General features: G+C 35.1%; 1 pseudogene; it reads right to left on the bottom strand.

The window, feature by feature from the left end:
- Positions 1 to 89,753: 89,753 nt before the first annotated feature.
- On the bottom strand, positions 89,754 to 133,146 carry LOC129515778 (protein FRG1-like; annotated as a pseudogene).
- Positions 133,147 to 144,179: the final 11,033 nt, after the last annotated feature.

Raw genomic sequence — 144,179 nt, 5'->3', positions numbered from 1 at the left:
GGACTTTTGCCCTCCTTCTAGGTCTTTTTAAAATGGATTCCATTTAGTTGTTTTTCTTTTTTTAATTTTTTTTAATTTATTTATGATAGCTACAGAGAGAGAGAGAGAGGCAGAGACACAGGCAGAGGGAGAAGCAGGCTCCATGCACCGGGAGCCCGACGTGGGATTCGATCCCGGGTCTCCAGGATCGTGCCCTGGACCAAAGGCAGGCGCCAAACCACTGCGCCACCCAGGGATCCCTATTTAGTTGTTTCTCTTGTTTTTTTCCACCATCCCTTCTTTTTTTTTTTTTTTTCTTTAAGATTTACTTATTTTGAGAGAGAAAATGAGTGCCCTAGTGGGGGGTGGGGAAAAGGAGACAGAAGAATCTCCAGTGGACTCCTGGCATAGCAGAGCCCAATGTGGGCTCAATGTTAACTCAAAGGGAGCCCAGCCTCACCACCCTAGGATTATCACCTGAGCCAAAACAAGAGTCAGATGGTCAACCTACTGCACCAGCCAGGTTTTCCTTCCCACTCCCTTCTTTCGTTGGAAGTACAATTTGGATTTAATCCATGAATGTAATTTTTAAAAATTCTAACAGATTTTGATGTTATTAAGGTTTTTCTTTTAAATCGTTGAATAGGATAAGATCTCGCGACCAGGATGTTTGTTGTTACCTGTGCCCCCTCACATTGTGTATACTATCTGAGTTGATATTTGGTTCCTAATTTTTCAACATGAAAGTCTAAGTATTGGGATGCCTGGGTGGCTCAGTGGTTGAGCACCTGCCTTCAGCCCAGGGTGCGGTCCTGGAGTCCCAGGATCAAGTCAGTCCCATGTCGGGCTCCCTGCATGGAGCCTGCTTCTTCCTCTGCCTGTGTCTCTGCCTCTCTCTCTCTCTGTGTCTTTCATGAATAAATAAATAAAATCTTTAAAATAAAAGAAAGTTTAAGTATTATTTTGAACGATCTGTAGTTAATTAAATTCAACAATGTATTTTGCCAATTCCTTTGGGTTTAGTTTTCTTCTTTCTGAGGTATATCTCTTACTAATAGTTCACAGGAGGCTTTTGAATGGTAAATATTTTTAGCACTTTTAAATAAAAATGTAACTTCATTCTCATTTTTGACAAATAATGTTTTTGGCTTATATCAGTCCAGTTTGACACTTATTTTCTTACAGCATTTTGAAGATACCAGTTTTTCAGATACCTGGGTGGCTCAGTGGGTTGGTTAAGTATCTGCCTTCAGCTCAGAAAATGATCCCAGGGTCCTGGGAACCCTGGGATGTTGGGCTCCCCGCTGGAGGTGGGGAGGGGGGTCTGCTTCTCCCTTGGCTCCTCCCCCTACTTGTACACTTCTCTCTCTCTGTCAAATAAATGAATAAAGTCTTAAAAAAGAAAATGAAGATACTAGTCCATCTTCTTCTTCCACCTATTATTGTTACTGAGAAGTGGGTTGCCAACTTCATTATTATTCCCTTGTAAGATTATTTGTCCTTTCATGTAGCTACTAAGGTATTTACTTACTTCTTGAAGTTCCACCATTTCATTAAGATCTGTCTCGATGTGCAACTATTATGTTCTACCTGCCCTTTTCAGCAATTTTGGTGTAAACAATTTAAGATCTTATTACTACTCATAAATAAGAAAAATCTTAGCTTTTTAAAAAAAATGTCTTAGTAAGCTAAGCTATTCCTTACTACCTTTTTGCAGAACCTCTTATCTACATTGAGAACTCATCAGTTGAAATTTTTAGTCTTCCTCCATGCCTCTTAAATTACATTTAAAACAATGTTTCTGGCTCCTTTCTAGGTTCTGAGTTCATTTCTTTATAACAATAGACTTTCAGACCAAAAATTTTGCCTTTGGTCCTCTCTGCCCTTCCAATTTTATCACTGGAGATTTTGTCAAATAAATTTAATGTTAGGGCAATTTTAGAGCTACAGAAAAAACATGAAGATAGTATCAAGAATTTCCTCTTCCATTACCATCTTAACATTAGTAAGATATATTTGTTACAATTAACAAACCAAGACTGAAACATCATTGGGGCGCTTGAGTGACTCAGTGATGGAGCATCTGCCTTTGGCTCAGGATATGATCGTAGGGTCCTGGGATCCAGTCCTGCAACAGGTTTCTGCAGGGAGCTGGCTTCTCGCTCTGCCTCTGTCTCTGCCTCTCTGTGTCTCTCATGAATAAATATATAATCTTTTTCAAAAAAAGACTGAATCATTATTAATTGATTCCACATTTTTTCTCAGATTGTTTCAGTTGTTACTTAATATCCTTTTTCTTCTCAGGATCCCAGGTAGGATATTGCATTAAGTTTACCTTGTCATGTCTCCATACACTCCTTTTGGCTTTAATAGTTTATCAGATTTCCCTTGTTTTGATCATCTTGACAGTTTTAAGGAGTATCTATTGGTAACTTTGTAGAATGTCCCTCAGTTGGGATGTCTGATGTTTTCTTATGATTAGAACAGGGTTATGTGTGTGAGAAAGGGAGGTCACAGAGGTAAAGTGTTGTTTTCATCACATACTATTAAAGGTGCAAACTATTAATTTGACTCATGACAAATTGGTGTTGATTTTGATCACTGAGCTGGGGCAGTTATTGTCAGGTTTCTCCACTGTAGAGCTATCCTTGCTGTTCCTTTTCCATGCTATCATCTTGGGAAGGAGATCATTGTACGAAACCACATTTAAGGAGTGGGGAATTTTTCTCACTGATTCTTTCCTTGGCCATCTCGAGTCTACTGATGGTTTCAATTTTTAATATTTCCCTTTGATTCTTTAAAAATTTATTTATTTATTTATTTATTTATTTATTTATTTATTTATTTATGAGACACACACACAAAGAGGGAGAGAGGCAGAGAGATAGGCAGAGGGAGAAGCAGGCTCCCTGTGGGTAGCCAGAGGTGGGACTCCATCCCAGGTCCCCAGCATCACGACTTGAGCCAAAGGCAGATTCTCAACCTCTGAGCCACGCAGGCATCCCTCTCTTTGATTCTTTATTAGCGTTCCCACCTCTATCCTTGTGTTACTTATATTTTTTCATATTGTCTGTTTTTTCATGTAGAGCTCTTAAAATGGATCATAGTTATTTTAAATCCTGTCCGATAATTCCAACATCTGTGTTGTATCCGGAGTCTGGTTCTAATGCATATTTTTTCTCGAGATTGCACTTGATCTTGCCTTTGGTGTGGCTCGCTTATGTTGTCAAAACCTGGACATTATGTATTAGGTAATAGAAACTAAGTTAACTTGGGCCTCAGTGTGTGATTTTTCTATGAATCTGTCTAGCAGTTGGGCTGTGTTTAATGCTCACTCTATCTGTGGGCGCCAGAAGCTCCAGATTCCTCTCCTACCCCCTTTGTTTCACTACTCTTGCTCTGGACCTCCCTAAGTACTTCTCAGAGGGTCTGCACCTTTCCATTGTTTCAGGTAGAAATCATTATCGCTATACTGGTGTGGTGGTAGGGTGTGGGAGAGCAGGAACATGCTATAATTTAATTTTTCAATTAAACCTTAGTATTTCACTGGGTTGTGTTTCTGGGATATACCTCTCACAATCTTTTTTTGAGGGATAGAGTTGGGGCTGCTGTCCATCCCTTTAAGACTAGAAGGCCAAATGAGGCTAAAGTGAGAGGAAGAAGATGAAGGGATTTCCTCCAAGTGGATAAGGTTCTGATAAATTATTTTCTTCCAAAGCAAAAATTTTTGTTATGGAGGATGTTCTGGGAATATTCCAAAATTATTATTTTGCCCCTCCCTCTCCTGAAGCCACAAGGAATACTTCTTGGTTGTTCACCATGAGAAATTGGTAGGGGTCCTATAGTTATAACCCAGGAAGGTTTGGGGGCCCCTAAGACTGGCGTTCTAGGGGCTTTTCACTTTTGTGCTGGTCCACACTCAGACTCCAGCAATTCATCAAAATTGCTGTTTACTTGTTCCTACCAGTTTACTGCTCCAGTAGCTTCTGCTCCAGGGAAGCAGATCTTGGTTGGGATTCTTGGATTCATCTCTCTTTCCAAATTTCAGTGCCAGTTTGCCTTGTGGTCTCAGTTCTCTGATTGTCCATATGTTCAGCTTTTCTGTGTAAGAAGGGGGTAGTGTTTTCTTACCTTTTCCCCACATTAGAATTGTAACCAGAAGTTCTCATCACTGAATTTTTAGGACTTAGTTGAATGTGTTTTATGTTTATTTTTATGTTTTGATTTTTTCATTTTACATGGCAAAAACATTAAAACAAGTAAAATACATTTTCTCTTTGTTGTTCCACTTAAGATGTTGCTAATTCCAAAGCAATTTATTCAGAGTTGATCTTCATTTTATTTGAATAGCATTCCATAATATGGATATGCCTGACATTTATAAACAATTTGTTATTGGCATACACTGAGGTTGTTTCCATACTTTTACTATTACAAAAGTTCTTAATTGAATAATCTTGTACATAGAACATTCCATATGCATAATATCTGTGGGACATGTTCCTAGAAGTGAAATACCTGGAACCTAATGTATATTCATTTGCAATTTCAAGAAATATTGACATAAGGGTTGAACAATTTACACTTTTTCCATTAATGTATAAGTTTCTTTTGGAACTACTTTTCTAATGTGCCATCAAATTTTATGTTTTTGCCAGTGTGATTGGTGAAAATTACATCTAAGTGCAGCTTGAATTTGCATTTATCTTATTTAAAAAATCATTTAATATAGTTAAGAGACATTTTTATACACTTACCCAGTTTTAATTAGGCTGTTGCTCTTTTTTTCTCACTGATATTCATGAAAATTGGAATTTTTCACTCTGTGGTATGAATTGTAAATATTATCACTCAGTTTATCAGTTCTCTTCCATCTTGTGTATGTGTGTGTTAACTTTTTTTTCTTTTTTAAAGAGTGTAGGGCATCTGGACTTTGTGGCATGGTGAGATAATCTGTTTAACTATGAAGTGATATAATAATTCTCTCATCTTTCATTATTTACATCTAAGTCATTGAAATATTTGGAGTTTATCCTAGTGTGAAGTCTGAAGATGCAGAGGTATAGATGAATTCTTTTTTGAGATTTCTTCCCCTCTGTCGCCAAATCATTTACTAAGGATTCTTTTTCCCCACTGATTTAAAGATGTAAAATACCACCACTGTCATATATTAAGTATAAAGTCCATTTCTGGATTTTCAATTCATTGATAGTATATACATTGATGAAATAATACTATAATGTTTTAATGACTTAAGATTCATGTTATGTTTTAATATATGACAGGACAAATCCTACCTTAATACTTAGGTTTTAGAATGTTCCTGGATATTCATGTATTATCTTTAAATTAGTTTTTATAATCCTAGGAAAATGTAATTTCATTAAGGTCTTATTAAATATATCAATTAAATTGGGAAAACTAATATTAAATATAAGGTTAAAAGTTGAAGTTAAAAGCATAGTAAGTTGTTTTCTTATTTGTCCAAGAATCAGTGTTGTACTTGTTATGTTTATATAAGCCCTACACACCTCTTCTTTACCATATTCCTAAAAAATATATTTCATCATATTTCCTAATTTATCAATAACATACATACAAATCTTATTTGTTCTCTTCATATTATTGTGTCATCCAATCTAACCAAATTATTTATTCTATAGAGTAATGTTTAGATATTTTGTTGAGTTTTCCAGGCATATGATCATATCCTCCACAAATAAAAAGAATATTTTTTTCTCTTTCAAATTTTTAGAATTTTATTTTTATTAATATCATTATTTTTCCTCTTTGATAATGTTGCCTTGTACTTATAATAATCATTTTAATAGTTTTGCTATGGGAACATACTTTTTTGTTTGTTTTTGTCTTTGTTGGTAAAATTATTGTTTCTCTTTGAAATATAATGCCGGTTTTGCTGTAACATGCTAAGGAAGTTTTTTATCAATTGTATTGTATTGGTTTATCCTGAATTCTTGTCTTGCTAAATGCCTTTTCACCATACATGTAGTCATATGACTTTTAAAAATTTAATTATATTAAGGATTTCCATAAAAAAATAACTATCCTTTGATTTCTAGAATAAACCCTATTTGGTATTAAGCTGTTATTTAAAAATTTTCCTAGATTGGGGGGGAGGGGCAGGATGGCGGAAGAGCAGGGTCCCCGAGTCACCTGTCCCCACCAAGTTACCTAGATAACCTTCAAATCATCCTGAAAATCTACGAATTCGGCCTGAGATGTAAAGAGAGACCAGCTGGAACGCTACAGGGAGAAGAGTCCGCGCTTCTACCAAGGTAGGAAGACGGGGAAAAAGAAATAAAGGAACAAAAGGCCTCCGAGGGGGAGGGGCCCCGCGAGGAGCCGGGCTGAGGCCGGGGCGAGTGTCCCCAGGACAGGAGAGCCCCGTCCCGGAGGAGCAGGAGCTGCACCAACCTTCCCGGGCGGGCGGAAAGGGGCTCGCAGGGAGTTGGAGCAGGACCCAGGAGGGCGGGGATGCCCTCGGGCTCCCGGGGACACTAACAGACACCTGCGAGCGCAGGAGAGTGCTCCGAGCTCCCTAAGGGCTGCAGCGCGCACGGCGGGGCCGGAGCAGCTCGGAGGGGCTCGGGCGGCGGCTCCGCGGAGGGGGCTGCGGGGCGGGAGCGCGAATCCACCAGCGCAGGCCCCGGAGCACAGGGCGCCGGGACACAGCCCAGGATCCGGCCTCCCCCGGGACAGGCAGAGGCCGGGAGGGCCCAGGACAGCGAGGACGCTCCTGCCCCGAGCTGAGCAGATCAGCGGCCCCGCCCCGGAGCCTCCAGGCCCTGCGGACGGAGAACCGAGAGCCCCGAGCCCCGTAGTTCCTGCGGAGGCTGAATCCAGGCTTCCAGAGTTGCCATAGCAACTGCGACTGTTCCTCCTGGGGCCTCACGGGGTAAACAACCCCCGCTGAGCCCTGCAGCAGGCAGGGGCAGAGCAGCTCCCCCAAGTGCTAACACCTGAGAATCAGCACAGCAGGCCCCTCCCCCAGAAGACCAGCTGGACGGACCAGTGATACTCCCCCGTGTTCCAATACAACTTGTTTTTGGCCACTCTGCACTGAGCAAAATGACTAGAAGGAAAACCTCACCTCAAAAGAAAGAATCAGAAACAGCCCTCTCTCCCACAGAGTTACAGAATCTGGATTACACTTCAATGTCAGAAAGCCAATTCAGAAGCACCATTATACAGCTACTGGTGGCTCTAGAAAAAAGCATTAAGGCCTCACGAGACTTCATGACTGCAGAATTTAGATCCAATCAGGCAGAAATTAAAAATCAATTGAATGAGATGCAATCCAAACTAGAAGTCCTAACGACGAGGGTTAACGAGGTGGAAGAACGAGTGAGTGACATAGAAGACAAGTTAATGGCAAAGAGGGAAACTGAGGAAAAAAGAGATAAACAATTAAAGAACCACGAAGACAGATTAAGGCAAATAAATGACACTCTAAGGAAGAAAAACCTACGTTTAATTGGGGTTCCCGAGGGCGCCGAAAGGGACAGAGGGCCAGAATATGTATTTGAACAAATCCTAGCTGAAAACTTTCCCAATCTGGGAAGGGAAACAGGCATTCAGATCCAGGAAATAGAGAGATCCCCCCCTAAAATCAATAAAAACCGTTCAACACCTCGACATCTAATAGTGAAGCTTGCAAATTCCAAAGATAAAGAGAAGATCCTTAAAGCAGCAAGAGACAAGAAGTCCCTGACTTTCATGGGGAGGAATATTAGGGTAACAGCAGACCTCTCCACAGAGACGTGGCAGGCCAGAAAGGGCTGGCAGGATATATTCAGGGTCCTAAATGAGAAGAACATGCAACCAAGAATACTTTATCCAGCAAGGCTCTCATTCAAAATGGAAGGAGAGATAAAGAGCTTCCAAGACAGGCAGGAACTGAAAGAATATGTGACCTCCAAACCAGCTCTGCAAGAAATTTTAAGGGGGACTCTTAAAACTCCCCTTTAAGAAGAAGGTCAGTGGAACAATCCACAAAAACAAGGACTAAATAGATATCATGATGACACTAAACTCATATCTGTCAATAGTAACTCTGAACGTGAATGGGCTTAATGACCCCATCAAAAGGCGCAGAGTACCATGGACTTTCTTCAGAGACTTAGAACAAATTATTTTAAGATTCGTGTGGAATCAGAAAAGACCCCAAACAGCCAGGGGAATTTTAAAAAAAGAAAACCATATCTGGGGGCATCACAATGCCAGATTTCAGGTTGTACTACAAAGCTGTGTTCATCAAGACAGTGTGGTACTGGCACAAAAACAGACATATAGATCAATGGAACAGAACAGAGAACCCAGAAGTGGACCCTGAACTTTATGCTCAACTAATATACGATAAAGGAGGAAAGACGATCCACTAGAAGAAAGACAGTCTCTTCAATAAATGGTGCTGGGAAAATTGGACATCCACATGCAGAAGAATGAAACTGGACCACTCTCATGCACCATACACAAAGATAAACTCAAAATGGATGAAAGATCTAAATGTGAGACAAGATTCCATCAAAATCCCAGAGAAGAACTCAGGCAACACCCTTTTTGAACTTGGCCACAGTAACCGGAGAAGGACAAACAGTGTATGTTCTCATTCATTTGGGGAATAGGAATAATAGCGAAAGGGAATATAAGGGAAGGGAGAAGAAATGTGTGAGAAATATCAGAAAGGGAGACAGAACATAAAGACTTCTAACTCTGGGAAATGAACTAGGGGTGGTGGAGGGGGAGGAGGGCGGGGGTGGGGGTGACTGGGTGACGGGCACTGAGGGGGACACTTGATGGGATGAGCACTGGGTGTTATTCTGTATGTTGGTAAATTGAACACCAATAAAAATTAATTTATAAAAAAAAAAAAAATTTTCCTAGATTATATTTGCTAATACTTTAGTTATTTCGCTTTCATACTCATGTGAGGATTTGTTTGGTTTTATTCGTTTTTTTTAAATTTTTATTTATTTATGATAATCACAGAGGGAGAGAGAGAGAGAGAGGCAGAGACACAGGCAGAGGGAGAAGCAGGCTCCATGCACCGGGAGCCCGATGTGGGATTCGATCCTGGGTCTCCAGGATCGCGCCCTGGGCCAAAGGCAGGCGCCAAACCGCTGCGCCACCCAGGGATCCCTGTTTGGTTTTATTTGTGAGCAATATTTTCATGATTCAGCATTATTGTTATGCTCACTTAAAGTAAAAGTATCAGAAAATAATCTTTCCTAATTTATGATTTTAGGTAGCTAAATAGAATATCTCAACATATTATATGAAAAATTTCAATTTTATGGAAAAGTCGAAAAATGTAAAGTGAATCAATATATAATAACCACATAAATTCTATAATTTACATTATGCTAGATTTTCTTTACACACACATACAGATACACATCTATTATTTCTTGGATGCCTTTTAAAGTGAGTCTTAGATTTCATTCAATTAAGCATTACTATTCATAATTGTTAGCAGCATTATTATTTAAGTATATTTGATATGTAGTTAAATACATGTATTTAAAATATAGAATTTAATAAATTTTGGATAAAGTCATCACCACCATCAAGGTAATGAACATAAACGATTAAAAAAAGGATCCTATCTCTGCACCATCCCTCTCTCCCCTTCTTCCCCAGGCAAACACTGATCTTTTTGTCAGTGTATATTAGTCTGCATTTTATATTATGATTTTATATTATGATTCACATATCTTATATTTTTGTCTCTTTCCATTCACTATAATTTTTGAGGTTAATTTATATTATAGGAAATATCAGTAGTTCATTCCTTTTTTATCCTGAGTATTATTCTATTATATGAATCTGTTACAGTTTATATGACATTGATGGAGATTTGGGTTGATTCCAGTTATTGGCTATTGCAAATAAAGATGTTATGAACAATCTTGTACAAATATTTGTATGGGCAAATGCTTTCTTGGATAAATCCTTAGTAATTAAATGATTGGATCATATCATGGTATATATTTAAAGAAAATCCACCAAATTATTTTCCAAAGTACTTGTACAATTGCAATATAAAAGGATTCCATTTATACACATTCTTCCCAATACTTGATGTGTTCAGTCTCTCTCATTGTAGTCATTCTAATAGATTTGGTGTGACATTCCTTTGATTTAAACTGCATTCTACTAATAACTAATGTTGTTGAGCATGTTTTTTTTTTGGCGGGGGTCTGTAAAGCTTCCATAGCTGTTCAAGATTTTGCTCATGTTTTAATTAAATTGTTTTCTTTTAAGTTCTGAAAATTGTAATGTATATATGTTATATATTCAAGTCTTTTTATCAGATATGTAATTTGCAAATATTGTCTCCCAGTCTGTGACAGAGATATTGTCTGCATCTGCTGCCCACCCCACTGATGTATTTAAATGATCTGTTTTCCACTGTTTAAGAACAAAGAAATGACCCATGATTGTTCAGTTTTTGTCTGGGGAGCCAGAGAATGGAGGCTTGTGAGCAAATGACTTAATAAGATTCAGTTTTAAAGGTTTAGAATTCTATGGAACTTAACATTAATGGCATTAAAAATCAGTATTCCAAAAATGTTAAAAAACAGTGTTATTCTTCAAGTCAAACAGGAAAAAAGCAAAAGAGATTCTGGTATTTCCAGTGTCACATAAGATAGGGCAGGAAAGACTTTCAATATCTTCAGTTAATCAAGTCAAAACTAGTAGGATAATGTAGCACAGGCCATTTTTGAGATACTTAAGATTTGATTGAGATAATTTAATTAATTATCAAAATCAGTTTCACTCATTATAGTATAAAAGTACATTATGACTATATTAAGGGTTGCAGTATTAGTTACATAAAAGTAAGGAAATTGAAAATTGAGTATTTCACCAGCAATGTTATCTTGGCCATGTATTAAGTTTAATGTATATTTACTTTCAAATAAAATTATTCAACTAAATTAATCATAAATTAAAATAAGTAGTATTCTTTCCCATATAGAATTTGATCAAGTTGTTGTTTTATTTTCATTTCTTTCTTTATTTTTCTTAAGATTTTATTTATTTATTTGAGAGAGAGTGCATGTGAGAGAACATGAGCCAGTGGGGAGGACAGAAGGAGAAGAACCAGGCTTCCCACTGAGCAGGGAGCCTGATTCTGGGCTTGATCCTACAACCCCTCACAACATGACCTGAAGCCCAAACCAAGAGCTGGCTCTTTAACCAACTGAGCCACCAGGTGCCCCAAGTTGTTGTTTTAGAAATCCTGTCTAACTGAAATACTCTACCCTAATATTTAATTAAGGGCAAAAACCTTTATAATTTTTGCATCTGCATCACATAAGGTACACAAAATGATTGAAGACAAGTTAAATTAATGGCTAAAACTTTGTCTGACCTTGAGTTTTTATTCCATTCCAAATGCTAGATTTGTGACTGTGGATAATCATAGGGTTTTTGTCTCACTCTGTCTACTCTATCACTTTTTAAACTTCAGTTAACAACACTGTTCAACTCCTTCACTTAATCACTGACTTTCTGAGTTCTGTACTTTGTCTAGAAATAAAGAAACTTTCCAGGGCACCTGGGTGACTCTGTCAGTTAAATGTCCAACTCTTGATTTTAGTTCAGTTCATGATCTCAGAGTTGTAAGCTCAAGACCCCAGTGGGGCTCCACACTCAGTGAGAAGTCTGTTTGAGATTCTCTCTCACTCTTCCTGGGTCCCCCTCCCCACTTGCTCTCTCTCTCTCTCTCGATAAGAAAATAAATAAAAATAAATAAAAGAAAGAAAAAAGGAAACTTTAGTCTCTTATATTGACTGACTTTTTTTTTTTCATTTTACATTTATCATGGTTCTTCATTCAATTGGGTTACTTTTTTTATTAAGAGGAAACTTCATTTCCTGCATAAAAAAATATTTTTAAAGATTTTATTTATTTTAGAAAGAGAGAGAGACAGCATGAGCAGGGGAAAGGGCAGACAGGTAGGGAGAGAGAATGCCAAACAGACTCCTTACTGAGTGCAGAGCCCAACATGGGCCTGATGCTACAACCCCTGAGATCACAGCCAAGAGTTGAACACTTAACACACTGAGCCACCCAAGTGTGCCCTAACCCTGACCCAAATACTTTTTAAATGATAGGTTAATATAAGGGTTTAATTCTGATTTGTTTCCTTGGGTACGAAACATGCTTTTGAGGAAATCAAAGATTTTCATTTCTCATACAGTAATATTTGAGTCTAAAGTAAGAAAGCATTTAATTTCTATAAGGTCTAGTTTTAGTTCTATAACTGCATCGCCAGCTATTATTTTCATATTGGTATTCATATTAATTTATTCACTGCTTTTAAATGTACTGTCATCCTTTTTAACATATCACTGCTTTCAGCTATCATTATTCAATAGTTACAGTCTCACTAATCTTTCATTTCCATTCTTTCCCTTCTAAACTTCACGTTTATTTACATGTTTAGAGTGGCTACTTAAAACTTTCAAAAAGGGCAGCCCAGGTGGCTCAGCAGTTTAGCACCACCTTCAGCCCAGGGTGTGATCCTGGAGATCCAGGATCGAGTCCCATGTTGGGCTCCTGCATGGAGCCTGCTTCTCCCTCTGCCTTGTGTCTCTGCCTCTTTCTCTGTCTCTGTCTCTGTCTCTCATGGATAAATAAATAAAACCTTTAAAAAAAAAACAACTTTCAATAAGATAATAACACTTTTACTTATTGTTCTCTTCTGAATATGTTGAATTCCTATTATCTAAATGAAGAGATAAAAATCCATGTTCCACTCTTGACTCATTCTGACCTTCCATATTTTAACATTATCTAACTAAAATTAAAATGATATTTCAAAATTGAATACATTTACTTTGTATTTGCATCTTAAAACCACATTCTGTGGTGTTCGTGTACAGACTGATTGTAAAGGCTGAACACTACTGTTTGCATTGTTGTCATCATGCAGATATTTTTCACTGAGAAGTCAACTTGTATGTAGGTAATAAAGAACTTCTGTGAACTGTAGTGTCACAATCTCTGTGCAACTCAGGCTTTTATTGGCTTCTTTTTATGTTTTCACATACATGTTGCAGAACAACTCATTTATCTTCTAATTCTTTTCATTTTTAATGTGTTGATATATTTTTAACTGCCAAAATTCCTCAGTTTTTGGAGAGTTTTCGCTCAATTCTATTCATGACTCTTGTTTCATAGAAACATCATCTAGAACCCTTCTGAAGATGATAAATTTTTAAAAATTCTCTCCTGTTGTGACCGAAAATTCCTCTTTTGGTCATATTTTTGTGTGTTTGATTTGGTTTTCTCCTTTCATGCTGCTGATTTTCTTTATATATTGATTAATACTGGTTTTTTTTTTCATTCTAATTGAGGAACAAAGAATTTGAAAGTCAGTTCTACATATCTTGTCTGCTCAACTGTTGGGTATGCAGACTAAAATTTTTCACTAGCATTCTTTCTTGAATAGAATGTCTAATCCATAGGTACTGAGCTGATTGGTAAACTTTTCTTCATACTGAAATGGTGGAAAACTATCTCTAAAATGAGAGGCGCCACAAATTCAGAATCAGAAGCACATTATTCTAGAAAAGTAATGTACAGTCTACACCTTTCTAAGGTGTTCATTTAGGTTTTTTTTTGGAGATGGATCAACAGTTCAGTTCTATGTGTGTCTGTGTGTATGGTAAATGCAAATGGCTTCATCTTATATTTCACCAAATATTTCAGTTTTATTATTATATCTAAATCCAAGTAGAAAGACTTTCTGGGTTTCAGCTGAGCAGTTCAGTCCCCTTATATTTGCATTTCTCATCTACCATAATCTGGAATTTGAACTACATGTTTCTTTAACTAATATGATACTATATGCTTTAGTTTTACAGAAAACATAGTTTCCCCTGTATATTAACCCTGACTCATTTTGTTCTTTTTACACTTATGGGTTTGCCCTCATTTTAATCATTTATAATTCCTGTAGGGTCTTTTGAGAATGGAGATTAGACTAATATATTTGCTTGGTCTGCCATATTTCTCTGCAACTATAAAGTATGTTATTTTCAATTACAAATTGGTACAAAAGGAGAACTTGAAAGTTATAAACCATAAATGCCTTTTTAATTTTTAATTTTATGTTAGTAATTTATCCTAGAGATTAACTTTTTGTTCAGATACATAGTTACAAAGACAATCGATGGAAAGTTATTATAAATGTTAAAATTAGAAAAAAAACTAGCAAGGAGAGATTATTTCAATAAAATATGGCACACATAATTTTAAGCCATACAATTTATTTTATAGGTATATTCAATATTATTAGAATAATTTTCAGTTATTTCTACTTTAGATAATTTTTTACAACTTTATTTGATTATATTTATACTTCTTATTCCTTTAGATTTAAATTTTATTTATTAACATAAAAATTTGAGGGAGAATAACTGACCAAATAAAATGAAAATATGGCTGGCCATAATAAAGGAAAAAACACAAAACTTATACAGGAAGAGAAGATTGATATTAGCAAAAACATGAGATCCACTGATTTTTAAAATCATGATCAGAGTTAGATACAACAGTAAATAGAAAGTAAGACAAGAACAAAGATTGATTATCTTTTGCATGGAACTAAACTCAAGCAGGAATTTATCATGTGATGTATTAAAAATGTATATTGTATATGTGGTCTAATTGACATTATGGTAGAAGTCTGAAGACAATTACTTAAAGAGCAGTACACTTAAAAAAATGCTATTCCCCTAAATTGTGCTTGTATTGACTCTATTTAAGGGGAAAAAAATCATTTCAAGAAGTCCTAATTCATTGAAGGGATGTCTTCACACTACAACAATGCCCTCCATCTACTGTTTTTTGAGAGAGTTCTAGCTCTTTTGAATCTCACACATTCTGATTTTTTTCTTAAAGTAGCACTCTTGTAGGGCTGCCATTTCTGGAAGGGCTTTCAGAGTGGACACAATGCTCTGTCAAGTCATGGTCTTTTCCATGGATTTTTAAATCCTGTGGCTGAATCCCAGGCCACAAACTCAGATTTTTCCATTCTCTGTGGGTTGAGTTTCCATTTCGTATGCTTAGTTTTCTTTTTCTTTCTTTCTTTCTTTTTTTTTTTTTTTCCTGATCAGCCTTAATTAAAAGCGCTCTGGTTTTCCCTAACAGATTTCTTTAACTCAGTATCTCATGGATGAGCTGTTGAAATTTAAGTCCCTTGGATTCTTAAGAATCCAGGTTCTTTGTAAAAGTCAATTCAATACTTAACCAGAGCTCTTTTATTGAAGAACACTGTCAATCAGTCATCTTTTTAGAGTTTTGAGGAGCATTCTATGCAGACTTCCTTTGGCCAAATTATGGAGAAGATGAAGGAAGACAAATTATGCTTTCAGATATTCAGTGAATGTGGAACTATTAGCATCTGATATGTGATCTATATTATATATAACATAATATATTATTTCTAATGGACCTCTTATTGCAATAATCATTCATAAAAACAAAATAAAAATACTAAGAAAGAGGTGTGACCAGATAAAGTAAATCCAAAATAAATCTATTTATAAAGCAAATTACATGGCTCTGTTTGAAAACTATCTAAAAGAATATCTAATTAAATATAGGAATTAATGATTGATATTTTGCAAAGTTACTGTATAAAAGAAAGTTATAAAAATAATCAATTAGGGGTGCCTAGCTGACTCAGTCAGTGGAGTATGCAACTCTTGATCTCAGGGTTGTGAGTTCAAGTTCTACATTGGGCATGGAGCCTACTGGGGGGAAAAAAACACAACAACAACAAAACCATCACAAAAATAAGTTAAAAAATTATGAGAGTTAATAATAACCATAGCATTATTAAATATATATATTAATAACCAATATCCACAGCATATAGTGAATATCTAGAACTGACCCTAAAATTGCTAAATATCTCTTTACATAAAATTATAAAACAAATTTAAAGAACTAAATAAATGGAAAAACATGTCTCAGAGATTAAAAGACAATATTTTAAAGATAGCAATTATTCCTAAACTGATTAATGAATTCAATTCAAACCCAATCAAAATTTCCCCAGTAATGTTACTCTGAGTATTTGAATATTAGTGGAAATTGATAAGCTTATTCTAAATTTTAATTGGAAATATAAATGGCCAATGGTAACCAAGTATCTTAAAGGTGGGTGGCCTCACTCTAATTATAATGAAGTTAACAATAATTAAGATAATAAGGCAGTAGTACAAGGAAAAACAAAATAAATATGATAGAGGGCCTACAACTAGAATCTAGCATATATAAACATGTGATTTAAAATAATTGTAGTCCTGTGGGAAAGGTTTTAAGGAAAAATAGTACTTGTACCACATGTAAAACTATTATACATAATTTCAGGTCAGTGGTACATCTAAATGTGAGAGGCAAAACAATAGATAATCTAGACGATATCATAGGAACTTACCTTCCTTATCTTAGAGTAGGCAAAATTTATTGAGCTTTTTTTTAACCGAATATTTTCAATCTCATTTAACTACAAAGTGTGTGTGTGTGTGTGTGTTTGTGTGTGTGTGTTTGACACATTGGAAAAATAATTTTTCCCTGAAACCCTTTAAAAAAGGCTATTTTGCGTCCTCTGCTTTCTTAGCAAATTAGCAAAGGCCAATCTCTGTAGTTAAAGGATAATGATAGTTTTATGAACTATAAAACTTTTTAAACACAGTTTAAGAGATAGAGCTGGGCCCTGGTCTGGAAAAAAAATAATTGAGACAAGAATCTTACATTTTTTCACAATAAGATCATAGTATAGGATATATTTTTGGCTTTATGTCTAGATCCATTTCTAGTCTGAAAATAAAAGGATTACTAAAGTCATATAAGTGTGTAGGTAACAATTTATGTCACCAAGAAGTGTTAAGAAGAGAACCAAACAAAATTTAAGCTTTTAAGTTCTTTTATTATTTGAAAAAAACAGTGATCAAAAAGATATATTTGTATCATTTATGCATAGGTTGTTGAAAGTGTTCTACACTAAAAGTAGTTCAATTTTACCCTATTTAAAGTAGATCACATTAAAGGTACCAGCCTCTGTCTAGATCCATTACTCATTTTTTCTAAAAGGCCTTTAATGGTTCTAAAACTCACATACCTACTCTATAAACCGAGGATAATGTTACCTGCCCTTAATTAAATGATAGATATATATTTCCACATAGAACCTATGTCCTTTAAATAAGCATAACACAATAACAAGTGTATTCAACAGGAAGAGTAATTACCCAAATTTGCATGCACAATGGGAACTTTGTAAAGTAGTTGGCTATGAAACAATATATCATGAATTCCATTCAGGGGGGAGTAACCAACCTTATATGGCACAAATTGGCTATTTAATGCAGGTTCTGAATCGACTGATGGGAATTCTGAGTCAGGTGGTTGGCATGTAACGCAGACTTCTCTTCTGATGGGAAAGAACATTCAGTTTATCCTGGTACTAATAAGAGGATCAGGCTATATGTCTCTCAGTTACCACCAAGCCAATGGGATTGAGAGGGAGCCTATTTCCCTTCTATTAATACTCCATTCCCTGCAACGGGTCACCCTCACATCCAGGTTACATATAACTTATTTGCTTTTTTCTTCTATTTCTTCTGAGATTTATTTGACCTCATTTAAGTATAATATGCTTGAAATATGGGTGATACACTAATATGGATTTTATTTCCTATTTTGAAATTAATAATTGTGAAGTGTTTTATAAGTATGTGAATGTGCCTAAAGTAGTGCCTCACAAAAAATATAATAAAAGCTAAATTTAGGGGATCTCTGGGTGGCTCAGAGGTCTAGTGCCTGCCTTTGGCTCAGGGCATGATCCTGGAGTTCCGGGAATGAGTCCTACATCAGGCTTCCTCATGGAGCCTGCTTCCCCCTTTGCCTGTGTTTCTGCTTGTGTCTCTGCCTCTCTTTCTCTCTGTGTCTCTGATGAATAAATGAGTAGAATCTTTTTTTTCTTAAAAAAAAGCTAAATTTATTAAGCATTTATCATGTGCTGAATTTTGTGCTAAGTAGTTTTACGTGTATATCTCCACTTAATCCAACTTGGAGCAGCATAAAATTTATCTTCATTCTGACAATTAAAATATGAGATCCACAGAAATTGAATATGCTGTCCAGAGTCACATCACCTTTTTTTATTTTTTAAAAAGATGTTATTTATGTATTCACGAGAGACACAATGAGAGGCAGAGACATAGGCAGAGGGAGGAGAAGCAGGCTCCATGCAGAGAGCCCGATTTGGGACTTGATCTCAGGACTCCAGGATCACACCCTGAACCAAAGGTGGATGCTCAACCACTGAGCCACCCAGGCATCCCAAGAGTCATATCACCTTTAAATAAAACCAGACTTTTATGCTGAAATTTGAGGGATATGTGGGAACCCAAACATATACAAGAAAATTCTAAAACAAATTGGGATAAACAATATATTCATATGATGCTAACAGCTATGTTGCTTGGATACACTTAAAATTTTATATTTGAATTCAAAATTGATTTCAAAATACTAGCTTCCATCAATAAAATAATATAGCTGATAAATTAATACAAAGTTATAGGTCATAATTTAACTTAATGAGCTTAATCAGAATCTATATGTTTAAAATGACACAAGGTTTTTTGAAATTCTGTGTATAGAATTAGAAGTTTGTAGATACAACTGCTACTGACTTTTTTTTAAAAGCTGAAAGCTTTTACCCTTTTATCAATTTCTCTCTATTTTGCCCATTCCCTAGTCCTTGGAAACTACTTTTCTACTTTGTTTCAATGAGTCTGCCTTTTTTTCCACATTCATCATATAAATGATACCATGCAATTTAGTCTTTCTCTGTCTGGCTTATTTCATTTAACACCATGTCCTCAAGTTCCATCCATGTTGCTGCAAATGGCAGGATTGTCTTCTATGTTATGGCTGAAATAATATTCCATTGTGTGTATACCACAATTTCTTTACCCATTCATCTGTCAATCATCTGTGAACACTTAGATTTTTCCCATATTTTGGCTATTGTAAATAGTGCTGCAATAAGCATTGAGGTGCATATATCTTTTTGAGCTAGTGTTTTGTTTTCTTCAGATAAAAATCCAGAAGTAGAATTGCTAGATTACAAAGTAGGTCTGTTTTTAATTTTTTAGGAAACTCCATACTGTCGTCCAGAGTGGCTGCATCAATTTGTATTCCTACCAAGTGGACAAGGGTTTCCTTTTCCCCGTTCCTCCCCAACGCTTGTCATTTCTTATCATTTTAGTTGTATGAATTTTGTATATATATAATATAAATAAATAAATATAGTATAGGTATTAACCCCTTATCAGATATATGGTTGGCAAATATTTCCTCCCATTCAGGTGGTTGCCCTCTTATGTTGATGATGGTTTTCTTTGCTCTACAGAAGATTTTTAGTTTCATATAGCTCCACTAGTTTATTTTTGCTTTTGTTTCTTTTACCTTGGTGTCAAAATAAAAAAAAAAAAAATCACTGCTAAGACAATATCAAGAAGCTTACCACCCATAATTTCTAGAGTTTTATGGTTTCATGTCTTATGCTCAAGTCTTTAATCCATTTTAATTTTGGAATATGGTGTAAGATAATGGTCTAGTTTCGTTCTTATGCATGTGGCTGTCCGGTGTTCCCAACACCATTTATTGAAGAGACTAACTCCTCCTCATTGTATATTCTTGTCTCCTTTGTTGCAAATTATATAAGTATGGGTTATTTCTGAGCTGTCTATTCTGTTGCCTTGATCTACGTTTCTGTTTTTATGCCAATACCATATTGTTTTAATTACCATAGCTTTGTAATAACAGTTTGAATTCAGGGAGCATGACTCCACCAGCTTTGTTCTTTTTTCTCAAGATTTCTTTGGCTATTTGAAATCCTTCGTGGTTCTATACAAATTTTAAGATTGTTTTTTCTACTGTGAAAAAGAGAATTTTGATAGAATTTGGTTGAATATGCAGATGGCTTTGGATAATGTAAACATCTTAACAATAATTCTTTCAATCCATGAGTATCTTTCCATTTATGAAAATCTTTCCATTTATTTATATCTTCTTCAATTTTCTTCCCTTAATGTTTTATAGTTTTCAGCATATAGGTGTTTCATATCCTTGATTAAATTTATTCCTAGGTACTTCATTCTTTTTTAAAAAAAAATATTTATTTATTTGAGAGTGAGAGAGAACACAAGCAGGTGGGGGAGGGGCAGAGAGAGGGCAAAGCAGACTGTCTGACATGGGGCCCAATTTCAGGACCCTGAGATCATGACTGAGTTGAAGTGTGTCTATGTTTATCAAGGATACCGGCCTATAATTTTCTTCCCTGGTGGCATTCTTATCTGGTTTTGATAGCAGGTTAATGCTGGTCTTGCAAAATAACTTTGGAAGTGTTCCCTCCTCTTTAATTTTTTAGAAGAATTTGAGGATTCGTATTAATTTTTCTTTGAATGGTAGACTTTGCCAATAAAGCTGTCTGGTCCTGAACTTTTGTTTATTGAAATGTTTTTGATTACTGATTCAATCTCCTTACTAGTAGTTGATTTATTCCGATTTTCTATTTATTTATGGTTCACTCTTGGTAGTTATATGTTTCTAGGGATTTCTCTATTTATTTTAGGTTGCCCAGTTTGTTGACATATAATTGTAAATAGCAGTCTTTTTTGGTCCTTTGTATTTCTGTGGTTATCAGTTGAAATAGATCTTTCATTTCTGATTTTACTCATTGAAGTCTTCCCTCTTTTTCTCTTGGTGAGTTTAGCTGAAGGTTTCTCAATATTGTTTATCTTTTCATGGAATAAGCTCTTTCATTGTCCTTTTCCCTTGTCTTTTTAGTCTCTATTTCATTTACTTCTGCCCTAATCCTTGTCATTTCCTTCCTTCTACTAACTTTGAACTTCACTTGTCCTTCTTTTTCTAGTTCCTTGAGGTGAAAAGTTAGGTTGAGACTTCTCTTGCTCTTTGAAGTAGGCCTATGTTGTTATGAGCTTCTCTCTTATTTTTTTTAAGATTTTATTTATTTATTCATGAGAGAGAGAGAGAGAGAGACAGAGACAGAGACACAGGCAGAGGGAGAAGCAGATTCCATGCAGGGAACCTGAGGTGGGACTTGATCTCGGGACTACAGGATCATGTCCTGGGCCAGAGGCAGGCGCTAAACTGCTGAGCGACCCAGGGATCCCTGAGATTCTCTCTTAGAATTGCTTTAGCTGAATTTATAAATTTCGGTATATAATATTTCCATTTTTATTTGTCTCAAAGTTTTTTTTTCCCCTTTCTTCTGATTTCTTTTTTGAACCATTAATTGTTGAGTAGCATGTTGTTTAATCTCTACATATTTGTGAATTTTCCAGTTTTCTCCATACAATAGATTTTTCATTTCATACAACTGTGGTCAGAAAAGATGCTTAATTTGATTTCAAATTAATTAAATGATTTCAAATTAATTAAATGCTTAATTTTGATTTCATCTTAAATTTATTAAGACTTATTTTGTGGACTGTAATCTATCCTGGAGCATGTATACTTGAGAAGAATGTGTATTCTGCTTTTAGATAGAATGTTCTGTAAATATCTGTTATATCCATCCAGTCTAACATATCATTTAAGGTCAATATTTCCTTAATAATTTTATCTCTAGATTATTTATCCATTGATGAAAGTTACTTGATATTACTATGTTGTTGTTCTCCTTTTAGGTCTGCTAATAATCACTTTATATATTTAGGTGCTACACTATTTTGGGTATATAAATGCTTAAAATATTATGCTGTCTTGTTGGATTGATCTCGTCATCATTATGCAATTCCTTTCTTTGCCTTTTAATACATACAGTCTTTGTTTTAAAGTCTATTTTGTCTGGTGTAAGGGCAGCTGTCCCAGATTACTTTTGGTTTCCATTTGCATGGAATGTATTTTTCTATCCTTTCTGTTTCAGTCTGTGTGAGTCCTTGCATCTAAAGTTCCTTACATTTTTTTTAAGATTTTATTTATTTATTCATGAGACACACACACACACACACACACACACAGAGGCAGAGACATATGTAGAGGGAGAAGCTGGCTCCCTGTGGGGAGCCTGATGCAGGACTCAATCCCAGGTGCTCAGGATTATGACCTGAGCTAATGGCAGATGCTCAACCACTGAGTCACCCAGGCATCCCAAGGTCGTTACATTTCTCTAGGCAATATTTAGATGGGTCTTGTTTCTGCTGTTGTTTTTTTTTTTTTTTAATTTTCATTTTTTCTAAAGATTTTATTTATTTATTTGATAGAGAGCATACAGAAGCAGATGGAAGTAGCAGAGGAAGAGGGAGAAGAAGACTCCCCACTGAGCAGGGAGCCCAATCCCAGGACCCTGAGATCATGACCTGAGCTGAAGGCAGACACCCAGCCAGTCATAGATGGGTCTTGTAGAGTAGCTAAATGAATTAAAAAAAAAAAAAATCTTTTGATTGAAGAATTTAGTTCATACACATTTAAAATAATTATTGATAGATATTAACTTATTGCCATTTTGTTAATTATTTTCCAGCTGTTTTAGAGTTCTTCGGTTCTTATCTTGCTCTCTTCCTTTGTGGTTTGATGATTTTAGTGGGATGCTTATGTTTCCTTCTTTTTATCTTTTGTGTATGGACTGTAGGTTTTTGCTTTGTGGTTACTATTTGGTTTGCATATACCAAGTTGTTTCTAAAATATAAGTTAGATATTTATATATATCTACATAGTTGTAACACTATAACAGCTATTATTGACAAATGATAGCAAAGACAGAGCCCAAGATTGTATATGTTAAATACAGTGGTATAAAAGTTGTTAAAATATTTAACAAATTATTAACTGTACATGCTACACTTCAGAAAACTCATGAAATTTGTGACTTCCATTAGGATCAGTCCATGTATAGCCCCTGACAGAAGAGTCAGCATTGGCTCACTGAGAACTATTTACTATTATTTCAATTTAATAAAGCCTCACTTATTATGCTTCAAAAATGGTTATCTTTTATCTAGTAGAGATATTGAAAAGTAATAGATAAACACAATATATATATATATATATAATATACTTTTAAAATCTGGCATATTTATATATAAGAAAATTAACACAAATACAAGTTTGTGTCATCATTCTTACTAAGTTTCAATTTTGATATTACAAGTAGATTTTGTTTTAGTCCTTACAAGGTAGATTTCTAGGAATCAAAGCCATATTCATCATTTTCTAAAAAAAAAATTGGAGAAGCATAACAACTATGATATATATTCAAATGACTGTGAATATATATCAATGTGTTATAAAATTAATGGGTATTTTTGGTGACTATCATAGTTTGAATATTTTGAGATATAGTTATTTTCCCCATACTAGTGTTTAGGGCATTATATTCGTGGTTGAAGTCATAAAAATTAGTGGGCCAGTGGCTACTAATACAAAAATATTACCTACCTATAAATTAGGTGCTTTGATATAGGTATTATTACCTGAATATACCTAAAATAAAATTAAAATTACAGGAATAGTAATGCATCACTTGACTCTTAGAAGCTTGAGAGCTTTCTAAAGACCTAAATATTTCTTTTCTCAGTTTTCAAACTTGTTTACAATTGTGTTACATTAGTTTATGGAATCTGTCTAATAGACCTATATCTTAACCCTTCATGATTTTTTATAGTTAAGCAGTTATTTGGAAAACCCAAAGCAAGCAAGGAAACATTTTGTTTCAGTCTTATATATACATATACTCATACCGTAAAGTCATAGAATATTAAAGGTCATGATATAGTTAAAGATTCTAACATATTAGAAATATTTTAGAAAACATTTTGTATACTTAAACATTTCAGGTAAAGGAAAAAGTTTAAAACAGACATTTTTACTAGTAAAATTCATTTGATATGCTTTTTTTTTCTTTTTTAAAATTTAAATTCAATTGCCAACATATAGGACATCACTGTCAGATGTAGTATTCAATAATTCAACAGTTGAGTCTAACACCCAGTGCTCATCACATCATGTGCTCTCCTTAATGCCTATTATCCAATTACCCCACCCATCCCCACCCACCTTCATCAACCCTCAGTTTGATTCCAAAGTCAAGAGTCTCTCATGGTTTGTTTTCCTACTTAGTTTCTCCTCCTTCCCTTATAGTCCCTTGCACTATTTCTTATATTCCACATATGAGTGAAACCATATAATTGTCTTTCTCTGGTTGACTTATTTCACTTAGCATAATACCTTTCAGTTTCATCCACATCAATGTAAATTGTCGGTATTCATCCTTTAGGATGGCTAATACTCAATTGTATCTAATACCACATCTTCTTTATCCGTTCATCTGTCAATGGACATAATAGACTTTTAATTAAAATAAAATCTACCAATGATTTTAAGTGCCTATTTTGTTTTAGGAACATTGAAGATGCAGAAATGGCATATATTCTTGTGTCAAGGAGTTCATGGTCTAGTGAGAGAGACCATAAGATGGAGTGAATGATATGCCAGGAAATACAAAGTGATGATGATATCACAGACTAAAAGGCAGCAACTAACCTATACTAAAGATAAAGTAGCTAGGATGGATTTTGAAATAACCATACGTATCATAAACTTACACAGCTGGAGACTCCAATCAGCCATTATCAAAGATGCAGGGACTTTTCTAGAGGATATAGATAGCCCCTAGTACCTGGCAACTAATGGTGCAATAAATGCTTGTAATTCTTTTCCTGTAAATATAGACAACCAGACCCATTTAATTTCACTTAGAAAGGGAAAAATTGTTGTGTTCACTTTCTTTAGGGATCTATCAACTCTCCATATTTTTCTTGAAATGAGGTATATAGGGATCTCTATAATTTTACCATTTTATGAGACCTCATACTGGTCCATTCTATTAATGATACAATTCTGATACATTGAATGCCCCAGAAACCTTGGTAAGATGTGTGCCTGCATAAGGATGCAAAATAAAACTACATCAAAATTTAAGTTCTGACCCTTTGATTAAGTTCCAGGGTTTTCCTTGATCTGAGCCATGAAAAGATACCAACAATAAGCAAATGGCAAGAGACTTATCTGGAATCTCCTGCCATCAAGAAAATAGTATAATGCCTTTTGTATTTTAAAGGCAACATATAACAAAAATATGTAATAGCATGCTGCTGCAATGCATCTACCAAATAATCCTAAAACTTACTGTTTTGACTGAGATCAGACTGAGAAAGTTCTTGAATTCTGAAAAAAGCACCACCAGTAAGCAATATGAACCCTAGTATTTAAGGACATTTAGAGTGTCTGTGTCAGTTAGGTTATTTTATACAACAAGCACCCCTTATGAAACTATAGCACATATTCTTATAATTTTGAAACAAAGCCACTCCATATTCTGAAGACAATTCTTTGAAATTAACAAAAGTAGCAAAATAACTGGTGGTTTAATATTAGGTCCTACTAAAGAAGGAAAATTTGACCAGGGTCCCTAAGATATCTTCTATCTAAGCCGTCTATCATAACCTGGCTGCTTTCTGACCACAGAAGCCATAGAATTTGGCATTTTCAGTGGCATTCCATCATTAGGTGGAAGAAGTATAGGTTATATTGGGCTTGAGCAGATTCTTTAGGCACAATTAATTTCCATGAGCAAGATGCTTAGACTCTGGTGCATCTACTTTGAAAGCACTGTCTCCTTTCTACGAACCCATGTGTGTGGTTTTATGAGGGTTTTCCTATGACAAATTGTCTGATAAAGAAAAATATAATATTTAGTTTATAGGTGGTTCCACATGATATATTAGGAACACTTAAAAGTGAATGACTATAGCATTCTCTCCACTCAGGTGTGATACAAAAGAACATAGGTGAAGAAAGATTTTCTAGAGAGTGAACTTGAAGGAGATACCTGGTTGCTTGCTTTTTCTAGAAAAAGAGGTAAAGAAATACCAGATTCACACTGATTTTTGAGCAGGAGCTAATGATTTAGCTGAGTGATCGTGAACTTAGAAGAGTTTTGGAAAATTGGTGACAAAGAGGCTTGAGTAGACCTCATGGAATGGGCCCAAAGTGTGAGGATATTTTTGTCTTATGTAAATGTCCACAAACAGCAAACACAGTAGACAAGGCTCCCAATAGTCATGTGGACAAGATGGTCCATCATGTGGCTGTAAGTGAATCTCTTTGCTTAGCCATTCCAGTCATTGTTAAAAGGACTGATGAACCAATTGGCCATGGAAGCAGGCATTGCAGTTATGCATGGACTGAACAACATGGCTTCTACTCACTGCAAATGATGTGGCTGTAACTATTGGTGAGTACCCAAGATGTCAACAACAGAAAGTGACACTGAGTCAACAATATGGTAATGTTTCCCAATGAACAAGCCAACCACCTGGTGACAATTTGATTGTATCCAATTACTTTCATCACAGAAGGGGAGGCAATTTGTTCTTTTTGGAACAGACACATTCTGGAGATAGATTTGCCTTCACTGCCAATAGTTACCCTGCCAAAACCACCTTTCATGATTTTGGAGGTTGCTTTACATCACTGTCAGGAAATTATCCACAGCGTTTCTTATGAACCAGAAACTACTTTTGGGGCAAATAAAGTATACAGATAGACCAATGGCCATGCAATTCATGGTTCCTTCCATATACCATCCCCTGCCTGATAGAATGGTGGGAATGACCTAGTAGCCCAAAAAGAATGGTGGAGTGGGCTTCTGAAGACTTATTTAGAACACTTTTCAAGTATTTCAGGTTATATCTGAGAGTTTATTTCTAATCTCCTATACTAACACGTACTTCTATTTCTTTTATAGCTATAATGTATGGGTTTAGGTTCTAAAAAATAAAAACAGAGGAGTCATTCCTCTTATCATTACACACAATAAAATACAACTTTGGCCTCTGATGGTTCTGAGGTCTTAGTTCCCTAAGAAGATCTTAGTTCCCTAAGAAGATGTGCTCTCACTAGGGACAATTTCAAGGGGGAGCTGGCAAATGGCATTTCAAGATTTCATTTTCATTAATGTTAAAATCTGCTAATTGCATGAGATTTTGAAGACAGGAATAGAATAGAATCCATGATTCTATGGGGATATGTGTTCCCAGATAAGAGTATTTATTCATTGTGACTTCTTAAATTCTTTAGTTAACCCATTTTCACTAAAATCCATTATTCATTATACTGTAACATTTTATTTGACCATATTCTAATATTTTTAAACTTTTTATAGTTTGTTCATTTGTTTTATTGAATAATTAAAATTCAAAATTATGTGATCCACATAGTAGCAATCTGGTTTCATAATTCCAATTACTTTAGTGGCTACTTTTGTTTTCTTCATTTTTTTAGGATTGTCTCTCCACGAAAAACTTAACCATGCCTGTAATATGTCAAAACCCAAAATTATCTATATTGAAAACCATTCATTTGGGCAAGCCAGGTGGCTCAGTTTAGCGCTGCCTTCAGTTCAGGGCGTGATCCTGGAGAACTGAGATTGAGTCCCACGTTGGGCTCCCTGCATGGAGCCTGTTTCTCCTGCTGCCTGTGTCTCTGCCTCTTTCTCTGTGTCTCTCATGAGTAAATAAATAAAATCTTTAAAAAAAAAAAAAGAAAAAGAAAAACATTCATTTTCTCTGTTTTCAGTAGCATCCAGTCTATTAAAATGTAAAATATCCTAAGAGACTCAGCTCAAATGCTACCTCTTCCATGAAAACTTTCCTTACCAGGATTTTTCTCTCAAAGCACACAGCCTATATTATACAACACAGTGCTTACATTTTTCTTGGGACATCTGGAGCATAGACTCTGTCATTGGCAGGCCAGCTGCATCAAAGATTGCATGTAAGACTTGACAAAATTTGGGGTCCAGCATATCCTTTTGAGAACCTCTGAAAATCCATTCTATTTTCCCCATTGATGAAGTTATGAAAAAAGCAACAAAGATTGACTAGCAGGAAAATGATTTCTAGGTGAACCCTCTGTTTGGTCATCTTCTTTGGATAGATTAGGTTAGAAGTGAGTGACGCAGAATCAGGAAAGTCCAAGTACGCCAGACAAACTTAGCTCACTTAAATACACAGTATTGAAAATTCAGAGTCTTGGCACTACTCTGTCAATTTCCCATTCTATTGGGCTCTGAAGCATCTCAGTGAATCAAGGGAGGGATATTCTCTAAATTAGAAGGCATATGCAGTGTATGCACTGGAGACCAGAGGATGCTTCCACGGCTTGCATCTGAACCCTGCCTCAGGCACTGGCAGCAACTACAGAGGCAGTGCATTGACTTTACAAAGGGAAATAAAAGCCCCTGACATCACCTATTTCTTGATTTTGCCTCAGGCTGATCATCAGCATTTATCTATTTGTAAGTAGTAATGACTGAAAGATTTATCTTAAGGATTTCAACAGTGCCTTATAGTTCTTTGTGGAGGTAGAAATCTGAGAGAAAAAATTTAGGTAAGCCGATCCAACCTTGAGAAATGATATTTCATTTCCAGTTATTCCTCATATACAGTTTTTGAAGTGAAAGCAAGTTGAACCCAGGAGCTACCAGACAGCAATGGGAAGGAAGAAACAGTAGTTTGGCCAATTCCTTTTCTGTTTTTAGCAGCACGCATTTGTTCATGTCTTCAAATACCTTTCACGCTTAGCAGCTAAGATTGCACAGCAACAAAAATTACTGTCGTGGTTGCCAAGTATCACTGAAAATGAAAGTATGTTTTGACTGTTAATGGAGCTCAAGGTACCCACAAGACAGGTTTTTGTGGAGAACTGACCTGAAAGGTAGGAAATACGTAGCCCCCTATCCCAACTTGCCTCTTTCATAAAATTTTCCATTTCCTGGGGAATGACCTTTTGTGGCATGACAAATAAAACCCTGTGATGAACCAGAGTCAAGAGAGGTGCCACTGGCAACAAGCTTTGGGTCAGGAATTTAAAGGGGAAAAAAAAAAAAATCAACAGGTAGTTGTAAAGGGTAAGCTAGATTTTGTTACAAATTTAAGCTCCACTGCAGGAAAGACCACACTGAGTCTTCTCATAAAATGCACTTTTTAAAATCCTGCCAACTCTGACATAAAATAAACCAGCACTAATTAGAATTATGCCACCATTTATTCCAAGCAGGACTAGATGTGCATAATGAATTAGCCAGCACATATTTATATTTTAATAGTCGCAAATGTTATCCTAGGTAAAAGATAAAAACCTCGTCTCTAAATGTTACAGAATCCAACAGAGTCTAAAACTTGCAGATTTAAACCAAAGCCTTAAAATGGCTATAATAAAATTGAACCTATATTTAAAAAAATATCTATTAATTTTATGTCCTAGGTTTTTTCCCTCCTTTTCCTCCTTCCTTCCTTCCCCTCTGTTTCTCATTTCTTTATTCCTCCCTCTTTCCTCTTCTTTTTTTAACCTTTAGTAGCTGTAGGGTGTGATGCACCCCCTTTCTTCCTTTCCAATATTGTACTGTTACAGGTATGCTCAGATCAATGAACTTTCCAGGCTCAAAATAATTCATTGGGTTGAAATGAGATAACATAATAGAAAAAAAACAGCAAAGTGTGAAAGGCTGAGAGGCACTTTAAAATTTATCTCTAGGATTATATTACACAGATGTGCTGTGACTTTCTGGTGCTTTAAGTGTTTAAATGTTATATATTGAAAATAACTGCCTTGATGTTGGTTGCCATGTGATTAATTGGGCTAACAGCAGAAATGACTTTAAAGGTACCGCAGGCTAAAGATTGCAGCGTTGGGAACTTGGTTATGTAATCCACAGAGTTCTTTCTCATGTACAGCACCCTTCTATCACAATTCCCCTAAATCGTAGATGTTCATTGAATCCTTAAATCCATTTGATTTGTCCTCTTGTTTTTTAAATTACTCTTTCTGTTTTTTTTTTCCCCAAATTCTCCTGTCCTGTTAATTTCTCTTAGATATGTTTTTAGGTAGCTCTTTACTGTTGCTTCTCATGCCTTTTCATACTCCATGTTAGGTAGTCAATACATTCACTGTTCAAGATGGAAATTCCATGCCTACTCCTTGGAAGGCACTTCTAATCCATGGCTTTGTCTAAAGTCCAAGTCTCTAACAACTTTGCAGTATAAAGTTTATAGCAATATATACTAACTGAACCACTTGGGGTTGGAGGAAGATAGGGAAATGATTTCACACAGATCCCAAACCCAAGGCAGGAAGGAAGATCAGGATATGTTAAAAAGAAAACATTGTCACCTCACTTTTTAGAAGAAATAATTTAGAAGAAGCATATGTTTATTATTTTGCTTAGAATTCATAAAGTGAGAAAAATATTAAGGAACCTCACTTCTCTTTTCAATGTGTCATCCTATCACATTTCCTATTTATCAACTAAAACAAGTTTTAGGGCATCCAATATTACATGGTAATAGTAAAATGAACAAATATTGGGGAATCACTGTGAGGTTGAGTGCAGATATCATTATAACTATTATATATTTCTGGTGAATTAAATCTTTTTACCACCTATAATGGAACTAAAAATAATAAAATACTTAGTAATAAACTTCACTAAACAGGTAAAAGACTTTTACATGAAAACTACAACACATTGATGAAAGAAGTTAAGACACAAACAAATGGGACAACATCCTGTGTTTATAGACTGGAAGATAATATTGGCAAAATATCCACACTATATAAATCAATCTGCAAATTCAATGTGTTGCTTTTAAAATTCTAAAGGCAGGGGTGCCTGGGTGGCATAGTACTTAACGGTCAAGGGTCTACCTTCTGATCAGGTCATAACCCCAGGGTCCTGGTATGGAGCCCCACATCATGCTCCTTGCTCAGTGGGGAACCTGCTTCTCCATCTTCCTCTGCCCTGCTTATGCTCTCTCAATCTCTCTCAACTAAATAAAATTTTTCAAAAAAAATTCTAAGAGCCGTTTCTTATAGAAATAAAAAAAAATTGTATATCCATATGGTACCACAAAAAACCATAAACAACCAAGTCAGTTTTGAGAAAGAACAAAGCTAGAGGCTTCACATTTCCTGATTTAAAATTGAAGTATTAAACTGTTATAAAATTGAAGTAATTAAGCATATGGTAGAGGTTATATGGACCAATGGAACAGAATGGAGAACCTAGAAATAAATCCTTGCAGCAGTGGTCAGTTGATCTTTGAGAAGGGTGCCAAGAATCCAGAGTAGGAGAGGCATAATCTCTTCAACAATAGTATTGGGAAAAGTGGGTATTGTTATGCAAAATAGTAAAATTAGACCTTTATTTTATACCATATGCACAAAAAAACTTATAAAACAAATGAAAGACTTAAATGTAAGACTAAACTGTCAGAGTCCTTGAAGAAAACAGAAAAATCTTCATGACATTGGACTTGATAATCATTTTATGGATATGACACCAAAAAGACAACAAAAACAAAATTGGACAAGAGGGTACACATCAAAATAAAAAGCTTCTGCAAAGAAGAGGAAACAACTGACAGAGTGAAAGGCAACCTTATGGAATGGGAGAAGATATTTGCACACCATATATCTGATAAGATGTTAATTTCCAAAATGTATAAGAAACTCCTACAAATCCATAGCAATAAAAACAAAACAAAAACCTAATAACCCATTTAAAAATGGGCTAAAGCTGTGAATAAACATTTGTCAAAGAACACATAAATAGCCAAAAAGTATTTGCAAAGATACTCAGTGTCACTAGTATTCAGGGCAATGTGAATTGAAATCATGATAAGCTATCACCTCAGGTTTGCCATTACCAAAACAAAACAAGAGGCAAGTGTCGGGATGTAGAAAAATTGGAATACTATATACTGCTGGTGGTAATGTAAAATAGTGTAGCTATGAAATGGTAAAAACAGTGCAAAAATTTCTCAAAAAACAAAAGTTCGGCTACCATATGATTCAGCAATCACACTTCTGGGTGTTTTTCCAAAAATAATTGAAATCAGGATTTTCTGTTATTTTGTTTCGTTTTTTTGTTTTTGTTTTTGTTTTTTTTTGAAATCAGGATTTTTAAAAAAGATTTATTTGAGAGAGAGTGTGTGTGTGTGAGTATATGTATGTGAGAGGGGGAGGAGTGGAGAGAGAGGGAGAGAGGAAGTAGACCTCCCACTGAGCAGGGAGCCCCAGCCCCAAGGTGGCTCAGTCTCAGGACTCTGAGATCATGACTTGAGCTGAAACCAGTCTGATGCTTAACCGACTGAGCCACCACCCAGGCATCCCTGAAATCAGGGTTTTGAAGAGCTGTTAGCACTACCATTTCATTGCAGTACTATTCACAATAGCCAAGGCACTGAAGCAACCTAAAGGTCTATTGAGTGGGGAATGGATAAAGAAAATGTGGTACATGCATGCAATGGAATAGTATTCAGTTTTAAAAGAATCCTGCGGTATATGATGACATGGGTGAACCTGGAGGACATTACACAACACGAATTAATCCAGTCACAGAAAGGCAAATAATGCACGATTAAACTTAGGTGTTGTATTTAAAAAAAAAAAATGAAATTCATAGAATCAGAGAGGGGGCTGGTGATTGCCAGTGACTGGCAGGAAAAGAAATGAGTTGCTAACAAAGGAGCATAAAGCTCCAGTCAAGCAAGATGAGTAAGTTCCAGAGATCTTATGTACAACATTAGGGCTATTAATTATATATTGTACACTTAAAAATTTAAGAGGGTAAACCTCATGTTATATGTTCCTACCATAATAAAATTAAGTTAAGGGGATCCCTGGGTGGCTCAGTGGTTTAGTGCCTGCCTCCAGCCCAGGGCCTGATCCTGGAGTCCCGGAATTGAGTCCCACATCGGGCTCCCTGCGTGAGGCCTGCTTCTCCCTCTGCCTGTGTCTCTGCCTCTCTCTCTGTGTGTTTCTCATGAATAAATAAATACAATCTTTAAAAAAATTAAGTTAAAATACAGAGACAGTTAAAACACAGACAGACAGACAGACAGACAACGCACTCATAAAAATAAATCCCTTAGTTCAGGGCTCCCCTGAGTCTTTTTCCTTTCCTAATACTAGACTGGTAACCCCTCATCATCAGTTTACCTTTGTAATGATATTCAGGTGAATTTATTTTACATTTTGTGCAGCTCTTCTATTTGCCTTCAAAGCAAGGAGGAGGGAGGTTGGTCTGAGGTATTGATAATCTGCTATCACCAAAATGGTACATTTACTTTTAGTTTTTGCAAATTTGGGGTTGTGGTTGTTGGAAAAAGTTTCTTCTCTCATAAATTTGTTTTTAGTATCATACTTTCCCTTATTGCCATATTAATAGCATCATAATGTTAGAATAAGATCTATGGGGCAACCCCGGGTGGCTCAGCAGTTTAGCACCGCCTTCAGCCCTGGGTGTGATCCTGGAGACCTGGGATTGAGTCTCACACCGGGCTCCCTGCATGGAGCCTGCTTCTCCCTCTTTGCCCGTGTCTCTCCCTCTCTTTCTCTCTGTGTCTCTCATGAATAAATATTAAAAAAAAAAAAAAAAGAATAAGATCTATGGTAAACCACAGCCCTCATGGTATAAACAATTCTTTGTACAAAATCATTTCCAAGTGGAAATAATCACTTAATTACCGTCACAGGAGGCAGCCACAAGCTTTTTCATTATGATCAATTGTTTCCTAGTTTCACCTCTGCTGTGAGCTAGCATTTCAAGAACTTTCTATCCAGAGAAATATGGAATGAAGTACCAAAGGTTCATAAGTTAACTAATATCTTTCTTCATACATATTGACATTTAAAAATTCTATTTATTAATTATGGCACATCTCGTAATTAAATGCGAAGGGCAACACCAACCTCTGAAATCATCAGCCTTCAAAAGAAGGTCAAATTATGGTGATAATTAACTTGTTCCCAGATGCATTTCTTCCATGCCACCTAGTCATTCCCCCATTTTTCATTTTCCCCAGAGGACATAGACAACAATGCTGGTTGGAAAATAAAGTTTTATCTCTTTTAAGAACTCCTAGATAAATGCCATTTTCCCTAATTATTAAATTAGCTATTCTTTGATGCCTCTGAAAACTAGGCTGAAATGAACAAAGCAATCATCAAAGACACAATTTTAATATCCTTTCTGATTTTCAGCCTCCACCAGAAGTTTGATTGCCACTTTCCAAAACTCCAGCTGCTTGGATCCAAAGTTAATGTCACATGTTTTTAGTTTTTATTGTGTCATTCCACTTTGGGGGAATCTATATAACCAGTTTTCTAATGCTCTGTAATAACTGCACCAAAACTTAGTGCCTTAATAAACCCCATTTTATTTTTTGCTCATGAGGGTTTGTCCACCTGCTGGTCTTACCTTGTTTCACTAAATGGAGTTGTGGTCCTCTCGCTTATCCATGGGGTTAGGTTGTCCGTGATGACCTCACCCTCATGTGTGGCAGTGGGTGTTGGCTAAGCTACATTGTGGTAATGCTGAGTCATGGTAATGGTGCAAATTTGCAAGCAAATTAAGGTTTAGGCTTAGAAATTGCATAATTTTACCTTACTCAGTCAAAACTAGTCACAAGGCCAGTCAAGATTTAAGTAGTGGGTAAATCAAAGCCCCTCTATTGAAGAGAGGAGCTATAAAGAACTTATGGCAATTTTTAATCTATCTATGTCCCATTTATACTAGGTGATCTTATTCGCAGGACTCCATTTCCTTGTATCCACATGTATATGAATTCATAGAGAATATTCAAATCCTGGTTATGTTTGATATTAACTTTATCACAGGTGTTCTTACTTTGTTTTAGAACAATTTATTTTTATTCTTACTTTTTCAAAATTCCTTTCATTTTAATAATTCCTAAAATTAATATTTTTTAATTTGTCTCCCAGAGCAATATTCTTGAAATCATATTTAACTCCTCTTTATCCCTTATTTTTTTATATTTACTATGGCAAAATCCATTTGAACTATCTCTTGAACCCCTCTACAGTTTCAACCACCTTTCGCCACCATTATCACAGCTGTATGTACATTAGCAAAAGACTGATATTTGGCTTTTCTTTTACTAGTTTCTCTCAGTTTTACCCATATTATTTGATTAAACATCCTAATCCACTGCTTCTTTAATTATCACTCTCTTGATCAGAATACTTGATCTGTTCTCATTCATATTGCTGGATATTCTAAGATTTCCAGCTTTTGAGATTTTTTTTTTTAATGATGTGGTTCTATCTTATCCTGTTTTACTATTAATCAGTATGTACCTTATTTTTTTACTATTTTCAGTAATTTTTTTTTACTATTTTACTGTGTTACTATTTTACTGTTAATCAATATGTATCTCTATGTCCAACTTTTATCACTTTGTATTTTTTATATATATAGCATATTCATTTCTGAACCTTTACATTTGCTATTCTTTTAATACCAACATGAAATGTTTTTTTTCATTTATTTGCTTATGTGAATATAGAGCCAATGCCAAATTTAATGAGTATGCTCCTCTAAACTTTCCCCTACTCCTCAAACTAAAAGTCTCAGCTTATTTATACTAACAAGAATACAGTTTAATACTAAGTTTTCACAATTGTGTGTTTTCTTTTCATTTTGCTAATGTTTACCTACTTATCACTATGTGACAGGCATTGAGATATGGATCTGGGATACAAAGCTGGACATAGACACACCAAAAAAAAAAATGACAGTGCTCTTTTGTATCCCATAATTTAGTAGAGTGGGGATATATTGACAACATAATCACATAAATACATATAGAATTGTTAGTGGACAATTTATTTCAAATAGAGCTTACCATACAATGCTTGACCTCATCTTTGAGTTAGGGAAGGTTCCCTGAGGAAATGTTATTTGATATACAAACGATTAGTTACAGTTCAAAGGTAACTAAGTGAAGAAGAAAGAGAGATACTCAAGAATAAAGAACAGTGAGTAAGTCTCTGTGGTGAGAGGGAAGAATTAAAAACTCAAAATGATCAATGTGACCTCAGTACACAAGGAGTAGCATGGTATTCTGAAGTGAGGCTAGAGTGAGAGGCAAGATTTTGTTCAGTAGGTTTATTTAGACTATATTAAGAATTTCGGTCTTTCTAACAAAAATGGGAAAACACTGGGCGATTTACACAGAGAAATAATAAGGTTATATTTGCATTTTGAAAGGTACTAGAGTCGTGGATTAGGGCACTGATCAGAGGGTGTCATGCTTGTTATAACCAGTGTGTAAGAGATTTTGCTTAGTTGCCTAACTAAGGATGGGTAGGGATGGGGACCACGGTGAAGCTGGAATGCTAAGTATTCAAAGGCCAGAAGAACAATGCTATATTTACTCAGGAAAGATTAGGAACATAGTGGGAATAAAAGGAGGAAATCTTGCTGTAACCCAATAGAGGGAGTTCTTATCTAATGACTTAGCTTTTATTTCTTAAACAGAAGCAATGTCATATGCCTCTGCTGCCCCCAGTTCTCATCAGGTCGTCATGATCTCCAACCCAGCCACAGCTTTGGCAGAGTCACGTGTGGGCTTGAGTTCAATTACACCCCCAGTGTCCCAAGCATACACTCTACTTTCCTTCAGGACTCCCTGATGGCTATGGGCATAGGCTAGAGTCTGTAGAATAAACATATTGACAGTCTTGAAAGCTAGGATAGTTAACAACCCCAACACTAACTCCTTAGTCAATGTATTGAGAACCAAGAAAACAAAACAAATCAAACAAACAAACAAAAAAAAAAACAAATTTCCTATTCAATTATAGAGTGGACAATTTCAAGAAGATCATAGACACAGTCAAGTCTCAGTTGCTCACAGCTTTGAACTTTATAACATATACTCCTATTTGGGTTTTTCCCCAATAGGGGAAATAGTTTTTCCCTCAGTTTTCTGTTCCCTCTCTGTTATCTTTAAATGGACTGTGTACGCACGTGTCTTTGTCTAGAACTTTGAGGAAAACACAGGCTAAAGCAGTAAACAGGTTCTTTTTCTGAAAATGAGAAGGGTATGCTGTAGTCAGAGGTTTGAGATAGTTGATTTGGATAGGGAAAACTGAATTATACAGAAAAACATAATAGAAATAAATGTGATTTTTCCCCTAAAATACATGTTTGTATTTTCTCCTCAGCTTATCTCCCTGAAAGTAGACTCATACTTAATAATTCTCATGTTTTTCCTATAGCATTTTACTGAATACATGACAGATACTAATAGATTTTTCTAATAAAACTGATTGATTATGAATCGCTGTATTTTTGTATGGACCATAAAATCCTATACATGTAAGTATTATATTTTCATTAAGGAAAAAACCTATACCAAAAGATAAATACTATTAACCCAAAAGGATATATATATTTTAATATAGAATGATGAATTTGGGATTCTTGCAATTTTTGGCTATTATGATTACCTTTTGAATCCTGGGAAAATGTTATTGTTATAAATTCAGAAGATTGAACTGTTTTTACATTTATTTTTTCTGTCCTAAAGCAATTGATTTTGTTTAGTGGTTTTGTGAAACAGTATAAGAGAAACAATAAGGCATTAATGAAATGAAGCACCCATAAAAAAAGCACTCAATGCATCCTTTCAGTATGCCCAAATAGTGCTCAATTTTGGCTTACCTAAAAAAATATTGTGAGCATTTTTTTAGTGGTGAAAAATTTAAAATTGGGGACAGTTTCTAGAATAGTGATATGAGAAACTTCATGGATCCTCTTCTCACCAACTATAACTGGTGAAATTTATTTTAAAAATCAATCATTAAAATCTGTGGAAATTGTTCAAGGGCTTATAGCAAATGGCTGAATGTTTATTCAAGAAAATCTACCAAATCTCAGTGAGAGTCTATGGTGTTTAAGCTATGACCTACTCCTTCCCAACCATCCCATCTTAGTATGACAAAAGGCTCTACTCTGAGTATGACCAAGAAGATGGGGCTCCCTCTCCCCAAAGTTCCCATCAAGGGCAATAGTATCACCCTCGGATGTTGAGGTGGCCAACATTTTTCTTTCTTTTCCCCCACTTCCATGTTGTAGAAGCTAAATATCCAGGGAGTGAAACTGAGAGGTCCAAAGAGTTCTTCCTCCACCCAACCAACATTTTGGGGAGGTGGTAGGCCAAGAATTGTGGGGCCCTGGTTGCCCTTGCCTAGTTCACTCATGATATGGATGTTCTAATCTGGGAGAGACAAGCCAAGGAGGCCAGAGGCTGTCACTTTGATAAAAGCAGGCCAATCTTCCCATCCCAGCTCTGGAACAGTGACGCAATATTGACACGTGGTATAACACGGATAAACCTTGAAAATTATCCTAGGTGAAAGAAGACAATTACATGATAGTGCATATCATATGATCATCTATGAAATTTATGGAATAGGCAAATCTACACAGAGAGAAAGTAGATTAATGGTTTCCTTTTGGAGTGATGAAATTGCTCTAAAATTGATTGTGGTGATGTGGTCCAATTCCGTCAATATACTAAAAAAATATTAAGTTGTACACTTTAAATAGGTGAATTGTATACTATGTGAATTAGATCTCATAGTTGTTATATAAAAAGTCATCTCAAAATGCATTATGACATGTTATTGTAAACATTTAATGTAATAGATAAGCATGTAATTATCTGAGTAATTTTTAAATTTTTACAACATATAGATGAAAATAGAAAGGAGATGAGGAACACCTGGATGGCTCAGCGGTTGAGCGGCTGCCTTTGGCTCAGGGCATGATCCTGGGGTCCTGGGATCGAGTTCCACATCGGGCTCCCTGCATGGAGTCTGCTTCTCCCTCTGCCTATGTCTCTGCCTCTCTCTCTGTGTCTCTCATGAATAAATAAATAAATCTTTTTTTTAAAAAAAAAGAAAGGAGATGAAGTTTAGAAAGTTATACATCCTAAAATTTATAGTAGACTAGAATTTTCGTAACAATTCAGCATATTTTTTGCATTCTAGAGTACTTTTTGTTAAAACTCAAGTCAAAATAACTACTCTTTCAATGATAGCATGGAAATCATTAATAGCTTATTATGTAATTTTTTAAAAACTTTGTTAGTTTTTTAAAAAATTCCAGTATAGGGCTATTTTAGTTTTAGGTGTATACAATATAGTGATTCAATAATTCTGTACATTACTTAGTGCTCATTATGTTAGGTGTACTCTTAACCCCCATCACCTATTTCACCTACCACCCCCACCCCCTGACCCAGCCACACCGATAACCATCAGTTTTCCCTCTATCAATTCAGCGTATTTTAAAGACAAGCTATAGAGCCTTTATATGAATATAAATACATGGTAGATTTGGGTGTGACTATTACCCAATGTATGAATCAACTGAGGAGCCCAGCTCCTGGTCAAAAGCCTATGTGTGGTTTCTCATGCCCAATAACAGGTAATTTCAAAAGTTTTACCTGGTGTGCCTCATGGTGGAAAGCTGCCCTTCCACACCACATTTCGTGCATAGCCAGTGCACTGCAGTTTCTGGAAGGAGCTGCAGTCAAGGATTACATTTTTACCCCTTGGGACTTCATCCTCCTCTCTCTTTATCTGAGGCCTTGGCAAAGTCTCTCTTTATGAGAGGAGGAGGGAAAACTGATGACACTTTTCTGTACTCTCAGTTCCCAAAATTTTTCTACTCATAGGGCCCTCTTGCCCTTTGCCTTTGACCCGAAGGTCCAAAAATCTGCCAGATTCTCTTGTCTGGGGCTCCTGTAACAGGGAGATGACCTCTACATCTTTGTTGATCTACTTGACCCTTGATCAGGGCACCAATCCATGGGGGGAATGGAACAGATGGCTCTGGCACCTGCTCTAGTTTTAGACTCTTGCCTATAACCATTGCAATAAGTGAATAAAGGCTTAACTCTTTCACGTTTGGCTATTGCTTTAGCTGACTACTCTGACACCTGACAGCCCAGCTCTCTCTCACAGCTCAGCTGATCTGACGTCTACTAATTGACTGTTATATTTCTTCAACTTATAATCTGTTCATTCTTGACTGTTTCATCTTTGCTGAGTCTCTAACCCATTGTTTCTGAGCCTTTTCTGAGTCTCTGAGACTGATTATCTGTTGAGTATCATTACCCTCTTGCCAGAAAAGACACACTAAAATAAAATTATGCATACATTGCTAAGGATTTTAGGACTTGCAAATATGAAATTGCTTCTATGATTGCATATTCTTTTAGTTGCAAGAAGTGGAAATTTCAAGACACTAATAGAAGGAAATTAATCCAAGTTTAATTGTCCCTTGCTAAACAACATTCACATATTACCTGGAGTTCTTCCAGTCTGCCATTAAAAGTAAGTTTCCTGTGATCCAAAATTTCAGGATCCTAGGCTTCCATGGAATTAGACAAAGACACAGCCAAGACCTTGAGACAAGATCCTGAGCCAGAACCAAAGTGGAGAAATGTTTTGTCTGGATTTATCACTCCCTCCAGTTAAAATTCAGATGCCAATCATTCTTAATATTTTTTGAGGCTGTTTCATTAATTCCAACTAATTCTAACTAATAAGTGCCTTATCTCAACTGAAGAAATAAGAGTGAGCTTCCTCTGTTTCCTCTAGCAGAAAAAGTTTAAAAAACGGATGACTGTTTTTTGGCAATGAGAGAATACTCAAAGAAACTTTACATGCTTCATCTATACTCTCCCTCTGGTGCAGTGTGTACATTTTATGTTCTGCTTGTTGTATGTGGTTTAATAGCTATAGCAATTATGTCAAATATCTGAGAAAAATCAAAGAACCGAAAAGGCAAGATAATGCCATAATATGGATCCTTTAAATTTAAATCCCATCTATGGAAAGAGTTCATTGAATCAAGGTCAAAATTCATGTTCTAAACTTTCAGGTTAGATTTTCCAAAGTATAGTTCTTTGAACACTAGTCCCTTAAAAGTTCATACACATACAGATGTAAATAAAAACAGCAACACCAAGAAACTTTGAGTTTGGAAAGTGCTTTTGCATTATAGCTCCATATTGGAGATTCACAATGCATATTCATATATAAAGCGTCTTTTAAATGTGTGCCTTTAATGCTGAATACTCAAGTCTGTAATAAAGATATACAACACTCTTATCTATCCCAAAGGGAACAATATTTTTACTGGTTTGTTTTCCCCATGCCAGATATTAACAATCAAGAGTTTAGGATAAACTATTCAAAGGCTTGTTTTTCAATACTACCTATTAATAGTGAAATATATCAAAATGAGATGCTCTCAGAAAGCATCCGAAGACTACTATTTAAGAATAAAGATTTTGCCTCTCATAGGTGTCAATTAAACAATTAAACACGACTGTATTTTTTTTGGATTGAGAATAGAGATACAGTATATAGTAGTCAGAATAACAATTTCTCACAGGTTTCAAAAAGATTTTTAGATACTGATATGCAGGAAGATATGACTAGTGTCATTAAATGGCCAAATGGACAATTTCTGGCATAGTTAAAATTTGTTAAACTGATATGAAATATGGATGGAATAGTTTAAAATATTGCAAAGAGCTAATGAGAGTTAACACTCATGCCCAAAAGATCTAGGCTGACTCCAGCAATAGAGTCTTTATTTTTTCAAAGACAGATATTGCAATGATCAAAATACTAAAATGAAAAAGCTGTAAAAGTGAACACTTAGTAGTGTGCTTTAAAAATAGATAGAATCTTATTACTTTTCTTATTTTGATTTTTCTTTAAGTAAAAAAAAACCACACATATGTTCTTATAGTCATGAAACTATGGGAAGTGTTTAAAAATGAGAATCAAATAGTTAAAAATAAATTAGGAAATCTTGTTTGGAAAACTCATGAAGATGTTGAAAAAATAACACACTAAAATGTTTGGTGGGAAAGAATCAGTTCATTTTCAATGAAATATTTGCAATATTCCATCTGTTAAACGGTAGTTAATTTATCCCCAATGTTGCCGCTTTTTATTTTACTTTTGATGTCTGGAACTAAATAAACAAGGATCTTCAGTTTTTATAAGGAAGTTAAAATGCTGTGGGGAATTCTTGGTCTATTTTCAAGGTTTTTGAGATACTAGGGAGAACCCACTAAACTAGTGAAATGACATTCCCTATATCTCGGTCCTCAATTTATTTCCCACTATTCTTATTTTACACACATTAGACTCCTCGGTGTTTGATCCTTTTGTGTTTTCTCTCTTTTGAATGTTGTTTTAATTCCTTTACTGATAATTATTGAGTCAGGTTTTTTTTTTTTTTTTTTTTTTTTTTGAGTCAGGTTAAAATTGACATTGTCCAGTTAGGGAACTGGAGAAATATGGTATTTAATCAACAGAGTAGAAACCGAATTCTAGCCTTAGGACTGTTACTGTCTTCTTCTATGATTTAGGGGAGACTCCTTATATCTCAAATTGACTAGAAAATAGTGTGAAGAGAATTCGTACTTGTTGAAATATTGATGCCTATATTGAAGGGTGTATAATAAGAAAAGAGTTTTATTTCTTTCATTTTAGTGGAACACTATGTGAATACTCTTATGCTCTCCTATATTATTATCAGAATACCTTTTTAGTAAGTTTCAAATGGTGTCAATTGCATGCTCCACCGGATTTTATTGACTAGATTTGGGATACTAATTTATCCATATGAATATGAATCTGTTAAATTAATTTACTTTAAAATTCCATCAGTTCATTTTGAGAAAATTCAGTATTTGAATTTTGGGGGGAAATACTGTTCTTTGGTAGTTTTCAGTTAAACTTCTTTCAGCAGTAATGTCTTTAATAGTAGTTTAATGTGTGCTGGGTTTGGGTTTTTTTTTTTTTTTTTTGCACTTTCATCAAAGCATATGATCCGAATAATTTAAACTCTTACAATTATTTTTTTCTAGGCTAGTATCTGATCGAATTTTATAAATTTCCCATGAATAATTAAAAATAACATTAGCCTTGGGGGTCCTGGGTGGCTCAGTCAGCTAAACATCTGCCTTCAGCTCAGGTCATGATCCTAGGTTGCTGGCATCCAGCTCCACATCAGGCTCCCTGCTCAGCCAGGAGCCTGCTTCTCCCTCTCCCGCTCCCCCCACTTGTGCTCTGTTTCTCTAATAAATACATAAAGTCTTAAGAAATAATATTAGCCTTGGACTCTTAAAGAGTCTTGAAGAGGTGGAAGTGGCTAGGAAAAAATGCAAATTAGTCTCTTCCTTCGCTCAGTCTGCTTGTCAGTGAGATGCTCATTGCCCAAGGCAAAGTTGTCCATTTGAGCTCAACTCTGTAACAGGACCATGACCAAGGCTCCAAAATCTGTAACAATGAAGACTTAATCACACCTAACAAATAGCTCTATCAGGAATTTGTCCGTGTGGTAGGACACTGTGAAGGAACAAGGCAGATATAACTCCTGAAGGAGAACAGCTACATTTGACCCAATGCAATAGCATATGGATTTAATTTGGACATTCGTGTGAACTGATTTCTCAATCCATAGTCATTGTTCTTTCCAAACTATCTAGGCTCCACAATTTGGGTGCATGGATATTCCTGCTCACGTTTGTGGATTTTCTCTCTTAAAATAGGATAGAGTGGAATCTACTCTGGAGGCATGCAGGTGGCGGCACAAGAGGTGCCATGAGGATGGCCAACAGAGTAGAGGCTCTTCAGGTACTCCCATGATCTTTCTGAAACCATTCTCTTTCACTTCAAGACCCAGGCCAGCATGTCCCACAAAAGGGTAAAAATTCTCCCTAAGCCTTTGCTGGTATGGAAACAGGGTAGCCTGCATCCCTTTCCATGTTTTAAGGATTCCAAACAGCCCTTCCTTTTGCCTGATTAACAGCAGGTTCTCTTTGGAGTATTAGCAGCCATAAGATGTGCATCTTCCTCATAAGCAAAGAGGAGAAAGAAGCACTTGTACTTCCCTAAACTGAGCATGATTATTTTTGAAATCTTTCCTCTCATTAACTTGACAAAAGTACTCCAAATTTTGCTGCAGGTGCAAATCATCTACTTCATGTTACAGTTTCTCTGCCGGTGTCTGAGGCCATCAGATCATCAGCAGATGAGGAAAATGCCCATGTTGCCCATGTTTGCACCTACATCACAGGGTTGTTGTATGGATTCAATGAGGTAATTTATGTAAAGTTGCTAGAGAGTGCCTGGTGCAGTATAAACTCCATATAAGCATTTGCTATTATTATCTTTAGTATTATGGCCGTTGTTACTAAGAGGATTCATTCACCTAATGTGGTGTCTCTCACATCCCCAATGACAGATGCTTATATTAACCCTTCTGAAATGCTATAAAGTCAAAATCAGAGTTTTGACTGTTAGGATAATTCCTAATCACTTTTAGCTCCAGGGCTGACCCCATTCTTGTTGCTGGCTCCTGTGACTCATGGAGACACTATGCCATTTGTTCTTCTTCCTCTGCCTTTGCCAGCTTCAGAAGATGGTAAAAGTGAGAAAAAATATGATATGTAGTCAGAATGAGCTTGGAGTTGAGGGTCATTTTTCATTTACTTTCCATATTCCTGCTTTAATAGCTTAGATCCACCTTTCTTGGATTTAAATATGTTCAAAACAGCACACTCTGTAACAATTTTCCCAAAGGGGTATAAATTCAACCCCCTGAAAGAGATTCATGAGGCTGATCTATAAACCTTCCCGTTTGATTAAAAGAAATTCTTCCCAAAAGCTTTTCTAAATGTCTCATATATGTAGTTACAATGAGATGTAAATCTCCTAGTGTGAACACAAGACCTCAAGGGGACCAGTTGACCATTTCTTCAGGTTTTAATCCTCTGAACATCAAAACAGTATTAGTATTAAAGCCTCTTGGTATAGTCTCTTACCTGACACTCAAATGCCTATGACTTGCATGTCTAATTTCTGGGAAACATCTTCTATATCTGACAATTCATTGTTTCACTTTCTGGAAGGTACACAACCTTCCCCAGCCTGAGTCAAAATTACAGGCTATGTCTGTAATCAGACTGAGTCAGATTGGATATCATTAGCTACTGTGAATCTTTTCTCTATAAGGAGAAATTCTGTTTATTTTAGAAAATCAGAGACTGAGATAAGGGTCTTAGAATCACTTTCAAGTCCTATCATTTCTCAATTTCTAGGCATCTGTGAGAAATTAATTTTGCAAATTTCGCTATGACTGCACTGACCCTAGTTTATTTCTCTAAATGCATACCAATTATTCTGAAATTTCCCAAGATTTTTTTTTTTTAATTTTTATTTATTTATGATAGTCACACAGGGAGAGAGAGAGAGGCAGAGACACAGGCAGAGGGAGAAGCAGGCTCCATGCACCGGGAACCCGACGTGGGACCCGATCCCGGGTCTCCAGGATCGCGCCCTGGGCCAAAGGCAGGCGCCAAACTGCTGCGCCACCCAGGGATCCCCTCCCAAGATTTTTTAAGCATACAGTAGTATACTTTCAAATTCAGTTTCATTTGAGACCACTGTTTTCTCCAAACATGAGATTTTTGAGAACCTTTGTATTTTTCCTGGATTCAGTTTTCCACGCACCTTAAATCAACTATATCAAAAAGTCTTTTGGATTAAGTCCTGGGCATTAGTAAGTATGCCAGATACTTCCTTTTCATGGATTGCCCACCATATAGGACAACATTTCCCTTCCTTTAATGTAAACACTAAAGATCCCCTCCACAAAACAAATGTGTAGGAAGTATCTCCTTATTTATTTTCTAAAACAAATAATTGTATTTAGTATCAACCTTCCTGACGGGGGAGTTCACTGGTAGCGGTTAGGGGAGATTTGAACTCGGTCATGAAAGTGGAGGCTCTACTTTTCTACTATTCCTACAGCATTAAATAATCCCCCAATTTTGAGAATGATCCTTCGGTTTTAGGTCAACTCTGAGTGCCATTAAAGCATTTATCTACATCTTCAAGGTCTATTTCAAACCAAACTATATCGGTCAGAACACACATTGCATCCTTGTTGTACAATTGCTGGATATGTGCTGTTTTTCAAAGCCCACAAGGCTATCAGAGATCCTGCCACTTGAAGTGTGTACATATCTACGTGTTGTAAAATTTCATAACTTGTAAGAGATTCTAGTATCAGTGTGTACTAGTTATCTAGGGCTACAATAATAAAAGTTCCCCAAACTGGATGGCTTAAATTGATGGAAATTTATTGTTCCAGAGCTCTGGAGGCCAGAAATCTGAAATGCAGGTATTTGCCTAGCTACCCTATCTCAAGAGTCTAGTGAAGTATTTCTGTCTTTTCCAGCATGTGTGGTTGCTGGCATTCCTTAGTTTGTGGCAGCAGGCTGCAATCTCTGCCTGCATCTCCACGTGGCCACCTTGTCCTGGGTATCTGTATCTTGGTGCTCAGATTTCCCTCCTTTTATAAAGAAAATAGTTATACCGGATTTAGGGCCAACATTACTCTGGTGTGACCTCATTTGAACCTGACATGATCTGAAATGACCCTGTCTCCAACCCAAGACACATTAATAGCTTCTGCATAGACACAGATTTTGAAGAGGCACTACTCAAGTCAGCACACAGGAAATCCAACTACTCTATAGGTTTGTGCTGTTCAGTCTGTCTGCTCAAGATGGGAGATTTTTCCCCTTCTCTGATAATCTTGTTTGTCTGAAAGGTCAGTTTTCAAAAAAGCTCTGCTATATTTCTGCTAGAGTAAAGGAAATATCACCCTCTGGGATAATAGACTGCAAACTAGGGCACTGATTTTTGAAGTGCCATTTTGTAGCACACAAAAACATTCCAAGGGGTCTAGAGACAAGAGTATTTTAAGCAAATCACATTCCAGAAAGTCAAATTCCCTACCTGTTCTTTCCTAAAATCCATCAGCCTAGAATTGTACCATCCAAAGAGCTGTAATGCTGATTTTCCTTTCTGTCTTCCTACTTGACAGAAGAAAGGATTTTCTAGAATGTAAAACAAAGCAATAGTTTTGAAATAGGAATTATTTTTCAGGAAAATTCCTTTAATTAAGGTATGATTGTTTTTCCCTGTCTTAGGCACATCTCTGTTTCTAAAGTGGCCTTAGGAACAGAGTATTTTGTTGGATTTATATATATTTTAGAGCACAACAGTGGAGAAACAATGACAAGTTTAATTTGGAGAACTTGCCTCTTCCATTCACCAGGTATAGTAAAAAAATTAATTGCTCTTGGGAGAAACCCATGAAGAAAAGCAAGGGAGCTTCAGTAGGAAACACTGAAGAAAGCACAATGTTTCATCCATCCAAGATATTCATGGGAAAACTGTCTTATCTTAGAACTAGAATTCAGAAATTAGGTGGTTGTCATAGAACTGCATATAAATATGTTTATTTGAATTGAAAAATGGAGTCAGATTTTCTCTGACAAAGAATTCTGATCTGGCTGATTCGTTTGAAAATATTGACTGGCTTTGCCAATTGGGTTATATGGCTGACATTTTCCAAATTGAATAGGGTAAATCTGTAGGTCCAAGTTTCGACAAACATGTATAATAAAGAATGCGCTAAGATTAAAACATTTTATCCAAAACATTTATTGGCAAAGGCATATTAAAATGAATAATGTTTCAATCTTCCCAAACATTTCTAAGTATATTGGGTTAATTGAAGAGTGTCAGTGTTAAAGATTAACATATAATAAGAGGCATTTGGTAAATCTCACTAAGGTCTTTTTGTTTTTTGGTTTTTGGAGTCTTAAATTGGTAACAGGATGACTGCAAAGTAATAAATTCATTTACAGATAAGGTAGAAGTTTCTACAAATTATGTCCAACATAATTTAAACTTGTGCATAAATCTGTCGGTATAAAGTTAAACTATTTGTTTATTAAAAACTAAAAATACATTACAACTATTTAAACTGATGCTGAATAAGTTTAGATTCCAACTTAAAAATGTGAGGAGCCACACAGTGCAATTTTTTAAAGTACAAACTGGCAAAAATTTGTAAAAAAATACCATTCTGAAAAATGGAGACTGGGTTATTATCTATAGATGTGAATGTGCAGCAGGAAAGAGGTACAGAGAAATTAATATACTTCTCATTCTTCTATGATGAACCTATAGCAAACAATTAGGTGCACATACTTATTAATCAAATCATTCAGTTACTTTTTGTAACTTGGAGCCTTTTTTGTGACTTTTGGATTATTTTTGTTCTTGTTTTTCCATATATAATGACTCCTATTTCACTTATATCTTTCAGAATTGACTAGGACCATGTTCTTTTTAGCATCCTATAAAAAATATGTCTGTGTTTTGTTTTTAACCTAGGACAAATAATTTTGATTATTAACAGTCAAGTAGGACTTATCAAACCCCAATATTTCTATATTGTGAAATATATACCTCATATATTAAATGGGCTAGTCTTAGACTATACCCAGCAAATACTTTTATCAAATATATTGCATTTGCTTCTTCTACCACTTGATAACGTCTTGAAAACATGTCAATTGTAAGTACTGCAAAGGACTAATCTTAATATACACAGAGCACCTAGAAATTGAGAAGAAAATACTATTAAACCAACAGGAAAATGGGCAAAGGTATTAAGACAGCTCTTTGAAGTGCAGGGGCCTCAAACTATGAAGGGAGAGAATTCCACTCTTAACTGGAGAAATGCAAGTAAAAATGAGGTTAAATATAATTTCTCAGCCTACTGGCAAAAAAATTAACATTATTGGTTACATAGGGTGGTGGGAAGTAGATATACTGATAATGTTCTTGGAGTTTAAAATGGTACTGTGCACTATTCCTATGAAATGAAATTTGGCAATATTTATCAAATAAAAATTGCATTTACCCTTTGACCCTAAAATCTCAGTTCTGGGAATTAGCCTAACTCTGCTAAGTCAGCTTTCATAGCAGTAATAAACAACTCGGAAGTCTCAGTAGTTTACAACAAAAGCATGTATTTATTGCTGGTATTACATGGAGGCCACAGGTCAGCTTCTGTTCATTCCTGGATCAGGCTGAAAGAGCCCCCACTCTCTGGTACATTTTGTTCTTATTGCTGGATCAAAACTAAAGGGACGTAGCAGAAACACAGAAGACTTCTTAAAGGCTTCTTTTTTTTTTTTTTTAAGATTTTATTTATTTATTCACGAGAGACACACGCAGAGGCAGAGACACAGGCAGAGGGAGACGCAGGCTCTATGCAGGGAGCCCGATGTGGGACTCGATCCCAGAACTCCGGGATCACGCCCTGGGCCAAAGGCAGACGCTCAACCACTGAGCCACCCAGGCATCTCTTAAAGTCTTTACTTGACATTAGCACACTGTTACTTCTGTCCACAAAGAAGTCGTATGACTAAGACCAAAATCACCAGAGCAGTAAAATATACTCTACCCACTAGGGAAGCACTGCAAAGTCACATGGGAAACGGTTTGGGTGTCTAATCCTATTACAGAGAGGAAGCAAAGCATCGGAGATTATGCCTGCCTGCCCATTGATGATAAGAATTATATACAAGGTTATTCATTGCAGCATTGTTAGTAATAATGAAAGCACTGATTTGTAAACATTTGTGACGAGGTATCTGACAGTCTCTCCCTCTGTATATATCTATCCTGTCTCTCAGAAGAATGCATGGTTGACAGTAATGCTCTCTGCGTTAAGAATTTCTCTTTCCAGCAGCAATTGTTGAGTTATTTCAAAGCACACAGTGATCTTTCCTGGACTACAGATCTTCCATCATTTAAAACATGAAATTGTGCCTCCACTTCATTCATTCAATAAGTATTTATTGAGGGCTTGGTATGGTACAGGCTGATTTATATTGAGGAAATCTGATGGATTGGTTTATGTGATGAGCATAATTAACCCACAGGAAACACAAATTTAGTATCTCTCAATCCCAGATTTTTCTCCTAGTGTGCACCTGCCAATCTCTCCTAACTCAGGTTATAGGCATAGGAATTCGAGGGTGTTAAAAGGTTAGGCTTTTGACACTAGAAATGAGAAGTCTATGAGAAGAAATTATTTTAAAGAGAATTAAGTCAACTTAAAAAAGTACTTGAAGATATTTGGGCCTGACATTACTGCAAAAACACCTATGGAAGTCCTTGTTATCAGAAAATAGCGAGCCTAAATCTTTTTTGAGAATTGTGGGTGTGAGAAGTCTCTAAAGGAGCATTCTAACTTGGAAGGCAGGCAAAATATTTTATAGGCCAATAGATATTCAGGCAAAATTTGGCTTGTTTTGCATATAGTTGCCCAAGGATGTTTATCAGGACAGAGAGAAATGATACATGTTGATTAGTGGCCATCATTCAAGTATAGAACAACCTAATTGTTAAAGACATGTGAAAAAGCAGGTGTGGGAGAAAAGATGTTGCAGGTAAGAACACAGGAGGACCACAGTAAAATATTCTCAGTCTCTTAGTGTCTCACACATTTTACTGGAAAGAAAATATTCAAGTTTCCTTGGTAATATTGGTAATGGGATTTCAGGTGTCTGCCAGAGCAAATGCTTGGGGTTTATTATTGACTCAAGGTATTATTACTAATTTTTTTTTTTTTTGAGAAGGGATTGGCAAACTCTAGCATGGGAGGGGCAGAGGGAGAGAGCGAGAAGGCTGGATCTCACAAGCCTGAGATCATGACCTGAGCTGAAATCAAGAGTCAGACGCTTAACCGACTGAGCCACCCGGGCACCCCTTGATTTTTTTTCTAAACAAAGTTTTATTGAAACACAATCCTACCAGTTATTTACACAGTATTTATGGTTGCTTTCACAATACAGCAGCAGACTTGAATAGTTGACACTTTTTTTTTTTAATAATCCACAAAGCTGAAAATCATTACTATTTATCTCTCTGTAGAAAACGTTTGAAGATCCCTATTCCTGTGGTATGTTAGTGGTTGCATTAATCTGCTAGGGCTGCAATAATAAAGTACCACCAACTGGGTGACTTAAGAGAAATGTTTTCAGTTTTGGAGGCTGGAAGTCAAAGAGATCCAAGCGCCATCAGGATTGGTTCCTGATGATGTGCCTCTTCCTTTTGATGGCCACCTTTCTGCTGTTTTCCTCTGTGTGTGCAGAGATAGACAGAGATGGGAGTAGGGGGTTCTGAGTACAGGCTTTGGTCTCCTTTCTTTCTTTTTTTTTTTCCTATAAAGATTTTAACCATTTATTCATGAGAGACACAGAGAGAGAAGCAGAGACACAGGCAGAGGGAGAAGCAGGCTCCCTGTGTGGAGTCTGATGTGGGCCTCGATCCCAGGACCCCAGGATCACGACCTGAGCCAAAGGCAGATGCTCAATCACTGAGCCACCCAGGTGCCCCCCAGTTACATTATCTTCGATGCTTTTCCCCCAGTTTCTTTTCCTTTGTCTACAAGTATCGCTTTGGATCCAATTATCTTTTTGTTCAACTCCTTTCTCAAGAAGACTCTGAAGATATGAAACAGAAGTGTATATATTTTCTAAATTCTTCAAGAAACCAAATATCTAACCCCCCAGTTAGATGAATTCATTCTAGGGTGACTGCAGGGTTCTTATGCTTTTCTTAGGAAGCATTTTCATTCTCTTTCAGACTCTTCCATTGCTTTCTGATTCCATGTGTTGCATGTAAAGAGTAGGAACCATGTCTGATTTCCACATTTTGCCTGGAAACCTGTAAAATGTTTTCCCTTTTCTTTCCATGTCCGGAATTTGACCAGAGTATGTTGATTTTGTGTAAGCTGTATTATTAATGCTGTTACTTAGGGATCTCTTTCAATCTGGTAATACAAACCCTTCTGCAGTTCAGTGAAGGTTCATGATTGCTGTTGATCATTATCCTGTTCTCTCTCTTCATGTTATTTTCTTTTTGGAGAACTCTTCGGGGACTCCCCATTGGAAATTCTCTTTATGTCCGTATTGGTCTGTTCAAGACTTTTTTTCAGCTTTCAGATTTTTTTTCCCTTCTGATGTCTCCTTCCTCTTCAATCCACCATTAATTATATTTTCAGCAATGACAGACCTCTTTCTAGTTCACCTATAGGATTTTACTTAAAATGTTTTTTTTTTTTTAATAATTTCTGTAAAGTCTTTCTTTTGGGCCCTAATCACATATCCCTGAGAGTACTGTATTTTAGGTTTTAATCTGTCTCTTCCTTTGGTCCTGAGTGAACCCCTTTCACACGTCCAGCTTGTTTTTATCCTACAGGTTTGATTCCCTTGGATGTAGGGTTTTGTTTTGTTTCATTTTGTTTGGTTTTTGGCCATCCTTATCATTTTGCTACCGTCTCTAGAGTTCAGCCAGCTGGTGCTAAAACCACAATGATTTGTCCTCCTGAGGATTACCAGTAATAGGCTTTGTTGAGCCAACTTTTCCTGCCACCTCAGAAACTGGAGACAAGTCTCCTTTCTAGTCTTCTGGGCAGTTCCTCATCCCAGGGCTGGTAGAACTAGCAACTTATTTTGGAAGCTCCGGCATTAAAATAATAGTTGGGACTCTTTCCCAAGAGGATTTGCAAGACTCTGCCCCATGACTCTGCTAGGAGCCAGCAAAGCATTAGGTCTGCCTGAAGCAGTGGTTCTTTAACTTGGCTGCAGATTAAAATAAGTCAGGAATCCCTTAAAATTTCCAATGCTCAGGTCATACCAAAGACCTATCAGAATTCCTAGGCTTGAAATCTGACCATCATTTTTTTTTTTTAATAGCTCCCTAGTTGAGTCTCATATGCAACAAAGTGGAAAACACACACACACACACACACACACACACACACACACACACTGACCAAAGAGCTCCAAGGAAAGCAGACCCTCTCCTTTACCTTTGAAAACCTCAGCTGTCCTCCTTCACCAGCACCCTTCAACTAGTAGAATTATCTGTTTGGCTACTCCAGACATACTTGGAAACAAGAGCTGGAAACTGTTGCTTTAGTTGTTGCCTTCCCAGAATTCCACATGCTGTAAGTTCCCTTTTTAATATTTTTTAGATTAATTGCTTTTAAATTTTCACATATATAATCACTTCATTAATGTTTTTTTGTTTTTTTTTTTGTTTTTTTTTTTTTTAAATGTATCAATGTCTCTTTTGAGAAAAGAACTTACTTTGTTTTTTCTTTAGCAGTACAAGTTAGAGGTCACTCCCAAGTCTAATATTCTTTGATTCAGTGTTTTTATTCCCTTAGCTCTTGGACTTACTTTGCTCTCATGAAACCTATTTTTATTTTTTTAAGATTATTTTTGGAGAGAGAGAGAGAGAGAGGGAGAGAGAGAGAGAGTACAGCAGTGCGGTAGAAATGGAAGAGTATAGGGAGAGGGAGAAGCAGACTCCCTGCAGGGAACCCTATGTGGGGCTCAATCCCTGGGCCCTGTGATCACAAAGGCAGTCATTTAACCAACTGAGCCACCCGGGTGCCCCATGAGATGTTTTTCAACCTTACAAAAGTTGAGGAGAAACCTTTATGATTTATATTTTTATATCCCTGGTATAAGAGTTATTTTTCAAGTTCTGGCCTACTCTTCTAACTTAGTAGAGTTAATTCATCTATGTAGATAAAGGAAATAATTTCTCAAAATGACAGCATGACACATCCCCACCAATTTTTATTTTTTAAAATGCCTTTCTATCATTCAGCTTGCCATGGAAGTACATCAAAGAGTTTTTCTCCATCCTTAACATTTCTAACACTATTCTTTCTAACTATTCTCTAATGTTTAATGAACCATATACAATATACAGTTTAAGAGTCTGGAAATCCCATTGCTTACTTTTTAATTAAATTTAACTCTAGAAGTTTACAGCATTTATACCATTGTTGACCTAAAATATATAATCTTTAAGGATAGATCGAATGAGATTTCATGAACTTCACCAGGAGCCATTCTCTCTCTCTCTCTCTCTCTCTTTTAATAATTATATTGCTTTAGAACAAAGAAAAAAATCCGTATGATAGGTTTTTCCATTGATAATATGCAAAAAAAAAAAGTCACAACAGATATCTTGTTTTATTTGCTACCTTCTACTATGAAGAAATAGCCAAGTCTTAATTTGGAGGGAATTTACGAGGAAAAACTTACAGAATATAACAAAGTGAATTCATCTTTTCCCCAAGAAATGTCTATACTATGAGCATGTATAGTATTTTAGAAGCCCAGCAGAGCATATTCAAGCAGATTTCTTGAAACTCATTGAAAAAGACAATTATCCATAGGCAGCATAAGGGCTAACAGCAGGGGACCAGCAGACTTAACACTACTATACATATGTATTATTTGCACTTTGCATACCCAACACACTTTATTTGACACATGTATTGCTGGTTTGTCAGTTGATTTGTTAAACCTTGGAATAATTCAATGCACAAATAGCTAAATAATAGTAACCATATTTCTTCCTTATTCCTTGATTTTAAGTTGTCTTATTTTCAAAATTTCTTAAAAGATTACAATCCTAGTTCCATGACTCGTATAAAAAGTTGGCAGTTGTAATATAAGTAGATATAGGACAATAATTTCTAGTGGGATTTTGAAGGGCCTAGAAGTATGAAATTTTTATTCTGAGAACTCCGTATTCAATGAGAAATCATTAAGATAATGAAGAGGCACATTTTAAATATATTTGTAAAATTCCAAGTTTATGTTAACTTGAAGATTAGTTCTCTATCATTGATGCAATGCAGTTTTTTTTTCTATGTACGTAAACTACACCTTGGAAGGCTTTTAGTAAACTCACTATAACTACAATTGTCTCCTACTTGTAATATGTTCAAAAATGAGTTAATTATAAAGTCAGTGAGCTGCCAAAGTCTTCCACTGCTGCTTTTCCTCTATTATTTCTCAGCACTGATTGGATGCATAAGGCTCAGTCCGTCTGGGAGCAGTGGACAGCAGTGTCCAGTATCCACTTAGCTTAGAAAATCTAATGCAGCACCGCATCTGATCTTTATCTCTAAATGTGGTCACACAAGATATTTGGTTCTCAACTGTGCTAACACAATTGGCACAATCAAACAGGGCAGAAAGATCGAAGTTCACCCTGTCTCCTCTATTCCCCTTTTGAACAATTGTGGAAATAAATAATGGTAGCTAGCACACATGACCAAGGAGACAAAAGTAAAACCATTTTTCTTTTCCATGACTTCCATTGCGAAGAAAAACTATTAAAAAAAAAAAAAGAGCACAGTTAACATTTACATCTCATACAAGTTTTTTTTCCAGCTAATCTTTTTCTCTAGATGACCCCTAAAGAAAGTTATCTTAGTTATATGGAGAGAAATTTTCACTCGAGCAGTCATTTTCTGAAGGATATTTCATACTGAAAAGTCTTTGAAATACCATTTTTCATCTACCCTCTAAACCTATTGAAAATGTCTCCACAGTACCTGAAACATTTTCTCTGTTGAAATATATCATTTTACATTACTCAGATGTTCTGAAAATTCATAAAGTGGCAATCATAATTTATTGAGATTTCTTTCTGCCAGTCAGAAAGGAATAAAACTATATAGTGCATTCAAGAGGAAAAAGAAAAGAAAAATGAATAGAGTAACAGAGGTACCCTTGGCTTAGAAGTAATGGAAGATTGTTCCGAGTAAATAATCTTAATTTCAGCAGTCTTCTGCCAATCAAAGACTGAGCCTAAAATGTGTGGCAAGCTGCGCCGGGGACCTCTAATAAATCTGTTCTTTCACTTACATCAACAATTATTCAATATTCGTCCACTGGATTCCAACAATTTAGCTCTTTCCTTTGTGACTCAGCTCAATTTTACTTGTTTTATTTACTTTCTGGAAGATTCCTGAAGGGCTCCCTGCTGCTCTTTACGTTTGTTGATTCTGAGCGTGGAGTGTCTGAGGATTGTTCTTACCTCTCCTGCAGACTAAGGCTTTTGTCTTATAGCTGCTTCTGTTCTCTATTAATTTACTTCCATCTGATTAATGCAAAAATTACAGGACACTGCCTGGCTCCTTTTCTTATTTTATAGGATGGTTAAGGATATAAGTGCTGACATCAGAGGACAGGTTATAAGGATTATATGAATCGATAGTGGTATCGGAAATATGAGCCTGGCATAGTTCAATGTATGTTTTTAGTATTGATACTGTGATTATTAACATATTCTGTCATTTCAGAGAAAGGCAGTAGAATTGTTCTCATTTTTTTTTATTTTGCCTTTTCGATGTCCAGTGTCTGTGTATGTTAGAAATCATATAAATTTTAGAGGTGAATTTCTCAAAAATACGAATGTATGGGTATCAAGAAATGACCGTTTCACAATTAAACCATCAACAAGAAAGTTTATTGAATGGATTCACCATGATTTGACTATTCTCGTGTGATAGACATTACGTTTTTAAAATGTGTATATTTTTGTTATATACAATTCACAATAATGAACTTGGGTCTTTGCAAACCTCTTTAACTCTATTTATAAGGTTAAATCCAAGACACAGACTTGATCAGCTGAAGGACAGGAGACACCTTAATTTAGATCCATAGTTGCTCTCTGAAGTTTGTGCCAATTTATAGCAGCTCCAAGAATGAGTGGGTGTTCCTGTGTCCCCATGTTTTTCCCTAACAGTGTTAAATATGTTTTCAGTTTCAAAAGTTTAAGAGGTGAGTAATGGCATCTAGTTTTACTTTAGATTTCTCCAATTATGACTACAATCTGGTGTCATTTCATGTTTATTGGCTATTTTTAAGGGGAGGCGGCATCTACCTCCGCTGTTCTTTGTTTTAATCTTAAAGATCCCAGGTATCTCCCTGCTTCGAAGTTGCTTTGGTCTCTTTTGTACATCCTGCCTTAACTTTTTTTTTTTTTCATTTCATCTGCTTTAGGTTCTCATTTAATACAATTCCATCTGTTTTCTTCAAAATGTCAAGTGTATTCGCTGTTAGGATTTCTTGTTTTATAGCTCATTTAAAGGCATGTGTCTCTATTACACTGAGTTGTCCTGAGTCCTAAATGAGCACAGGCTGAAGCTTGAAACAGTGGCTGGCACAGATCAAAGCTCAGCATGGGATTTCTTTTCCTCTTCTGCATTTTTTCTATGAATATCTTATAATATACTGTCATCACAGTGCACACCATTAAGTTTATTTCTTTTTTTGTTTATAAAAGCTCTTTTCATTAAGACAATTCTCATGTGTTACCTTTTCATCTTTGTGTTTTCTTCAAATATGAATATTTACATACCCTTTATTTCGTGTGGTTCTTATGCGTGGGATTTTTTTAAAAAGTGAATACTTGCTAATAAATGAAATGAGAACAAAATCTGAAAAAAATGTTAAGGGGAAAATTAAAAAGAGATAAACAATACCAGTAAGAAAAAGAGTTGCTTAGCTAAAATATAAAATACATACAAAAATCAAGAAACTAGAAAACAAAAAAGGAACTAGGTAATTTTAAAAATTAGGTAAGGTGAGGAAACAAAAAACAAATGAAAACATATTGTGATAAAATTAAGTGTGATTCAGGGCAGCTGGGTGATTCAATTGGATAAGTGTCTGCCTTCAGCTCAAGTCATGATCCCCAGGTCCTAAAATGAAGTCCTGCTACTAGCTCCCTGCTCCGACAAGAGCCTGCTTCTCCCTCCCCCTCTGCCTGCTGCTCCCCCTGCTTGTGCTCTTTCTTTCTCTCTCTCTCAAATAAATAAATAAAATCTTTAAAAGAAAAAAATAAATTAATGTGACTCAAGAGGAGGAATTAACAGAAAAATGTTGCCCTCACCCCCTCCAAATATTATGTGGTCCCTCTGTAGCCATTAGAACGAATTCTTTTTTCCAAATATGAGGTGTTATTGTCAACAGCACACCATGGGCATAGCCTACTTTCATGTTTAGATGGTGTATTTGGATCTTTGCTGCTTCTCAACAAGACTAGGAGCATACCAAGGTGAAGGATCTAAAATCAGAAGCCTGGATTCAAATGCTGCCAACTGGGAAAATTAAACTTTGGACAGATTCGTTGAAGCTACTAAAACCATAGTAGTAGAGACACTTAATTTGGGAATCATAATCCTAGCACTTGGAAGGCCAATGTAAAAAATTAACTCAAAAATGCAAAGGACCTAATAAAATCAAGAGAATCTAGAGAAACAAAAGGTAAAAAGCTGGCAAACATATTGCCAGATTTCAAGAGTTATAAAGTGAAAGTAGACAAGATGGTATGATATAGGGATGAGGATATCCCTCCTATATCCTACATGTAGGACAATGGAACACAATAGAATAGAGATTCTAGAAATCGACCCTCTCCTATATGGAGGTTTGATTTAGCACAACACCATGGCAATTTGGTGAGAGTGAATGGCGATTTCAATAAGTGAGCTAGGTTAACTGGATATCTGTATGGTTAAGAAAACAAACCAAACCACCCTGAAATACGAATCCCAATGCCTTCCACAGAATTTCATTCAAGATATATTATGAACCTAGAGGTAAAAAGAAAACAAAAAAGTTTCCAGATGGAAACAGAGGGCAATATTTCCATGATCTTTGGTAGGAAAAAAATTTTCCCCCAAAACCGTATTATAAAAAATTTCAAATATGCAATGAAATTGAAAGTTTACCATAAATGCCTATATACAGATGCCCTAAATTGTACGATTAACCATTTGCCCTATTAGTTTTATCATAATAAATTATATCAACTTTTTCTGAGGAAGAAATCCTAGGTTCTCCTAAGAACAAATCCCATAATTACTTTCTTTTCACCCCATGATATAATAGTTATAGACTAACTAACTATATGTGTGTGTGTGTAACCATTATGACCACAAATTATAATATTGGTCAACTGTTTTTAAGATGCATTAGGATTTTTATTATTTTTAGATTGTACTCCACTAGAGATGGAAAAATAATTATATTTTAAATTCATTTTAATTTGATAGGCAGGCATGATATGCCGGGCAAAATCCAGACCTGCTGTGGATAGGTCTTTAGTCACGGGAGGGGGTTTAGGGGTAGTCCTAGGATGAAGTGTCAGGGGTTTAGTAGCCTGGGCCCCTGGAAGGTGAATTTGGCAAGTATTTCTCATTTTTTCTCTCCCCACTCAGGTGGGACCGTTGGCTAGAGTGGAATGTGGCTTGGTTTTTCCCTTCATTCAAGTGGAAGTCTAGAAACACCTGGGACTGGGTGTTCCCTTTGTCCCAGGTCCGTTAGGTTGTGATGAAAACCCAGAGGGATAAATAGAGGCAGGCTCTGGTTAACTAGTTTCTCCTGAGGGCAAGCCTGGGTAGTGCTGCATGGCCTTGGCGTGTTTCAAAAGGTTCATTTTCTTGGTTGATCTCCCGGAGAGAAAGCCCAAGCAAGTCCAGAGGCCCTCCTCCCTCCCTCAGATGGCTGAGCCTCTGGAGTTTTGAGCCTCCCAACAGTTTCTCACTTAAGATTTGCATCTCCCTCCCTGGACACTGTTTCCTGCAGAAGCTCCTGCTCCTTGGGTTTCCTGCTGGTCCGTTAACCATTCTCTGTGTCTCCTGTTTTGTTCTCTCCACAAATGGGGAATCACTTGACCCTGTGCCTCACTTCTCTGCGGTTCTAAGAACCATTGATTTTTCAGTTCAGCATTTTACGTGTTATTAGCACAGACTGGCAATGTCCAAAGTCCTTACATGCTGGACTGGAAACTGGAAGTTTCTACACTTTGCTTCTTTTAATAAACAATATAATATAGAGTGATCTCCATAGCTGTATATAGAGATATTTTTCTTTCATTTTGAAGACTACATGGTAATGATTTTTTCCTTTACATTAATTATGCATTTTATAAATGCATTGAATTCCCTATTGATAGACATTTGGGTTTCTTGTCTTTGCTCGTAAGAACAGTATGATGATGAACAGTCTGTGCACGTGATATTTTATGGTTTGACCAGTGTATCTTGAGGACAGATTTCGTAAAGTGGGATTCTGGATCAAAGGATCAATAAATCATTTATTTTGCTGGATATGCCAAATTCCTCTGCTTAGGGATTGCATTATCTTGCAACCCTACCACATCGTTGGAGGACGCCTGTTTTGCCATAGCTTTATTCAATTGTGTGCTTTGTGAAATATACGAATTTTTGCTAATCTTATAGGTGATAATAGACTCAGGGTGTTTAAATTTACATTTTTTCTTACTTTAGCAAGGTTAACCATTTTATTACAAATGTCATGGGCATTTGAATTTATTTTGAATGTGTGTTATGCATGTACTGTATTTACCTCCTGTCCACTTGGGTCAGCATATTTTTCTGTTGTTCTAGTTGGAGGAGCTCTTTCTGTATTAGGAATATTAACCATTTCAGTGATACAACTTACAAATAGATAAGGCTTCGAAACAGTGATTTTATTTAAGTAGCAGCCTGGAATGTGATGTCTATTGTCTATTTTTCTATATCTGTGCTTTCCAAGTTTTGAAAACAGGGCAAAAATAGGAATTATTGTGGAAAAATGATATGCTTATTTCCATTTATTAATAGGCATTTTTCTCCTCTCATTCTTTATGTCACGGATTTTATTTCCCATGAAGAAGGAAATTTAGACTATAATTTTCTTTAAATATTTCTATTAAATTTTCCACTAACCAAGAATTCATAGCTAGAATCATAATTATATTTCTGAGCGTGGGAGATGCTTTCCCATTTTTTTTTAAATCCAACCGCCTTGCTTGACATTAGTAATTGTGGCCCAGAGAGAGCACTTAGATGCTCCACGGCCCCAAACTGGGTAGCAGTTCATTTATCCCTGCAGGTATTCCATTGGGGTGTGTGGGCTCAGTACCAGGAGCAATAGCAGCGATGTGCTAGGTGATGGGAAGACAGCAGTGCAAGAAAACAGAAAACTATATATTTTCTTCTCTCATTTTACTTAAAATCTAGTGGGAAAGTAGGGCATTCAGGTATATGAAATGGCATCCCTGGGCTCCCATCACCGACTCTGCTTGAGTTGATCTTAAAAGTGAGAGGAATGTGGTGATAGATCCTGCAAGATGTGACAACAGTATGTTCGTTCAGACTTGGGAGTTCTATCCCATCTTAGTACAATATGAAGCTAAATAGTTTTCAAATAAATGTTGCTGTTACCATCATCATTACTTCAACCACTACTAAAAATACTGAGTGTTAGGCAGTCACTTTAATTTCATTAGCCTTTTGTCTATAATTTTCAGATTACTTTTGTAAGAATTCCTTAGAAGATCACTGTGGGGAAGGTGATTATTTGCACCCTAACAAAGGACAGGGAAATTTACAGAGAAGTTAAGAAAATGTTTCCACTTAAAAACAGATAAGACAGTAGACTTTTTTTTTTTTTTGAAATTTCAATTATGATATGTTCAGGGATAGGATTTTTCTTAAACCTGGGAATATTTACGGCATATGTTGCAAACAATAACACAAACTTCTTTGTCCTTGAAATAATTCATTTAGTGTACTCCTAGAGAAGAGAATATCAGATGTGACAATCTTGTTCTATTTACTCATGCATTTTAATTAGTTTTTGACATGTGCCCTACCAAAAAAGATACCTTATAGTAAATGAGCAATGAAAAACTATATTTGATACAGATAAATTTGTTATTTGTTGGGATAGTGAATCAGACTGCTTAAAGCAATCTGATAGCAAGTTTAGTGTTTCCTACCAAGTCTTTCTTTTTTCTCTTCTTAATAAAAAACATATTCTGTTGTTCTGGAAGAGTGTTTCTTAAAAGAACTAGGAAATGAGCATTGCTCTTAATAAGCTTAATTTAAAAATATGTAATCCAACATTTAAAAATATGATACTCATTTAATTTCTATTTTTTCCAAATATACATATGATCCCTTTGTTAGCTCTGGGATTGGATTTAGTAAAAAGACAGGCTGGCAGATTTAGCTGTATATTCCAATTTGGCAAACATAATGTAGGTTTTAATAAAAATTGATTTTTAATTGAAACGAGTTTTTCCACATTTCCGTTTTAGAAGATAATCTAAAAAAATTTTAAGTAACTATAGTTTTTCTTCTGTCTCTCATTGTCTTTCCTCCATTCTTCTCCTCTTCCTTTCTTCAGGGAATTTTTATCTCTATTCATGTTCTAACTTCCTCCAAATTTATGCCTGGAGCTCAGACCTCTGCCATGATTCTAGATGGCTATATTTAATTTCCCATCAGACTTCCCCAAATAAATGTGACCAAGAAATTTCAAATACGACATATACAAAATTAAATGTAGAATTTTCTGTCAAAACATCTTTCCTATTCTATTTCTGTTACTCATCTGGTCAACTAACATGCAATGGACTCTTTCACATATTAACAATTTGTTAATTTTTTCCTCCAATTTGTTTCTTAAGTCTTGTTCATTAAATCTCATTCTTATTGCTATAATACAGGACTACATTTGGTTATTTATAACTAGGAAATGTGTTTTGTGTCTTTAAACCTCTTCCTGTTACTAAAGCATTTTTCCCCTAAATTAGAAGCCTTACACCTTATTATTATTATTCTGTGCATAAATCTTGTGATTTTTCCATAGTGCACAAAATGAAGGATAAACTCTCTTCATAACATTCAAGAAACTTCACACTTTGGCCCCCATCTCATCTCAGTCTTAGCCTCCCTCATATGTTCCTTATATATTAACATTGCCTGAGTACAACTGGGGGTAGTGTGGGCATGGCTTTTCCCATGTTGTGTCTCCTATTGGAGTTTCTTGTCATTAATGACAAGACACAGTTGTATTGATAAAGGTGTCTCTATGAAGGTATCTGAGATACCATCTCCATCCTCAAGGCAAAACTAGGACATGTCCTACTTCAAGCACTCATATACTTGCCATGCATTATCCTGTGTATGGACTCTCATTTGCTAAACTGTGAACATTTTGAGTACCTGGTCATTTTGGCATCTCTAGCACACTGCTCATCTCCTAATAGGATTGATTGTTGCCCAAATGAAGAGAACCTGGCTGAAAGTCAAGACACTTCTTTCTTGGCACATGGCCATATTCACCTCTCTGCTTCTTTGAGCCTCAGTGTATGCTGCTGTCAGACAGGGACATTTGATTAGATTGCAATACTCTTTTTACAAAAAAAAAAAAAAAAATAGCTGACTTTTCTGTTTCTTTGATCTTTGAAAATATTTCTATTCTACACAGATTTTTTAAAATCATAATTATTTACTAATGAATAGATGGGCCAGCTGAGGAAAATTTAACACATCTTTCTCATTTGGAAATATTTGGCTTTTGTTTAGGAATATGACACAGTTTACGGAACAGTACACAAGCTTAGCATTATAAGTGAAGCTAAAATTTTCCTATTTTAACACTTCTACTTGTTATTGAAATTTGGGACAGACCACTTGGCAATATTTAATGTATTCTGTATCTTTAAGCAAGCTCAGATTATTTTCCAAATATGACTTTATTACTCTTACAATATTGCTATGGAATATCAACAGATTGGCTGGACCTATTACAGAATGTATGCTATGAGAATTGTTAAGAGATTGGAGTAAGCAATATCCTATGTTTTATGAGATCATGTGAGTACATGTAAGTACGAGTATAGAATTATATAGCATGAAGTTTTGTCCTTAAAAACATCAAATCTATGCAATATACGCTATGTGGTATAGATGCACATTTTCTTCCTTTATTCTTCTCCTTCAAAAATATTTTCAGGGTATCTAGGTTGCTCAGTTGGTTAAGTGTCTGCCTTTGCTCAGGTTATGATCTCAGGGTCTTGAAATCAGCCCTGCTTCAGGCTCCCTGCTCAGTGGGGTGTCTGCTTCTTCCTCTCCTGCTGCCCCCACCCCTCTTGTTTATGCTCTTTTTCTCAAATATATAAATAATATCTTTTAAAAAAAAGTTTTCAAATGTGCAAAATAATTTACAGGTGGTTATTTGAAGTAACCATATTTACATTGATATTATATAGTAGCTATGTACTGCTTGTCCTTAAAAGGTAAATTATTTCATTTTATAATTACCTTAATTAGATGGCAGACAGTTCCTAGAATTTTACTAGGTGACTTTTGTACATAAAATTCCAATATATTGAAATTATCGCATAAATAAATGTCAGAATGTATAAATTGTTCATTTATTCATTCCATATTCAAAATATGTTTTGTTTTGGGGGATAATAATTTTTCTCAATTTTGTCGGTTTGTTATAAACTTTAATCCTAGTGACAGTGTTGAAATAAATGAAATGTCTGTTTTAATGACTGAAAAGGACTTCTAAGGAATTTTTGGATAGAATTGTCCATTGATTTCACCGGGAGAATGTTTTTGTAGTAAGTACAACAGTTTTAATAAAAAGTGTTTAGGGTGTATGTGAGGGGCCACGTAATTTTTTTGATGCTTATTTTTTTGCAGTGATGATAAAATTATATTTTGAAGTAAACATTTTCATATGATCTATTATTTATATATGTGTCAAGGATACAGATTATGTTCAGTCTTTGACTTCATTTTGAAAAGATAGGCCTTTTTTATTAAAAAAATAAAAGGATGGAAAAGCTATTTTCCGGATGTTCTTATAATATTTTTTTTGATGCAAAATTTGAGAAATGAATACATAGACAAAAAAAAAAAAAACAAGTCTGAAAAATTACCGAGAAGGATTGTAAATGAGAGATTATTGTCTCCCTATAGAATTAAGAGAAAAATTTGCCCGTCTTCATGGAAGAGAATTTCTCAAAATATACAAATAGATAAAAGGAAATGAGAACTTTAAAAGTGGAGAAAACCAGGTAAATCAATATTCCTATGGATAATCATGATCGTTCATGGATTGAACACAGAGGGGAATAATTTGAAATTTATTGAGATTCTTTCTAAACTCAAAATAAGACATATCCGCCCACTATACCCTAAGAAAAAGTACTAAGATGGTTTGTCATGATCCAAATACTATGTAGGTTTATAAGCCCATGTTAACTAAGGGGAAACATTTCATGAGCTGTGTGGTCTAAAGTGGATTGAGGTTCCCTAAAGCTTGAAGATTATTTATAAGCAATCAAGGAAGATATTTAGAAATGCTTAGGACAGTGATGTGGAACAGACTGACTATTATTTATTCTTCCCTCAATTTTTATTTGAAATCTTTCAAAGATGGAGAAGAAGAAAGACCAGTGCAACCAACACCTGTATTCCCCCAACTAGATTTAAGAAGTGCTAACATTTTCCTACATTTTTTTTATGTCTCACTTTCTCAATTTTCAAATCTCTCACATTACCTGCCCCCACAGTGTATTGCCCTATTCCCAACAAGGATCCATATTTCATTTGGTTGCTACAAATTTTAACTCTAGAAGCAAACCAAACCCATGTTTTGTTTTGTTTTTTTTCCTTAAAGATTTATTTATTTCAGAGAAAGAGAGAGAGGGAGATCACAAGTTGGGGGAGAGTTTTGGGAGGACAGAAGGAGAGAAAAATTTAAGCAGGTTATGCTCAGCATGAAACGTGGGGCTGGATGTCTCAACCTGTAGATCATGACCCGAGCCTAAATCAAGAATTGGACCCTTAAAAAAAAAAAAAAAAAAAAAAGAATTGGACCCTTAAGCAGCTGAGCCACCCAAATACCCTGCAAACCCATGCTTTAAAAATTTTTTTTAATAACATTGATTTTTTTAAGAGTCCAGTTCTCTTATAACTTATAACAAATACTGGATATATTTGCTTGTTTGTTCATTTTTGTCATTCCTTTATCGCCTAAATTTCCTGCAAACTGGAAGTTAGTTATACAGACTTGAATAGAGTCAGGCATACCTTGGGCAAGAAAAATTTACGAATGTTGTTGTATCTGCAGGCCCAGCGAGAATTCCTGCATGCTAACCTGTTTCCTTTCACATAACCCCATTAGTCTTTGAGCTATTACTTGCTTCTTGGCACCACAGGATGGCCCAAGTTGACCTGCTCCAGACCTAGATTCTTTTTATGCAAGAGGAATGAAAGTAAATATTTATGAATAAGAGAGCAAATTTTGATTAAAATGAAGTCCTCTTCAGCAAATATACATTCATTTCTTTCTTTCTCTCTTTCTTTCTTTTCCTTGGGGCAAAGTATACTTTCCTGCCCCTGTTACTTTGTGGCTAGCCATGTGATTTGTTGGCGTCAGTGGAGTATGAGCAGCTATGCAAGCGGAAGCTTTAAATGTATTCATATGGTGCATCTTGACTATTGTGATCCATTGATTTATAATGAGTATATGCCTTGGATAGGTTGTAGTTAAAGGAAAATGGGGCACACATATCTACATATATAGAGCAGAACTATATGTAATTCACAGCCTAGGGCTGAACTGAGATAATCAACAACTTAGAATAGCCACAGCTAATGTACATAGCCAAAGCAGAGTGTGTTTTATTTTTATGAAAAACAAATGAGAAAATACAATGTTAAATTTTGCAATCTTTTCTGAAGCAGTATATTTGTTATAATTCCTCACCAATGCATAGGGCAGGGCCTTTGCATCAGTAATTGGGCTGCGTATTGCCAAATTTCTATCCATATGGGAACATAATCATGTTTTTACTCTAACCAACAATGTAAGAGTGTTTGTGTTTCCACTCATTTTGCCAACAAAATGTATCATCAGATTTTTGTATTTTAGTCAAGTAAGGAAAAATTCTATGTAGCTTAATGTGCATTTTTGTTCTAAAGGTGAGCATATTTAATGTATTTAAGGGTCTTGCATATACACCTTCTAGACTATCTGCTCATACATTTATTTTTAACAAGTTTTTTTACTTCTTGATTTTAAATATTTCTCTGTATTTTAAGGATGTTAATACTTTGTCATTTAGGTAAGTTGCAAATCCCTTTTTTTTCAGTTTGCCTTCCCAAATTGTGTGTGTGTGTGTGTGTGTGTGTGTGTGTGTGAAGCAGTTTAATGTATTTTGATAAATCACACTTCTAGATTAGATAGAAAGATATTACTACCGTGTTACAAAGAAATTTAGCTACATAAATTTCTGGTGCTTATATGGCTAATTTGTAACACAACACACACACATATACACACACTTAAAATCATAATACATGAGGAAAGAAGCCTCTACTAGTGAAAATAAGCAGAGCCAACAAAGAACTGAATTATTCCTCAATGACTTTGGATACTGAAATATTCATTGTGAAATAGAAAATAAGTATTATGTCTAAGTAAATAATATGTTAAATGAAAAGGAAGGCATGTGTGTTTTAAAAGATTCAAGCAGTCTTTAAAGCAAGAAATTATTTTTTAAGTTTTTATTTAAATTCCAATTAGTTAACATACAGTGTAATATTAGTTTCAGGTGTACATTGTAGTGATTCAACACTTCTATACATCACCCAGGGCTCATCACAATAAGTGCCCTCCCTAATCTCAATCAGGTATTTAACCCATCCTCCTTCCACCTCCTCTCTGATAACCATCAGTTGTCTATATTCCAATAATAGTAGAGGACTATTGTTTTTATTTTTTATTTTTATTTTTTAAATATTTTATTTATTTATTCATGAGAGACACAGAGAGAGAAAGGCAGAGACACAGACAGAGGGGAGAAGCAGGCTCCATGCAAGGAGCCCGATGTGGGACTCAATCCCCGGTCTCAAGGATCACACCCTGGGATGAAGGCCACACTAAACTGCTGAGCTACCAGGGCTGCCCCGGGACTTTAAAAAAAAAAACTTATTTATTCATGAGAGACACAGAGAGAGAGAGACGCAGAGACACAGGCAGAGGGAGAAGCAGGCTCCATGAAGGGAACCCAATGTGGGACTTGATCTCAGGTCTCCGGGATCAGGCCCTGGACTGAACACAGCGCTAAACTACTGGGCCACCCAGGCTGCCAATAGTAGGGGACTTTAAGAAAAAATTTTGACATAAAATTTCAGGAGATGGATAAACAACAGTGTAAATCCATTGGAAAAAAAAATGATTGTTGTAGGGATGCTTGGGGAACTCAGCGGTTGAGCTCTGTCTTCAGCCCAGGGCAGCATCCTGGAGTTCCCAGGATCAAGTCCCTCATCAGGCTCCCTGCATGGAGCCTGGTTCTCTCTCTGCCTATGTGCCTCTCTCTGTGTGTGTCTCTCATAAATAAATAAATTAATTAATTAATTAAAAATGATTGTTGTAGCAAATAGATCACATGAAATTATTCAGTGGATCACAGAAGGAAAATTGGGTTGAAGATATGGCCAAATGTCCAAGATTCATAGGCATAAAATAAAGTATGTAATAATTGAACAAATAAAAATTTTATTGGGCTTTTAGAAAAGAAAAAATGAGAATGAAAAAAAGCAAGTTCAAGAACAGTATACCTGAGAATATTCTAGAACTAATAAAAACTTGAATCCTTAGTTCAGGAAAAAAAAAAATCTGCAGGGTTATGAAAACTAACACATACCTAAACCCTCATTAGTGTAATTTCAGATCAAAAATAGATAAATAAATCAGAGTGGCGAGGGAGTAAAGCTAGATTAAGAACTAGATTAATTGACAGCTACAGACAGCAGACTGTGCAGGGAGAGCAAATGAAGCCATGAGGAGATGGAATGTTACTAATACATTGTATTGACAAAGTATAATCTTTGAAGCCAGCAAAATCGTTTAAGAATATCTGTGAAGCAATATTCTTAAATAATATGTACAGTAAAATTTAGTATTATAGGGGCACCTGGGTGGCTCAGTCAGTTAAGCATCAGACTCCATTTCAGCTCAGGTCCTGATCTCAGAGTTGTGAGATAGCCTCCCTTGGGCTCTATGCTCAGTGGGGAATCTGTTTAAGATGCTCTCCCTCCCTCTCTTTCAGCCTTTCCCTGTCCTGCTCATGCTCTCTCTTCACCAAAAAACAGCTTAGTATTACATTTAGAATGCTAATTATTAAAATAACAAAATTACTGCAAGAAGAAAAAAGAAGATTTCAAAGGGAAATGTAAAGTAAAAATATAAGGTAAAATGAAGAAAAATAATGGTGGGAAAACCTAAAAAGGGACTATATAAGATAACAGTATGTAAGTGAAATACATATTCCAAAAATCATTTAAGCAAGCAGTTTTTTTTAATGTAAAGGGATTAGAAACAAAGTTAGAAATGATAATATTAAAAAAAAAAACACATACATGGGGAAAAACAGTGCAGCCAAATAAATCACTTAGATTTATTTCAAAGATTAAAATGGCCTTATAAAATTACTAAAATAGAATGTGAACAATATGAAAATAGGCATGTTTATTTACTTATTTTAAATATTTATTTATTTATTTATTTGAGAGAGAGAGAGAGAACACAGAGGGAGAGAGAACAGAGTAGAAGAGGGAGAAGGAGAATAAGACTCCCTGCTGAGCAGGCAGCCAGACTCAGGGCTCAATCCCTGGACCCTGAGATCATGACCTGAGCCAAAGGCAGATGCTTAACTGCCTGACTCATGCAGGTGCCCACTAATCACGTTCATTTAATATTTCTTAATTTTGTTACAAATGTTTCTTAATTTTTGATGCATTTTAAAATGATTTTGAAAGTATAACTCAGGTATTGTATTTCTAAATGACATGTAAGAAAAAAATCTGTATTTACATATGCCTCTGTATGTGTATAAGTATATTTAGATTTTGGATTTTTCCTTTATATGTTATGAAGAAAATTATTTCCTTTGTTGTGTATATTTTAAATACTTAGAGATCACACTTTCGTTTTCCATGAACGTATCTAGCTATAGTTAAATTATTTGGGGGGATGTAGAAAAACATTAAAGCTATGAAAACATACATGTCTAGAAAATGAAGAGCTCTTTGACATTTTGCTCCTGGTTCCCTTATGGTAATTCTTTAGCAATATTCAAATAATATCCACTACTTTACACACTCAAAATAGAATTTTGCTTTATAGAATTAACATATTTCTTTATATAACTAGGTATTATTTTTAAAAAAATAAAATATAAAAAAACAAACTTCTCATGTTCTGAATTTCTCCTTAGAATTTAGATTTTAGAAAGAAAAGATTAATATTTAAAAATATACATATTAACTTCTGTTGGAAGATTTGATAAAAATCCATTTTTTAAAAATTGCTAATAAAGTTAATGGTGGCTAACACACCCTTAGCCCTAATATACTACAAATGTTTTAAGATTCTTATATATATTAATTGATTTATTTTTCAAAACACTGTTACTATTTCACTTCTAGGTGAAAAGACAGTTCAGTGATGTAAAGTAATTAGGAACACGTGTTAGAGTTAATATTGAGCAGACAATTTAACAACATAACATGTGCTCCTTTTTTATTGCAGTAAACAAGCGTCAAAAAAATACACATTTTCCTACCCTGTAACTGGGCAGGAAAGAAGCATAAAGAAGAAAAAGATCAAGACTGAGGTGTCTGGGTGGCTCAGTAGATTAGGTGTTTGACTCTTGATTTAGGCTCAGGTCATGATCTCAAGGTCTTAGAAGCTGCACGCTTAGCGGGCAGTCTCCTTAGATGCTCTCTCTCCCTCTGCCCCTTCCCTCCCTGCTCATGCTCTCTCACTTTCTCTCTCTTTCAAATAAATCTTAAAAAAAAATAAAAAAGAAAGAAAGAAAGGAAAGAAGGTAGGTAGATAGGTAGGAAGGTGTATTTGAATATGAGTAAGACTTGACCTGTTTTTAAAACTCAGTGACAGGATCCAGAGGCTTAGAATAGAATAGAATCCTAGAATAATGCACAGAAGAAAATCTTTGAAGAATTGAAAAAGTGCAGGTATTTTGCTTGGTAGGAGGACTAAGGAGGAAAGGAGGTTAGAGATGCAGATATGTGTTGCTTAGGAATGAAGAGCAGCTGAAGGAAGGCTTACTTGAATACGCCCTTGTTTTCTTAAGGTAAATTTGAGTTACTGGGATTGATAGGAAGAAAACACACACTTGTTACATGAATGACAGCAATGCAGAATTAGCCAGGAGTCAATAACTGTGGGGTTTGCAAACTAATATTCACTAGGAGCGGGGAGAAAAGTTGGGATTAATTGGTGTAAAACTTGTTGGAGTGATTGGAGACATTTGGTATCATTATCACAGTACATTTTTCAGAGCTCAGAAACCCAAAGCAGGCAAGATATAGGAGCAAGTAGACTTACCAGGGTCTAAAGACTGGCAGGATTGATGCAGAAGAGATAAGATAAAAGGCTTTACTTATTTAAAAGTCCCTGGTCAAAGAAATAGCAGGAATAAACTATGTAGGGCCAGAAAATGTAAAAATAATTTTCTTCTCTTATTTATTGCCAGAGTATTTAATAATAGAACAGTTTCATATTATCACACATCTGTATAAGACATTTTAAGAATATATATGTGAGTTACAGAAAATTTCTGGTGATTATAAAAACCAAACCAGTGAACCTAAGGAATAAACAGGATTGTACCACTTTTTAGTTTCTGTAAGATGTGAACCACATATGTTTATTGGTTTTGGCCAACCCAGTAAATATATTTAGCAGTTTTAGGATTTGGCATAGATTTAGGAAAAGTGTGGTGTGGCCTAAATGGAATGTAGACTAGAGTGGACCAGTTATTTTGGAGCATAGGAGCTGTGTAAGCAGCATCAAGCTGCCTCATCCAATCAAATTCCTTCCACCCGTCCTCCAGCACTGAAAGTAGAAGCTCAAGTTTTACAATGGAAAGGGTTGAACTTTGCACATGGTTACTTAGAAAGTTAATTTTATTTTGAAGTAAAATAAAAACTTTATTAAAGCTTGACTGAACTTTGTCTGAGACATGGTTTGCATCCATAGTATGGAGGAGAGTCGTGCGGTCTTTAAAAATCTCCCAATATTCTTTTCACAAATTCTATCTTCATTATTCTTACCATAGATTTTTTTTATCAGCATTGTTAGAGTATGGGTCATTGGTATTGGAAAGGACAAAAGAGAATGAAATTAAAGCAGGTAAATACTCTAGCGTAGTTAGCGAGAATTAAAATGTATATTTCTAAATAATAATAATAATAATAATAATAATAATAATAATAATAATGTATATTTCTGATCGTCTAGCCCAGGCATGTGATGGCCAACAAGCACATGAGAAAATGCTCTGCATCACTTGCCATCAGGGAAATACAAATCAAAACCACATGAGATCCCACCTCACACCAGTGAGAATGGGGAAAATTAACAAGGCAGGAAACCACGAATGTTGGAGAGGATGTGGAGAAAAGGGAACCCTCCTGAACTATTGGTGGGAATGTGAACTGGTGCAGCCACTCTGGAAAACTGTGTGGAGGTTCCTCAAAGAGTTCAAAATAGACCTGCCCTACGACCCAGCAATTGCACTGTTGGGGATTTACCCCAAAGATTCAGATGCAATGAAACGCCGGGGCACCTGCACCCCAATGTTTATAGCAGCGATGTCCACAATAACCAAACTGTGGAGGAGCCTCGGTGTCCATCGAAAGATGATGGATAAAGAAGATGTGGTCTATGTACACAATGGAATATTCCTCAGCCATTAGAAATGACAAATACTATTTGCTTCGATGTGGAGGGACCTGAAGGGTATTATGCTGAGTGAAATAAGTCAATCAGAAAAGGACAAACATTATATGGTCTCATTCATTTGGGGAATATAAAGATTAGTGAAAGGGAATAAAGGCAAAAGGAGAAAAAATGAGTGGGAAATATCAGTAAGGGAGACAGAACATGAGAGACACCTAACTTGGGAAATGAACAAGGGTAGTGGAAGGGGAGGTGGGTGTGGGATTGAGGTGACTGGGTGATGGGCACTGAGGAGGGCACTTGGCGGGATGAGCACTGGGTGTTATGCTATATGTTGGCAAATTGAATACCAACAAAAAATAATTTTAAAAAGAGAATCATGTGAATATTACAAAGAACCGATGAAAGGAGGGAAAGGCAGTGGTGCTGAGAAAAAAGGAGCCATAATGATCGGAAAGGTGTGCATTTCATAGACTCAGAGGAGTGGAAAACTCAGAAGGTAGGGGTTTAGGCTAAAGGTTTCAATATGAGATCATAGCATCAGAATATATTTGAGTTGAAATGCTCTAACAGGGCTATCTAGTCATTTATCAGTATTTTAAAAAGTTGCCCCTAAATAAATGACCATTTAAACCTTTATCAGTACATCAGTGGATAAAATCAACTGATAGGTTAGCTCACAGATTTTTTAGTCCAAGATATTAAGAACCTAATTTGATCATTATTCTTAGCTAAATTTGTTTTCCTATAACTTGCACTCATTGAGTCTACTTTTATGTCTGGGCCAACCTAGAATACATTTCTCTTTTTCTCACATTAAAAAGATTTAAATATTTTTGAGCTCTTCAGTTTCTTTCGAATGTTCTTTTTTCAAAATCTTTCCCATTTTTAAAGCTCTTTTGTGTCATTAAAAAAAAAAACAAAGTAACTCACGTTCTTCATCTAAATCTTGTATATTTATCAATAGCTCTTAACAGGTATGGCCTCTAAGTCTAAACAAACAAACTAAAATACAATCTAAGTAGTCCAGAGAAGGGGGATGACTTTTTTTTTCTTGTATACATTATAATCTTGAAAGTGGTCTAAAGTCTATTTTTATCATTTCCATAATATTTTGACTCCTATTTAATACACAGTGAAACAAATCCCCTGCATTTTGTTCTCCATATATCATGCTGTTAAGTCATGCCTTACCAGCTTGCATCTGACATTTATATTCCTGTCCCCATTAAATGTCATCTTATTTGAATCTGTATTGGATTGTTATTTTTGCCATTCTTCCAACATTTATGTCATTTAAAAATTAGTTAAGTTCGCAATCAGTGTTATCCTTGAACGAGTTAGATAAAAATTACTGAAATTATGTGACTGCAGGGGATGGTGAAGATAAAATCGCTAGCATATAGATGTTGTCATGAGGAAGAAGGTGAAATAGAGAAAAACAATGAGGAGACATTTTAATCTTTGTGAACCAAAATTCTGATATCAAACAGGGTGTTCTGCACGACACAGTTAAATTTTAGGGTTGATACTAAAAGTAAGACATTTGCACCGGAAAGATTCACATGTTGGTTATTTAGCATGAGCAGATTTCCAAGAGGAAGGGAAGGAGAAAGGGGGGAGAGGGAGACAGGGCAGGGGAGGAGAGGGGAAGGAAGAGATGGCCTGTGAAATATATATTCATTTTGTTTGAGCTTACTTTTTCTTTTGCAAGCTAAAGCTTATTATTTTCCAATGGAAAAAAAATGCTATATATTTAACCAGGGTAGTGCTTGAACTAACTAGTGTGATAAAACCAAATACTGACATTAGATAACATACCAGAACTGAAGCATAAATCAAAAGATTTCCTTTCCTAAATAATTGAATTCATAACCCATGACTTTGAATTTCAAATTTTATTCATTCATTTTATAATGGCTTTCTAAACTGGCTTTTTCCAGCTGATATGCCAAAAACACTTGATAGCCCAAATTTTCCCATTATAGAACTACTTTGATAAACTAACTTTGAAGTCAATAGGATCATTACAGGCAAAAAAGAAGTTATTCTGCAGTGCTTGCAAATTTAGGTCAATATGCAAAGATCATTGTAAAAAAAGATTTTGTAGTTGTAGTCATTTTCACGTCACCATGCTAAGTATTAAGAGGAATACAAATAATTAAAGTTCCAGAGCTTACCCTTAGTGTGTTTGAAATCTCATAAAGTAGAAAAGAAATGCAGTATTTATACATTCATCATTTATTCAACAGTTTATGTTGATAGAATACATTCTCTATGCCAAACATTTCTAGGCATTAGAGACACATTAGTTAACAAAGCAAATAGTCTTGCCTTCACGACGCTTGTATTGCAAGCAGAGATAGATGATAAACAGTGTGGGAATTAATAAATGAAATGATATGCTAGAATTTGGTATAGCTGTGCATAAAATAAGAACAGGAAAAGTAGTGCTTGACGTTTGGGAGGTGAGGTGCGATGCTGTTTTATATTGAAGGGTTAGCGCAGGGCTTACTGAGAGGGATATATGTAAGAAAAGATTTGAATTAAGTGATGGAGTTGGCATGGCTGAAGAACATTTTGGACAGAAGGATAGTGAGTAGGAAACCCCATGACAAGGATATGCTTGGCATATTCAAGGAATCAGTGGGGGAATGATTGGAACTGGCGTGATATAGACAGTGGGGATAGAGCTGGAGATGAAAGAGATGGATTGAGAGACAATCATTATTGTAGTTAGCAGCTTCTAACATGGCTCCTGGGCTTCCCAGGAGTTCATGGTGTTCAGGGATCAGCACCACGGTCTGATCCCTTTCACTTCCATGTGGGATGGATCTAGGTCATTGCTTCTAGCCAATAGGATATTGCAAAAGTGATGAGGAGTCACTTCAGTGATTATGTTACTAAAGGCTGATTTTCCTCTTGTTGGTACTTTCTCTCTTTCTGGAATTCTTTCTTGATCTCCTGTTTACTTGCTCTGATAAAAGCCAGCTGCTATACTGTGAGATGCTCTATGGAGAGGTCTAATGGCAAGGAGTTGAAAGAGGCCTCTAGTCAACAGCTCATGAGGAGCTAAGGCCTTCAACCAACACGACACGGGGAATTAAATCCTCTGGACAATCTTGTGAGTGATTTAGAAAACTGGATCTCTCCTGTTGAAGCTTGAGTTAGTTTATGTCTTGTAGAGTTGCCACATAAAAAGCTCAGTTAAATTTGAAGTAGAGATAAACAATGAAAAAATTTTGTAAGTATATAATACTTGGGACATACATTAGAATTATATGTTATTTATTTGAAATAAAAATTTGAGTATGCTATATTTTATCTGCCAAATCTAGCAGCCCTGCTTGTGAGTAACCCAGAGCCAGGACTCTGATTCCTGATCCAAAGAATAAGAAAAGAAAATGTGTGTTTATTGCTGTTAGGTTTGGAGACAATTTGTTACACAGCAATAACTAACTGACATAAGGCTGTTTTTATGAATGTCAAAGAAGAGTGCTAGCCCAGCTTTGAATGAAGGCCAGGGGACTGTTGAGGAAGAAAATGAGGTTGTTCTGTTTTAATTTATTGATAAAAATGCTAAAACAGACTAGAATATACTTCAAAGTTTAAACATCTTGTTTCTTTTATTTTTTTTGTTTCTTCTTTTAATCTGGCATAGAGAGTGCCAGATTCTTCTTGATTCATTCTTCTATGATTCTTCTATTCTGTAATTTACTTAACAATAATAGATAATTATAAATTATCTCAGACATATTCTTAAAGTAGCTTCAGTGTATCAACTTTGCAAGAAATTGAAAAGAGTATATTATATATTCTTGTATCTATGTTTTATATATATATATATATATATAGCACATTCTATGTGACAGTCACTTATAATTCCATAGTTATTATGAAATTAAATAAAATTTGTAGATGGGGAGACTGCAAAATAGATGGTAATTGCCTAATCCCATAAAGATAGTAAGAGACAGATCAATACACACTCAGCAGACACCAAAATCTTTAATTTACTTTTATTTTATTTTTAAATATTTTATTTATTCATTCATGAGAGACAGAGACAGAGACAGAGACAGACAGAGAGAGAGAATGAGAGAGTGACAGAGACACAGGCAGAGGGAGAAGCAGGCTCCATGCAGGGAGCCTGACGTGGGCCTTGATCCTGGGTCTCCAGGATCAGGCCCTGGGCTGAAGGCGGCGCTAAACCGCTGCACCACCCTGGCTGCCAAGGTCTTTAATTTTAATGAACATAAATTATTTTTTCTGTTGTGTGTAACATGCCACAACCCCTAAGTTCATCTTTTTTTAGACTACTAATATTTTTATCGTAAGAATATACATTTCAGCCCCTAAAAGCTTCATGATTTTTCTCATGAAATCCATCCCTTGCAAATCAAATAGTCACAGTCAGCTGTATGTTAAAAATGAGCGTACTTTCACTTGATTCATTTATCCCCTCTGGCAGGTATTCAATCAATTTGGATTTAAGTCTTGGTTCTGTTATATATGAACTTCAAAACCTTCAGCAATTTCCTTAATTACTCTTAGCCTCAGTTTTCTTAACTATAAAATGGAAATGATAATAATTATTACAGGATACAGAGAAGAGATTAGAAAATATATTGTACAAAAATGCCTGTATAGCATCTTATCTAAGAGGTGCCTGCTAAATGCTAATTTCATGCCATCTCCCATTTTTCACTGTGCCAAGCACCCAATCATTTTTTTTCTTAATCACCTGAAATCTGGCCAGAATTCACAGCTAACAGGAGACATCAGTGATTTATATCTGTTCAAAACCAGAGGCATTTCTTCAGTCCTAATTCTCCTTGTTGTCTTTAGAGTTTTTGACACTTTTACTGTCCCTTTTCATTTTGAAATTTATTGCTCCCTGACTTCTGTTGCATTGTCTTCCACTGGTCTCTCACCATTCTCTCTGACCCTTCCTTTTTATGCCATTTTGGTAGTGCTATGAAGATGAATCAATCTATCTCCAAGTATTATTAAGCATGTCCTATGGGATAATCAGTAGCCCGGACTTCTCAAAATCGACATCCATACATGTGTACTTAGTTTCTTCTAATTTTATGAATTTATTTCTGAAATTCTTATGATAAGCTAATTTTTATTTTTTTGCGACAGATATTAGTTTGTCCCAATCCGCCCTTACTTGCTTGGCTTTGTGGTACTGGAGCTGGACTCAGTGAACATTTCTTTTTGGCCTGCATGTTAAGCCTGGTGAGTAAAGAGTGCTGGAGGGAGACTGTAGGAGGAAGGAGAATCTCCTGGTTGTGATGTGCTTTTCCCTTCAAGCTCTGGCAGCGTACACCAAGCCATCCTTGGAGCCAGAAGCCTGCACCCCAGGGAGTGCTTGTCCTCCAGCACGTTTACTTAATTTTGTTCCCTGGTTTCCTGCCTACCAGCCTCAGCAAACTGGCAGTCTGGGAGGAAGCTTCTTGCTCACCAGGCTTTTTTTAGTACCTGTGGGCCAGTTCTAGAAGGGGACAACCTGGGCACCATCTTCACCATCTAGTTGGTTTCTTACTTGCCAACCTTGACCCCACTTGGTCCCAGTTGTCCTGCCTTGGCAACTCTGGAAACTTCTCCAGCATCAATGGGCTGTAGCCACACCCTGTCCAGGAAGGCTTGAATCTTAGCCTTGGGAGGGAATCCCTTTCCTTCTTTGCTGCTTCCTTGCCTGTGCTCTCTCAGGCTTAGGCTCTTCTCTAAAACTCTCCTTTATTTTCCCTTAGTAGGCATTCCCGCATTCATAACTAACATATACTATATAATAATTTTTTTTTCATATTCAGATTACTGGTGTGGTTTTTGTTCCCTAACTGGATTCTAAGTGATACAGCATAGGTAAAAGGAAGGTCTCAGGAGATAAGCCCTAAGATATGGTATTTTAGAATTGGTTTAGTCATGTTTGTGTGTGTGAGCATAGTGCTGGGCTCCTTGCCAATGGGAAGTGAGTTCCTAACCAGCCATATGTATAAATTCAACTTAGTATGTAAGGCCAGGTAATTCTCTGAACAAATTTACATTCTGACTAGCAGTGTATTTCAGTTGCCATTACTCTATAACCTTGCAAACGTTTGTCGCCATGTATATTCCTGATTTTACTCTCCTGGCAAATGTGTAGTCATATCAATTTTTCTTTTTTTTAAGTTTTTTTTATTTATTCATGAGAGTCACAGAAAGAGAGACAGAGACATAGGCAGAGGGAGAAGCAGGCTCCCTGAGGGGAGTCCAGTGTGGGAGTTGATCCCAGGACCCCAGGATCATGCCCGGAGCCAAAGGCAGATGCTCAACCACTGAGCCACCCAGGCATCCTTCAATTTTTTATTTTAATTTTAAGTTTTATTTATATTAAGACTAATGAGGGTGAATACTTTTTCATATGATTATTGGGATATTTAAAATATCATCTAAAACATCTCTTGTTTGAATAACTTGCCTAATTTTCTCCAATGGCACAACTACATTTTACTTATTGATTTGTATTTTACTTACTGAGTTTTACTTATTGGTTTATATATTGACTTACATACCATAAAATATAATTATTATTAGTTGTGTGTGTTGCAAATATTTTTCTTCCACATGTGGAAATACCAGTTAGAATAAGAGAATTCAAATGCTAAGGAATAAATCTTAAATTTATAGGACGTGACTGTAAAATTGTAAATTGAAGAAAATAATACAATTTATATGAGATGCTATGTTTCATATGAAAACATGACCATCTTGAAAGGTTTACCAGATACCAAGACCTACTCTAAACGATCACTAATATTAATAGTGTAATTTTGGCAAAAATACATACAAATAGAACAATGAGAAATGCCAGATTAGGACCAGAACTGGCATTCTTTTCCTTACAGTAACTTGCATGGTGCCTAGAGATAACCGATTTACAATTTTTTGAACTCTACATATATAAAAATATTTACTCTCCAAACTTCTTCCCAATCCTATTGTGTACTGGCATCTTGTGTTACTTCCTCTTCCATTATGTAATTTTCCCTAAATAAGATTCATGAAGGAAATTTTGAGTAACAGTTTGCATGTAACTGTGACTCACAGCAAGGAATTTCCCTTTGAATTTTTATTTATTTATAAATATTTACTCCCACTGGAATTTTTCATATATCTCATTTCTAAAATTGTTTCAAAACAGTATTCAACATGCTATTGTCCAAAACACAGTACATTCCCTCTATTTACCTGTCAGTAAATCAGTTCCTTTTAGTCATGCTGATATTTTTTCATAAGTTAAATTTAACATCTCTCCATTGGTTTAGTGGTATAGTTGTGAAGGTTGGTTGATGGAGGGAGGGTGATCTCATTTGATTAACAGTGTTTCTAATAAAAAAGTATAGCATTTTGACAAACTTGTGTGATTTCAATAAAAGGTATTTAATTCCTGAGGGCTAGTTTTATAGAGAATATTGTTGCCCGTTCATGGAATACAGTAAGAGCCAGAGTTACCAACATGCTTATCTTTGAAGATACTGTTGAGTTTCTGAGCTTACTTGAAGAGATCCTGCCAACTTGAGGTGACATTCCCAGTAGAAAAAATTGAAAACTTTGTTACAACCATCACTCAGATATATGTCAATGTCGATTGTGTTTTCTTCCCTGCTGATTGATGTAATTGATGTAATTAATCTTAAAATAGTTTCACATTTGTTCTAGTTGAAGGCAATGCACTGCTTCAAAAGAATCGTATCTTACATGCATGATTTTTTTTTTTTTTGAGTATGCTAGATGGCTTTTTTTTTCTTTTTTCTTTTCTTTTTTTTTAAGCAGGGAGACAGACACACAGAGAGAGAAAGTGAATTGATGGAAGGGGCAGAGGGAGAGGAAGAGAGAGAGAATCTTAAGCAGGCTCCATGCCCAGCACACAGCCCCATGCAGGACTCCACCTCAGAACAGTGAGATCATGACTTGAGTTTAAATCAAGAGTTTGAACACTTAACCCACTGAGCCATCCAGACACTCCAAGATATTTTTCTCAGTCTTTCACCTCATCCTTGTTCATATTAATCTAAAATAGTTGCATTTTTAAAGAAATAGATTTAATAAAATAATAAGAGAACTTCAAAGGATCTCATGAAGAAAGGATTTTTTCTGTTATTGAAATATGTATTTAATGGATGGCTTTTTTTGTTTACAAATAAAGGGTTATTAGAATTTATGAAAATATTTAATATTTATATTAAGATAGCTATGGGAAGTGGGGGTTTATTTGACAGCCCCCAGTTGTTAACTGCTTTAGGTTTTGCTTCAGCCATTACAAACAGATCTCACTTTGCTGATAGCACTGCCAGTGAGCAAGGTGGGATGGTTGAGGACTTACTTTTCCAGGGTGGATTGCAGTCAGTGTTGAGCAAGGCAATTGTAAAAGGTTCGAGCCATTTGCATCCAACATTGGACTTCTTCATTGGATAATATTTACTCTGGAGCTCAGAGACTGAAATTAAAACCAAATAGTCCTGCACTTTCATCTATTAAAATAAATCGGGTTAAAACTTGATAAAGTGATTACTATGGATCCTGTTAAGCATCTTTGAAATGCTTTATGTAAGAAAAGAAGAAAATTCTCCAAAGCAAAAACATGTGTACTCTGACCACACAACACAATATTAAACAACGACTGCTATGATGGTGAGATATTGGGTGACCATAACTAAAAATTACCTTTAATCTTGTTTGTTGTGTGTTGTTGTTTTTTGGGAAAATACTCTTTTGGAGGAAAATATTTATATCTGACTATTGTGAAAATACAATTATTATATTTCAGGAATGATGGATAATATTATGAGGGAAGAATACTTGTCAAACACTCTGATTATTAAAATTTTTAAAAAAGCTTTAAAATAAATTAGAGGTTTGCCTTACTTTTGCTTGTAACAACTATTACTATATAACTACATTTTAACTGCACAAGCATATTTCAATTTAATGATTCTTGTTTTAATCACAAGGAACCAAATTCAGAAATGATATATAGATAAGTCAATATCTACTACAATATTATAATTGAATTATATACAAGATGTTAATGCAATTGCTAATTGTCCTCCTTAACATGGATATTATCCATAATTTGGTTTTTAGAGATGAAATTCTAGAAATCTCCTAATATACATAATATGTGAGATGCACATAAATCCTTGTGAAAATATGGCTAACATAAAGCTCTCCACTTGTTTTGTTTTGAGGGAGTTGAAGAGAGTCTCTGTTTAGACACTAGGGTTATATACTGAATTCCCTCTCATAGTATAGAGGAGATAGAGGAGTCCCAACAGGGACTGTTAAAAACTTGATGCTTTTATTAGGATTTCAAAAAGAAGTTTGTTTGAACGGTCATTTCTCACAGTTAAAAATACTCATCTTTTCCTTCTTTGGCACAGGATTTACAGTTCTGTCTCCATTCTTCAACCTCTTTAAAACTCATCATAGTTTTCTCGGAAGGGGAGGAGGATGGAGGGATGCGGTGACTGGGTGATGGGCACTAAAGCGGGCGCTTGATGGGATGAGCACTGGGTGTTATACTATATGTTGGCAAATTGAATTTAAATTTAAAAATTCAGGGAAAAAAAAAACTCATCATAGTTTTCTACCTTCTTCAGGAGGCTTTCTCCCATAACATGAGGTGGCATTTATCTTCCTTCTAGCTATTCTTTGGATTATGTGATTTCTTTTGGCATTTGATTGTATTCAATTTAGTACTTTCTTGCTGTGTTTTGCATTATTCCCCAATTTAAAAGTGCCTAATATGTCATCTTTTCCCAAGTAGTGTAACTTTTTGCAGGGATGAATGATGTCAAGTATTTGTTTTGTATCCATTTTCCCCCCACAACATTGTAACTTCTAGCAGGAATGAACCATGTCAAGTATTTAAACATCCAGAAGAATGTTTAAAGTTTCATAACACTTTTATTAAATTGAACTGACAGTAAATCTACTGTGGATAATACTGTTCCTAGTGCTATCTTCAGTTATGGCTGAATGTATGGAGAGAGTCATTCCTGGATACTGAATTTTATATGTATTTTTCTATGAATAAAATTCACTATCTATGAAAATCACTCTATTGAGGGATCTGAAAATTAAATAAGAGAGCAAAATAAAACACATCTGTTTTCTCTTATAGTGTTGGGATTTAGTTATAGCAGCACGTGAGAAAACATTACATATATATAATTTTCACTTAAATATAATTTGGTTTCTTTGACTTTGGTCTTTCTTTTACCTCTCTAAATTCCATTGTTAATATAAATAGGTGACATAATTGCCCACCCAGTTTTTATATCTCAGACTGAAGAAGCCAGGCATATTTGTGTGGCCTTAAGTGAAGTAAAAATGTGACTAATTTGTACTGTTACATCCTATCTTTGCACAATGTACTTACTGAGTGTTAAAGACTTTCAAGACTTTCATCCACAAGTAAATAAAGAGACATGAGGGCATTAAACCCCAGTGTTATTTTTATAAAATCAATCAATTATATGATCATGATATCAAATTTAAGAGTGCATATAACTGTATGTATGAATTACATATATATTTATATAATTGAGCATTGTTTAGAAACCCCTTCAATATTGTTTTATTTATTTTTACTTCTGTGTAGGAATAGTAAAATATAAGCATATAATTTAATAAAAACAATTTTCATACTTGCTTGAACTCTTGTATGTATTCACTTATTCATTGAACAAATATTATTAAGTCCTTACTATGTTGCTAGCATTGTCCCAAGCTCTTGGAATATCCTGATGAATAAAAGAAAAAAAAACCTCTGTCCTCAAGGATTTAGATTGTTGAGTCCTTGAAAATCCAAATGATTGCACTCTTACCTATATATGAACAGTTTTTATTGTTATAATTCCATGTGAAATTGACCTGCCTTGAGCAATCTTGTTTGTATACTACTAAAATATTGTTAGTCTTACATGTGAATTATTTATCATCACAATGACATGTTATTTAATAGTTTAACATCCAAATGCAAATCTGTCTTTGTAGGTTGTATTTATGGGTAACACAGGTGGGAACATTTATACATAGTCAAGAACACTATAGAAGTCTAACAAAGGCATCTACACTATATTTAAAGTACAAATGTTCATAAAAACAGATGATAGATTCTGTAGACACAGGTACTCAGACACATGTGCATAGACACACCTCTGTGTATGTGTTTTTGTGTGTGTCCCACTAGCTGATTATATAAGTACAGATACTAGAGACTTAGTAACTATCAGTTTTCTTGGGGTACACTCCTCTTACCACCATGAAAGAATGCTGGCTTAAGACAAGAGCATTTTCAAGAGACCTGAAATTCCATTCCTTCAGGCAGGCATTTGACAGATGAAATGCGGAAAGATGGATTTAATACAAATAATTCAAGGAAGTTGTCAGCTGTTCTTACTTTTTTCTGAGCAGCCTCAGGGGAAAAAGAGAAATTACCAACTAAGACAGGGTTGTGGGAATCAACACAAAGGAAAGACGATTCTGTTAGTACAATAGCACTTTCATCTAAACAACTGCATTAATGAGAGAGTGCTCAATTAGAAGAGTGGTAGTGTATTTTTGGGGAGATTTTTTTCAGGTTTTTAATTAGCTAAATTGTTCAGTTCAATTCAATTCCCCCAAAACCAAACAAAAGTAATAGAGTAATTGATCTACAAAAAAAAAATAAAATAAATAAGGCATTTGAGGCAAGGTGATCATTCATTATGGAAAGAAATCTAACATTCTCTAGCTCTGTTGAAACAATAGATAAAAGATCAATTAGTACATTAAATTCACTAGTCAACATTCTAGTTTATTTTAATTCATATTAAAATAAATTAATATTATATTTCTTTTTTAACATCCACAATATTTGGTGTACACCCACACTTGGATGTAACTTCATGCAATATTTTTCATAAGCAAAATTTACTAGTAACTGGAACACTGTAAAAGCAAAAACCTCTTTAGGTTTTGAGTACCAACCTAGGAAGAATACTCAGTATAAAATTAGATAACAACATAGCTATAGGAATCTGTTTTGAGCTCTAGAGCAATGCAATGGTGAGAGTTTAGGAATTGTATCAGAATTTCTGTGCTACATTTACTGGTAGTACACTGGTATACAATGCTATCTCAATATTTAAAAAATGAAAGTAGTCATAACTTCCTTGGAATATTTTCTTGTTTTAATTGACTTTTAAAATATAACATTTATACAGAAGTATATTTATCATAACATAGAGCAGTTCAGAAATTGAATCCTCTGAAAACCAGTTACCTAATCCCAAAAATAGAGCATTCACTGACACCCCAAAAGCCCTTCTGATATTCCCTTCCAGTCTTTGTCACCTCACAAGTTTAGCTATTATTTTTTTCCACTTTATAAAGTTGAGGTGAAATTTATATCACAGGTAATTAGCCATTGTAAGATATACAAGACAGTGGTACTTGGTACATTCGCATTGTTGTAAATGCCAAAACATTTTTTCTCAGCTCAAAAAAAAAAAAAAAATACCCATTAAGCAGTCACTTCCTACTCTCCTCTCCTCTAGCCCCTAGTAGCCACTAAATTCTGCTTTTAGTCACTATAGATTTACCTCTTCTGGATATTTCATATGAATGGATTGATAAACTACATGACCTTGCATGTCTTTCTTCTTTTACTTAGCATCCGTTTTTGAGGTCCAGGCATGTTCTAGCATGTATCAATACTGCATTACTTTTTATACCTAAATAATATTTCATTGTGTGTGTGTCTTACAACTCAACAATAACAACAGCTAGAAATTCAGCTGAAAATAGACAACGCAAATAGACATTTCTCCAAAGAGGATATACAAAGGATTAATAAAAGTATGAAAACTTCGCTCAATATCATTAGTCCTTAAATGAATATCAAAACCACAAGATAGCACTTTTTGATGAATAGTAAGAAATAGAAAAGGAAGGATAGTAAAAAGTAGAAAAGTCCAGAAACAAAATTAAAAGTGTTGATGAGGATGGATGGGAAAATTTTAATCTTCATACTGTTGGTGAGACTGTAAAGTTATGCAAGCACTGTGGAAAGCCATTTAGTGACATTTAGTCTTTCACCATTAAGTATGCTGTTAACTACAGGCTTATTGTTGATGTTTTTTATTAAGTTGAAGAAATTCCTGGCTATTCTCATTTTCTTTCTTTTTTTTTTCATGAATAGGTGTTGAATATTATCAAGTACTTTTTTCTGCATCAGTTAACATGATCTTTTTATTCTTTCCTTACCCATAAAACAATGATTCTTTTTCAACTATTGGACCATCCCGGCATCCATGGGATAAACCTCATGTGACATTGTATATAATTATTTTGATGGGTTCCTGAAATATATTTGATAATATCTTCATAGAGATTTTGCATCTACATTCAGGAGGGATATTGGTCCATAGTTTTCCTTTTATTTTTTGATTTGGGTATTAAGTTAATATTCATAAAATAAATTGAGAATTGTTCTCAATTCTGTTTTTTGTAAAAGATTGAGTAGAATTAGTGGTGTTTTGTTAGAATTCTTTGGAGAAATTATCTGGATTTGGAAGTTCCTTTTTCAGGAGTTTTTAAATTACGAATCCAATTTCTTTGGTTGTTACAGAGCTTTTCAAAATATCTATTCCATAATGGGTGACTTGATAGCAAGTTTTTTGAGGAATTAGTTCATCTCATCTAATTTGTCAAATCTATATGTAGGGATGTTTGTATTACTCCCTTATGCTTTTAATATTCAAATATCTGTAGTGACATCCCATTTCATCATTGATATTCATTTCTGTCTTCTCTCTTTTCTCTGTCAGTCTTGCTAGAGGTTTGTTAATTTTATGGATCCTTACAACGAATCAGCTCATTGTTTTGATTTTTCTGAGTTATTTTTTGTTTTTTGTTTTTTCAATTTCACTGATTTGGTCTCTTATTCCATTCTTCTTGCTTTAAGGTTTATTTTGCTCTTATATTTGGTTCTTTAGCTGAAAGTTTAGATTTATTTAGAGACCTTCTTTTTTGTATGTAAGCAGTTAGTGCTATAAATTTCTCTTGCAGTATTGATTTATTTGTGTCTTAAAAATTTTGATAGGTTGTATTTTCACTTTCATTGATTAATTCATTTTTAGAAATTTCCTCTGAGACTCGCTCTTTGACCAATGATTATTTAAAGTATGTTGTTCAATGGCCAAGTGTTTGGGGATTTTCTGTTCTCCTTCTCAGTTGATTTCTAGACTGATTTCATTGTAGTTGCACATATTCTGAATTACTTCAATTATTTCAGATGTACTGAGGTTTGTTTTATTTTCCAAAGTCTGGAATTTTTTTGGTATCTGTTGTATAGGAACTTGAAAATAATGTATAGTCTGATATTGTTGAGTGGAGTTTTTTGTAATGTATATGATATCCTGTTATTTGAGGGTATTGTTGAGTTCCTCTATTTCCTTACTGATTTTCTCTCTAGTTCTTCTAACATTTCTTAAGAGAAGAGTGGTGATGTCTCCAGCTATTGTACATTTTTCGATTTCTCTTTTCTGTTTATCAGCTATTGCTTTACATATTTTGTAGCACTCTTGTTTGATGCATATACATTTAGAATTGTTATATCTTCTTGGTAAATGGATTATTTTGTCATTATGTAATGTCCCTCTCTGTCTCTGGTAATTTTCTTTGTTCTTATGTCTATTTTATGTAATATAAACATAGCCATTCATCCTTCCTTTTGGTCAATATGTTCATGACCATCCTTTTCCATAATTTTACTTCTAAACTCCCTATAACATTTTATTTGAAGTGAGTTTCTTAAATAGACAGCATTGAGTTAGGGTCATGTCATTAACCACTCTGCAATTCTCTGTCTTTTACTTTCTGTATTTAGACCATTTATGTTTAATATAATAACAATTTTTGGATGTAAGTCTACCATTTTTGGACTTAAGTCCCACCATTTTCTTTGTTTGTTTCTTGTTCTAATTGTTTTGTTGGTTTCTGTTTTATTGTTTCTACCTTCCTTTGGGTTCTCTGAACAAATTTACAGTTCCCTTTTTACTTATCACTATTGTTTTTGAGTGTATCTCTTTTAGTAGTTACTCTAGGTGTTAGACCTATTTAATTTATTTATATATTATATATAATTTATTTATATATTGTATAATAGTATGTTTTTCAATTAGAATTTAGAAATATCAAGACTTAGCCTATTGCATTTATCCATGTTTATTTGCCATGTTTTTCATGTTCCTTCTTGCTTTTTGATGTTCTACGTTTCCTTCTTTGATAATTTCCTTTCTGTTGGGAAAACATTCTTTAGCCATTCTCTTACAATGTATACATATTGGTGACAAATTCTAGTTTTCCTTCATCTGATTATATCTTGACTTTCCCTCATTACTAAAGGATATTTTCACAAATGTAAGATTCTGAGTTGATATTTCTTTTGTTCATAACTTGGAAATACAGTGCCTCTTCCTTCTGTCCTTCACTTATTTCTTCTAATAAGAAATCTGTTTTCATTATTATTAGTTTTCCCCTAGAGATAAGGTGTTTCCCCCCCCCCCCCTGGCTGCTTTCAAGGTTTGTTTTCTGTCTTAAAAAATTTTAGAAGCTTAATTGTAATGCATCTGTCTGTGATTTTCCTTATTAGAGTTTGCTTAGATTCTTAAATCCATAGGTTATGTTTTTTGACATATTTAAGAAGATTTTAGTCATTATTGTATTAAGTGGTTTTGAGCCCCATCTTCCTTCTTTCTTTCTGGGATGTTAAATCTTTTGTTATAGCTCCCCCATGTTCCTCAGGCTCTATTCTTTTTTTAAAGTCTACTGTCTCTCTGTTGTTAAGATTGCATAATTTCTATTCTATTTTCCAATCTAATAATTATTTCTTCTATCCCATTCATTGCATAAAATCCATCCATGGTTTTTAAAATTCTTGTTGCTGTAGTTTTCTGCCTTTTAGTCTCCATTTGGTTCTTTATATATTCTATTTCTTTTCTTTTAAAGATTTTATTTAGTTGTGATAGATCCAGAGTGAAAGAGAGAGAGAGAGAAAGAGAGAGAGAGAGAAAGAGAGAGAGAGAGAGAGATGCACACGAGGTGGGGGAGGGGCAGAGGAAGAGGGAGAAACAGGCTCCCCCTTAAGCAGAGAATCTAACATAGGGCTCAATCCCAAGACCCTGGGATCATGACCTGAGCTAAAAGCAGACCCTGAACCTACTGAGCCACCCAGGCACCCCTATATCTTCTATTTCTCTACTAAGACTTTCTATTTCTTTTATGAGACACTCTAATTTTTAGTACAGTTGTTTCAAGAAGGAAGAAGACATCTATTGCTTTCACATGTGACTAGAAGTCCAGATTTCCTACTCAGTTCCATTGACATCCTGAGGTTGAGGAAAGAGGACCATCATTACTGCTGGGCCAGTAGTAAGATTTCAGACCCGCCCCTCCCCCAAGCCTCTCTCAGAATCACCCTATGAAGAGGATAGTTCCTTTGTTACTGCTCTTGACTCTACTTCTATTGATATTGTGTGAATACGGACCATTACTTCCAAAATGTTAGAAAAGTCCTATCTTTTCACTCAGCCTCCTTAATATCACCCCAGCTGGGGACCGGAGAGTGGGGGTAGAATCCCTGCTTTCCATATGTCTCAAGTAATACCATGAGGGGTTGTTTTTATCTGTTTTTTGTTTGTTTGTTTGTTTGTTTTTTCTATGTTGCCAATTTCTCTAGCACACAATCTTGTTTATACATGTTATAATGAAACCCCAGGAAAATAATCACATATCATTTCTCAAGGGCCAAGTTCCTAGCCTTTATGCCTTCTTTCCACCTTACAAATTCTTCTTACATTTCCTTTATATTTAAAACCTATGTAAATTCAGGGAAAAAATATATGTGTCTTCAGGCGTTTTAGATGTAGTTGTCAGGAAAAATAGAAATACATCTGTTCTGAGAGTAGGAATTCTCATAATATGGATCTACCTTACCTCCATGAGTGAAAGAAAAAATTTTAAATTATGAATTTTATTTAGGATAACTTGAAAAACTTAGTGGTCCAACTAATGAAATACTCTAAGGATGAATATAAATGTTTGCATTTAATTTTATATATTTATAATTTGTATATACTTATACATATATAATTATATAGATATAATTATATATCTAATAATATATAGATAATATACTTATATGTATATACACACCATGTATACATATATATATACACATATATATGTGTGTGTCCTCTGTATATACACACACAAACACTGTAAATACACTTCCAGTGACTATTTTATTAAAAAAAAATAGGAGGAGACAAACAGAAATTCTAGTCATTTACAGTATCTATTAGCTTTCAATTTTGCTCTCTTGTCCAGAGTGTTTGATGCAAAAATACATCTTTCTGGGCTTTTTGAAAATTTTAGTGTCTTTATTTTAGGTTTATGATCTTTATTTTAGGTTTATTTAGTGTCTTTATTTTAGGTTTATTTTAGGTTTAGGTAAAGCTCTGAAATTTCTTTATACAATTGATTACACACTGTTTAATATTTCTTTTGTCTTCCACTGGAATATCACCTTTTTTTTCTTAGTTTCTCTTTCAGCACAGAATCTAATCTTTATCATTTCTTCTTCTCCTGATGTTTTACCTTTTGCTTCCATATTTTCTGCTTCATTGCATCTAATAAAGCAGCTATTTGAGGTCAATAAAGCCATTTTCTCACCTTGAAAGAAGAATTCCCATTGTTCTCTTGGTCCAATTATATCCAAATGCACCAGAAGTCCATCTGAATTGATACCAACATATTTTCCATAGCCAGATTTCAACACAATTCAGGAATCAGGCAGGATGACAGCTGTAAACTGCTCTGGAGGACTAGCCATCATAAACTTCTTTATGTGGCGCTCCCAGTGTAAAAAGTCCACTGTCAATGCATGTATATAGGTTCCTCTATCCATTTCAATTGCTATCATCCCTGAAATTTCACCAAAGTTTGTTGTGACCCACCAGATTACAACAATATCAAGTTGAGTATCTTCATCTCTTTTCTCATCTTCTCTTTACTCTTTTTCTTCTTACTCTTAGCCTTGTTTCCCTTGAATGGAAGTTTGATGGAATTCACATAGGAGTATTCAGCCTTGGTTCTGGTAATACTCTGTGTGAAGAATTAAGAGCTGACTAAGGGTAAAATTCCTCTATTGGAGTAAAAACAGGCAAAGGAAGCTCCAACATGAAGAAAGAGTGCAGACTCCCTGAAAGTGCATGCAATAACAGGAGTAGATATGTCCCTCCTGAGTCCCTGGTGTCTCTCATCCTGCATTTAATGATATTTTTAAAAGTCTCTTTACTTTTCAAAATTTCTTTCTAAAGATCTTTTCAATTTCCTTTTATATAAGACTCTGTTGCAGGAGACCCTGGGGGGCTCAGTTGTTTAAGCATCTGATTCTTGATTGTAGCTCAGGTCTTGATATCAGGGCCATGAGTTCAAGCCCTTAAAAATGAAAAAAAACATAACAAAAAACAATAAAATAATAAAATAAAATAAAATAAAATAAAATAAAAAAATAAAATAAAACCTTGTCTCAAAACAATATTTTGTTGATAACATTTGAGTTACTAAAGATTGGTGGTTATTCAACCAGAATTGCCATTACTCTTATGAACCATATCCTACAATATTTCTAATTCAGACAATCGAATAAAGGCCAATATAACCCATATCCAGTGCCATCCTTTATCCTTCGTGAATAATCAGGGAAGGAAGGAAGTTCTTTGATGAATCTCTGGTGCCATGACTCAAGATTGGAGAACTTTCCCAGAATACATCTTAAATTATATTTATGTCATGTTATGGAGGTATTTTAATTTGCCAGATAAGTAAGAAGTTCACAGTTGGTGATAGGAGCGTGTGTGTGTGTGTGTGTGTGTGTGTGTGTATCTTAATGTTAGAAAAGTTGTATTTAAAAGAGAAATGAGGGTAGTTCCATGTAATGCTAGAAAATAATGTATTCAGAAATTTAGGATCTTAGGACTAGTTAAATAAGTTATTTAATTTAAAATGAACAGTATCTAGTGCCTGAATAGTAATTACTCCTATTTTACACAATCTGCTAGAAGACCACAATTTAAGTAGGCTATAATTTTTCACTAGAAGCAAAGTTGCAATTCTTCACATGAACATTAGTGAAAGTTTACCTTAGGAGTAACCTAGAAATAAGATAGTTGACTAATGGAAATAAGCACCTTCAATATTGTTAGGTAATCCCAAATTAGATTCTGAAGTAAGTATAGCAATTCAGTTTCCAAAATAACATATAAATTTCCTCTGATTGATATCTAGGGATACCTACCTGGATCAACAGCCTTCAATTTTGGTCAATATGATGGGCATAAAATAGTATATCACTTTCTTAAAAAAATGTATTTCAATGTACTATTGAGATGGAGCATTTTTCATATATGTATAAACTATTTCAGTTTTCATGTAATTTCCTCTTTTCCATGATTTTCCAATTTTTCTATTAGATTGACCTTTAATGATTTGTCATTTCTTTGAATATATTGTATTATAGTCATTAAGTGATCACTTTTAGTAATATATGTTAAAATTGTATAATCTTTCTATTTTGAATATTAATTATTTTTCTAAGATTTTTAATGCATCCAAATTTATTCATGTTTTCCTTAGTTTTCTTTTTCTTAATTTTTCTCTTTACCCTTTTTTTTGATCTCCAGTCACAACACATTTTCCTACACTTAAAAAAAAATGGAGCTTTGTTTCTAAATTACTTTTCTAATTTAGTTACAGATCATTTCTATATCCGGTTTGAACCTGATGTTTTAGAAATAATAATAGTTTTCTATTTTTGAATAACAGGTTACCATAAATTTAGCAGCTTAAGATACTACCCATTTATTATTGCACAGTTTTGAAAGTCAAAAGTCTGAGTGGACATTACTGGGTGCTCTACATAATACCTCACAAATTTAAGATCTGTGTCTTCACTGGAATAGCCTCTTATTTGGAGGTTTGGGGAAGGAATTTACTTTAAAGTTCCTTTATGTTATTTGGCAGAATTCAAAACAATCTGTTGTAGGAATAGGTCTTAATTTTTGCAGTGAGTGTCAACTAGGATCATTCTTAGCTTTCATGTCCTTCCCGGATGACCTCCTCCATCTTTAAACCAGCAATGAAATCTCTCTTCCTCTCTTTCTCTCTCCTAATATTCTTAAATTTATATTTCTCTTACTTTCTTTTTTAAATTTTCACCTGAGAAACTGCTGCTTTTAAAGGACTTGCCTGATTAGGCTTGGCCCACCTGGATATCTACTGATCATGTGGTCATTTGATTAGTAACTGTAATTACTTCTGGAAATTCAATTGGAAAGTAAAACTCAGCTCATTTATTTCAATTATTTATATGATAAAATGTAGTATATCCTAATCATCAGTTCAGTAATAAAAAGTAGAGATCATGGGGCCATCTTAGAATTCTGCTTGCCACAGAGGTGTTCTGTGAGATGGTTTTGGTACCCAGTTATCTGAGATTTCCTTTATGTCTTTTGTTTGAATCTTCTCCTTAGAGAGCTGAGAGAGAAAGAGACACTCAGTTCACATGCTTCTGAAAATCATTAAAATTGCATTAAAATAATCTTTTAAGTTCTGCATTTTTACTTTGTAATATAGTCAAGAATATAATACAATTTTTTGCACATAGTTTTTATCCCAGTTATAAAACTTCATATATATATATATAATTTACTTGTAATGTATTTAACTTAATAATTGACAAAGAATTATATATATTCTATCCTTCTATTGAAGAGATTTAGTTCACTTTTCATGAATATGCATGCCATGTTGAATTTGAGACAGTTACTTAATTATGACCATGTTGATAGGATAGGAAAAAGAACAGATGTATATGTATATTTAGCATTTTCAGAAATTAAAGTTCTGCAGGAAGCATTAACTTTTTCTCATTTTTAATTCTAACAAATGCAGCTAAGTATATTTTTGTAATGGATTCACATACCTTCTGGAGTTCCTTCAATTACTGTTTTGGTTTTATACATAGTGAACATAGCATGTAAGAGTGACCTTGGGAGAATTGCCCTGACCGTGTAGTCACAAATCTTGGTTTAATAGAAATAATTGAAATAAATGAGCTGTGTTTTGCTTTCCAATTGAATTATATGGCTTTTCAATTGAAAGTTGAGGATATATGTATTTATATTTCTTTGTTCTCAAGGCTACTCTTTCTGCAGAGCTGAGCCCAAGAGATCAACAAGTCAACATAATAATTTCAAATGTAAATCAGTGAAATCTATCAAGATAAAATGTCTTGCTTAAAATTTCATTGACCTGAGTCTTAAATCGAGAAGAAGTGTCTGATCCTTCTTTTGTGACATCATACTAGCTCACCAAGTCATTCAAGTTTATAATGTGGTTATATTACATAAATTATTTGAGGGTTATAAATCATGTGTTAAATTGTAGGATACAGAATGAGTAAATATTTGAGACAGAAAAATGTCATGTTAAGAAAAATCATGCACTTGTCGGAACCTGATTTCTCTTTCATGTGAATGGAAAGTAAGTCTATCTGTGCCTAAATTCCAATTCTTATTTCAGCCTTTTCTTTAGGCATTTAATCCAAATTCAGTTCAATTTAAATGGAATATGACAGTGACACAACTATACCTTTTCCATTTTAGGCTTTCCTTTTCATAGATTTGATTTTTTTGTATCTTTGACATTTCAAGCAATGGGACGTTTAATATACTTTATTCATGAAATCACTGCAAACGTAATCCAATCTTTGTTGGAAAAAGATGTTATCTTTTCTTCTGAAGCACCTGGGCACTTTGTTTTTCTTTGGTTTCTCTGGGAGGAGATGATGTCACCTTTAGGGTGTTGCATCAACCTTTACTCTCTAACTCCATTCACTCTACGATTATCCTCACCTTTACAATTTGTCTCTTAAATATGGTCAGAAATCAGGTTTCTTATTACTTTTTCTGCTGCTTCAGTCAGCACTGGAAGTGAGCATTTTGGCTTAAAAATATTGAAAAGCCACTAAAAATACTATGCTGGTGTGTGTCAACATACAACTAGCCCCACTTGGAGCCTGAGCTAAATTCCTACCCAATTAAAAAGGGACAGACAAGGAGGGGCTGATGGATGCTGACATTCAAGAGCTGCTGTAACCACATCCACCAGTTAGTTATTGATTTGTCCTGCTAGAATAGTTTAATGGAGGATCGTACACTCACCTCAGTGAATGTGAAAGTGGTGTAAAAAGTAGTTTGGGAACTAGAAGCTGGCAGGCTCTGTAAGGCTGTTATGATAGAGTTGTAAGGGATAAAAAAAAAAAAAAAGAATTAGAACTGGGGCACCCAGGTGGCTTAGTGCTGAGTGTCTGCCTTTGGCTCAGGGCATGATCCTGCCATCCCAGAATCCAGTCCTGCATCAGGCTCCACACAGGGAGACTGCTTCTCCCTCTGCCTGTGTCTCTGCCTCTCTCTCTCTCTGTATCTCTCATGAATAAATAAATAAAATCTTTAAAAAATAAAGAATTAGGCCTGAGAATGGAAAAGATTGTTTTTAGAGAAAAGGTAAGCAAAGTCTAGTACTAGTAGATTAAATAGATGAGAGGAATTAGGGAGACAGAAAAGCAAAAGACAACTATGCTGTTCTGTTCTTCTGTGACCATTACCAAATAGGAAACTCTGAAATAAATTTGTTTTTGGAGAGGAGAATGTAAATTTGACCTAAGGTAATATCAATTAAGAGACATGATGGTGTGAAAGAAAATCATATTAACCTCTAATCACTTTAGGAAAAATACTGTTGGTGTTTTATAAGCTGTATGAGACATACAAACAAAATTGAATATTAAATGATACTTTATTTTTTTTTTAAAGAGGGTAGACTCATTTTTTTTTTTTTAGGATTTTATTTATTTATTCATGAGAAACACAGAGAGGAGAGAGCGAGAGAGGCAGAGACACAGGCAGAGGGAGCAGCAGGCTCCATGCAGGGAGCCTGACGTGGGACTCGATCCACGGTCTCCAGGTCACGCCCAGGCCGAAGGCAGGCACTAAACAGCTCAGCCACCCAGGCTGCCCTTAAATGATACTTTAAAAGAATATATATAATTTCAATTCTTTTACAGTAAAATATGTGTTCATCAACATCTTGAGAACTAAGGAAAAGATAACAAGATTTTTTAAAAATGGAGAAGTTCCTGCATGATTGCCATGACTCACTCAATTCCAGCCACACAGGCTTCCTTGATCTTCTTTGTTTACATCGTGGTTGCTCTTACCACAGGTCCTTTGCACTGACTTTTCCCTATACTTGGCTTATTCTCCCACATAGCTATGTTTAACACCCTCACTGTCTATAAGTTTGTGCCCAAGTGAACCTTCTTGAAGATGTCTCACTATCTTTTTAAAATTGCAGCCTGTCCCTCTAATATTGAGGTCTCAATCCTACTCTATTTTAATGTATTTTTTTAATAGTACTTGACGCCCTCTGATCTACAACTTAACTGATTAATTATGTTTACTGGTCATTGTTTGCCTGGTCTGGTAGAAGTCAAACTTCATTCTTTGAGGATTTTTGTGTTTTGGGAGTGAATATTAAGTTGCTTTAAGCAAATGGTAAACACTACGTATATATAGTGGAGGTACTTGAGGCAGTGAGGTTTTCAACAGTTTCTCTGGGAACATTTGGCAGGACCAGACTTGAAACCCTGTTCGCAAGTTCTCTGCAATATTGAGATATTGCCTGGAGGATCAGTGGTGAGTATACTGAGATTTTCTTAAAGGGGAATGATATCCTGTACTTATAAAATCTCAGGTTGGTTTGGTAGCAATATTTGTTTTTTATACTATAGAAGTAGAAAAGTAATTGTACATTTTTTGAGTCATAAACATCATAAACATAATCCAAAGTCTTTATTTACTTCACTGTTTTGAGTTGTGAGATATTCTGACAGAAATATCTACTGAGCATCTGGAATTTTAACCTAGAGCTCAGTACTGATTTTATACCAAGAAAAGTTATTTATATTTCTATCACTGTTTGGAAAACTGACACATTCAAAAACGCATCCTTTCATTTCTTTAAACATTCACATTTATCCAATAGATATCTATTAAGTGTCTACATGTTGTAGGCACTGGGCTACACCCTGAGGTTACGTTGGACAAACATGACTATGATCCGTATCATCAGTGATTTAATAGATAAAGAGTTATTGGGTGAATAGTCACAAAAAACTAATTTAAAATTACAGGTGTGACAGGTGCTTTGGGGAGACACATTTTTATGAGGAAAATAGTAAATATAGCTAATTTTTGATGCATAACTTTAAAAAATACGTATTTTAGGTATTTTGATACCATAGATGATCACTATGTAATTAGAAATCTGGTTTAATACCTAAATCCCAAGATAATATTTTGTGTGTGAGTCTCTGTGTGTCCTGGTGTGTGTTCATGCATTTATGTGTGAAACCTCCAGTCCTTGATTCTTGATCTCATCCAGTCTTCTCTTTCCTGTTAAATCATCCTTTTGCTGTGAAAAGCAAAAGTAATACAGAAACTGCTCTTTCCTTATTGACAGAATACAAAATTGGATGTATCATTTGCTTTTATTTTTAGCTAATTCTAAAACAAATGCTTTTCCATAATATCCAAAGTCGTTTTTTGTTTTATTTTGTTTCATGTAACTTATCCTGCTTCATAAGTACTCTATAGGGACATGAACTCGTGTAATTGCAGAACATCATTTTCAGAATGTAATACATGGAGCTTTTGTAAGATTAGGGTAAATTATTCTTCAGTCATTCAATGTTTAATATAATATATATATATATATATATATATATATGTAAGCAACACAGTAATTTTCATAACCATTTAAATTTTTTTCTCTATATGTTTCTGTCTACTTCTCTATGTACTATTATCACCATTATTAATGCTGTCCTTTTTGTCTTCTATGCAAACCTCTTTACTAAAATAGTTAAAATAATCCAATAATTTAGCATGGATAATGAAGAGAAAATTCAATCTCCATTACTCTAAGATGAGAAACTTATATTCATAATATTAAATATGTTGTATATTCCATTTTGACAGGACAATAAATCACATTATAAAATCTGTTTTTAGATGAGGAATAACTTGACATAGAGGATAAAAAGCATCCATGTTTTTGCCACTTATTTTTGTCCTTCTACTGTGTTATTTCTTTTACTGGTAGCAGAATGCTCACTGTTAATTCAGATTTCATCATTAGTTTGAAAGGAAAGATTAAAGTATGGTTGGATCATATATTTATAAGATAATATAAGATGTATACCAGGAGTAGAATTAATAAGCCATATTTAAGAAAATAAAATATATTTACTAATTGTCTTCTAGTTCCTTAAAAAAAGTTAAAATTTTCCAACTGAAAAGTTGATACGAATATGTTTGTGGTACCAAAAAAAAAAAAAAGTTAACTTTCTCTAAAATTCAGGAAATGTGTTAGTTTTTTAAATCGCAGAAAATTGAATTGTAAAGTAAATGAGATCCACCCCTCCCTCCCTGAATTATTAACTGCCAGTTCCCCCTATGATTTTAAATAATATATTTGGTCGTTGTGGAAGTGCTTGATTATATAAGCAATAAAATAGTCTTCTACTTAAAAGCTTGATTTTCTTTCTAAACTAAACCAAGCAAAATAAAATAAAATACTGTTCTTAATTCTCTTATAAATAAATACATTAAAGTCCTATCATGATTTTAGGCAGAGTTCAGATGAAAGGTATAGCCATAATTTGGTCAGATTTTTAATAAATTATTATATTCATACACTATTTAAGATTAGAGGTCAGTGGAATATTTTCTGAATCTCAAAACATTCATTCTAAAAAAAAAAAACATTCATTCTAAATAAATCTTAGTCTGAAATAAAAGTTTTACATTAAGATATAAGAGATAATTTACCTGAAAATCTTTTTTTGGAAATCTACAAAAGTTATTTTTGTTTCTCGTTCTTTATTTCATCGAACTTTAAGGAGAGAATTCTAAAGCCCAAACAATCTAATCCTGGGCCTTTTTAGATCTACCTGAAGCCAAAATGCATTCCCAACATTCTGAGTTCTTTCCCCACAAAATAGGACTGTATTTTGATTTTTTTTTAATTTTTTTATTTATGATAGTCACAGAGAGAGAGAGAGAGAGAGAGAGAGAGAGAGGCAGAGACACAGGCAGAGGGAGAAGCAGGCTCCATGCAGGGAGCTGGACGTGGGACTCGATCCCGGGTCTCCAGGATCACACCCTGGGCAAAAGGCAGGCGCTAAACCACTGTGCCACCCAGGGATCCCCTAGGACTGTATTTTCAAGACCAAAGAACTTCAGATAAAGAGTTGAGCACTGAGCCTCTTGTCCAGAAATGCAATGCCAAAACTCAGAGTTGTGCACTTGCTCCCATAATCCATGAAATTTAGAGAAAATATGGTATATATTTTTCCTAGTGTATAGCTTTTTTTCTGATCTAGCTACTTATAAGTGAATTTGGAGGAATGGGATGTTTTCAAAGTGTGTGCATTATAGTTAAATGAAATTCTTAATTCAGAAACATCTTTTCTACAGGTCTTTATGGATGTAAAATTTTAAATAAAAGAGAATATAATTTATGACAGAATCTATAAGAAATAGTACACAGGTTCAGGATTATGTAGGACAGGGCAATGTATACAACAAATGGTTTAAGAACAGTATAAGAAGGATAACTTATTAATTTGCTGCTGATATTAAGTCCTTTCTACCAACCAGTGATAGTTTGTTTATGTAGGAGGAAATCCCAGAAAGATGTGAGAGGAGTAGAGAAAGCAGGATAAGTGACAGGGAAGTGTGAAAAATCAGTAAAGGATCAGTGAGGAGTAGATATAGTATTGTGGGCAATAAGGACTTAATCTGACTGAGGTCCTCTAAGAAAAAAAAAATATATGTGGAATAAGTCTCAAAATTGTGTTCCTCCCGGTTCTACTTCCACAAAGGATGTGGAAAGCTGGTAAGACTTTCTGTCCTCACAACAAGAAAAAGCTGGATAAAAATCTTAAGTTTTTCTCAGCTTATTGAAAAGCAGAGGTTTCAGGGCAAGCAAGTAGCTTGAACACTTTGGAAAAACTAGCTCCTCCAAAGAGAAATGGAACACCAACACTGGATCACCCTAGCAGAGCATGCACCAAGTGAACAACAAGCACCGCCTGATTGGAACAAAATAATGTGACTACAGTACTTTAAAAGGTTCTAAACATTGAGTGTGGGCTAGGGGGGGAGAATAGAATCCCTGTGAGCCTTCAACACAAAGGGAGATAGGCTGCATTTGCAGGTTGTCTTCATAGATCTCTACTGGCTACTTAGGACAATAGTTAGGGGTGAGGTAGGCACTGAAGAAAGCCTTCCTTAATGGTACAGACCCGAAGGACAAAACTTGCTGACATTGAAGGAAGAAAAATGGCCTAGAAGAACAATTATACTCTATAGTACAAACATTTTAAGCTACTAGAGAAAGGCAGCAATCTCAGTGAGCACATGTGAAGGTCCTATATGGCTAGAGGAGAGGAACTAAAGACAAAACAAAATTAAAAAAAAAAAAAAGTTTGCTGCTGGCTGAGGACAGGAAATCATAGAGATTCCCTGCTTCTGAAGAAAAGATAAGAAATCCTCTCCTGCATAAGAACTGCCAAGAAAGGCAGAGTTTGGCTTCCATGAGAGTTAAGAGTAGTATCACTATGGAAGCCACGCTTCCTTGAGGCCCAACCTAGATTCTGCTGGTATGGTAATAAACATTGAGTAAAAAGCAGCCACAGTCTGCCATTGGGAGAGGGACACATACATGGAACTTCCCTCTGAGAGGGACCAGGAAACAGGGAAGTTTGAAACTTAACCATGGAAGAGCAGCATTGAAGAAAATCCCTGCAGCAACCAAGCTGCAATCCTAACCAGAGGTAATGCTGGGAAAACTTGAAGTGGATGGATAGAAGTTAACAGTATAAACAACAAATCTCAAAACCAGCACAACCCTGGAGGAGGTTGAATCAAAAAACAAACTAAAAATGTAGCACAGGAACAAGTATTTTCATTTTCAGGCACAAATGCTATATAACTCGGTCTTGTTTTTCACATGATGACCAGAATTTAATAAGAAATTTGAGACAAATGCAAAAGCAGGATAATAAACAACACACTGTCAGGAGACAGAACAATAAACATAAACTTAACCAGATGTTGGTACTATGAGATAAGGGTGCTAAAATAATAATGCTTGGTATGTAAAGGTGTCTAGTCTACAAGAGGGATGTCCTGCATGAATACCAGGAGTGAAATGGAAAGGACAAGAAAGAGTCAATGGAAACTCTAACAACAATAATAATGACAATGGGCAGAAAGACAGAATGGCTTCATTAGGCTTGTTAGACTTGAAACAACCTAGGAAATGACACAAAATAAAAACAGTAACAACCACTAAACCCAGAACATCCCAAAGTTCTTAGATGATATCAAACTGCAATTGGAATCCTATGAGAACCTGGAGGGTATTACACTAAGTGAAATAAGCCAGACCCAGAAAGACAAATTTTGCATGAATTTACTTATATGTAGGATTTAAATAGTTGGACTCCTAGGAACACTGAGCCTGATGGTAGTTGCTAGCAGTTTGGGGATAAAGGAAAACGGGGAGATGTTTATTTAATGTGACAAAGTTTCAATTATGAAAGATGAATAATAGGTCTGGAAATCTAATGTACAGCACGGGACTACAGTAAACAATACTATACTGCATACTTGAAATTTAGTAAGAGGGTAGATATGAAGTGTTTTCACCAAAAAAAAAAAAAAAAGTTACGTAAGATGATGGAAATATTAGCTAGCTTGTTGATTGGGATGATCATTTCACAATGTCTACATATACTAAAATATCAAGTACATCTTAAGTATATATAATTTCTATTCGTCAACTATACCCCCAATAAAGTTGAAAAAAAATTGAAGTCAGAAGGAAAAAATTACACAGAGAGAAATAGGGATTAGAATTACAATATCTTTTTCTTTTCAAAAGCCAAGGAAGCCAAAAGACAATGGAGTTATATCTTAGAAGTCCCTGGTGTGGTGGGGGTAGTTCAACCCATAAAAATCTCCTCTTACGAATGAAGACAAAATGAAATTCTTGCTGAGAAATTCTTTTGGAGAAGTGTTTGGCAATATCTCACAAAACTACGTATGCATCTTTTGATAGTCTAGGACTGAAAAGGTAAGTAAATGTATTATATTTTGAATACTGAGAGCCACTATCAGAAGAATTACAAACAAGGAAAGGGAGGAAAATTGAATGAAGCTTGAGGAGTTGAACTGGAATTGGAGCTATTGGCATGAACCCGTGGTGTTGAGTATAGATACGGAGATAGTAAGTATAGATGACTTGTGCTTACAAATGTATATTTCCTAGACCTGTTTGCTGAAAAACTTAGAAACAAAGGTTGGAAGCAATAGCACCCAGTAACATTGTGCACATCTAGTTCCCAGATAGTTGTTTCTTAACACTATTGTTTTGGATAAAATTCACCAGGGCCCTTCAGTGAAATAACTGTCAATAGAAATTCACATTTGTAGCACCTGGATGGCTCAGTCGCTTAAGCCTCTGACTATTGATTTCGGCTCAGGTCATGATTTCAGAGCAGTGAGATCCAAACTCGGGTTGGGCTCAATGCTGGCTTGGAGCCTGCTTAAGATTTCCTCTCTCCCCCTCCTCTCACTCATTCTCTTTCTTTCAAGAAAAGTAAAAGGAAAAAAAGAAAATTCCACTAGTTTAAAAAGTACATTTTTTTTCAAGTTGCTTGAAGGATATACGTTTTGATGTATAAATAATGATTTCTTTATAAATGGACTGATAACAGACATAAACAGAAAGTATGTACAAAGAAGAGAGCGTATTAAGTTATATTGTGTCCATTGATTTATTTGTAAATGTATATGCTCAAGCTGGAAGTAGCATTTTACAACATATCTAATACATTAAATTTTTGTCACAAACTTCTCAGCATCTTTTCTTCAATCTGAAATTACCATGCATTGTAAAATTCATCTTGTAAAAAAAAATTAGACAAAACTGATCATTTGAAAATAATATGTAATGAACCCTCCAGAGTAGAAATATATATGGAACATATACTTGGTTTCATTATTTTCTAGACTGATCAGTCCGTTCCAAAATGAAACCCAAAACACATAACCTGCATCTTTTCAGGGCCACCACATTTAGGAAAACCTTACTCTTTTGGAAATTTATTACCATCCTTCATTTGCACAAAAATGACTACAGTTCATTATCATAGAGGGAGCCACCAAAAATGCTAATATCTATCCACACACTTTCAAAAACATAATAGATTCAAAGGTTGGATTTTTGTATTTAAGTTTAGAGAAATTTAGCTATAATTTTTAATCTAAAATTTTTCAAACCTAAAACCCCTGAATAATGGGAATTTTTAAAAAAATGTCTTTCTATTCTCGGTTTTGCAAAACAAATATATTTTGTAATAAAACATTTTAGCAGACTTTTTAGGTCATATCTCTGCAAGCTAGAGAACTTATTTCTAAGAAAAATGTAGTCAGTGATTCAGGTCTTAAATATAAAACGAATGTCTTTATTTTTTTTCCTGGATTCACATGAATTTTATGAACATATAGTTGGTGGAAATTAATCATAAGGTGATTGAGCCAGAACATAAATTGACATGGCATGCAAAGAGTGTGTATGCATGCTTAGGCTGGCTACCTTGCACGTAGTAGGTAATTTTATGTCCTTGAGTCTCATGTATTCTAGACACTTGAATATTAAAAAGGGATCCTTCTTTTTTCTATATTTTGCTGTCATGAAAGAATATCATATATGGTATGAGAAACTTTCTTTTGACAAAACCAACTGGGAGTTACCAGAGTATTAAATTATAAAACTAGATGAGAGAGGAAATTCGAATATGCAGTCAGGTTCACATCAGAGGATGGTGTAACAGAATATATATTAGGGACCACAGAGGCGGTCTGCATAGAAGCAGGGATGAGTATTAATAGATAATGTACTATCTGTAACTGAAACTACAGGTTTTCCCATACCTGAACGAGATTTTGTGATGATAGCTATCTTTCCTAAGCCCCGTTTTATGGTAATATTCTCAGTAGTTCTCCCAAGGGGCTGTCTTTTTGTGCAATGTAACCCTAGCCCTAGTTGACTGAGACACATAAAAGTCCTTAGAACATGTGACACCTGTTCCAGTAGTTCCTGTGGGGTCTTCATCACTGGCATTCCTGTAGCTGTTCTGTGGTGTCTCATTAAGATTAAAATAATTTCTCACCTTTTCTTGGGTTTCTTTCTACCTGAGTCAGTTAGCTTTTGCTGCTGTTAAGCACCACAAAATCTGCTGTCTTAAAACAGCATTTTATTATTGCATAAGAGTCCACGAGTCGACTGGGCAAGTCTGCTGATTTAACGGTAGGTAGGCACACTGATGTTGGCTGGACTTGCTTCTACATCTTTGTAGTTACATACCGGACCAGCTAATGCCTAGACTAGGACAACTTCTGGTGGATGCCTCTTCTGTCACCATATTGTTTCTCTACCTACAGAAAGCTAGTCCAGGCTTGTTCAAATGGCAGCCAGGAGATCTCCAAGAGAAGGAAGAGAGAAGGGCAGCCTGAACTATAAGCTTGGGATTTATACACTGTTCCATTTTCCACCATTCTCTTGGCAAAAGAAATCACAAAGGCTATTCAGATTCAAGGGATGAAAAAATAAATCCCAGCCTTTTTTTTTTTTTTTTTTTTTAAGGTAGGCTCCACAACCAGCGTAGAGCCCAGTGCAGGGATTGAACTCACAACCCTGAGATCAAGAGTCAGACACTAAACCAACTGAGGCACACAGGTGCTCCAAATTCCAATTCTTGATGAAAATAATTGCAAAATCACAATGTAAAGGAGCGTAATATGAAGAGTGGTGAAGTATTGCTATTTTTGCAATCTACCATACTATCAACTGCAACCTAACTGGTCTTTTTTTTTTTTTTAATTTATGATAGTCACAGAGAGAGAGATTGAGAGAGAGGCAGAGACACAGGCAGAGGGAGAAGAAGGCTCCATGCACCAGAAGCCCGATGTGGGATTCGATCCCGGGTCTCCAGGATCGCGCCCTGGGCCAAAGACAGGCGCCAAACCGCTGCGCCACCCAGGGATCCCCTAACTGGTCTTAACTAGTATCAAGTCCTCATGAAGAGAATTATGCCCTAAAACAAAAGAATCTTGCAGTAGGGCTCAGGTTCACTTTAGAATGTTTTTTATACAACAGTTAGAATTTACTAGCCCCTTGTTTAATTAAATTATTGGATAATGATATAAGCCTTTTTGGTAGCACTGTTATATCCAATAATAATGACAGAAAATTTTTTGCTAGGACAAATTATTAAAAGAAACTAATATTGATCTTAAGTTGAAGTGATAGTATTGCTGGTTAATTGAAATTTCCAAATTATTCTGGACTGTCAGGCAATGTTTGTCCTTCTACTGTTACCAATATTGAGAGAGCAATATGAAACTTTTTTTACAGGCTGCTTAAGCCATAATATGCAAGGAAAGCAAGAACTATTAAACTTGAGGATATTAAATACAAAGCACAGATGGACTGAATAGATGAGGGAATTATAGAATTATTACATGATTAGTCAATTGGGGAAGATAACAGTGAAGTTATCTTCTACATTATAATATCCTATCACCATAAAGAGAAAATAAAACACCAAGTATAATAGATTTGAATCCTGTTTAGGTCTATCACAGTACCGATTCCCATTTTGATGATGGTGACGCAGACTAGAGGTCAGAGAGAGTTAAATTTTTTTAATCTAAATTATCTTACACAGTCTTTCTTTGTAACAATGTAAAATATTCTTTGCAATGAAAGATGACTGCAAAATTATACCAATCATCAACAAGAAACGTAGGTCCTTACAGATGACCCTTTGCTGGGTGGGCCAAGAACTGAGTTTTAATCAAGACCTAAGTATTCCTGGGACTGAGACCTTCCCCCGCCTCACTCTGCCAATATTTCTCAAAATTATTGTGTCTCTTGCCTTTTTCTATTCTCCTGAGACTCACTGTAAGTTTTCATTGATGAGTAGATGCAAACTAATTATTTCTCAGTCTTTGGCTGCTGATTTTCAGGATAAGTAGGGAATATTAGCATTAACAGAACGTATTTGCCAACATCTCTTCCATTCAGTATGCAATAAAATTTTAAGCAAGACTTCATGAAAAAGTGCTATCGATCCTAAAGAAAATAAATATCTTGGACACATGGCTATAACAATAGTAAAAAAAAAAAAAAAAAAAAAACTCAGAGGACCCGGGTCTATTCCAGCTGGGAAACAGCCTAGCCCATTAAGAAAAACAATGAGATGAATTGATACTTATTTTTTAAAATAATGAGATATAAAATTTGTCTATTACCCCATTTTAATATAATTTAGAACCATAGAAATATTACTGATGCAAATGTCATATTATTTCATGACTTAGTAGTTTCCAATTTTAGAATATAGTAGACATCATTAATTTGAGACAATTTTTACATATTCAGAATACTATTAGTATAATACAGATTGTAGTTAACATACAAACATGAATATATCTTGATTACCCACAAGTTTACATAGTTATTTGTATAGTTAGCACCTGGCTTTGCATCTTACATTTAGTATGTGTTCAGTTAAAAAATGTAGTGCCTTTCATTAAATATTAATAAAAAGATTGAGATTATCAAGAAAATAAATATTTTGGACACATAACTGTAACTATGTTATAGAAAAGCTTCACAAGACACCAGGTCTAATCTAGCTCATCCTCTGACCTACAAGAGGAAGGAGAAATACTTGGATAATTACTAATCTTAAATTAATTAACTTTGAATTTTTCTTGGCAAGATCACACAATCATTTCCTGGTCATTAGTCACTTAAATTCTAGTTCTGATTCAATAGCATGCAACACGAGTTTACTATTAAAATAGATTTATTCTTGGGCAGCCCGGGTGGCTCAGCAGTTTAGTGCCGCCTTCAGCCCAGGGCCCAATCCTGGAGACCCAGGATCGAGTCCCACATTGGGCTCCCTGCATGGAGCCTGCTTCTCTCTATGCCTGTGTTTCCGCCTCTCTCTCTTTCTCTGCGTCTCTCATGAATAAATAGACAAAATCTTTTTTTAAAAATAGATTTATTCTTAAAAAGTGGTTCTTATAAAGACTCCTAACTCTGGGAAACGAACTAGGGGTGGTGGAAGGGGAGGAGGGCGGGGGGTGGGGGTGAATGGGAGACGGGCACTGAGGGGGACACTTGACGGGATGAGCACTGGGTGTTATTCTGTATGTTGGTAAATTGAACACCAATAAAAATAAATTTATTAAAAAAAAGTGGTTCTTAAAAATAAACTTCTCTAAAATTGCATGAGTTTTTTTGGAGGGTAGGGAGGAAAGACACATTTTTTTTTTTAATTGTCCATTTCAGAGAGAGAGCAAGAGAGAGCACAGTGGGGGAAGGAGAGAGGGAGAGGAAGAGAGAATCTCAAGCAGACTCCACATTGAGTGGGGAGTCCAACACTGGGCTCAATCCACAATCGTGAGATCAAGACCTTAGCCAAAACCAAGAGTTGGACGCTAATTGACTGCTCCACCGAAGCACCCCAGAAGGACACATCTTCGTAACTATATGACTAAGAACTGTAATTTCAAAAAACTAGGGAAAATGTGGGTCTTTTTTCTCATTGAATATGGAACAGAGGCTGAATGAGAAAACAATTAGCTTATTATTATACTAAAGAAGTGAGACATCAAATTATTCCTAGTAACTGCATTTTTGCATGTTCAAACAAAAAATCTTACTTTTAAATATGAGCATGAGATGTATAATTTTGTTTACATGCATCAAAATTATCTAATGAATTCAAGATTGACAGCCCTTTAAGGAACCTTTAAAGAATGGGAATGGATGTTCTAGAGTCAACTAACTGCTTTTACATTTTAAAAAAAGAACAGAGATTAAAATCCCAAATACTTAACCCCTTACTTGAAAGTGGATTAAAACCATTCTCCATTTGTTGTGAAAAATGGAGAAAGCATAGTAAATATAACCTCTCTTATGGCCAAGGTGCTTAAGAGATTTTTCTATATAACCTGCTAAAGTTTCTTTCCTATAAAGTTCTCTCCCATTCCTGGCTTTATTGAGATATAATTAATAAAAATTACATATATTTAGTGTATACAATTTGATGAGTTTGAACATCTGCATAAACTGGTAGAACTATCGCCACAATCCAAAGTACTAGATCTATCTATCACATCCAAAAGTTTCTTTATGGCCCTTTGATTTCATTTTTGTTTGCTTGTTAACTCTTAACATTGGACCTTCTCTATTAGCAATTTTTTTAGGTGCAAATGTAGTATTATTAACTATAAATACTATTTTAAGGGACACCTGGGTGGCTTAGTGGTTGAATATTTGCCTTTGGCTCAGGTTGTGATCCCCGAGGTCCTGGGATCAAGTCTGGCATTAGGCTCCCTCCATGGATCCTGCTTCTCCCTCTGCCTATGTCTCTTTCTCTCTGTGTCTCTCATGAGTAAATAAATAAAATCTTAGATAAAAAAAAAAAAACAACGATAGATACTATCTTATACAGCAGATCTTTAGAACTTGTTCAGAATAGATATACAAAAGAATTGAAATCAGGATCATGAAGAGATAGAATGGTGATTGCCAGGGCCTGGAGGAAGTGGGAAATGGGGAGTTGCTCTTCAATTGATGTAAATTGTCAGTTATGCAAGGTGACTAAGCTCTAATGTTCTCTTGAATTCACTCTATTCAAGCTTTGATTCTGATCACTAAACTGAGACTATTTTTGTCAGAGTTGCTAAATCCAATGTTCAGCTCTCAGCCCTCATCTTAATTGGTCTGTCAGTGCATATAATATAGTTGATTAGTCACTCCTTCTTGAAACTCTCGCTAATTTTGGTTCTAGGTGAATACATTTTATTGGTGTTTCATAAATCTCACGGGCTATGACTACTTAATCCCTTTTTCTGGGACTTCCTCCTCTCTTCAAATTCTAAGTGTAGTAGCATTCCATCCAATCTAAACTAAATCTCTTAAATGAGAGACTTGTGACTTTAACACCATGTGTATGCCGCAATATACCAATTCTTGTATTGAATTGCAATTAACATACTATTATATAAGTTTCCACTGTACAATGTAGTGATTGGACAATTCTATACCTTGCTCAGGGCTCACCATGATAAGTGTAAGTCACCATCTATCACCAAATGTTATTACAGAATTATTGTCTGTATTCCCTGTGTTATTCTTTTCATTCCCATGACTTATTATTTTATCAATAGAAATTTGTGCCTTTAATCTCCTTTATCTATTTTGTCCTCCCCTCTGATGACTACCAGTTCTTTGTATCTAAGAGTCTGGTCTTTTGTTTGCTTCTTTGTTCATTTGTTTTGTTTTCTCAGATTCCATATGTAAGTGAAGTCATATGGTATTTATCTTTCTGACTTATTCACTTAGCATTATACTCTTTTTTTTTAAAGATTTTATTTATTTATTCATGAGAGACAAGGAGAGAGAGGCAGAGACACAGGCAGAGGGAGAAGCAGGCTCCCTGTGGGGAGGCTGATGTGGGACTCGATCCCAGGACCCCTGGGATTACACCCTGAGCCAAAGGCAGACCCTCAACCACCGAGCCACCCAGGCTCTTTATACTCTTTAGATCCATCATCCATTTTGTTGCAAATGGGAAAATTCTTTTTTATAGCTGAGTAATATTCTATTATACACACACACACATATACATACATACACATGCCCCTTCTTCTTTATCCATTCATCTGTTGACAGACACTTGGATTGCTTCTATGTCTTGGCTATTGTAAATAATGCTGCAATAAACATAAAGATTCATATATTTTATTGAATTAGTGTTTTCATTTTCTTTGGGTCAATACCCAGCAGTGGAATTACTAGATCATATGATATTTCTATGTTTATCTTTGTGAGTAACCTCCATACTGTTTTCCTAGATATTTCACCAATTTATATTCCCTTCAGTGCAAAAGCATTCTCTTTTCTCCATATCTTTGCCAACACTTATGTCTTTTTGATTCTTCTTTCTTTTTTTTTTTTTTTTGTCTTTTTGATTCTTATACAACTCAACATCAAAAAACCAAACAATCCAATTTAAAAAATGAGGAGACAGGGCAGCCTGGATGGCTCAGCGGTTTAGTGCTGCCTTCAGCTCAGGGCCTGATCCTAGAGACCTGGGATCGAGTCCCACGTGGGGCTCCATGCATGGAGCCTGCTTCTCCCTCTGCCTGTGTCTCTGCCTCTCTCTATCTCCCTCTGTGTGTGTGTGTGTGTGTGTCTCATGAATAAATAAATAAAATCTTTAAAGAAAAAAAAAAGAGACAAATAGACATTTTTCCAAAGAAGACAGACGTCCAACAGACACATGAAAAGATGCTCAACACCACTTAGCAGTGAAATTCAAATCAAAACCACAATGATAAATCACCTTACACCTGTCCAAATTCAGACTCCAAATTTTATATGTTAATATATTTTCCACTAAACTTCAATTTTATGTAACTCATTTACCTAAATGATATGTATATGTGAATGCTCTCTCAAATTTCACATGACTAAAATTGACTATTTTTTTTTTCTTAATGTCATTCTGGACAAGAGTTGATGCTCCTTAAATTAAGTTATGAGAGGTATAGGGGAAGTCTGGTAATATTCTCGGTATATTTTGAAGACAAAGCCAACAGAATTTGCTGAAGGTAAAGATGCTGTGGAGAGAGAGAATTAAATGAACAAAAATATGCTTTATATATTTCTTGCCTGAACACACAGTTAATGGAAGTCTCATTTAGGTAAAATTTTAAGGGTGGTGGATGTATGGGATATTCTAAATTCATTAGACAATATGAATCATATGAATCAATGCTTACATAAGATTGCATATATTGTACTTACAGGTAATATATGCATTAAATCATACAAAAATATTTGGTGAGGGCTTACCTGGAGATACAGCAATAAACAAAAACAAACAATTTGCTGTCACGGCATTTAGATTTTAATGGGGAAGGAGGCAGTAAAACAAAGATGAACAAGGTAATAAGATAAATGTAGGTTAATAGTAATAGATCTAATCTAATGGGCTTAAGATATTTAAGATCCACAAGTATGAAATGAGATGACACTTCGACAGGATGAGAGGTGGATAACTTTAGATTAGGTGGTTAGGGAGAGCTTTTCTTCAGAGATGACAAAGATCTGGAGACTGCATGTTCCAGCCAGGTTTGAGATATGCTGTCTAAATAGGTGCCAGCCGTGATAAGCCCTGGAGAGCAAGTGTTAGGAATTTTGTTCCCAGTGAAATGGGAAGCCGCTAGAGGGTTTCATGCAGGAGAGTTATGGGTTGTACTTTGATTTCACCAATAATGATGCTGCATGTACGTGGCTTAAGGGGGTCAAGGATGGCAGTAAGGAGAAAATTTGGGGACAGTGTGACAATTGTACATATAACAGTGATTGATTAGTGTTTCCTGGCCATATTTCAACATCTACATATTAACATATGTTATTATAAGACTTATCAATTCATATTTCTGGAGCTTTAAAGATTTTTGAGAAAGATTTATTTTGCTTTATGTTAACTTATGTCTTCAGGAAGTATTTGTTGAATATCTACTTTGTGCTGGCATCATGGTCATTTTCAGTCACTTTTAAAAGATTTTTTTAAAGATGTTATTTATTTATTCATGAGAGACAGAGAGAGGCAGAGTCATAGGCTGGGGGAGAAGCCTTCTCCCCATAGGGAACCCAATGTGGGACTCTACCCTGGATCTCTGGGATCAAACCCTGAGCTGAAGGCAGATGCTCAACCGCTGAGCCAACCAGGCATCCCAATTTTTAAAAATTTAAGAATATACTACAACTGGTGATTTTTTTTAATGATAAAAAGAACACTTTTTGTATGTTTTTAACTAATCAAGTTTATAAGCAATAGGCATTACCTAATCAGTTCTTCCTTCAGATAACTGGTAAGCGCCAGACACAAGTTAGAAGTTTTTCTTCTTTCCCTGACATAAGCTAAATTATTTTATCTTACTATTTTAAGAATAAATATAATTGTGCCTTCTTATACCAGTGACAAATATTTCATTTCTGTAACTATTTCATAGGTAGTTTGTGTTATTGTGTTGGAGAAGCAAAACATATATGCCAGCCCTAGGAACTGCTCAAAGTTATTTTGAATTCTTTGAGAGTGGGTTTTGGAGTATCAATGTATAAGGAAGTAAATGATACTTGTTTCTCCAATCCATCGTTACTCATTTCAAAGTTGTGGACCAAATGTTATAGAGCAAGAGCAAAGAGAAGAAAATTTTGAAGAATCAAGATAACTGCATTTTAGTTGCTAGGATTTGATAAATTGCACACAATTTCTATTACAGTGCAATTTTGGTTTGCACTTTAATACTAAATAGGCAATTTTACCAAAATATAAATTAGTTTTGATAACTTTTATTTGCAATGGAAATGGAAATGGAATTAATATCTTCATTTTTGATATAGTTTTGCATTATATTAAGGGCTTGGGTTATTTTATTTCCCCTATTCCATTATGTCCAACAAGTAAGTCATTACCCTCACCATCTTTATTCTAACTTCCACTAACTTGATTCAAGCTCTCATTTTATCTCACTGAGGTCCTACCCTTCTTACTAGCATCTAAACCATCTTCCATATCACTTCCAGAACAAACTTTATCGAATGCAGCGGTAGGCATAGAATGGTTTCCCAAAGATGTCCATGTCCTATTCTCCAGGACATGGACTGTAACATCTATGTTACATAGAAGGAAGGAGTGAAGATTACAGATGGAATTAAGTTTGCTAATCAGCTGACCTTAATATGAGGAGGTTAATCTGGATTAACCAGGCAGGCCCAAAGTAATCATAGGGTTCTTTTAAGTGGAATAAGGAGGCAGGATACAGTGTCAGAGTGATGTGAAAGAAACTCTTCCAGGCGCTTGTCGTTTTGAATAAGAAAGGGGACATGTGCAAAGGAATGTGGTCAGCCTCTAGAAGCTGAAAAAGACAGGGAACCAGTATTTTCTTAGAGCCTCCAAAAGAAAAGCAGACCTGCAGATACCTTTGATTTTAGCCAGTTGAAACCATTTTGGATTTCTGACTTCTGGAACTGTATGATTACAGATGGTTCAACTACCAAGTTTGTGGTAAACCAGAGGAAACGAGATGTCACATCCTAATTTAAAATTTTCTAGTGACTCCTCATTACACTTTAGATGAAGTCAGTAACGCACTAATAAATGTTTAACAACTAGATCTATCTCTGGGATAAAAAGTCCTGATGTGTAGTGTTTCCAATTTCAGTGTTATAACTAATCAAACTATGGCCTAATTCAAGCTACCAACCTGGCCTAACTGAAATTCATGTTGGAAAGACAAAGATGTTCACAGAGTGGTGCCTTACAAACTGATATGAGTGCATCACCAGACAGATCCCATCCCCCAAAGATGTGGCTTTTAGACCATGCTTAATCTAACTTCGGAGTCTCCAGTTGTAGTTCATACATTTCCCTGGTTTCTTTCATGTTCTTTGCATATACTGATCTTTTCCCTTGGAGGGCTCCTTTCTTCTGTCCATTAGAATTGCACTAATTATTTACAAATCAGCGAAGACAATGCCTCCTTTGTGAAGCCTTCCCTTCCCATTTTACCTCCCACCTCATTAAATTCCCCTGAGGCATAGAGACCACAGCTGCCTTTTATTATTACTCTTTTTTTGTGATGCTGAAAGTACCTTGAAGCTTCTTTTATTGCTGAATATCTCCCAACTAGCAATTTGTTTTAGATTTTTTTCCTTAGTCTGAGACTCTAGTAAGTACAGATATTTCTGTTTATATTTTTAAATGTAATATGCTAGACTAGACATAGACCAAATATGTGGAGATGTTTGCTAGAAAAGAGAAAGAAGTTAATGCTATGGAAGGACTTACACCTGGAAATAAAAGTCATAGCATAAGGAATCTACTGAGTAGTATTGGGATAGTGATATACGGAGACAGAGTAGCTACACTTGTGGTGAACACAGAGCACTATATAAACTTGTTGAATCACTATGTTGTACACCTGAAAATCATGTAACATTGTATGTCAACTATACTCAAAAAATTACAAAAGGAAATTAATGTTCATTAAGTTTACACTCTTAATACACAAAAGAGGTACAAAAAGATTTCTTCTATTTGAGACAGAAGTAAAGAAAGTGAGAGAATTAAGACAGATTGAGTATAAATGGAATGATTTTGGTAATTGGGCAAGGTTAAGCCCCTGATTTCTTAATATTCTGTTTAGTAGTCAACATTGTGCAAGCAATACTGAGGTAGCTGTAATTGCCCCCATGCAATCTGGGATGTCGAATATAAACTAGCTCACTAAAAATGAGAAATCCTCAGGTTAGATTTTTAAAAAAGAAAAAAAATAGCTTTGTAGTCTTTGCAAGGCTTAAATTTAAAAAAAATAGACAAAAAGGGTCAAGATTAAAAATTTGAAATTTGAGTAAAGAAAGCCAATATTTGTCCATATCATAATATAAAATCTAAGGTGAAGAATAGTAATAAAGTAAAATAATAACAAAATGTTCAAACACTCTGCAAAACATGATCTATCAGTCATGTACTTATAAGCAATTCAACTAGAATAATGGAATCCACCTATAAAGTGAAGGTATTGATTTTATTAGAATACATAGCAGGTTCACAACTAATTTGGAAAAGTTGAGTTTGTTTGTTTGACAAGCTTGTAGATCAAGAAGAAAAAAGGAGGGGGAAAAGAAAGTAAATTAACAGAAGCAGAGAAAGTAAATTATTCCAGTTCCAATAATATGTGAGGTAGTTACATGAATGACTCCTTCTACTGAGAAAAAACAGATATCCTATATAAAGCATTTGAAAAATAATAATTTTTAGAAAAACTTTGATTGCCTAGAGAAAATGTAAGGTCTTATTCTTAACCATACCATTTACTGAACATACACATGTACATTGTATCAAATACATATTAATAAATATGTTAATTCATAATTTTATCATATCAGTACTAACTTTTTAGTGTTAATCAGCACACCCTTAAGAGTTCACAGATAGGGGATCCCTGGGTGGCGCAGCGGTTTGGAGCCTGCCTTTGGTCCAGGGTGCGATCCTGGAGACCCGGGATCGAATCCCACATCGGGCTCCCGGTGCATGGAGCCTGCTTCTCCCTCTCCCTCTGCCTATGTCTCTGCCTCTCTCTCTCTCTCTCTCTCACTATCATAAATAAAAAAAAAAAAAAAAAAATTAAAAAAAAAAAAAAGAGTTCACAGATAACGTTATTAAGTTAGAATTTCGAGCTTCATGAGAAATAACATTAGAAAAGCTCAGTTGGTTAGGTATCTGCCTTTGGCTAGGATCATGATCCCAGGGTCCTGAGAGTGAGCCCCTCATTGGGCTCTCTGCTCTTTGGGGAGCATGCTTCACCCACTCCCTCTGCTGTACTCCCTGCTTGTGCTCTCTGGGTCGCTCTCTCCCCCTCTCAGTCAAATAAATAAATAAAAATCAGAAAGAAGGAAAAGAAAAAGAAAGAAAGAAAGAAAAGAAAGAAAGAAAAGAAAGGAAAAAAAGAAAGAAAAGAAAAGAAAAGTAAAAAAAAGAAAAGAAAGTGGACAGCCCCAGTGGCCCAGTGGTTTAGTGCCACCTTCAGCCCAGGGTGTGATCCTGGAGACCCGGGATTGAGCCCCACATCGGGCTCCCTGCATGGAGCCTGCTTCTCCTTCTGCCTGTGTCTCTGCCTCTCTCTTTCTCTCTCTCTCTCTCTCTCTCTCTCTCTGTATCTCATGAATGAATAAAGAAAATTAAAAAAAAAAAAAAAGAAAGACAAGAATGATCTATTATGGAAGTGCAGGAGTCCCCAAAGTCTATTTTGTTATCTCTAATCTTTTAAGTACCCAGATTTCTGATGTTGAGATCAATTTTGTTGTTTTAATAACATGTAGAACTGGTAGTCCATAGAGTTTTGAGGAAGGAGGAAGTTTGTTGGCCAAGATCTCTTTCAGTGGCCTGTTTATAAGTGAGGTATGTCACACTTGAAAGAAGAATTATAGGTTGTGACTCTGAGGTCTCTCACTGTTCATTATTTTGTTTTGATGGACTTTTCTGGAATACTTATGATAAGGATCTTGGTCTCTGGTGTGTTTGGAGATGGAATTTTTTAAAAACAAGTTGATGGCCCATATCTGAATCTATCATTATTAGCTCAAAATTATTTACAGCTTTTACCAGGTACTCTTACAAGAACTGTATGAATAGTGAATCATTTGATCCTCTTAATACCTTCCCATAATTGTGTCCTCGATTGGTAAATGAGAAACTTAGGTACCGATAAGTAAAATAAGTAAGTGACTCTCCCTGAGTCACTCTGCTAAGTGAAAGAACTGGAATGTGAATCCACATAGTCCATCTCTACAGTCTGTCCATTTACACACTATGCTGATTTATCAGTTCCTTTTATAAACAGAACAGTGACGTTAATTGCATGATAGAAAATGAACATAATTTAGCCAGAACATTTCCTTGGTCAATGTACTTTTTGTTGCAAGTACCAGAAATCCACATTAGCGGATAAAGAGAATGTGCCATGAGGGTCTAACAAAATTTATCTGGTCCCAGAGCACAATTTCCAGTCAAGTCCCATGAGACACTAATTCCACCCTCTTCCTTTCCTTCTAGTATAACTTGGTTTCTCACATCTCTTGCTCTCAGCTTCATTTAATTTTTATAGTAAAGAACTCCTCCATAGGGACAGTGATTTCCAAATTAGTCTTATCACCAATCTGTTTGGTGTGATTATTTAGGTTTTGGGTTTTGTGTTAGACTTTTCATAACTCTGGTGTTCCTAGAGTTATTATAACGTAACAACAAAAAAGAGCTAGCTTGTTTGTAGCCAGCTATCCATGGTCAAGTTGGCACTGTGACCACTACTTCCATCCCTCCCTGGGAACTGTTTCTGTGTAGTGTTTAGTGAGAGATGTCCAGTGATGGGAATCTGCTCAAGATTCACAAATCAGAAGTGAAACAATAATCATTGAGAGGTCATGAGTGCCTTCCTAGAGGCTTCATCAATTTGTTGACTTTTTGCTTCACAAACTCCCATGTGGCAAGTGCAGGCACTTCTGGGATCTATTCCCTAGTTTTGGTCTGCCTTTGTGGTGAGCACTGCAGATTTCCTCACATTTCTCCTCTCAACCTGCATTCTTGGGCTGAGGCCTAGTCCAAGACCCACATGTGGGTGCATCTGACTTTGGGGCAGGAAGTATCCACATCTTTAGAGGTACCTTTCTTGAACTTCTCTCTGTAGTTAGATTTCTAATAGTCATGTAAGATTATAATTTCTTTTAAACTCTTTAATAAGTATACATAAACTTATTTGTCTGAATAAACCCTTTTGATAGACCCTTGTAACATCTCAAGACATTGTGTGTTTTGTTTGTTTTACACATGCAAAATTTTTTGAAATCCTGGACTAATAAGTCACGTTAAAGTTACTGGCTATTCTTAGGAGAGTGGCTATATGTTTAAGCCATACTTTTTTTTTTTCTATTTTATCTACAACACAAATTTAATGGCTTTCAACTAATTGGATGAGGCCTATTCAGATTAGAGAGAGGAATCCTCTTAAGTGTAACTGGATTGTCTATGTAATCACATGGACAAAATGTGTTCACAGCAACACCTGGACTAATATTTCACCAAATAGCTGTGCTATAGCCTACCTAATCAATGCACACAATCAACCATTGCATAGACCCAATAGAAAACTTGTCATACATAGACAAATGAAGATAGTTCTAGATGAGATATAAATGGTGGTTGCAAAATTAAGATGACCCATAAAACATAACTTGTGGAAGATTTTAAGTATTAGAAGAAAACTTTCTATATAATTGCGAACATTTTATACCTTGAATTTCAGTGAAGATAGATTAAAGGTCCTCAGTGGGTGATCTCACGCTTAGGTCATTTAACTGCTCCATACCTCAGTTTCCATACAGGTGAAATGGAGTTGATAATAATACATACCTCACAGAGTTTCTATGAAGCTGAAATCGTGAAGAATATAGAAAGCATTTAGAAGAGCACCTACTCACTGTATGTGTTATTGTCATTATTATTAGAAATAAACTCCTTTTTATAAAAAGTTACTTATATAATGGCAGGCTGTCTCTTATTAATCATTTAGAGGATTTTTTCAATAAAAAAGTTGCCGTTACAGTTTTGAAATTGTCACTACCAATGGAAATGATAGCTTTAAGATAATGAAAAAATAAAATGAGAAAAAGATAAGCATTTTGCTAAACGTGACAAAAGAGTTGTATTCAGTATGATGTACAGCCAGAAATTTCAAAACTTAGAATAGCTATTGGACAATTTAAAATGAAGAAGGGCTAGGAAACAAAAGACAAAAAGACTGCTATATTATAAAATCAGACTCATTTTCCTATTTTCGCAAGGGTCACAATGTCTCTGAAATTGCTTCTAAAACAACTGAGGGTGTTAATATTTAGACATGAAAATGCCAAAAGAAAACTTTTGTTACTCCAAGGAAAGCTTTCTATTGACCAAAGTTGCTGGATAGCCACAGTTTACGAGGTTACAACAGGGCAACACAATAGATTCTACTTTAACCTCCCACATCAGCTTTCTCAATCTCCAGTACTCACTCAAGCACACACATGTATATATATATAAAAGTTGTCTTTGAACATTTTCTCTTTTTGAACTGATATACAGTAATACATGGAGAATATCTCTTGAGGCTTACACAAGATAGATGACACTGGCAGTTAAAAATAGGATATGTTAGATAAACTTTATAATGCAAAACTTGAGGCAGAGGAACTCTAGCCTATTATTTTAAGTAATCTCATGGATTTTAAATGTTATATAATAGAGATTGAGAACCAAATTGTGGTAATAATAATGTGAAATGCAAACCTTTCATATATCATGATATTAAATGATATCATTAAGTTTAAACATTAGTTTCACTCTATGGAAATCAGATTTAAATAGCACTATGATTATTTTACTCGTAAAACTAGACATCATCACAAATGTAGGTAAAAGTTACAAGTTATTTTATAGCTAGCACTCTTTTCTGAGTAAAAGGAAGAGTTTATTGGATGGAATAAAATTCAACTTAATTTTAACATAAAACAGAATTTGTGTTATAAATGTAAAAATGTCAAGTTCTTTTTAGTATATATATTGATTCTGTATGTTATGCTTTTAAAAATTATGACATTGTTTTTCTCGATTCATAAATTCACAGTACCAGGTGCATATTTAAGTATATGTATAAGGAAGAACATATAGACATAAAACTTTGGAACTCTAAATATCATAAATGCCAACTCCTCCATTTTGTGATGAAATCAAGGCAATTGGTATCTGCTTCATACTCCAGGACTCTGTATTCTCTCTCAGAATACCTGTTTCCAAGCAACAGTCCCCCTTCCTTGTTTGATTACATGTAAGTGCATTCAACAGATATGAGTTAAGCACTTACTGTATTCCCTTGTTCCAGAACAAGGGAATACATAAATGAAAGAACTCTAGACTTTAAAGAGCTTAAATTTTGAAAAGAACGGATTTTGACACATATATAAACAAGCGTGGCAGATTATCCTAAGTGTTTTATTAAAAGTGTGCAGCCACTGACTATCAGGTTTCCAATGAGATCTGAATGAGGGAGGGAGCAGGGAGGGAGTGTTCATCTCAAGCTGAATGCTGAAAAGTGAATAGATATTTGCTAAACAATGCATAACAACACTGTGAATAAGCAGAAGAGTTGGAGCTCAGGTTTTGAGTAGACCAGAGGAGAATTGGAGAATGAAGAAGGTATATGGAGAGAGAGAGAGAGAGAGAGGTGAGATCAAAGATAGCTTTTTTTTTTTAAGTAATAATGAATCAATAGTGCTTTAACGTTGTTTCTTATCTTAAAAATCTTAATACTATTCCCCACTTGAGTGGCAGCCAACTCAGAAGTATATGACATAGGGAAAAGCATTCCGCATTATTCCCTTGGAAAGCGTCATCTTTACGTAGTCATTTCCACCTCTAAGTGTAGCTGTGCCAACATATGCGTGAGCATTTCTCATTTAAATCATTACAAACTTGCATAGTAGATTTGAAGAATCAGATTTGTCCATCATCTGCTTGGGTGTTATTGCCTTACTTGCCTGCCCTGTATTCTTTCTTGATTCGTGGAAACTGTTCTAGCTGCAGACTCGTCATGATGAGACCCAGGCCATTGTCAACCTACTGCCCAGGTTGACAATAGCCTTGGGTTTTATGAACTCTCCTGTTCTTTAGCCATTCTATACTTCTGCTTTCAGAAGTAAACTATTCTTCTACAGATCTCTGTGTGAACTCTGTATACTTCTGCTTTTGGAAGTAAACTATTCTTAAAGATTCTTAAAGTTGTAAGGACTCTTAAACTTTTTATTTTGTCAAGATTTTCTTAAAATATTTCAGTTACAAATCAGTTCTGTTACCTTTTTTCATCTCACTGTTCTAAAGCAGAAGAAATTGTCATAATGAAAGTTATGTTGCTAGTCTGTTTCCAAAAGGCAAAAACGAACAAAAAACAAAACAAAACAAAAAAAACAAAGATAAACCTCTAAAATAATGAATCATCACTGAAGTGTTTAAATAAAAACAGCTTAATCTAAATTTTTGCTTCCATTCTTTATGATGTACAAGCTAGGAAAAATAAAGTGACAGTGTTCTTGTCTTGTAGGACATGCTGTTACAGATAGCTGAAGAGGCTTACGTCAGTAGAACAGTTTAAAGTGACCTGGAATACAGACAACTCTTCCAATTTTAGTATTAGTGAGTTCCCATGAAGTTTTCCCAGGATACCAGCAATTGTTCCATGAGGAAGACTTTGTAATATTTTCTTTTTTTTTTCCCCTCTTAAAAGTTTTCTTCTTTTTTTTATTTTTTTATTTTTATTTTTTATTGGAGTTCAATTTGCCAACATATAGCATAACACCCAGTGCTCATCCCATCAAGTGCCCCCCCTCTGTGCCTGACTCCCAGTCACCCCCATCCCCCGCCCACCTCCCCTTCCACCACCCCTTGTTTGTTTCCCAAAGTTAGGGGACTCTCATGTTCTGTCACCCTCTCTGATATTTTCTCTCATTTTCTCTCCTTTCCCCTTTATTTCCTTTCACTATTTTTTATATTCCCCAAATGAATGAGACCATAGAATGTTTGTCCTTTTTCGATTGACTTATTTCACTCAGCATACAAGGATGGCTACCCCTGCTTTCTTTTGAGGACCATTTGAATGGTAAATGGTTCTCCAACCTTTTATTTTCAGGCTGTGGGTGTCCTTCTGTCTAAAATGAGTCTCCTGTAGACAGCAAATAGATGGGTCTTGCATTTTTATCCAGTCTGAAACTCTGCGCCTTTTGATGGGGTCATTAAGCCCGTTCACATTCAGAGTTACCTTTGAAAGATATGAATTTAGTGTCATCATGATACCTATTCAGTCCTTGTTTTTGTGGGTTGTTCCCTTAGACTTCCTCTTCCTCTTACAGAGTTGCCCTTAATATTTCTTGCAGAGCCGACTTGGTGGTCACATATTCTTTCAGTTCTTGCCTATCTTGGAAGCTCTTCATCTCTCCTATTCTGAATGAGAGCCTTGCTGGATAAAGTATTCTTGGCTGCAGGTTCTTCTCATTTAGGACCCTGAATATATCCTGCCAGCCCCTTCTGGCCTGCCAGGACTCCGTGGAGAGGTCTGCTGTTCATCTGATATTTCTCCCCATAAAAGTTAGAGATTTCTTGTCTCTTGTTGCTTTATGGATCTTCTCCTTATCTCTGGAATTTGCAAGTTTCACTATTAAGTGTCGAGGTGTTGAGCAGTTTTTATTGATTTTAGGGGGGGATCTCTCTATTTCCCAGATCTGAATGCCTGTTTCCCTTCCTGTGTTAGGAAAGTCCTCAGCTATGATTTGTTCAAATACATATTCTGGACCTCTGTCCCTTTTGGCATCCTCGGGAACCAAAATTTAAACATAAATTTTTTCTTCTGAGGCTGTCATTTATTTCCCTTATCCTATCCTCATGATCTTTTGTTTTTCTTTTTTCCTCAGTTTCCCTTCTTGCCATCAATTTGTCTTTTATGTCACTCACTCATTCTTCTACCTCATTAACTCTCATCGTTAGGAACTCCAGTTTGGATTGCATCTCATTTAATTGATTTTTAATTTCGGCCTGATTAGATCTAAATTCTGGAGACATGAAGTCTCTTGAATCCTTTATGCTTTTTTCTAGTCACCAGTAGCTTTATAATTGTGCTTCTGAATTGGCTTTCTGACGCTGAATTGTAATGCAAATTTTGTAACTCTGTGGGAGAGAGGTCTGTTTATGATTCTTTCTTTTGAGGTGAGTTTTTCCTTCTAGTCATTTTGCTCAGTGCAGAGTGGCCAAAAACAAGTTGTACTTGATAGAAGCGCGAACTCTTCTCACTGTAGCATTCCAGCTGTTCTCTCTTTAAATCTCGGGCTGAATTCGTAGGTTTTCAGGATGATTTGAAAGTTATCCAGGTAATTTGGTGGGCACAGGTGATTTGGGGACCCTACTCTTCCGCCATCTTGCCCCTCCCCCTGTAATATTTTCATAGGCTTAACTGTCGACATGATTATTTTGATGACATACATTGAGAGAAATGTTCTTCCCCTACCCAGGTTTAGATTTTGTTTTCTAATGATTGCTACTTAATATATTTGTTGGTTGTTTTTCTTTGACAGATATGATAGGCAGGTGTGGCTTTCTAACTTTATATGATTCTTAGAGATTACATCTATTCCTCCAATGAGTAGGAGTGGGCTCATATAGTACATAAATGTTGCATAGAGGTGAGATATTGGAAAGGTAGAAATTAAAGATGCCATGAAATGTTATGTCTGAGTAAATGAGAGTAGGAAATTTTCACCGGCAGAGTTTCAGTGTACATGTTCCATCAATTACTGAGCGAAAAAGAGGTGGTGATATCTCCAACTGTAATTATGGACAGGTACATTTCTCCTTTCAGTTCTAGCAAATTTTGCTGCATTTATTTTGAACCTCCAATTAGTCCATACAATTAAGAGTCTTAAGTTTCTTGATGAGCTGACCCGTTTCTGAGTGCATAATAACCCTTTTTCATCCCGGTAAATTCCTTGTTCTGAAGTCTATTTTGTCTGAATTAAATAACAGTTTTGGTTCTTTAAAAAAAAAATTTTCTTTAAATGTTACATATTTTCTGTGTGGGTTTAACCAATTCATGTCTTTATTTTTAAAGTGACTTTCTTATAGACAGCTTACAGTTGGATATTGTTCTTTCATTTCACAAAACAATCTCTGTATTTTAATTGGTAATAACATTGTTTAATATTATTGATAAGGATGGATTAAAATACCATTTTGGTAGCTGTTTCCTATTTTTTCTGTCTGTTCTTTGTTTCTTTTTCCTGTTCTACCATTTTTGGTTAAGAAGATTTTTAAAAATTCCATTTTACCTATACTAGTTATTTTTAGCTTGAAAATATTTTAAATATTGTTTTAGGGTTTATGGTGTACATTCTTAAGTAATAAGAACCTATCTTCACATAATATTATATACCATTTCATATGTGGAGCTAAGGACCTTACATTCCCAATGGCTTTTTCCATCCATTATACATTTTTGTCATATATTTTATTTTTATATGTGTTACAAACACACACTATATTGCTACCCCTTTGCTTTAAATAGTTGTTTTTTAGAACAGTTAATATTAATGGAATATGTTATATTTTTGTTCCCTCTATTTCCACATTTTTGTGTGGATCCTTTCTTCTGTCCAGTGCTATAATATACCTACCTGAAAGTCTCCTTTAACATTTCTTTCAGGGCAAATCTATTGGCAGTTAATTCACTCAGTTTTCGTCTGTCTGAAAGTCTTTATTTCTCCTTCAGCTTTGAAGGATATTTCCCTCAGTTGCCAATAAACACTCTGGTACGGGAGTGAGCAAAGGCACAAGAGCAAATGTCAGTTTTCCGTTATTACATAAAAGTTCTGGTTAGCAAACAATAATCATGTTGTATTGAGCATCATTAATCCAAGGATTAGTAAATATTGTCTCAGCCAATTAAAATGGTTGAGTTAATGAGAATTAGGCAGCTACTTTTAATGACTTGAACTTAGGTGTAAGTAAGCCCATGTAAACATAAAACTGCATCTCTTATGTTAACGATCTTGGAGCAGAAGGAGCAGGGAAGGGTGGGAGAAATTTTGAATGAAAATTGATTCTTGGACTTGGGAGACCACTGTGGTATCGTAGCCTGCACGATTTTGTAATGTATTTATTGAGCTACGACTGAATTCCTTGGCTTCTGCCTCTGCCCAAACAGCCAGAAATGTGAACCTACTAGTGATTAAGATCATGGCCCAAAAAAGAGTCAATGTCCACTTCCAGTCACAGTAATTAAGAAATTAAAGACTAATCCTGGTTTTAAGAAGGGGAATTTAGAGTGGACAATGGGCACGACCATTTATTTATTCTACTAATTCATCTAAAAATCAGCATTTTTTTTTTCTTTTCAGAGGAAAGTGTTGATTCATCATTTTCCACATGTGAAGTTTAAGGAGAATTGGAATAAGATCTGTTACCTTGTCTTAAATCACTACAGCCAATGCAGGGAGCAAATAGAAGAAAATAAACTTTTAAAGAATTCTCAGGTTCATTTACAAAGAAATAACTTTTTATTCCTCCATGAGCAATGCGATTTAGGTCATATTGTAAGTTCTTCTTCGTGTTTTTAGCAGATTTCCTAAATGAGTCAACTAATCAGTTGACTCATAAGTAATTTCCTCCAAGATTTTAAAAAGTCAGGTAAGTGCTCTTTTGCTGCTGGAAGAATAGCAGCTTACAGTGATACAGAAAATGCAATTCAATAGCTAAGTTTGAAACAGGAGATGAGAAACGTGAGCAGAACATGAGTGTGTGTAGGTGATTAATGCCTTGGGCTTCTCTACAGCCCTGAAGTCTCTCGGTACACAAATTACCATAGGAGACCACCTGTGCCACACTTCCTCACTTTCTCATGTTGCTGGGATCTCTCTCTCTCTCTCTCTCTCTCTCTCTCTCTCTCCAGGTCCTTGTTCTCCAGTGCTGTGCTCTCCTAGTGATTGACAGTCTGTTTCTTCCCTCACACCTTGTGTTCCTCTCTCTGCCTTTGGCTCCTGCCGTCCTGCTGGTGATGCAGACAACCCTCTGGGTGCTTGAATCTTCCTGCTTAGCTCTAAGAAATACAAACAAAGCCAGATGTTGTAACTGTGAACTTTCCATTTAGACACAGTTTGTCAGTTTTTGTGAAAGCACTTTCTGTCAAAAGTCTGTCATAGGATTTCATAAGAAAGAAGAAAATGTTTAAAAATGCAAAATGTGGGCTTGAATAATTGAAGGCAGACTCAAAGGAATGACCTCAAATGACCATAGTAATGAGACGACTATAATAATAACATAATGTATTTGCTTCTCTTGTTGTCACTTTAGGAAATTGCAGCTTACAGCGATTAAGTTAAGTGCCCTCATGTATGCGTTTATAAAAGAGTAGAATCAAGATTTGATTCCTTCAGGAACATCAAGCCTATGTCCTTTCCTCTACAAAGTCATGGCTACAACAGTGCTAGCAGATTGTCTAGACTGTTAAAGGTCCGGCATTTCTTGGCCATCTAGAAAACATATTCAGGAAAAAACCCCAAAACGTTAAATGTGAAAAATCATAAGTATAACTTGAATTTAGTATATGGAATATATATCACCAGTTTAAATATTGTGGAAAATTACTTTCAAAAATAAGTCCAGAAGTGGGTAGGGGATGGGTGATATAGATAAAGGGGAGAAACAAGAAATCCAATTGTGAAAGACTCTAAAAAGCAAAACAAATGAATAAACAAAGAGCAGAGTCAGACCTATAAATAGAGAACAAACTGATAGTTGCCAGAGGAGAAGGGAGTAGAGGCAATGGTCAAAATGTGTGAGAGAAGTGGAAGATATGGGTTTCCAGTTATGGAATGGATTAGCCACTGGAATAAAAGGTATAGGGTGAGGAATATAGTCAGTGATGTTATAACAGTGTATGGTGATGGATGGTAGCAGCACTTGTGGTGAGTATGGCATAATGCAGAGACGTTAAATCACTATCTTACACCTGAAAGTTATGTAAATTTTGTGTTAACTAGGCAATTTTTAAAATATTTTCAAAATACGAGAAAGCTAAAATTATTAAATTTTAAATGTGTCAGTCTTTTATTTTGGAAATATAGAGTGGGTTTTGTCCAAACTTAGAAAAATAGCACTTTCTCATCCATGAAATAAACCAATGAATTCTAAGGCAAAAATAAAATCACATGATTATATCCATTGAAGCTGAAAAGTGTTTGAAAAAAAAAATCAGTATTTATTCTTCATTTTTAAAAATCCATCAGCTATGTGTAGATGTTTACTTATCTATCTCAGATAATTTTTAATGAAGAAAAATCTGTCATTCCCTTTAAAGTTAAGAAAAATGCCCTCTGTCTAAACTACTGACTATTCAACTGGAAATATTAACATTTAATTAACCATAAGTAAAATGAAGTATTAAAAATGGGAAAAATAGAAAAAAAATGCCAATGATATAATCACTTATGTGGAAAACCCTAGGGAGTGAGAGATTTGTCTTAAAAACAGGACAAAGAATAATTTAAGGCATACGTATTGTGGCATATAAAATTTATGTATAGGTAGCATTTGATTTCATCTTTACTACCAATCTGATAGAAAAATCACATATGTAAGGAAATTTAAAACCTAAAATTGGATGTAAAGGGAAAAGCATATCAAGATTTTGTATGAGATTACTCAACATCACTAAAATATTCATTGTCCCTGGTTTAATTCATAAATTTACGTGACATCTGTAAAACTACTTGAAATAATTCAGTCAGTATCTTCAATAAGTGATGCTTGGAACAAAATAACCACCTAGAAAGAAAAATAAGCTTGGTACTGTATCTCACATCAAACACACAATTCCATTCATATTTTCTCAATTCCTGTGCAATTGTTTTCATACATTTATTTTATGCATATTGTAGAACACATGTTATAATAGTTGTTTACATAGTCCTATTTTAAAAAAAATAAATAACATAAAATTTAACCATCAATTTAAATAAAATTTAACTGTATATAGCCATAGCCACAGAGGCAACATTTCCAGTGAATTCTATTCTTTCTTGAAGATTCCTATTTCCATCTGGTATCATTTTTCTTCTGTCTAAAGGATTTATTTTAGACTTTTTGCAGTGCAGATCTGTTAGAAGTAAATTCCGTCAGCTTTTGTATGTTTGAAACAAATCCTGCTTTCGTTTTTGAAATACGTTTTTTTTCTGAATGTAGAATTATATGGTGATAATTTTTTTCCTTCAGAACTTTAGAGATTTTAGTATGCTGTCATCTCACTTGCATTGTTTCCACTGATATATCTGCTATTATTCTTACATTTTGTTCTATATAAGTAATATGCCTTTTTGTTCTGTCTGCTTTCAAGACCTTATCACTTTATTTTGAGAAATTTGGTTACAGTGTGTCTTGATGTCTTTTTTTTTCATATTTCTTGAGTTTAGAATCCATTAAGATTTTTAGATCTGTGAGGTTGTAGTTTGCATCAATTTTGAAAATGTTTTGATAACTGTTTCACTGTTTCTTCAAATATTTTTTGTTGCCTTTCCTTTCTTTCAATGCTGCCTTAAAATTCTCTAAAATCAATGAACTGGGGCAACAGTAGAACTAACTTCATTTGTTTCCTATCTGTTAGGGATTAGTGTCATTCATTGCCTGCTGTCTACTGTCCTGAAAACCACTTTCATATATTTTTGTCTGGTGTTGTTGCTATTGTTGCCAGGAGGGTAAATTTGTCTTTTATTACACGTTAGCTGGAAGTAGAATCTCAAAGTTCTAAGACATTCTCAAGAAAATGCAACTCATTTATTATGACCTACGTAGAAAATCAACTATTGCATATTTTGTATGCTTCCCTTTATAATAAGAACTATATTAATTGCTATTAACTATTTTCCTAGTTAGGTTAAAATATATTTTCAAAACATATATAATTGATGTTATATGAAAAGAAAATTGAAATATGAATTTCATTTTACACTAATACTTTAAAATGCAGGAGATGTAAGAATTCTGAGATTTGTTCTTGTTTAAGTAAAAATTTCATATGCACTTTTAATGAATGCTAGTTACAACTTCAAATAGTACTGATAAATTTCGGAAATACAGCTGACTCATCGAAATGGACATTTCACCAGCAAAATACATATATGCTTTTCAAAATTAAGCCAACACAAATGCAATACCAAATTAATCACTATATTTGTGTGATATGCACTATTATAATTCTCAGCTCTTGCTCATTCAGGTTGATTCTGTAGTCCTCTCCATTTTTCCAATATTTAAACTGTCCCTGATGTGCTGGTGAAAATACACCTGGAGGTTCTTTCTACTCCTGTGCCTACTTGCAGATACACCTTTCATGACCGCTGCTCAGATTCCATGATGAAGTACTTTTTTCCCTCAATTCCTTCAGCAGAAGCCTACTGAAATAGTTGGGAGAAATAATCCTTTGCCATTACCATGTGCTTGCTCATTTTCGGTTTAAGCCAACAAGACCCACTGGCTGAATTTCTGTATGGAGAAATAACACAGATTTCTTTAAGAAGTTACAAATAAATAGAAAACATAACCAATTTGGTCTTACAAAAGTTCTGATATTGTTTGACCACAAAGTCTATTTGAAAATTGATTTGCTAATCACAGAAGAGGATTTTTGTTAGTTCTGATAATTATAAGATTAACAGCTACGGTAAAGATAACACTGGGGCTCGCATGATGTCGGTTACATTACCTAATGTTTTTGCATGTAATTAATAATTTGAGTTTTCTGAAGATGAAATTAATTATCTCCATTTTACTGTTGTAAAAACTGAGATATAGACTTATGGTCATGAACCTTGTCATAGATCACACCGAGACAGGTGAAGCTGGGACTAAAAACCAGAAACATGACATAGTCCTGGAACTCTCTTTCTACTGTTACCTTACCTCTTATGCATATCTAATTTATAGAAATCAGTAATTTTTTTCCTTGACAACTCAGTCATAAATAAAATTACTCTTATCTGCTACATACTTCTAATTACTATATTTTCATAACTTCAAAATTTTTATCTTTTACTCTAGAAATCTCTCCTAAAATGCCTCAAGCATCTCCACTGGTCTTCAACATCATTATGAATGAGCTTTATTATTTTCACCACCACCTTCCAGTATGATTGTTTGAATATTTATATGAAGGTTGAAACTTTCAATAAGTATCTATAGTTGCTACTTCTATTTCCTTTTTTTCCATTTTTTACTTCTACTTTTATTTGAAAGAATCACAAACTTACAGCAGAGATGCAGGTATAATAAAGAAAAATAAAACTTTTTTTCCCCAAAAACCATTTGATAGTAAGTAGTTGATATGATACACTCTTGCCTCTGTGTAGTTTAATGTATACTTCCCAGACACCAGGGCTTTTTATGCATAACTGCAGGACAACCATGAAAATCAAGAAGTTTATATGGTCTATTATTACCATCTAATCTTCCCATTCAAGTCCTTCCAGTAGTTTCAAAGTGTCCTTATAGCAAAAGGACATAATTCTGAACTGCAAGTTCTCCTGAGTGTTCATGTCTCTAGTTTTCTCCAGTCTGGTTCAGTTGTACAATCTTTCTTTAGCTTATATAACCTAGACATTTGTGAATGCGTAGACAGTTTTATAGAATGTTTTACAACATGAGTGTGTGTTGTTTCTCATGGTTGGTTTCCAGTTGCATTCCTTCAAGTTAGTTTCTTCCACTGTGAAAGTAATACTCTGCTTTCTTCCCCAAATTTTTATTTACATTATAGTTAGTTAACATAGAGTGTAATATTGCTTTCAGGTGCAGAATTTAGTGATTCATCACATATAACACCCAGTGTTCATCACAACAAGTGCCTACCTTAATCCCCAGCACCCATTTAGCACATCCCCTGCCCACCTCCTTCTGTCATTCCTTAGTTTGTTCTCTATTATTAAGTCTTTTATGATTTGCTTCTCTTTTTTTCTCTTCCCATATGTTCATCTATCTGTTTTGTTTCTTAAATTCCACATATGAAATGTTGAGTTTGAAAAGTTCTTTATAGATTTTGGATACTGATCCTTTCTCAGATATGTCATTTGCAAATATTTTCTCCCATTCCATAGGTTGTCTTTTGGTTTTGTTGTTTCCAACAACAAAGCTTCTGTGCAGAAGCTTTTTATCTTGATTAAGTCCCAATAGTTCATTTTTGCTTTTGTTTCCCTTGCCTCCCACCACGTGTGTAGTAAGAAATTGTATTGACTGAGGTCAAAGAAGTTGCTGCCTCAGTTCTTTCTAAAATTTTGATGAATCTCTGTCTCACATTTAGGTCTCTCATCCATTTTGAATTTATTTTTGTATTTGGTGTAAGAGAGTGGTCCAGTTTCATTCTTGTGCATGCAGATGCCCAGTTTTCCCAACAGTATTTGTTGAAGAGACTGTTTTGTTTTTGTTTTTGTTTTTTTCCATTGGAGTTGAAGAATAGTTGACCATAGTTGTGAGTCCATTTCTTGGTTTTCTGTTCTTTTTCATTCATCTGTGTGTCTGTTCTTTTGCTAATACCATACTGTCTTGATGATTATAGCTTTGAAATTAGTTTAGCTTAAAGTCTAGAATCCGGTACCTCCAGGGTTGCTTTCCTTTTTCAAGGTTGCTTTGGCTATTTAGAGTCTTTTGTGGATCCATACAAATTTTAGGATTGTCCTAGCTCTGTGAAAAGTGCTGGTGGCTTTTTTTTTTTTTTCTAATTGGGATTGCATTAAATTTGTAGATTGCTTTGGGGAATATAGACATTTTAACAGTGTTTGTTATTCCAACCCATGTGCATAGAATGTTTTTCCATTTCTTTGTGTCTTCTTCAATTTCTTTCATAAGTATTCTATAGTTTTCAGAGCATAGATCTTTCACCTCTTTGGTTACATTTAGTCCTAAGTATCTTATGGTTTTTGGTGCAATTGCAAATGCGATTGATTCCTTGGTTTCTTTTTCTGTTGATTCATTGTTGGTGGATAGAAATGTAATAGTTCTTCAGATTGATTTTATATCCTATGACTTTCCTGAATTTGTATATAAGTTCTAGCAATTTTTTTTGGTTTAGTATTTTGGGGTTTCTACACAGAGTATCATGTTGTCTGCAAGTAGTAGAAGTTTGACTTCTTCCTTGCCAATTCGAATGTCTTTTATTTATTTTTGTTGTCTGATTGCTGAGGCTAGGACTTCCACTATTATGTTAAATAGTAATGATGAGAGTGGACATCCATGTCATTTTCTTGACAATGGAGGAAAAGCTCTCGCTTTTTCCTCATGAAGGATGATATTAGCTGTGGGTCTTTCATATATAGTCTTTAGGATGTTGAGTATGTTCCTTCTGTCACTACTTTGTTGAAGGTTTTTATCAAGAATGGATACTGAATTTTCTCAAATGCTTTTTCTGCATCTATTGAGAGGATCATATGGTTCTCATCCTTTCTTTTATTAATGTGGTGTGTCATGTTGATTGATGTACAAATATTGGACCACCCCTTTAGCCCAGGAATAAATCCCATTTGATTGTGGTGAATAATTATTTTAATATATTGTTGGAATCAATTTGCTAGTATCTTAATGAGAATTTTTGCATCCTTATTTGTCAGCGATGTTGGTCTGTAATTCTTCTTTATAGTGGGGTCTTTGGTTTGGGGATCAAAATAATGCTGGTCCTGTAGAATGAGTTTACTCGTTCAAGGTCACTCAAATCCTACAGGAACTTTTCCTTCCTTTTCTATTTTTTGGAACAATTTGAAAAGAATTGGTATTAACTTCTTTTTATTTTTTTTTAAGATTTTATTTATTTATTCATTAGGTCTAAAATGATGGTCTTGTAAGCAGCATATAGATAGGTCTTGTTTTTTTTTTTTAAACAATCCATATTAATACCCTGTCTTTTGATTGGAGCATCTTATCTATTTACATAAAGAGTAATTATTGAATAAGATATGAATTTGGTGCAATTAGGTTACCTGTAAAGTTGGTGTTTCTGGTAATGTTCTCTGGCTCAGATAAACATGCAAACTAATAAAACTGAAACAGGAAGAAAGAGAAAATTTCAATGGACCCATACCCAGCAAAGAAATGGAATCAGTCATCAGAAATCTCCCAAAAAAACAAAAGTCCTGGGCCAGACGGCTTCCCAGTGGAATTCCACCAGACATTTAAAGACGAGTTAGGGGCCACCTGGGTGGCTCAGTGGTCGAGCCTCTGCCTTTGGTTCAGGTTGTGATCTTGGGATCCTGGGATCGAGTCCCACATTGGGCTCCCCACAAGGAGCTGGCTTCTCCCTCTGCCTGTGTCTCTGCCTCTCTCTCTGTGTGTCTCTCATGAATAAATAAATAAAATAAATAAAAAAAATAATGAAAATAAAATTCAATAAACCTTCTGCCCCTTTTCCTTCTCTTCCTCTTCTGGGACTCCAATTATATGAATGTTATTATACTTTAAAGAGTCACTGAGCTAAGTCCACATTCTTTTTTTTTTTTTCCTAAGTCCACATTCTTGATCCAATACTTTTCTTTCACTATTCAGTTTTATTATTTTCCAGGATTTTTATCTTCTGTAGTGTTGATTTATTTCTTTTCTTCATTCATCCTCATTCTCATTGCATCCAATTGGTTTTGCATCTAAGTTATAGCTTTTTTTATTATGGCCTGACTAGCTTTTAGCTCTTTTATCTCTACAATAAGGAATTCTCTAGTGTCTTCTATGCTTTTCTCAAGCCCAGATAGTATCCTTATGATTGTGGTTTTAAATTCCCATTCAAGCATCTTACTTATATCAGTTTTGGTGAAATTCTTGGCCATTACTTTTTCCTGTTCTTTTCTTTGGGGTGAATTCTTCCATCTTGTCATTTTGTCTAAGTCACTGTTTTGTTTTGTTTTGTTTTTGCTTGTTTGTTTTTGTTTTTGCGATTGTTAGGAAAGCCTGTTGTATCCCTGCTCCTGAGAGTAATGGCCATATTAAGAAGAGGTCCTATATTGTCTTGGGACTGGTGCTTCAGGAGGTGGTTCAGAAAGTACACTTGGCAGTTGTGGTTTGGCTACTCTTTCCCTCAGGTCAATCCTCTGCTGAGTTTCTTCTTACCTGCAGTGTTTGGATTTTGTTCGCTGTGTGACAAATTTTAACTAGGTGTGTTTCACAGGAAGAGGAGCTTGGTGTAAGCAGCTCTGGCCTCCACTGGGAGGCACTGTGTTGCTCACTGAAACCAGTCATTGCTGATGGGCAGGTGGAGAAGAAAGGGCATCACCTTGCTGTTTTGTTCCAGAGTGGAAAGTTCCTTCATACCACAGTCCAGGATGCCCTCAGAGAAGAGCACAAAGTCACCCCTCTTGCGTCTCTGGCTTCCATCAGATCCCTGCCTTTGTCAGTGTCTGAGCTGTCTACCTGCCAGGCAGTTCTGTACTCTTGTATTTTATCTTGGGCACACTGCTGAGTTTCAAAACTTCATATTTTAGGAACATGCAGGTTCTTGCTGCACTGTGGCTGGTGCCAATTTGTTGCAGAAGTCAGACCCTGCAATGATTCAATCTATGGTAAAGTGCAGCAAGAGGCCGGTACCAAGGTTTCCTACCCTCAGCTGGTGCCTATTACTAGGCTAGTGACTATGGCAGCACCTTTGCACTACAAGTTCTTTTGTTCCTAAAGAGGCCTTGCCACCTCTCCCAGATGCACTCCAAGAAGGGGAACTCATTCTCCCTTTGTAACCCAGGTGATCTTCAGATCATGCTGCCCACAGGAGCACTGCTAAGCCCACCAGGCATAACTGTTGTGATGGTGCAGATTTCTCTTTTCTTTTTAAAGATTTTATTTGTTTTGAGAAAGAGAGAGACAGAGACAGAGCACAAGCAGGTGGAAGGGCAGAGGTAGAGGGAGAAGGAGAGGGGGACAGATAAATTCTTAGCTGAGTGGGGATCCAAACTTGGGGCTCGATTCCAAGACCCTGAGATCATGACATGAACCGAAGGCCAACACTTAACCTAACCAACTGAGCCACCTCGGCACCCTAATTATGCAGATTTATAAAATTTCAGACTTTGAGCTCCATTGCTTAAAAAACAAATTATGGTAGTCAGCCATCACCTTTTCCCAATGGTTTTGGGGAAGAGTTTTTCTTGTGCAATCCTGTGTGTGCTTTCACTCTTTCTCTCTTTTGCGCTCTCCTCTGTCCACGATCAGGGCTCCGTCCCCTCTGTAGCATCTGTACTTCTTCTCTCCCCCACATCAAGATGCAGTTTGTTCTCAGTCCTCAGATTGATTTCTGGGTGTTGAGAATGATTTATCTAACTGTGTTCAAGGGCCGAGGCAAGTGTAGGGCCCCCCTACTTCTCGACCATCTTAACTCCTATTGTTTTTCCTTAAAGTTTTAGTTTAAATTCCAGTTAGTTAACATATAGCGTAATACTAGTTTTATTAGAATTTTATGATTCATCACTTACTCATCACAAGTACTCTCCTTAATCCACAGCACCCACGTAATCCATCCTCCTGCCCACTTCATTCTGTTTTTATCATTGCACCCTATGAAGATGTACATCAATTTGACCTGTCCCCTTATTGGTTACAGTAATCCTTTGTCAGAGTTCTCAATTGTCAGACTTCTTGGCAGTCAATAAGTATTTTGTGGGGAACTACCCTGAGATTGTGGAAATATCTTGTCCCTTACAAATGTTCAAGATATCCAATTCAATATATTCAAATTGGCCTATGGCTTCCCATTTTAAAAAAATGATCATAGTTTGTTACTATCATTTTTAATCTCAAATTGCCCAAGCTCAGCCAATGAGAATGCATTTAATTTGGTTTCTGTGTCCTTTTAACATTTTTGCTTTCTTCTCTGAAAACTGCTTCTCCAGAACAAGATGTTCCAGGCTCATCTTATCCTTTAACTGCTCCAGCCCTTGAGTTTGCTATTTCCTCAAGGTGTCTGCTTACCTTTTTTAGTAGAAAGTAATGTTAGGAAACAAAAATCCATGTGCTAGGTCTCTTCATTGTTCTAAGAGTGTTTCTGTTCAAGCTCCTTCAGCAGATAGAACTGGAATGTGTGTGTGTGTGTGTGTGTGTGTGTGTGTGTGTAGTGTATGTGTACCTTTTTATGGCTATTTCTCTACATGTCTATTTTTTAAGATTTTATATATTTATTCGTGAGAGGAGGGACACAAGCAGAGGGAGAATTCCGCAGAGACCTGCATGTGGGACTCGATCCCAGGACCCTGGGATCATGACCTGAGCCAAAGGCAGATGCTCAACCACTGAGCCACCTAGGTGCTCTTCTCTCTCATCTATATATCTATTGCTGTATATTGAAAGCAGTGAGTTCATACTAATACCTCCAAATTCAATCTAATAGTAGGGTTTATTCTAATGTTATCTGTTACTTCTTTTTCTAATAGTGAGAAACTTCTAACATTTAAGATTCTCATTAATGTTAAAATATTTCTTTAGCAGTCCCCTTCTATGTGTCCTATTTCTGATAACCACCATTGTCTCCTCCCCTGCATACATGCCCTCCTCATGCCATTTGGCTTTACCACCCTCCCTAAGCTATTTCTACTGTCAATATGTGAATGTTTTCCTCATCCCACCTTTAGGCTGACACTCAGTGCTGGATGCCTCAATGCTTTGATGCCCTCAAAACTCTACAAACGCTCTAATACCCTGGACCCTTTTCCTCTATAACACCTTTTCCACCCTGTTCTCAGCCATTGTAACTATCTTCCCACCAATGTAGAAACTTATCTCATCAAGACCCTCCTAATGGTTTGAGGTTTGAATTATTCAGGAAGAGAAAGAGAAACCTCTTTTTTTTTTTTTTAATAAATCCAAATCAGTAACGTTTCACTCACAGGATTCCACCAAGCATGTATTGCCAGAGGGACAAATGAGTCTCATTTGCTAAATCCAACTCTCAAAAGTCCAGTCCTTTTCTAGTTTGACCCATTAGCAATGTTGGACCCAGTTAAACACTTTGTCCTCCTTCATATACATTCCATAGTTGACTTCCAGGATACCACACTCTTGTGTTTCTCTTCCTATTATTCCATTTCAGACTTATTTTCTGGATCTTCCTCTGTTCTCTGACCTCTTCATATTAAGGTGTCCTATATTCAGACCTTGATACTATTCACATATTCGTGTACTTTTTTGGTGATATCATTCTTCCCATCTCCGCTGCTAACACCCTGCAAAGAGACCATCATCTCCCCTGAATTTCTGCAAAGACCTCCTAACTGGCCTCCCTGCTTTTAGAATTGCTTTTAAGCGGTTGGTTCTTAATATATGAGAGCAATTCTTTTAAATCAAAAGCTAAACATTTCTGCTCAAAACCTGTGATAGCTCCCTATTTCGTTTAGAATAAATTCCTAAATGTCTACCAAGGCTTTCAAGATCCCACAAGATCTGGCTTCATTGTTCCTAGTAAGACCAGATTACTTAATACTCTATTCATTTTGCTCCAGCTATGCGAACCTCCTTGCTATCCCTAAAAACACACCAGGCAGGTTGATGACCTTGTGTCCTTTGTACTATGCACTTGTTATTTCTTTCTAGAATTCTGTTTCACCAGACATTTTTATAGCTAACCACCTCACTTCCTATCAGTGGTCAAATGTCACCTTGTCAACAAAACTGTGATAATCAACTTTCTTAAAATTCTAATCTGTGCATGGACGTTGTAACCTTTAGTGTTTTCCATTTACCTTCTCTTGCTTTACTTTCATAAAAACATGTTCAATGGCATTCATCTCATTCTAGCATACTATATAGTTGTTTTTATGTTAGTTTTTTGAAAATGAAATATCCATATTGAAAATCCATTTTTCATAATGAGATACATAACTTTCTACATCATTTTACCACTGCCTAGACTCCAGGGCAATTTCTTACTACTTTCATCTCTAATCTTATTTCCTAACAATATTGCATAATATCTAATTTTCCCAACTTAACAATATCACATTGTGTTTCCATCTTATTTATCTTTACAATTTTGCTAAGACCCAGACTTTTGCATGGAGCCCTCTCTTACATTTCTTCTCTCAGATACATTACTCAGCACAAATTAATCTACATAAATTAATCAATTGGCACAAATTGATTAAGCTGCACAAATTCCAAAGTTTGGTTGTTCATCCATTCTTGCCCATGAAATGCTGTTTTCTAGTTAGCTGTTCAAATATCTATTGCTTATATTAAAAAGTACATTAATTATTCATATAGTTGTCTTTCTTTTTTCCCTCTAATTCATGCTAGACTTTTTAGTAGGAATCAGCACCAGGAGGGAATTTAGCTTAATATTCAGCTTCAATTCTTATTTTCACTTGCTAAACTTATTGGAGACAATTATGATCTTGTGAAATTTTGAAGCAATTTTATTAAAAATAAAAAAAATATTGTGCTTCTATCAGTACATATGTGTTATGGACATGGATATAAATAAGTTTCTAAGTGAATATACTTAAGGGTTTGTATTTTTTGCTGTGCCAGGTAGTAGTGGACATTTTCATTTGACTGATAACTAAGTTTTGCCTTTTTTATTTAAAAAAAAAAGGAATCAAAGGCTAAAAAATTTCCCCTTAAATAATAAATTAATTAATGATAATTGCATGATGTGTAATAAAAAATTAGATTTTCTTTAAGATTCCTCAATCAAAGATGAAATTCACTCATTCATTATCACATTATTATTTAGCATCTTCTATCCACCAGACACAGTTCCAGAGTCTGGTAATATATTAGAGAATAAATAACTCTGGTATTCGTGTTCCTTATGGCATATACTAGAATATTGAGGATAAAAGTAATTGTATCTTTATGAACTAAAAAATGTAATGCAGATGCACTGCAAAAGTATCAGAGCAAATTATGTGAAAAAGGTTTGAACAAATGCTCTACTCATGACTTTGATCCTCTGTCAATACAGGTTGGTTTTAGTTTTCCTCCTATAAAGTGATGCATGTAATTGGGCATAAAGACAGATGTACCATTATACTCTTGTATTCATCTTTACAATTTTCTTGGCATGCTTAGTTTAACTGGAAGTAAAGGAAATAATTTTTCATTTATTTTCTGTTATCCTACCTGGGAGGGCCACCCAGTTTATGAAATAAAATTGTGCTCTTTTTCAACTTCTGTTTGCATGGACATTTCACATTGCTATCACGAATCATTCCAGAGTAAGATACGGTTTCCATTACCTCACAGGTTTTGCTTATAATTTATGAAGCAGGCAGGATTGTATTTGATTTCCCTAAGCTTCACTGAATCTGTAGGTTTGAGAACAACATTTGTTTTGACTGGAAAGCTGAATAAACACAATTTTACAGTTTTAACAGGAAACATTTATCAAATCCATCAAGTTAAAATAGTGGAATAATTCAACAGAATATTTATGTGTTTTTTTGTTTCTTTAAATGTTAAATGTGTCAATAATATTTCACAGTATGGATTAGGCTACGGACACTAGACTACATAGAATAAAATGTGATTATGCATCAATTCTAAGATATTTACATTTGTTTTAATCTGTGCTACTTATTAAGTATGTTTATGTTCTGAATCTCTATTGAATGTACTTGGCTAATTTGATTTTGCTATGTGTTCTTGAATATTATAGTTTATGGTTTGATCAAATAGACCAAAGATCTAATTTAAGATATTAGAATTTAGAGAAAGTTCTATAAGCACGTGATTGTTCTTAAGTTACAATTTTAGTGTTTTCAAGGAATGTATTTGTGACTTTAAAACTGTTTTAAGCCTTCTTTATATACAACTCTCAGAACACATGCCATTCAAATAAAGTACGCTCTGATAATTTGATGAAAAAATATTTCAAATAAATTTCAGCCAACTTTTTATAATGGAGAGTAAGTCATAATCCTTACTCTGGATTATAAATTCCTTTGATATGAATGAAATGTAATGACTTTTTTTCTGATAAGACAGAAACACATGGTAATACATGAAACAATTTTAGAGTATTTATTCTATGTTTTTCTTCTTTAATTTTTGTATTTGGTCCAAAGTGAGATGATTTTTGGATACAGGATAAAATGAATTAGTTTGTTTTAGGTGAAATGATTAACATATTCAGAAACTGATAAAAGTCATCTCAGATAGAATTATGATTGTATTTAACATCCATAAAAGCAAATTTTTGGAGAAGCAATGAGGTATTAGTTTGGGACATGTATAGATCCAGTGACATTGGGAAGAAAAACAAGGATTATGTAAATTTAAGCCAAGTTGAAGAAATGGGTTAGGGGATAAACATGAAATTAGCTGGGTTTGAGGCAGATACCAGAATATTGGTCAGGACATGGTCAGGATAATGGAAACATATCAATACATGACATTAATTATAGATTCACATTTTTTTCATTAATCACATAATACCTCCTAAAATACTCTTCTAGGCACTCTGAGATGAAATGTGCAAATAAGACTGACTATCAAGAAAATGATATTTTATTGACTGGGGAGTTTTCATACCCTTGAAGATGATAATAACCATGGTATATGTCAAAATTCGACCATATCAAGCATCAGGGTAAACAATACATAATAAATTAATACTCATATAATAGCTCGTATTATGAAAATAGAATAAACAAATAAAATGTCTTTTTCAGATAATGTTTATTAAATTTATAAATTTTCTTTCTATTTTCTTGAGGAGAAAAGCTTAGTTCATATTTTTATTCCTCCTTTATCTCTTGGGAAGTCCAGATTAACAGCTTCTATTGATTCTCTCTCTTTAATATCATTATATTCTATTCAATTTCTCCAATTAAATGCAACCACATAGTATTCCTGCCTCCAGTATTGCCATTCTAGTTGATATTAAAATGTGAAGCCAGGCTCTTTCAAACACACATATCTGACCTGAAAAGACAAGTCACAAACTTAGAGAAAATTTTAGCCAAAGACAAATATGAAAAAGGATTTGCATCTGGAATATATACGGTTCTCTAAAAGTTCTCTAACAAGAAAACAAACTGGCCAATACAATATGCAAACGGTGTGAAGATACTTCAGCAAAACCTTATATAGATGACATACAATAGCATCTACATTAATAATGTTAATAATATTGACACTATACATGAAAGGAAGATAATAACTATAGATGTTTGATATCATTAGTCATTAGGAAAATACAGATTAAAATCACAATAAAGTACCTCTACATACCTATTAGAATATCTAAAATAAAAAACACTCAAATAGCATGGATGCAGGACTACTGGAAATCTTGTTTGTTGCTGATGCAGACGCAGAATGGCATAGGCCCTTTGGAAAATATTTTGGAAGTTAGTAAGCATATAATTGACGTGATCCAGCAGTCGCAATCTTAGATGTTCAGTCAAGAGACATGATAACTTCTGTTCACAAATATGTTTATAGTTAATCTATTACATCACAAAGACTGGAAACAAGCTACTGCCTTTCAACGGTGGTGTATCAATACAATTGAGTGCTACGCGGCAGAGGCAGAAAAAGAAGCAGACTAGTGATGCACAACAGCATAGATGAATTTCAAATGTATCAGGCTGAGTGAAAGCAGCTTGATTAAATAGGTGTGTGAGTCAATTGGTAAGATATTTTGGCAAAGACAAAATAAGAGCTATAGAAAATGGGTCACTGAGAACTAAAATTTGGGGATGGAGACGAGTACGAGGAACTTCTTGGGGGATGGAATTCTGTATTTTGACTGGTGGTAGGTCTGACTCTATCCATGTGTCCAAACTCATAAAACTGAACAGTAAAAGTAAAATGTGGTGTTATGGAAATCACATCTCCATAAACTTGACTCCTAAATAATGTGGTTATTCCACCCTCTAAAATCCTAAATGATTCTACATTACCCAAAGAATGAAATACACTTTCTACCATATCACATACGTCTTTTATAATTTACTCTGATTAGCTTATGTAAGCTCCCCTTCTTCATTTGTTAACCAAATCCCACATTCAGTTAGACTGAAAAAAACCAGTTTCCAGCACCGAGCATTTGCTCTCTACTTTTTACATGAGCCCTGCGTTTTAAATTTATATGCTACTACTCTGATGTGCAGAACTGCAATTTTCTAATTTTTTTTTCTATAATTGCAATCAACTCGCTCCTGAACTCTCATTTCCACTCAACAGAGGAAAACAGAATCTGGCCTCTTTAAGGAAACCCTATGCCACTCAAGTTGAAACAGTCTCTTAAGGTTAATTTCTCAATCAGTATTGCGTTTGAACTTTGTCAATTTACAATTTAAACTTACTATCAGAGATATTGTCCCCTCTTGATAATCTTTCCTTTTTATCCCTCTGTCTGAGCTGCAGGAAAAATGTTTATAACTTTGTGGTATTAGAAGGGCATATAGAGTCCTGAATTGTCACCAAGGCCAATTGTGGCCTCTCTAATGTATTTTGATGGATTTATTTAGTCTCTGGTTCATCTTCTGCCCCAGCATCTGCTGTTGCCATGACTTGCTGTGGCTGTTGAGGATAGGTGTAGATTACCATTGTGCTGTGACATCTGGTTGTCAGGTCCGCAAACCTTCTGTCCTCCTTGTCCAGACTGCAGCATCTTCTGGATGATTCAGCAATGTAATCAGTGTCTTTCACTGAATGATGACTTACAGAAAAGAAAAAAAAAAAAGTAAGTTCAATCTTCTGCATATGGAATTTTGTCACTTGAGTTAAGCTTTAGAATAAAGAACCCATTTTAACTTTTGAACGCCTGGGTCTTATAATCTAAACATGTAGTTTTTAAAAATAGTTTCTTTTGAATTTCTAAGCAGAAAAGAAAAAAAAGACTCATTTTTATGACAGTCCTAAAAAAAAAATCTAATCTTTCCCAATAAAATAAATGTTTCTGGATGAGAAAAAGCGAGAAATAAAGAACTAAAAAAAACAAGCACACAGGTATCTTGCCATATATTCTGTACCATTGTCTTAATGTATGTTCCACTCTTTTCCTGAGCAATTTCTATTCTTCCTTCAAGAGCTTCTTAAGGTCATATTTATAAAAACATTCTGATCTCTAAAGACTGTTGGTTACTGTGCCTCTGTTTTCACTTTACAAATATTTTTTCCCATTGTTAGCAATTATCACATTTATTGAAAACTCTCTGTTGAAAATTTCAATTATGTTTTATTTTTGAATTTATGAAACAGAAGTGCTTTTATTTTATAATTATTCAGTGTTCCCTTTCAAATTCATTCTAACTTGATTGCATTTTATGAAGAGAACATGGTCTGACGCTACTGATGATCTGATGTAACATGGTTGGTATTTGCTTGTTGGGCTAATAAATGTAATATTTTAAAACATTCTATATATTTATTAAAAATAAAATCTTTGGATATTGGGTTTTATACATTGCTTAGAAGCAATATACAAAATATGTGAAAACCAACGCTGTGTTGGTCCAACCAACCAGAATGTAGGTTCGGTCAGTCAGAGCACCTGGGGCATGAACACTCTACCCAGAGATGACAGCTAAAGTTAGCTCTGGTTATAGCCAGTGGATCAGGCTTTTTTATTGTGTTGCTCAAGTCCTACATATCTTTAATATCTTCTTGAATCTTTATCATGTAATTATAATTGAGGGAATTAATGTTGAAATCTCTTAGTGTGACGCTAGATTTGACAATCCCTCAAAGTATTTGTATCCATTTTTGTTTCATATATTATAAAGGTGTCTTTTTAAAATCTTGCATATGTTTGATATAATTATATTATCCTCTTAAGATCTTTTATCATGAGATCATAAGATCTTGTATCGTCACTTGGTAATCTTTATCTGGAATAATGTTGCGTCTTTAAGTGAAATTTTTTCCTGAAATTTATTTTTTTATGTTGTATATCTCTTGTCAGCATTTGGGGGGGGGTGTTACTCATTTGTTATTCTTACAGATCAAAATTTTGTTGGAGTTGTATTTAAATGATAAACATTTCATATTATACCTGTCTGATTATTCAAGTCTTGCTTTTATTTATATCTTTCTTCCCATTGCTTTTTAATTTTTCTTGGTTATCACTTTTTACAATAATGTGATAGAGATCTTATAATAAAAGATCTTTTATTTTCTAACTGATTGTTGGTATAGAGAAAATATATGTTATATATATTTGTATATCAACATTTATGCCTATTTTATCAATTTTACTATATTTTGTATAACAATGCTACTAGATGATATTTTTGTAAATAATCATATTTTCTTTTATAAAATTTTGCAGTAAATAAACCTGAAGGAAATCTTGTTTTTTTTACTGTTTTAAAAAATCTTCACTTTAGAAATTTTATTTTTAGTATTTTACAAATATGAAAATTATTCTTAAAAATTCATTGATTTAAAGAAACACTTAAGAAGTTTTTATAGCGGCACATTCCTCAAATTAATTTAATGCTAAAAATATTCTTGATGATTGTTTAAGTCATTATTTTCTTATATACTTAAATTGTTAAAGCAATTGAGACCAAGAGGAATTGTCTGAAAGGACACAATTATTTAAAAGGTGTTTGTGTGTGTGTGTTTGGACCTGTAAATATAAGGCACAATAGGATCTAGCTAAATCAAATAAACTTTTTTCTCAGGGTGAATCAGCTTGGTCCCCTAAAGAGAAAAAATAAAACAAATTGAGTGCCTCAGTGTCAACAGGGTCTATCAACCAGGGTTACAAGCATGTATGTCTAAGGCACCTCAAGGTTATAAAACAAATTCCTAAAAGTTCAGGTTTATTGCTTCACACTGAGTCACTGTAAAACCTTCTGAATCCCATTGGGAACCTTTTATTTCAAAATCAATGTTGGAGTTGTTTGAAGAGAAGAGATCTATCTCTGAACCAATGCTCAAGCAGTTAGAAAGGATTACAGATATTTGAAATAAACTTTTCAAGAAGCTTTTCAAAATTTGAAGAATAGACATAAAAGCTACCTTTTACATCCACAAAAGCACTGTCACCTACACATAATTAGTACATATTGTCATAGAGAATTTTTATGGACTTCATGGGAAGCATTTTTATTTGTTCAAAATAGAAATTTAAATTTGTAATTTTTCAAGTAGATGCCCAAGAGCAGTGTTGATCTAGGCTTTAAAAAAGTGGGAGTAAAATTACATTTAGAATTTAAAAGATATTTACAGATATTTATAGTAGGTGGCTAAACATAGTTTGAAAAAAAGTAATGTGAAAAATCAAAATATTTATTTAACTCCACTTATATACACAGGTTTGTGATTTAATGTGA

The sequence above is a fragment of the Nyctereutes procyonoides genome, unplaced genomic scaffold (genome assembly GCF_905146905.1).
Source record: "Nyctereutes procyonoides isolate TBG_1078 unplaced genomic scaffold, NYPRO_anot_genome, whole genome shotgun sequence".
Classification (NCBI taxonomy): Eukaryota; Metazoa; Chordata; class Mammalia; order Carnivora; family Canidae; genus Nyctereutes; species Nyctereutes procyonoides.
This window is presented reverse-complemented; position numbering and strand designations above follow the sequence as displayed.